General features: G+C 45.8%; 2 long non-coding RNA genes across 6 annotated transcripts; both read left to right on the top strand.

Moving 5' to 3' along the window:
* The first annotated feature begins 10,395 nt into the window (after positions 1 to 10,395).
* On the top strand, positions 10,396 to 38,230 carry LOC129641806 (uncharacterized). Of its 2 annotated transcripts, XR_008709452.1 has the most exons (4): positions 10,396 to 11,176; positions 29,315 to 29,454; positions 35,629 to 35,798; positions 38,142 to 38,230. It is a non-coding gene; the product is annotated as an uncharacterized LOC129641806 (long non-coding RNA). The 2 variants fall into 2 exon arrangements; XR_008709451.1 differs by lacking the exon at positions 38,142 to 38,230 and having other exon boundaries at positions 10,401 to 11,176; positions 35,629 to 35,904.
* A 56,501-nt stretch (positions 38,231 to 94,731) lies between these two features.
* Positions 94,732 to 141,218, top strand: LOC129657864 (uncharacterized). Of its 4 annotated transcripts, none has more exons than XR_008717137.1 (5): positions 94,732 to 96,382; positions 99,703 to 99,783; positions 131,535 to 131,650; positions 132,060 to 132,105; positions 139,153 to 141,218. It is a non-coding gene; the product is annotated as an uncharacterized LOC129657864 (long non-coding RNA). The 4 variants fall into 4 exon arrangements; XR_008717136.1 differs by lacking the exons at positions 94,732 to 96,382; positions 99,703 to 99,783 and adding exons at positions 125,673 to 125,775; positions 130,334 to 130,542; XR_008717139.1 differs by lacking the exon at positions 99,703 to 99,783.
* The last annotated feature ends 2,961 nt before the right edge of the window (positions 141,219 to 144,179 follow it).

The raw sequence follows: 144,179 nt of genomic DNA, 5'->3' as shown, positions 1-144,179 counted from the left end.
TTCCACATGGTGGGGAGAAAGGGAGTTTTTGGAAGGGAGGATGTGCTAGGCAGCTCAGCCCAGGAGCCTAGAGTCCCCCAGGACCCTGGCCATACCCGAACCAGCCTCTCTTCTGAGAATACTAGGTGGGTGTTGCACCCACAAACAGGAGGGGTGCTGGTTCACAGGAGCTGGCTGAGGCCTTTTGCATCCTGTGATGGGCATGCCTGGAAGGTCACCTGGGGAAATCTGAGTGACTGCGAGTTACCCGAGTGTCCTTGCATGGATGACCTCTCTTCCTAGTTGAGCAGGTCACGCTTGCTTTCTTGTCCGAGTCCAGAGTGTCCCACCTGCACTAGTGTCCATGGAAGTCCTGTACCTCAGAGTTGGGCGGGGGGGACAGAGTCCTGAACACATTTGTACATGTTCCCGCAGTGAGCGCCTATGTATATTTTGGCCACAGGATCTTAATTCCCTAGCCAGGAATTGAATTCATGACTCCTGCAGTGGAAGCTTGGGGTCCTAACCACTGGACTAGCAAGGGAAGTCCCGGGCATCTGTAACTGATGAAGTAGGGTAGTGCCGGGGCCTTCTGCCTCACACTTGTGACCTGGCTCTCCATCACGGCTCCCTTTTGGCCTCTCCTGATGAGGGCCCAGGGCTGAAATGTCCTTGAAAGTCTCCACTCAGGCCTCAGGTTGGTGTCCCTTCTTCAGAGAGGCTTTCCTGGCGTTAACACCCATGCCCCCAACAACCTTGGTGCTTCCCACGGCACATGTCACCACCAGAAACTGGTTTCTCTGTTTGCTTCTCACATCCCTTCTCACCCAAAGGTAAACTCCATCAGAGACGGCACTGTACCTGGTCCACCTCCTGTCACACCCTCAGCACCTGGCAGAGCCTGGTGCTGGCACACACAGTATCAATACCCCGAATGAGTGGATGCAGCCGAGTAGCTGACACGAAGGTCGGCTGGAGTGGGGGCCGGGTTCATCTGAGCCGATGCCCCACGAGCACCCTCGAGGATGCTCTGGGCTCCAGCAGTAGGCAAACTTTGTTCTCCTGGACCCCTGCAACGCTCTCTCTGGGGCTGAGCTGGAGGAGCATCCTAAGAGCATGGTTACTCCCTGATGGATGAGTGGGTTGCACGGAGGAGTAAACCCAGGGACTGGCCAGAGGTCAGGGGTCATTCAGCCTCAGAAACTGCACATGTCAATAGCATCGAGGCACCCAGGAATGTGGTTTTGGTTGATGCAAACTTGCTGCAATAGACCACACCTGCTTCTCAGCCCAGAGACGTGGGAAAGAGAAAGACACGGCTTGTTTTGGTGGTGGCGGAGGAACCGGTAATAGTAGAAGCATGCCCTTCGTCTGACTCAGAGCGGGTACCCTGCCATCGCCTAAGGACCTCAGGGAGGTCGGTCCAGGGCTTCTGGCCCTGCCTTGTCAGCGCTCGGCAAGCCACGTGTTCCAACAAGTACTGGCTTAGGGGATGGAACAGCCTGCCTTTTGTCCAAATTTTTCCTTTGAACTTAAGATGTACAAAACACCTTTTGAAAAGAACATAACGAGATCGGGACGGGAAGACTGCCTCATTTGGACACTCATGTCCTCAGCTCTGCCCAGAGGGCTCCTGTCATCTGCTCCTCTGGCGCCTGCATCACACCCAGTCTTTGGGCTCCCAGGCTGGTCAGCATGGGAGGCACGCTGAATGTGATTGCCTAGGAGGCAATCACATCCCCCTAATCTTCTTCTTTTCCTCTCCCCGCCCCCAGTTATTCTGCTAAGAGGATGTGGCAATTGAAGAGTGAGCTTCTGGAGTCGGAAGCCTGCCTGCAGACCCTGTGTTTATCCCCAAAACTCTTGAGGCAGAGAAAGCAGGACAGGTGAGAAGCACAGCTAGAGAGTGACTCGTGGAAGGTCTAAGTTTCGCTCCAGGAGATTCTCCTGGTGCCAGGGAACACGCTCAGCCCTCTCCCCTCCAGTCTTTTCTCTTGCCCAAGAGCTGCTGGTGGGAGGTACGACCTCCTTTTCTCAGGCAGTGGGAGGGCCTGCCTTGCTCGTCAGGACCACAGCCTTTCTCCCTCACAGCGCCCCTGTGTGGCAGATGCTGTAATTGCCTTGCAATTCATCCTGGAGTGTGACCCCAGGGTGCTGGGACCTGAGACTGAATAGAGCCTGCACCATGCTATGCAGAGAGGGGCATTTGACAGATGGGGCCAAAATGTGGACCCGACACCCACCCACTCACACACCTTATATCTTCTGTAGGAATCCTGTTCTCAGCAAGTGGTGGTTTAAAAGCCCATAGCCATGGCGATCCATCCACTTTGGATTCAAGCTACATCCCGAGGCTTTTGTAAGTCTCCCCTTGGTCAAATGAGCAGTTTGATGCCTTGGTTCTTTAAAATGCTGGAAATGTTTATTTCTTCTTGCCTCTTGTTCTTTCAAGCTTGAAATTTCTCTGCACATCAAAGTCTTCAAAATGCCCTCAAACTAGTCTCCAAAGGCATTTTCACTTGGCTCTGGGTGATGGCAGATGTTCTTCCTTTGGGAGGTTGAAGCTTGTGTTCTGTTCTCCAGTTCGGTGATGTTTAGAAGACCAGATACCGAGACAGACAGCCTTTTTCTCAGATGAGCAGAAATTTGTGTTATGTTTTCATAGATTTTGATTATTCTAAGTAGGGGTAGCTGAAGTCTACATGGTGTTTGATGTGCAGTGGTTTTACCTGCTGCGATCTATGTTTTTATGGTTTTACAGCATCTTAGTACAAAACCTCCAGAGAAGGCAGTGGCACCCCACTCCAGTACTCTTGCCTGGAAAATCCCATGGACGGAGAAGCCTGGCAGGCTGCAGTCCATGGGTTCGCTAAGAGTTGGACACAACTGAGCGACTTCACTTTCACTTTTCACTTTCATGCATTGGAGAAGGAAATGGCAACCCACTCCAGTGTTCTTGCCTGGAGAATCCCAGGGACGGGGGAGCCTGGTGGGCTGCCGTCTATGGGGTCGCACAGAGTCGGGCACGACTGAAGTGACTCAGCAGCAGCAGCAGCAGCAGCAGCACCATACATCAGTGTTGCCATATCCAAGAGGATTTTTTCCACCATCACATTTGGTATATCATGAATGTATGTGCATATCCTATGGACAGATCTGACCATATTTCACTCAGAATTCATTTATCTTTCTAAAGATTCTCTTGCCTAGTCATTAAAAAATGCAATCTAATTACCTAGGTAACTTTTTCATTAAGCCCGTTAAAAAATGTATTATATTTATTTGGCTGCGCCGGGTCTTAGTTATGGCACACGGCATCTTCCATCTTCGTTACAACATGCAGAATCTTTAGTTGTGGCATGTGGGATCTAGTTCCCTGATCAGGGATTGAACCCAGGCCCCCTGCATTGGGAGCGTGAAGTCTTAGCCACGGGACCACCAGGCAAGTGCCAAGCTCGTTTGTGTGTTTGTTTGAATAGAGGAGAACAACAACAACAACATTATAGTTCTTGATTTCTTGTCCCTCTTTGTCCCAGCTTACCAAATGATATCTGTCCTCACACGTCTGTCTGTCTCTTGCTCTCTCCAGGAACTGGAAATAAACTGTCCTTTCCTATTCCTGGCCACTCATCTGCATGTCTGCCTGCATCCTGGCCCCATAGCACATCCCTCACTCCCTGAAGCTCTCTCGCATCCTAGGGAAGTCAATTCTGTTACCCTGCAGAATTCTGATTTTCCTGCTCTTTATCCTTACCTTTCACTCATTCAGGACTTGGCTACACTCTTGCTTTCACTTCCTCATGACGTCTTACAAACCCACAGAAAACACGCTTGCTGAGGCCATTCATCTGCACTCTTTCACACTCACATTTCCAGGCGCACAGGGGCACCTTGAGGGAACGGTCCCACAGATGTCTCAAGCTCAAGACGGTCAGGAATGAATGTGCCACCCTCCTCTCCAAGTCTGCTTAGCTCCTGGTATTTCCCATGTCAGCTGGGGATGCAGACTTATCCAGGTGCTCAAGACAGAACACCTGGGTATCATCCTCGCTCCGCCTCACCTCCCCTGTTCTAGTCTATTGGTTGAGTTTACTTTCTGACTCCTGTCTCCTGGGTCAGTCTGCCCTTCAGCGCTTGGCAGCCCCACTGGGCCCACATCTCCCTTGCCTGGGCTATGACAATAGCTGATCTATTAGTCTCTTTGCTTCTCCTTTGAAACTCTCTCCAAACTGAGTAGAGTCAATGGTTATTGACGGTGGGAATATGGCCATGCCCTCCTGGTCTTTTTTCCATATGTTTTACCACAGGATATTGAATATAGTTCCCTGTGCTATATCATAGGACCTGTTTGTTTATCCATCCTACATATAATAGATTGTATCTACTAATCCTAAACTTCCAATCCAGCCTTCCCCCACCTCCCTTCCCACTCGGCAACCGCAAGTCTCTTCTCTGTCGGGGAGTCTGTTTCTGTTTCATAGATAAATTCATTTATTTCATATTTTAGAGTCCACATATAAGTGATATCATATGGTATTGGTCTTTTCTTTTTAAAAACGTTATTATGTATTTATTTATTTGGCTGGGCTGGGTCTTAGTTGTGACATGCAGGATTGCAGCATGCCAGATCTAATTTCCTGACCAGGGATTGAACCCAGGACCCCTGCATTGCGAATGTGGAATCTTAACTGTTGGACCACCAGGGAAGTGCCTGTCTTTCTCTTTCTGACTTATATTACTTAATATGATAATCTCTAGGTTCATCCATGTTGCTGCAAATGGCATTGCTTCATTCTTTTTTATGGTGGAGTGATATTCCATTGTATGTGTGTATTTATGTGCTTCCATGACTGCTGATTAGTTATGGGTCACATACAAGCTGTTAGCCTGGCATGCAAACCTGGACCCTGTTTATATTTTTGGCCTCATTTCCTGATACTGTGTGCTCTAGAAGTACTGAGCAACTTGTAATCACCAGCATCTGCATGCTGGTCATGCCCACTGGGGCTTCCCAGGTGGCTCAATGGTAAAGAAGCCACCAGCCAATGCAGGAGATGTGGGTTCAATCCCTGGGTCAGGAAGATCCCCTATAGAAGGAAATAGCAACCCACTCCAGTATTCTTGCCTGGAAAATCCCATGGACAGAGGAGCCTGGCAGGCTACAGAGTCCATAGGCTCACAAAAGAGTTGGACGCAACTGAGCGACTAAACAACAGCAACATGCCCATGGCCTTAATAAGTATGATTCTCTTTGCCAGGGATAACTCCTGATTTCTCAGTTTCCTGGCAAACTCCTATTCATCCTGCAAGATCCTCACTCAGGATCACCACCACTTCCTCCTAAGACAGCTTCCTCCCTAAGGCAGGATCAGTCACCCTCCTCTGAACCGCGAGGAGACTGCTCTCATTCTCCCTGCGACTCTGGTGTCCTTATCTTATCTGCCTTCCTGCTGCTACCCTCATCTGTGGGACTGTAACCGTTCTGAGAGCAGGACCTGTTTTGCTACAACCCAGTTTCCAGCACAACATACAGCATGTTAGATTCTCAATAAACGTGTCACGCTGAGACTGCAAATATTCTTGTTGTTGTCGTTCAGTTGTTCAGTCGTGTCTTTTTGTGACCCCACGGACTGTAGCATGCCAGGCTTCCCTGTCCTCCACAATCTCCCAGAATTTGCTCAAACTCATGTCCATTGAGTCGGTGATGCCATCCAACCATCTCACCCTATGCCTCCCTCTTCTACTGCCTTCAATCTTTCCCAGCATCAGGGTTTTTTCCAACGAGTCGGCTCTTCATATTAGGTGGCCAAAGTATTGAAACTTCAGCTTCAGCATCAGTCCTTCCAATGACTACTCAGGATTGATTTCCTGTAGGATGGACTGGCTTGGTCTCCTTGCTGTCCAAGGGAATCTTAAGTCTTCTCCATAACCACAGTTTGAAGGCCTCAATTCTTTGGTGCTCAGCCTTTTTTATTGTCCCTCTCTCACATCTGTACATGACTACCATAGCTTTGACTATACGGACCTTTGTCACAAAGCAATGCAGACCTTTGTTGGCAAATACTCTAGGAAAGTACAAAGAAAAGTCCTTGGTCCTGGTCCTTAGGCCTCTTCACGGCTAATACAGTTCAAAGAGGAACACCTGGCAGGGCCCCAAGAGACATCACAGAACTCGTCTCCCCCTGTCTGGGGTGGCCGACTGCTCTCACATTGCCTTTTTTGGTCAGAAGACTTGAGCCTGATTTGGCTTTGTCATTTACTGATGCTGAAACTCTCCGAGCTTCAGTTTGCTAAAGGAGACAAGGATTTGCTAGGATAACGTAGCCCAGAGCCTTCTGTGAACCTGGAGGCTGCTACAGAGTTTTCTTCCTGCCATCAGGCATCTGGGCTTGTGTCTCGTCTACAAGCACGAGGGGCATGTGTGCCCCCAGCCTGTGTCCAATGCTGTTTATAAAGGTCGACGCGCTGGCAGGGACGTGGCTTCAGCTGACAACGATCTAGTACGTTAGCAGCTGTGTTCCTTTATGGGGCGACGGCTGGGGAAGGTATTATAACAGTGCTGTTTGGGGTCACCTAAGGTTGGACAATGTGATGGAGCCACAGAGTCGAGGTTGTGGAGTGGCTCTGTTTTGACTCAGCACGTTTTTCAGCAACTCCTGGTTGGGAATGGCTGGTGGGAATTTGGTGGGAGGGGGTGGGAATGGGGGATGGGACAAGGGTGTGAGTGGGAGGGGAGGTGGGGATTGAGAGGGGGCCAGCAGGTGCAGGCAGCATCACACAAGGGGAGCCCCGTGATGGTCACGGCCATCAGCTATGGGCACAAGCCCCCCCTGAGCTGTCACGGCACCCGGGGTGCGGCTCAGATGGCCCCCCGGGCAGCATGTAACACACACGCCCATCAGTGAGGGACTTGAGCCCTGCATTGTGGTTGGCCTTCATTGTACCGGTCCTGAGTGACACCTGCCTAGACTAGACCTTGGCGCCAGTGTGTGTGACTCCTGGCATTAGCTAACCAGGTGGGGCGTTGCTGACACTTTCCGAGTGCTCCTTTTTTGCCCTAGGAAGATCCCTAGATTCTAGTCGTACAAGATGCCACATGTTTTGTGCCGGATTCCTCAGCAGATATCTGCCTCTCCCTGCACTGTTCAGGTGGCCACAGGCAGCGGCCCCTTTCTGCTGACTGTCCTCACCTAGTGGGGTTTCTCTGGTGGCCACAGCTTCCTCCCATGACTGGCTATCTCTTTACAAGCTAGACTTTGTTTTTCTGCCCATTCCTACACACCTTCACCCACTCACTTCTGCCCCAGTGCTACCGTGTGTGTGTGTGAGTCACTCAGTCGTGTCCAACTCTTTGCGACCTGACCCCATGGACTGTAGCCCACCAGGCTCCTCTGTCCATGGGATTTCCTAGGCAAGGATACTGGAGTGGGTTGCCATTTCCTCCTCCAGGGGATCTTCCCGACCCAGGGATGGAACCCGAGTCTCCTGCATTGGCAACTGAGCATCCTCTAAGCCAGCTGCCCCGCTCAGCCCAGGTATAGAAACAGAACAGGCTCAGTTCTGCTCTCCAGAGCTTGTGAGAACCAACGACAGAGAGTGAACTAAGTGCTCTGAGATCAGATCCCGGACCCTCGGCAGGGTTATCAGCACAGAGTTGCTCAGCACCTTTTGGGGAGAAAATACAGTGGCATCTATAAACACAAAATACATGCTACATATGTATGAACGTGTGTGATCAGTCTGTCTGACTCTTTGTGATCCTGTGGACTGTAGCCCACCAGGCTCCTCTGCCTATGGAGTTTTCCAGGCGAGAGTACTGGAGTCGGTTGTCATTCCCTCCTCCAGGGGATCTTCCTGACCCATGGATCAAACCCATGTCTCCTGCATTGGCAGGCGGATTCTTTACTATTGAACCACCTGGGAGTAAGAACTATGTCTGAACATAGTTAGCGTCATCAAGAATCTTCCAGAACGGGTGTTTTCTAGATATGAAACTCTTGGTGCCCTTACTATAATCAAGTCACTCAGTGACAATCAGCGCGTACGACGGGCTCCCCATGTGGCACTACTGATAAGAAACCCCTCCGCCAATGTAGGAGGCTTAAGAGACGTGGGTTCGATCCCTGGGGTGGGAAGATCCTCTGGAGGAGGGCATGGCAATCCATCCCAGTATTCTTGCCTGCAGAATCCCATAGACAGAGAAACCTGGCGGGCTACAGTCCATAGGGTTGCGAAGAGTCGGATACGACTGAAGTGACTTAGCACGCACGTACACACACATGTGAATACAGACATAATTAGCTTTGAGAGGGTTAAAACACAGCTCAGAGGAGGATTTTTGGAGATGGGCCATGTTTGCAAGCAGAACTTTCTTTCAAAACCCTCTTGGGCGGCAGCCTGACACAGGAATCCAGGGATAAAGGTGAAGCTCAGAATGGAAACCTACACCAGGTGCGTCTCTCACAATGCACCTCACCTGGGTAAACACGCATTTGCATATCAATGTATGGATTACGATGCTTCCTTTTCTCAGAACTAGTCAGTGCTCTGTTACACACAGAGGCGGACAAACAGGCAGTGATCTTTCAAATTCCTTGCAATATGAGAGTAGAGGACTCAGGTCTTCAGAGCCCCAGAGGCCTGAACCATTTAGTGATTTATTTACACTCTCCCTGAATGCAAGTGATGCTGTTTGGTAGCTGGTCCTGCCTTCAGAAGTGGGCCTGGCCTGCACTGTGCTGTGCGAAGTCACTTAGTGTCTAACTCTTTGCGACGCTATGGACCGTAGCCCACCAGGCTTCTCTGTCCATGGGATTCTCCAGGCAAGAATATGGGAGTGGGTTGTCATGCCCTTCTTCAGGGAATCTTCACCCAAGAATCGAACCCTTACATCTCCTGCATTGGCAGGAGGGTTCTTTACCACTAGCGCCACCTGGGAGGCCCTGACCTGTACTGATGCTGCTGCTGCTAAGTCGCTTCAGTCATGTCCGACTCTGTGCGACCCCATAGACGGCAGCCCACCAGGCCCCGCCGTTCCTGGGATTCTCCAGGCAAGAACACTGGAGTGGGTTGCCATTTCCTTCTCCAATGCATGAAAGTGAAAAGTGAAAGTGAAGTCGCTCAGTCGTGTCCGACTCTTAGTGACCCCATGGACTGCAGCCTACCAGGCTCCTCCATCCATGGGATTTTCCAGGCAAGAGTACTGGAGTGGGGTGCCATTGCCTTCTCCAATACTCAGTACTAGCCGGCCCAAAATTGAAATTCCACTGGAAGCCAGTCATTATAGGAAGCCTGGAACTTGCAGAGGAAGACAGGTGGCTTTGATGGTTATTGATGAGTTCACTAGGTACGGATGGAAGTTTTCAAAGAGACCGAATGAAATACCAGGTCCTGAGCTTGGGTCCTCATGTTGCTGCTGCCACGAGGAACAGGTGGGAAGGCTCCGGAGTATCAGATGTGTCAAGTACAGGTGAACAGTAACTGGATCACCCCAGGGGCCTGAGGCGGCCGGGGCACCGCCTGTGATCCATCAAGGGAAGCGGTGTCCTGGGGGCAAAGCCAAGTCCCTCCCACCTGTCAGCTGTGGGACTCAGGTTAACCTGAGCCTGTTCCCACAGGACTGACATTGACTGGTTCCAGTCAATCGAAGTTGATGCAAATCAGTGCCATTTCCTCTGCAGCAATAATTAACCTGCCGCAACCTTGTAGGAGCAGGTAGTTTTGGGAGAATGGTGGGGAGATGTTGGAGGCAGATTAGCATTTTTCAGCTCTCATGGTGATTTGTGCTGAATTTCAGTGTGCGTGCACGCGGTTCCAACTCATTACCATAAAAGAACCTCATAAATTCAATTGCTAGGCAGGGAAAATCGACTGTTTAGACAGAGGGCCTGGGATGCTAGTCTGCTCTGAGGGACTGTGGGAGGCCTGGTCCCCACCTGAGTGTCCTCAATTTCCTGATCTGACCTCTAGAATTCGTCCAGCCCAGGGACCTATGATCCTATTCACTGTAACCAATGAGGGGCCTGCCTGGGGCCCGAGGAAGCATCTAGCCTGCCTGCCTGAGCAGTTGCCAACAGATGACACGTGATCTTCATTTCCAGTCACTTGGAAGACATCACTGCCTCCTTGGGCCCTCTGCACATGAGCAGCTGCCCCGTGATTACAGGTGGTGGGCTTATTTTGGGGGGATCAGGTGGCCCAGTGAACTGATTACTTGCAGGGGGTGGGGCTCTCTGTTTTGGTCATTTTGATCCCAGCATTTAGCACAAGGCACTCAAGACCCAAGAACCATTTATGGAAAGGGGGACGAAAGACCAGAGGGAAGAACATTTCCCCGGAAATCCTTCCTTATGTTGGAACCAAATCCTACCGCCGTCAGCTCAAGTCACGTTCTCTGCAGCTTACTCTTTTTTCCATCGAGCATTTAGACACATCTTTAATTGGTTCTTAACACTTCTCAAGAATACCAATGAGAGACATCAAGTCTGTTATCCGCATTTCATTGATCAGGCGGGCAGGCACAGAGCAGAGGCAGCTGCTCTGCCATCCCCCGTGGCAGTGGGGTCTGGATGGGAGCTCGGTTTACCCATGTGCCCTTCCAAGGAGGGTGTGCTTGGAAGGGGTCAGTTAGGGCAATCCTGAGGGCCCACTGTCCCTGGTCAGGCTTCTAGAAGTCTAGCACAGGCTCTGGTTTCCAGAGTGCTGAGCGTGCCTTTCCTTTTGGGGGTCCTCTGGCTGGGAGTGTGATGAGCATACATCAAGGTGCCTAAAGACACAAAAACAGATGCTATGTGTCATTATTATCTTTTAGTTACTTTGAGGTTGAGTTGCATAGGAAAAGAGTGTTGTTTCATTTGCATTTAAGCCTATGTTTAACCGTGGAACGAAAGGCTGGCTTTCCTTTACAGGAATTTCAAGTGGTAGAGGTCAGCTGGTCCTATGGACTGCATGTGTGTGTCTCCCGAAATTCATATATTTAAATTAACCTCCAGTGAGATGGTATTAGTGGGCGGGACCTTTGGGAGGTAATCAGGTCAAGAGGGCAGAGCCCTCTTAAACCAGAGACCCTGGAAGCTCCCTCAGCCTTCTGCCCTGTGAAGACACCTAGAGAAGGTGCTGTTTGTGAGCCAGGAAGCAGGCCTTCATCAGACACTGATCCTGCTGGTTCCTTGATCTTGGACTTCCAACCTCTTCTGCTGTGAGAAATTAATGTTGGTTGTGTATAAACCACATAGTTTATGGTAATTTTGTTATAGTAGCCCGAATGGAGTAAGATACAGCCCTCGGAAACTGATGCAGTGTTTCTAAGAGATGTAGATTTAAACAAATACTCACAGAGGCCATTAACGTGTGTGTGTGCACGTGTGTGGCAGTGGCATCTCTGTGTGTCAACGGAAGACATACTTTGTCATCCTCTATGTAGTCTGGGAAAGGAATTTGATAAAATACAGAAGAACTTCAAGGGCATTCCCTGGTGGTCCAGTGCTTAGGGCTCTGGGCTTCCACAGCAGGGGGCACAGTTGGATCCCTGGTCAGGGAAATAAGATCCTGCATGCTGTGAGGCACGGCCAAAAAAATAAACACATCAATATTTTAAAAAGAGAGAGAGAAAAAAAGAACTTTATACTCTTGTTTCTGTTTTTTGCCTCAGAATGCTTGAAGACCTTTCCAGCTGTTCTGTGTTTGGGTCTGGCTCTCAGGCCTGAACACAGAGGGTGCAGAGGGTGGCTGGAACCAGTCCTGGGTTTCTCTGAGCCCCTCAAAGAATATTCTGAGTACATAAGAAACCATCTGTATACTACCTGCAGCAGTAGCCGTGCTGCTGAAGAACAGTAGCATGAATTAAGAAAGAAAATTCTGAGCTTAAAGTTAACCCCACTCTCTACCAGCATATACAGTTAACTAATATTTGACAGGAAAGCCAAGAACACCCAATGAAGAAAGGATGATGTTGAGAATAGTGGATAAACACATGTAGAAAAATGAAACTGGACCTCTATCTTATACCATTTACAAAAATTAACTCAAAATGGATCAAAAAGACTTAAATGTAAGACACAATACTCCTAGAACAAAACGGAAAAGAAGCTCCTTGAACTTGGCATTAGCAAAGATTTTTTGGATGTGATACCCAAAGCACAAAAAACAAAAGCAAAAGTCAACAGATGGGACCACATCAGACTTAAAAGCCTCTGCACAGAAACAGAAAAAAATCAACAAAATGAAAAGGCAACCTATAGGATGGGAGAAATATTTGCAAACCATGTATCTGATAAGAGGTTAATATACAAAATAACAAAAAACCCCAAACAATTTGATTTAAAAAAAATAGGCAGAGGAAATAAATAGACATTTTTTTTCCCAAAGAAAATATCCAAATGGCCAATGGGTACCTGAAAAGATGCTCAGCATCACTAATCCTCAGGGAAATGCAAATCAAAGCCAAAATGAGGTGTTAGAATGGCTTTCATTAAGAAGACGAGACAAGTGTTGGTGAGGAGATGGAAAAAAGGGAACCCCTGTATGCTGTTGGTAAAATGTAAATTGCTATAGCCACAATTGAAAACAATACAGAAGTTCCTCAAAAAATCAAAAGTAGAACTGCCATATGACCCAGCAAATTCATTTCTGGGTATGTGCCCAAGGGAAATGAAATGAAAACAGGATGGTGAAGAGTGACATGCACTCCCATGGGTGTTGCAGCGTTATTCACAAAAGCTAAGATATAGAAACAACTGAAGCATTCACCAACAGCTGAATGCATAAGAAGATGTGCTGTATATATACAGTGAAATAGTATTCAGCCACGAGAAAGAAGGACATCCTGCCATTTGGAACAACATGGATGGACCTTGAGGACATTAGGCTAAATGAGTCAGACAGAGAGAGACAAATACCATGTATCACTTATATGTGGAACCTATTGTAAAAAAGCCAAACTTGCACAAATAGTGAGTAAAACAGTGCTTTCCATGGGTTAGGGTATGGGGCAGTATGAGTGTTATTTAAGGATATGAGCTTGCAACTAGTAGATAAATGAGCTTTGGAGGTCTAATACACAGTATAGTGAATATATATAGCAATATTGTATTCATCAAATTTGCTAAGAGACTATATCTTAATTATTCCTACCACAAAAAGCAATGATAAGGGCCTCCCTGGTGGTCTAGTGTTTAAGGTTCTGTGCTTCCAATACAGGGGGCACAAGGGCATCAGAGTGTGGGGCTCAGTAGTTATGGCATGCAGGTTTAGTTGTTGGGAGGCATGTGGGATCTTATTTCCCTGACCAGGGATCAAACCTGTGCCACCTGCAATGTAGGCAGACTCTCAACTGCTGGACCACCAGGGAAGTCCCAGCTTTGCTCTTTAGCTTTGCTGGCTCTCCAAAGCTCTTTCTGAAATCAGCCTCACCGTTTATAGCTGAAGTTTCAAGCCAGCAACTTGGGCAGAATCTAACTGTCCATGCTTTGTTTGGCTGGCATGATGTTAATAAAAACAATTGAGTTAATTAAAAAAAAATCAGGAGCTCTCACATAGAAATAAAATTCCAACATTTTTTTTTCTCACTTAAAAAAAATTATTTTGGCTGCGCTGGGTCCTCAGTTGCGTTGTGGCCAACAGGGGTTACTCTCTAGTTGCGACTTCAGGGCTTCTCTTGTCGCAGAGTACGTCTAGAGCCAGTGGGCTTCAGTAGTTGTGGCCCGTGGGCTCAGTAATTGTGGCTCGCTTGCTTAGTTGCTATGTGGCACGTGTGATCTTAGTTCCCCCACCGGGGATTGAACCTATATCCCCAGCACTGGGGATGGACCACTGGACCACTAGGGAAGTCCCTACATTTCCAACATTCTTAAAAAGTCTTAGGGAGGACATACACTCACCAGTTTGTCCTGTCCTCATGATTCCTGGTGTTTACATCCATCCCACGTATTCACTCCTACCTACCCAGCCCCTGCAGACTTTGAGTTTTTGTCTCTTGATCTATGCATATCATGTGCCAGCAAGTTTCCTTCTTCTTGCAAAGACAGCAAAAGTACTAAGAGTATTCAGAGCACTGGCTCCACCCATTTCTCCATTTTACTGCCTCTCCCTCCCTGAACCCTTCCTCCATGGACTGATGCTCACCCTGGTTGCCAATCATGTCCTCTCCCCATGGCTCATGGTGTCCCTTCCCCCAGGAATGCCAACCTGACTTCTGAAGGCCGACTCATGGTCATGGTTTCCTTCAGGATGGTGCCAGGAAGCCTTCCTCCACTCCTAAAGCCCTCTGAAGCATACTCAGAATCACATTGCCATTTGGCTAAATTTTTTTCTCTTCCATTATGGTTTATCACAGAATATAGTGTCCTGTGCTATACAGTAGGGTCTTGTTGTTTATCCATTCTGTATGTAATAGTTTGCATCTGCTAACCCCAAACTCCCAATCCATCTCTCCTTTACAACCCTTCCCCCTTGGCAACATGAGTCTGTTCTCTGTGTTTGTGAGCCTGTTTCTGTTTTGTAGAAAAGTTCATTCGTGTCATATTTTAGACTCTACATATAAGTGATATCATATGGTATTTGTCTTTCTCTGTCTGACTTACTTTACTTAGTAAGTAATCTTACTTTACTTAGTAAGTAATGATAATCTCTGTGTCCATTCATATTGCTGCCAATGGCATTATTTCATTCTTGTTTATGACTGAGTAGTATTCCATTGTGTGTGTATATGTGTGTATGTATGTATGTATGTATATACATACTGTGAACACTAGGGTCTACATGTCTTTTCGAATTCGAGTTTTCTTCCGATATATGCCCAGGAGTGGGATTGCTGGATCATATGGCAACTCTATTTTTAGTTTTTTGAGGAACCGTCATACTGTTTTCCATAGCGACTGTACCAATTTACATTCCTGCCAACAGTGTAGGAGGGTTCCCTTTTCTCCACACCCTCGCTTGGCTGAATTTCTTTACTGTACAGATTAAGAAATGGAAAATGTGACTCTCAAGGATAGTGCACAAGTAAAACTGAGTAGAATGCAGGCGATTGGGAAGTGGGACTTTCTCACCAAACCACGTGCTCTTCCTGCAGATCCAGCCTCAGTGATCTCAGCGTCTCCAGCATCATGTGCTTAGTGAATTTTCTCTGACTGATTGATTGATTACTAAAACACTCAGTGCTCCTGGCAAAGCAATTCTCACTCTGTGGAACACATTATCTTGACGTACGACTGTCTCTAGAGCTTAGATTGGGGGAGCTCGGTATAATCTTCAGATCATTTAGCAATGTCTTGGAGCTACTGGACATGAGATAAAGATCTAGGAAAAGTGCCTGCTATTGGCAAGTGGAAAGGAGAGCGGGTGACTTGCTTTAGGGCATTTCAGGTTTGTTTTCTAATCTAAAGCAAGGGTGGGCAAATTACTACCTGCAGATCAAATCTTGCCCACTGCTTGTTTTTATAAATAAAGTTTTATTGGGACATAACTGTCCTCATGTCAGTATGGTTTATGGATGCTCTCATGCTACATTGGCAGGATCAAGTAGTTGCAACAGGAACTGTATGGCTTGCCGACCCAAAAATATTTACTGTCTGGCTCTTTAGAGAAAATTTTCTGATCCTCCTGCATGTAAACCATTCAAGAGCGCTCCAGGTCGGATGTTATTCCCAATTGCTTGCTCCTCTGGATCCCCAATCTCACTACCCACAGTATGTGTGGGGGATGGAACTCAACCATTTGACTCCCAAACTCATTGTCCTTTGACCGAATGCCCACAGGACAAAGTCCCAATTCCCTAGCATGGAACAAACTCATCCAACTCTTCCCTCCTGTAAGTCCCTCAGACCTATGGCTTTGAACTCCTTGCTGGTTTCCAAACATGCCTTGCATGTATGTATGTATTGAGATCTTTGTGTTTTTGAATTGTGGTGCTGGAGAAGACTCTTGAAAGTCCCTTGGACAGCAAGGAGATCAAACCATTCAATCCTAAAGGAAATCAACCCTGCATATTCATTGGAAGAACTATGCTGAAGCTCCATTACTTTGGGCACCTGAGGTGAAGAGCTAACTCATTGGAAAAGATCTTGATACTGGGAAATATTGAGGGCAAGAGGAGAAGAGGGCAGCAGAGGAGATGGCTGGATGGAATCACCGAATCAATGGATATGAGTTTGAGCAAACTCTAGGAGATAGTGGAAGACAGAGGAGCCTGGAGAGCTACAGTCCACAGGGTTTCAAAGAATTGGACATGACTTAGTCACAGAACAACAAAATGAGATCTTTGTGAGTGACATATCCTTTTCATCAAATCCCTGGTTCTCCTTCCTAGGTCCTGATGTGTGTATATATATATATATATATATATATATATATATATATATATACACACACACACACTAGATATTTTTTGGATGTGAACCATTTTTAAAGTCTTTATTGAATTTATTGAATTTGTTACAATATCATTTCTATTTTATATGTTTTATTCTTATTTTTTTTTGCTCCAAGGCATGTGTGATCTTAGTTCCTCAAGCAGGGATAGAACATGTACCCACACCCCTCTGCATTGGGAGGCCAAGTCTTAAGCACTGGACCACTAGGGAAGTCCTAGTCCTGATACATCTAAAATCTTACCTCCTCTGTGGCAGTTTCTCTGATTTTGTCAGTTGAGTGAATAAGAATGAAAGCTAATATTACTGAGTGTCTCTGGTGGCTCAGATGGTAAAGAATCTGCCTGCAATGCAGGAGACCTGAGTTTGATCCCTGGGTCAGGAAGATCCCCTGGAGAAGGGAACTGTTACCCACTTCAGTACTTTTGCCTGGAGAATTCCATGGGTAGAGGAGCCTGGTGTGCTATATAGTCCATGGTGTCACAAAGAGTCTCACATGACCGAATGGCTAACACTTTCAACTGGGTGTTTTCTTCAAGTTGTGGACTAGGCTGTATGTTCTATTTGATTGTTTTAGCATGGCCCTCAGATGTGGACACCGATATTCTCATTTCAAAGGGGCATGAACAGGTTGAGACAGCTTAAGTAACTTGACCACAGTCCCAGAGTCAACAAGGTTCCATTCCAGGGCTTGGCCCTAGTCTGCTTGGTGTTTGAGTTGAGCTGTTACCACCAGGCTCCATCTGCATCCCCCTTCTGCTCCCCCTGCTCCTCCAGCCCCACCTGTAGAGCATTTGCTCAGCCTGGGGTGATAGCGTCTCCTGGAAGTGGGGAACTTCTGGGGGACAGTGAGGCCGGCCCCTTGCAGCTGTGACCCTACACATGAAGTGACTCAGTAAGTGCTTGCTGAGGGAATGACAGCATCGGGCCTTCATCATGCCAACCTTGATTTCATCTAATTGCTCCGTCCGTAGTGTTTCAATAGCATTTAGCAGTTTGGGGGAGATAAGTTCCCTGCATTCCTTCCCGTTAGCACCACCATCTCCCTGCCTTGGGTTGGACCATGCTCAGTGAACAATCCCGGCCTCTTCCCCACTTCATGTTTCAGTTTTTACTGTGGTCGCTTGGTACCCACTCCTTTCTGAGCATTTCAAAAAGGTTCTTATGTTTCATCCATAATCGAGTAAAGGTTTGCAGCTGTGAATAAAGGATTGATTAAAAGTAACAACAGCAAAAATAATTTCCTTTTCAGTCTGCCTTCCTCCAGAATATCCCCCAACTCCCATGAGACAATGCAGACAGTCTGTGATGTAAATCCACAGCATCTTATGGGTTTACTCAGATTCCAGAAAGGGAAGCATGGCTATTTATCATAACAGTCAGTCCCCCACATATGAATGAGTTCCGTTCCAAGAGCGAGTTCGTAAGTCCAGTTTGTTTATAAGTTCAATGAAGTTAGCCTATGTACCCAACTAATGCAATCAGCTATATAGTACTATACTATAATAGGTTTATAATACTTTTCACACAAATGATGCATAAAAAACAAACACAAGAAATAAAACATTTTTTTAAATTTTTTTAAATTTTATTTTATTTTTAAACTTTACATAATTGTATTAGTTTTGCCAAATATCCAAATGAATCCGCCACAGGTATACATGTGTTCCCCATCCTGAACCCTCCTCCCTCCTCCCTCCCCATTCCATCCCTCTGGGTCGTCCCAGTGCACCAGCCCCAAGCATCCAGTATCGTGCATCGAACCTGGACTGGCAACTCGTTTCATACATGATATTTTACATGTTTCAATGCCATTCTCCCAAATCTTCCCACCCTCTCCCTCTCTCTCAGAGTCCATAAGACTGTTCTATACATCAGTGTCTCTTTTGCTGTCTCGTACACAGGGTTATTGCTACCATCTTTCTAAATTCCATATATATGCGTTAGTATACTGTATTGGTGTTTTTCTTTCTGGCTTACTTCACTCTGTATAATAGGCTCCAGTTTCATCCACCTCATTAGAACTGATTCAAATGTATTCTTTTTAATGGCTGAGTAATATTCCATTGTGTATATGCACCGCAGCTTTCTTATCCATTCATCTGCTGATGGACATCTAGGTTGCTTCCATGTCCCTGGCTATTATAAACAGTGCTGCGATGAACATTGGGGTACACGTGTCTCTTTCCCTTCTGGTTTCCTCAGTGTGTATGCCCAGCAGTGGGATTGCTGGATCATAAGGCAGTTCTATTTCCAGTTTTTTAAGGAATCTCCACACTGTTCTCCATAGTGGCTGTACTAGTTTGCATTTCCACCAACAGTGTAAGAGGGTTCCCTTTTCTCCACACCCTCTCCAGCATTTATTACTTGTAGACTTTTGGATTGCAGCCATTCTGACTGGTGTGAAATGGTACCTCATAGTGGTTTTGATTTGCATTTCTCTGATAATGAGTGATGTTGAGCATCTTTTCATGTGTTTGTTAGCCATCTGGATGTCTTCTTTGGAGAAATGTCTATTTAGTTCTTTGGCCCATTTTTTGACTGGGTCATTTATTTTTCCGGAGTTGAGCTGTAGGAGTTGCTTGTATATTCTCGAGATTAGTTGTTTGTCAGTTGCTTCATTTGCTATTATCTTCTCCCATTCTGAAGGCTGTCTTTTCACCTTGCTAATTGTTTCCTTTGATGTGCAGAAGCTTTTAAGGTTAATTAGGTCCCATTTGTTTATTTTTGCTTTTATTTCCAATATTCTGGGAGGTGGGTCATAGAGGATCCTGCTGTGATGTATGTCAGAGAGTGTTTTGCCTATGTTCTCCTCTAGGAGTTTTATAGTTTCTGGTCTTACGTTGAGATCTTTAATCCATTTTGAGTTTATTTTTGTGTATGGTGTTAGAAAGTGTTCTAGTTTCATTCTTTTACAAGTCGTTGACCAGAGTTCCCAGCACCACTTGTTAAAGAGATTGTCTTTAATCCATTGTATATTCTTGCCTCCTTTGTCAAAGATAAGGTGTCCATATGTGCGTGGATTTATCTCTGGGCTTTCTATTTTGTTCCATTGATCTATATTTCTGTCTTTGTGCCAGTACCATACTGTCTTGATAACTGTGGCTTTGTAGTAGAGCCTGAAGTCAGGTAGGTTGATTCCTCCAGTTCCATTCTTCTTTCTCAAGATTGCTTTGGCTATTCGAGGTTTTTTGTATTTCCATACAAATTGTGAAATTATTTGTTCTAGCTCTGTGAAGAATGCTGTTGGTAGCTTGATAGGGATTGCATTGAATCTATAGATTGCTTTGGGTAGTATACTCATTTTCACTATATTGATTCTTCCAATCCATGAACATGGTATATTTCTCCATCTGTTAGTGTCCTCTTTGATTTCTTTCACCAGTGTTTTATAGTTTTCTATATATAGGTCTTTAGTTTCTGTAGGTAGATATATTCCTAAGTATTTTATTCTTTCCGTTGCAATGGTGAATGGAATTGTTTCCTTAATTTCTCTTTCTGTTTTCTCATTATTAGTGTATAGGAATGCAAGGGATTTCTGTGTGTTGATTTTATATCCTGCAACTTTACTATAGTCATTGATTAGTTCTAGTAATTTTCTGGTGGAGTCTTTAGGGTTTTCTATGTAGAGGATCATGTCATCTGCAAATAGTGAGAGTTTTACTTCTTCTTTTCCAATTTGGATTCCTTTTATTTCTTTTTCTACTCTGATTGCTGTGGCCAAAACTTCCAAAACTATGTTGAATAGTAATGGTGAAAGTGGGCACCCTTGTCTTGTTCCTGACATTAGGAAATGCTTTCAATTTTTCACCATTGAGGATAATGTTTGCTGTGGGTTTGTCATATATAGCTTTGATTATGTTGAGGTATGTTCCTTCTATTCCTGCTTTCTGGAGAGTTTTTATCATCAATGGATGTTGAATTTTGTCAAAGGCTTTCTCTGCATCTATTGAGATAATCATATGGTTTTTATTTTTCAATTTGTTAATGTGGTGTATTACATTGATTGATTTGTGGATATTGAAGAATCCTTGCATCCCTGGGATAAAGCCCACTTGGTCATGGTGTATGATCTTTTTAATGTGTTGTTGGATTCTGATTGCTAGAATTTTGTTAAGGATTTTTGCATCTATGTTCATCAGTGATATTGGCCTGTAGTAGAAATAAAACATTTTTAATGTTGCAGTTGAGTACCTTGAAAAGCACAGTAATACAGTACAACAGCTGGCATACAGGGACTGGCATTGAGTGAACGGGTTAAGAGTTACTATGGGGAGGAGGGAGAGGGGGTGGGAGATGGTAGAGCTGAAGGATTGTCAGCAATAGGAGAAAGAGGACAAGCTGCAATGTCACTCATGCCTGATATTGATGGAAGGCATGTTTGCACCTTTGAAAGTCTGCAACTAGAAGGTTTGTAGGTAGGGGACTCACTGTACTAGATGAATGACAACAATAACATCTTGACTCTTTCTGAAGTTGGCACACTTTATTTTGCATTTTATGTGTTGGGTTTAGAGGGGCTTGGTCCCTGTGGTCCCATGACTCACAGCCAATGGGGAAATGCCACAGCCCCCTGCAGCCAATCGTGATTAGGGAGGTGATCTCAGATGAAGGATCCCACCCATCCCGGGGTGGGAGGCACAGGGGAGACTCCCCTCCACCTCTCTGGGAGAGGGAAGAGGGAAGGGAGCAGAAGTTGGACCTCCAGTATTGGTTGGAGCTTGGCACAGTGTCTAGACCAAAACTGCGGTGTAGAGTAAGAGATGGAATGGGAAAGATTCCAACTGAGGTCTCTGATGGCTCTGAATTCAGAGGGACGGTGGAGTGGGGTTTACCTCGGGGCACACCGGGTCCCTGCTGAGGGCATCTGAAGGCCACAGAGAGGTGTGACCATGCATTCCGGCCCTCCCCCAGCCCCCGCTTCCTGCTCTCACATACCTTCTCTAACCCAGCTCACTGTCTTAGTTGATCTTGCTCGCTCAATCATGTCTGACTCTTTGTGACCCTATGGACTGTAGCCTGCCAGGCTCCTCCATCCGTGGGGTTTTCCAGGCAAGAATACTGGAGTGGGCTGCCATTTCCTTCTCCAGGGGATTTTCCTGACCCATGGATTGAACCCGCATCTCCTGCAGTGCAGGCAGATTCTTTACCACTGAGCCACCCCACTGCCTTAGCTAGGGAAGATCATGTCACTCAGTGGTGTCTGACTCTTTGTGACCCCATGGACTGTAGCCTGCCGGGCTCCTCCATCCATGGGGTTTTCCAGGCAAGAATACTGGAGTGGGTTGCCATTTCCTTCTCTAGGGGATTTTCCTGACCCATGGATTGAACCTGCATCTCCTGCTCTGCTGGCAGATTCTTTACCACTGAGCCACCAGGGAAGCCTATGTCTTCCTGTGACTAAACAAATGAAAGGGATAAAGAATCTACTTGCCTCTGTTGCATTTTAATGGAGGCTCCAAACCACCATTACCTAAAGGACATGTCTGAGCACCATGACGGAAGATGTGGGATTATCTAACCAGCTTGACAATAAAGATCCATCCCACAAAAATTCCTGCAGAACTGGCTATGTGCTGCAGGAATCATCTCAGCTGGGCTTTGTCTGCCCTAGTCTTCTCCTGGCTGCTGGAAAGGGCCAGAAAGTTCAAGATAGAGAGTTGGGATCTTGACTGCAGTTTCGGTGGGAGGGGGTGGTGGGGGCATATGACGATCAGCCTTGCCACCATAAACACTAGCCCTGCCACAACCCTGTGAAGAGCCAGGGAGCTGGTTTCACATTTTGCTTTGCTGGTTTTTTGTCATGAGACCAGAGGCAAGGGATCCTCTTCCAGGGGTAGGTAGCCCTGTCTCACTCACATGTGTAAGGACAAAGCATCTTGGTGCACATGACCACGATTTGAAGTGTGTTATAGATCCTTTGCCTCTTGTTTCAGGAGAAAGGAAAGGATGCAATGACCCAGGTCTGGGCTGGGTCCCAGCTGATGCGTCATCCTGCGTCTGGCCTCCCTCTGGGGTTTTCTCCTTGGTTTGGAGAGGGGACTAAGCATTTTTTGTTCCGTGTTCCTGGTCCCAGTGATAACAGGGGCTGTGAATTATGGACGCAGCAGCAAATGTTTTTAATCTTCCATGAAACAAAACCAGCGTGTGTTCTGCACCAGGGGCCGAGGCTGAGGGAGGAAGCCAACAGCTGCTCGGATCTGGCTAACTCGGGCTGACGTCAATGCGAGTCCGTCAAGGCCAAGGGCTCCACGCAGGAAGCTTCACAGTGATACCGAAAACAAATTTGCATTTTTTCCTTTCACGGGAACTCAGCGATGCTCTGTTCCACTGAGATGTTTTCACCAGTCCTTGCAACTAGTGTGTTGAATAAACCTGGCTTGCGGTGGACTGGGGGCTACAACTTCAGGGTCTGTTTGCTCTTGCCGCTTTAAAATGTGTTCAGCGGGATTAATGTACCCTGGCTTGGGATGAAAACGCTGGCAGTTGCTGCCGTTTCTGCTCCTCTTAGGAAATAGTCTGTCCTAAGGTCGCTTTAAATGGAAAACAGTCTCAATTTGGAATTTGAAGGTCCAGGCCAAGATATTAGTCAAAACTCTCAACTTTGACATCCCATTCTTTTCCTGGCTTCAGTTTAGCTTGCTTAGGCCTGGAGGCTTGCTTTGGAAAGGGAGCTCCTCTGCTGGACTTCTGGGCCCCCCACCACACCTCCCCGAGGTGGAAGCTGGGGTTCGGGGCAAGTAGCAGGCACAGGAGAGCTCTTACTTGAGTGGATGCTGTGGGAGCCCAGTATGGTTTAAGCTGACCTTTCTCCTGGTGGAATTCTTTTAAGGCTCTGTACCTCTTTGACTTTAGAAGCGGGAAGATGTCCCTCTTATGAGTGGTCCCTTGGAACATTTCCCTTAGCTTTACCTCCAACTTCTTGCTGCTGGGGTCTCTGCCAGATGAGTTTGGAATGAGGCCATCCTGGTTCCCTCCCTGTGTGGTCCACACCTGGCTCTAACCTTCATATGTCATCTGCCCTGACAAACCCTTGAGGTGGAGGGTGACCCCAAACCAGGCGCTTGCTCCTGCTGCCACTACCTAACCAGAAGTGACCTTGCCGATTCATTAGGTCTCGGTGGGTGCTGTAAAGACTTACCACAAACTTGATGGCTTAAAAGAAACGTGATCTTCCACAATTCTGAGGACAGAAGTCTAAAGTCAGTGTGTGTGTGGGCATGCTCAGTTGCTTTAGTTGTGTCTGACTCTTTGTGATCCTGTGGACTATAGTCAGCCAGGCTCCTCTGTCCAAGGGATTCTCCAGGCATGAATACTGGAGTGGGTGGCCGTGTCCTCCTCCAGGGATCTTCCTGACCCAGGGATCTTCCTGATCCAGGGATCGAACCCAGGTCTCTCGCATTGCAGGCAGATTCTTTACCACTGAGCCACTAGGGAAGTCCCTGAGGTCAGTTTACCAAGCTAAAATCCAGTGTCAGGAAGGCTGAGCTCTTTCTGGAGGCTCTGGGAGAAAATTTGCTCTTTGCCTCCCTGGGTATCTGGCAGCTGCCAGCATTCCATGGCTTGCGGCCCCAGCACACCAATCTCGGCTTCTCTGGTCACAGGACCTGCTTTGTGTGCAGTTACGTCTCCCTCTGCTCTCTCTTATAAGGATACATGTAATTGCGTTTGGGGCTCATCTGAATAATACAGGATCACCTTTCCAGCTCAAGAGCCTTAACTTAATCACACCTGCAAAGACTTTTTCCAAATAAGGTCACAGTTATAGGTTCCAAGAATTAGACCTGACATCTGAGAGGGACTCACATGGTAAGCTCACCAAGTAGTTGGTGGAAACCCCCAACATGTTTGAAATGAGGGGCAGGTCCCCACCTGACCTTCAAGAAACACTTTGTGCTTTCTCCAAAGCTACACTTCTCAGAAAACCCTCTCTTTAAAATCCTGTCTCTCAATGAGCTGACAGGTTATATTCTCAGGGTCAGTAGGCTCACATGCTGTGAACCTTGAGTGTTTCCTGTGAACACTTCTTGCTTTGGAATTTTACAGCAAAAGTAGTTTGGCCTTCAAAGCGTCACTTTTAACATTCTGTTACCTTTGTGATGGAATGACTAGTCGTTGCTGCTGCCTGGGGCCGTGGCCTTCAAGGCTGCCCAACGGGGCTAGAATCTAGCCTGCGATCTGCCTGACAAGCCTGGCATGGATGCCTATACCTGTGGGCAGCTCGGGGCCCTCTTTGCCAGTTCACATGGCCATGCTGTCCATGTTCAGCTCTCAAACAGTCCAGGGACTTGCCAGTGGGAGGCGCAGAGTTGCTGGGGCTGCTACGTGGTATGGAACTCTGTTGACAAATGACACAGGCCACTTCCATCTTTGAGTTTCCAACTTGCAACCATTGTGCTGAGCTAGAAATTTCCTATTCTGTGGGTTAGCAGATTGTCATTTGATAAGGGTTTCATGTTTGTGTGAACTAAGCTGAGATGGACAAGCTGGTCCAGAAAGGAAATGTACTACTCCTCAGCTCTCAGAAAGTGGGTCCAGCTTTTAGGGGGGACAGTGGAACAGATGTGTTTGAAAGGTTCTGGAATGTTTAGGCCATAAATACTTTTATGGCCTTCTTCCACCTTAGCAGTGAGGACAAGCAGTCTGCCTCTTGGCTGCTAGAATAGGGGATGGAAAATCAGAAGTCCTGGGCTAAATTCCTAAAGACTTGGCTTGGCTGGTTAACATGAAACCAGTTGGTTCACAGAGTTACCTGGGAAAACTGCAATTAATAGAAGAAGAAGGTGACAGAGATCCCTGAAGATATTGTTCAGAGATTTCCCTTGAGGCCCAGTGGTTAAGACTGTGCTTCCACTCCAGGATGTGGGGGTTCAATCTGTAGTCGGGGAACTAAGATCCCACATGCTGTGCAGTGAGGCCAAAAAGTCAAAAAAGATATTGTTCAAAATGACAAAGACAGCAAAGGTCAAGCTTGCTCAAGGATTGATCAGTGTGCCTTTTTTTCCTTTTACTAAACATTTCTTTCTCCTTTCTCTTCTTTTACCACTGAACCCCTCGGCCCCCCACCCCCCACTTATGATGGTAGAGAATTTGAGTCTTTTCATATTCTCTCCCAGCTGACCTTTTTCTTGATTCTCAGAGGCTCAGAGGAGGGTCTGTTCTGAGCAAGTCCATCTCTTTGGAAAATCCTGGGGGGAAACTGAGGAAGATTTGGGGCAGCCTTGGTAGCCAAGCTTTCGCCAGTGTTATGAGACCTGTTACCTAGTACCTTAGTCTGCCTGGGCTGCCAGAACAAAGCACCACAGGCTGGGTGGGCTTAAAGTATGGAAATTTATTGTCTCACAACTCTGGAGGCTGAAAGTTTGAGATCAGGGAGTCAGCTGGGCTGCTTCCTTTCGAGGCCTCTCTCCTTGGTTGGCAGATGGCCGTCTCCTTCCTCTGTCCTCATATGATCTTCCCTCTCTGTGTGTCTGTGTCCTAATCTCCTCTTTTTTTACTATTTATTTTTATCTGTTTAGTTGGCTGCACCAGGTCTAGTTGCAGCACATGAGACCTTTTAGTTGTGGCATGTAGGATCTGGCTCTCTAACCAATGACTGAACCCAGTCCCCCTGCACTGGGGGCGCAGTCTTAGCCACCTGACCACCAGGCAAGTCCTCTAATCTCTTCTTATAAAGACACTGTTCATATGGGATTAGGGCCTACCTTAAAGACCTCATTTAACCTAAATTACGTCTTTCTAAAAAAAATTATATATTTTTAATTGACAGATAATTGCTTTACAATATTGTGTTGGGTTCTGCCATACATCAACATGCTGCTGCTGCTGCTAAGTCGCTTCAGTCGTGTCCGAACTCTGTGCGACCCCATAGACGGCAGCCCACCAGGCTCCCCTGTACCTGGGATTCTCCAGGCAAGAACACTGGAGTGGGTTGCCATTTCCTTCTCCAATGCATGAAAGTGAAAAGTGAAAGTGAAGTCGCTCAGTCGTGTCTGACCCCCAGTGACCCCATGGGCTGCTGCCTTCCAGGCTTCTCCATCCATGGGATTTTCCAGGCAAGAGTACTGGAGTGGGGTGCCATTGCCTTCTCCAACATCAACATGAATCAAGCTAAATTACCTCCTTAAAGATCCCATTTCCAAATAGAATTATTTTCTGACCTACCAGGTGTTAAGGCATCAACATATCAATGTTGGGGGACACAAATCAGCTCATGACACTTGGGAACCTCTGGACTCAGCCACTCTAGACCAGACTGGGATTGAATTCCTGAGAAGAAAGGGGTAAGGCCATACAACTCCATTCCTACTCACAGCAGAATTCCACAGGCTTTTTCCTGATTCCTTCTCCAGCCTCCAAGCTGCTCCCCATAGCAGCCCCAGGTCAGAGACAGGCCTCTCTGATGCTGTGCATCCTTCTCTGCCCTTATAGACCCACCTTTTCCATAGAGGTCGCATCCTTCCTAGGAAGAGGGAATCTCTGCAATTCCTGCCAATAGTCAAGTAAAGAATAAATATGAGGGCTGACCCAGTGGGGAAGGAAGCACACAGGGCACTGGACAGGGGTATGAGAAGGAAAGATTAGGGCTGACTACACATGGGCATGTGACCCTCTGTGCAGTATTTTTAGTGCCAGCTTATAATATACCGCCGCCTCTAGCCCTCGTGACTTGTAGCCACCTGGTCCCAGTGGGCAGTGTGGTGCAACGGCCACAGGCCTGGGGGCAGTCAGACCTGGTTTGACTCATTTCTCTGCCATTAACTAGTTGTGTGACCTTGGCTAGTTTACCTAATCTTCTTGGGCCTCGGTTTTATCATATATGAGTGAGAAAGGGATGTTGGCCTCATAGCTTTGCTGGGAGGATTACTTGAAAACCATGCCTGAAAGCTGTTGGTATGTACTGAATTGGATCCCCCTAAATTCATACATTGACACCCTAACCCCAGCAGCTCTGAATGTAACTGTATTTGGAGATGGAGCTTTTTAAAGAGGAGATTAAGGTAAAATAAGGTCCTTGTGCTGGGCCCTAATCCAGCATTAATGATGTCCTTATAAGAAGAAGAAGAGATTAGGACAAAGACACAGAGGGAAACCATGTGAACACATGGGGAGAAGGTGGCCATCTATAAGCCAAGGAGAGAGGTCTCAGAAAGAACGAACTGTGCTGTCCCTTGATCTCAGACATCCAGCCTCCAGAACTGTGAGCAAATGAATGTCTATTGTTTAGGCCACCTAGTCTGTGGTACTCGGTTATTGCAGCCCTAGCAGACTAATATTTCTGGTGTATAAACCACGTTCTTCCTTTTCTTCTGGTCCCTGGCCCCCACTGCCCCCAACTGGAGCAGTCTTGGACTAATCCTATCTGCTTTGACTGTATACTTTGTAAACTGTAGATGGGATACACATGGACAAAGGCTCAACATAGAATGAAAGACACAGATCAAGGGGAAATAGAGGACTGTGTTAGAGAAACATCTGGCACCTTAGACAAAAAGCACTTTAAAAATCACCTAAAAATTGGCTCCTTAAAAAAAGATGAAAGCTGTCTGTCGTGGTTGCTTTCTTGGGTTTTTCAGAAGTTCCCTGTTGAGCCCCTCTGCCTATAGTTCTTTGAATCTGGGGTCCCTGTGGACTAATTCAGGAAAAAAACTTTGCAATATTGATTCTCCTAATTCAGGGACATGACACCTCTCTTCATTTGTTTAGTTCTTTAATATCTTTCAATGAAGTCTTAGAATTTTCTTCCCTAAAGACTGACACATCTTTTTATTTCATACTTCTAAGCATTTTATTTTTTCATACTTTTGAAATTTTAAAAAACTGCGTTTTCTTTTTTGCTGGAGTATAAAAACACAACTGGCTTTTATATTTAGATGTTGTGTCTAGGATTCTTATTATACTCATTAACTCTAGTAACTTAAATGTAAATTATTTAGTGAGATGCTTCTGTAGAAACCATATCATCTGCAAATAATAACAGAAAGGCTTCCTTTCTATACCTCTTGCCTTTTATTTCTTTTTCTTGCCTTATTGTGTTGTCTAACATTTCCCGCAAATGTTGAAAGCAAGTGGAGTTATCAGGCATCTTTGTCTTATTCCTAGTCTCAGAGGTAAAGCCTTCAGCATTTTAGTTTCTTGTGTCTGCTGTAGGTTTTTTGTAAATATACTGTATTAGGTTAAGGATGTCCCTTCTATTTGTAGTTTGCTGAGAATATTTCTATTTTAAAATCGTGAACAGATACTGAATTTTAAATAATACTTTTCCTGCATCTATAGAGATAATCAAGATTTTTCCTCCTTTGATTTGCTAATACAGTGAACTACTTTAATTTGTTTTCTAAAGTTAAACCAAATTTGCATTTTTAATTTAAATCCATCTTGGTTATCCTATGTTAGAATTTTCATACATTGTTAGATTTAATTTGCTAATTTTATTTTTTTATTTGCTTATTTGTTTTAAATATTTATTTATTTGACTGTGCCAGGGCTTAGCTGTGGCACAGAGGATGTTCGATCTTTGTTGCAGATGTGGGATCTTTAGTTGTGGCATATAGGATCTAGTTCCCTACCAGTGGTTGATCCTAGGACCCCTGCATTGGGAATGTGAAGTCTTAGCCACTGGACCATGAGAGAAGTCCCCAATTTGCTAATTTTTAAAAAAATATTTAAAATAGAAATTCATGAGCAAGTTTGGCCTGTGATTTGGAGACTTTCTGTTTGCCGTTACAGATGGGCTCCCTGCCAAGTGGGACTGCCAGGTATGAGGATATGAGTGTCTTCAGTAACTCTCTGGTTTACAGTTGGGCTGGGCCAAAGGGGAGCCCTGGCAGGAGGTGGGGGAGGAAAATGAGGTCGCTACAGACTGGCTGTGTCCTTTGATAGAAGGTCCTCTCAAAGCGGCCTACTCTACTTCACTCTTTATCTTTTGCGGTTCTGATAACGTCTCTCTTCCCTGTTTCCCATCCCAGGTACAAATGCCTTGTTTCCCTTCAACCACATGCTGCAAATAAGTCCTCTCCAAATCATCTAATTTCCTGCGGGGGCTTTCACTGATGCAGTTTTATAATCAAGTTTTACAATCAAGCCTATGATAGCTTAATAACAGAAGGTGAGGGCTCTTCCTTCTTTATCTATACTCTGGAATAGAACTGCTTCCTTGGTAGAAAAAGTTAAAAGTTTGGTAGAACTTGGTGAAACCATCTGGGCCTGCTGCTGCTGGGAGAAGAGTTTTACCTACTCAGTTCAATGTCATTCGTGGTTGTTGAACTATTGACGCTTTTCCGCCTCTAGGGTCAGTTTGGTAAGTTGGAAATGCATTCATTTGCAAACTTCCTGGCCTTTATTTTTTACACTATTTCTTATTAACCTTTTTTCCCCCCTATACAACATTTTAATTGTCACTTTAAAAATAGTAAACTTTATTATTTTTTAGAGCAGTTTTGGGTTCACAGCAAAATTGAGCCAAAAGTACAAAGTGTTCCTATATACCCACTCTCCTCACACTTGCACAGCCTCCCTTCTGATCAACATCCCTCACCACCGTGGTAGGTTTGTTATGGTTGATGAACCTGCATGGCATCATTGCCGCCCGAGGTATGTAGTTTACATTACAATTCACTCTTGATGTTGTGCCTTCTATGTGTTTTGACAAATGTATAATTACATGTATCCACCACTACAGTAACCCACAGAGTATTTTCACTGCTCTACAAATCCTCTATATTCTGCCTATTTATTACCACACTTCTCCCTTGCCCAAGCCCCTAGCAACTTCAGCACTTTTCATTCTTAATCTTTTTATTTGTATCCTTTCTTTTTTAAGTTTGTCAATTTTATTAATCTTTATAAAACCCAGCTATCAGCTTTTAAAATCCTATTGTAAAAAAATAAAATAAAATAAAATTGTATTGTAATTTGTTTTTTATTTCATTAACTTCTCTTTATTATCATTTTCTTTTTATTTCTTAGGGTTTATTTTTAACTCTTTTTTTCCTAAGTTTCAAACTTGATTAGTTTTTCTGCCTTCTTTTCTAATGCAAGCATTGAAGACTACAAATTTCTATTTAAGTGGCATTTTAGCTGTGTCTTGCAAAATGCCTTATATTTCTATATGGTGTTTACATTATAGTTTGACTGGAAATATCTCCTAATCTCAGTTTTGATTTCTTTTTTGATCTATGGGTTATTTAGAAGAACTTCTAAATATTTTAGCTTTTCTATTTATCTTTTTATTATTGATTTTTAACTTCATTGCATTCTAGTTAAAGAATATCGTTTGTAAAATATTAAACTGTTATAATTTGTTAAAATTGGCTCTCTGGCTGAGTATGTCGTAGATTTTCATAAATGTCATATGTGCTTGAAAAATTGTGTAATATGTAGTTGTTATGTATAGGTTTTCTTTACAGACCCTTTAGATCAAGCTTGTTAGTTGTGCTGTTAAAATACATGTTACGTTTTCTGACTTCTCACTTTTTTATTCTATGAAAGGGTGTGCTAACCCTTCCTACTGTGTTGGAGGTTTTATCTCTTTCTTGTTATAGTTCATTCCATTTTTCCTTTATGCATTTTGAGTCTCTGTTGTTAACTAGTTACAAATTCAGATCTGCACCTTTTATCTTTGTGTACTGAATCTATCTCTAGCAATTATTTTTTGGCCTTAAAGTCTATTTTAATTCATATTAATTATTAATACATTAGCCTATATTAGGCATGCCTGGAATATTGCGTCTATCTATTTTCACTCTTTCTGTATTATTATATTTCAGTTGTATCTCTCTTAAACATCATAAAGCTGAATTCAGTTTCTACTACTCAATCTGACCATCTTTGTCATTTAATGGCAGCATTTAGTTGTTTTTATTTATTGTAATTATAATTTTAGAATTATTTTTTACCATCCTTTTGTGATTCATGTTTGTCTTGCATTTTTCTTTGATTTTTCTATATTTCTTGACCTTTTTTTTGATTGAATTAATATTTTTTTCTTATTCCATTTATTTTCCCATACAGGTTTGGATGCTGTATTTCTCATTTCTATTGTGTTAGTAGTTAACCTTACATGTTTAACATGTGAAGTTAATTATTATCTTTTCCTTCAAGCTCTGGAATAATGTGAAACCTTAGAACACCTAAATTCTCATCATTCTCTCCAGATGTATGTGGTATTATTGTCAGGTATTTTAGTTCTGACTTGTTTTACTTTAATTGCACAAATGGAACATAATTATCATTGTTTTATACCATCCCTTTTTATTTAGATTTACCCATGTATGTTTTTGTTGTTCATTTATTCTTGCATTCAGATCTTCCTCTTCTGGGATCATTTTACTTCTTTCTGAAGTGACTGAGAGTCTGCTTGATTTGAATTGTCTAAAAATGCTCTTTTTCCCTCTTCTTCTTGAAAAATATTTTCCATTTTGGTTGGACATACAAACAGGAGTGGGTTAAATTTCTTTCCCTCTGTTGACAGAGGAATGGCATTTGGAAACAACTGTTCTTTATCTGTTTGGGATTTTCTAGGTCAGCATTTAAATGTCTATTTCCTACACAACTCATAAATACATTTTCCTCATTTTTTTCGAACAATAACTGAAATACTGATTGAAAATTTTTTTCACAAATATTTTTTCACAATTGTTGCAAAAGTGCAATCCTGCACTTTATGCAGTTGAATTTTTTAGACCCTGCTTATCACATTATGACAAGGCTTTATCCACCTTTTCTGTGTGAAGCTTGTTATTTCCATCTTAAAGGTTTATGAGCAGAAGTTAGTAATTTTAGAAGGCAGTGACCAAGATGGCAGACCCTGAGCTCATCTCCTCCCACGTGCACACCAAAATCACAACTGTTTACAGAGCAACTATTGATGAGAATGACCTGAAGAGTAGCAGAAAATATTTTCCATGACTAAAAATATAAAGAAGGAACTACAACAAAAAGGGTGGGAGATGCGATATAGTCAAGACCCACGTCCCGGGTGGGTGACCCACAAATGGGAGGATCTCACAAGGGCAGAGTTCTCCCTGAGGAGCAAGGGGTCTGCATCCCACATCAGCACCCCCAGCCCCGGGGCCTGGCACTGAGCAGACAAGCCCCCAGAACATCTGGCTTTAAAGGCCAGCAGAGCATGAGGACAGGAGGGGTGGAGGGCTGTGGGAAACAGAAACTCACTCTTAAAGGGCACATGCAAAATCTCTCATGCTCCAAAACCCAGCACAGAGGCAGTACTTTGAGATGAGCCTGGGTCAGACCACCTTGGAGAACCTCCTGGAGAGTCAGGAGGCAACCAGGACTCCCCTGGGGAGCAAGAGCTGGCAGCAGCCGCTCTGGGGAGCTTGTCCTACCACAAGGAAACTGGCAAACACTTTTTTGGAGTCCTCCCACTTGCCTATTGGGCTTCCTTGGTGACTCCGATGGTAAAGAGTCCACCTGCAATGCAGGAGACCTGGGTTCGATCTCTGGCTTGGGAAGATCCCCTGGAGAAGGAAATAGTAACCCACTCCAGTATTCTTGCCTGGGGAATCCCATGGACAGAGGAGCCTGGAGGGCTACAGTCCCTGGGGTTGCAAAGAGTTGGACACAGCTTTATCTTAACACACACACACACACACACACACACACACACTTCCCTCTAGCCTATTAGCACCAGAGGCCTATCTTTCCTCCAGTTGAGTAGCACCAATTACCAATCCTGGGACCTCTTAGGTCAAGAGGTCAGCTGTGTGGGGACCCAGCCCTACCCACTAGCAGTCCCAGGATGTCAGCCTGCTCACCAGTGAGCGGGTACTAGTACTGAGATCCCCAGGCTCTACTGCCAGCCATCCTGGGACCCAACCCCATCCACCAGCAGGCTGAAACCAGTCTCAGACACCCCACTCCGCCCCCAGGACCCCATAGCCAGTTGCTCTGGGACCTACCCTGCCCACCAGTGGGCCGGCATCAGCAGTGAGCTACACAGCCGGCTGCACTGGGACCTGCTCACACTCAGCAGAGTGGTGGAAATCACCCAAACTCAACAGAAAAATGAAAAAGAATTTAAGAGACCTCTCGGACCACATCAAACATACTAACATTCACATTATAAGGGTCCCAGGGGAAGAGAGAGAAAGGGACAGAGAAATTATTTGAAGAATAATAGCTGAAAACATCCGTAATCTGGGAAAGGAAACAGACATTGAGGCCCAGGAAGCAGAGACAGTCCTGATCAAGAGGTCCACATCAAGAAAGATAATGATTTAAAATGGCAACAATTGGGACTTCCCTGCAGATGCAGTGGTTAAGACTCCCTGCTTCCACTGCAGGGGGCGAGAGTTTGATCCCTGGTTGGGGAACTTAACATCCTGCATGCCATGCTCTGCTTAGTCATTTTTTGCAACTGCATGGACTGTAGCCTGCCAGGCTCCTCTGTCCATGGGGATTCTCCAGGCAAGAATAATGAAGTGGGTTGCCATGCTCTCCTCCAGGGAATCTTCCCAACCCAGGGATCGAACCCAGGTCTCCCACATCGCAGACGGATTCTTTACTGTCTGAGCCACTAGGGAAGCCCTGCCATGCCATGCAGTGTGGCCAAAAAAAAGGGGGACAGCAATTAAAAATAGAGACTCTTTTCTTTAAAGGAAAAAGCAACTAGTTACATACAAGGGAACTTCCATCAGACTGCAAGCTGACATTTCGGCAGAAGCCTTGCAGGCCAGAAAGAAGTGGCACAATATTCAAAATGATGACAGGAAAAAAGCTACAACCAAGAATACCCTACCTGGCAAGCCTATTATTCAGATTTGAAAGAGAGATAAAGAGTTCTACAGACAAGCAAAAGCTAAAAGAGTTCAGCACCTCTAATCTGGCTTTTCAAGAAATGTAAGCGATTTCTCTAAGCAGAAAAGACACAACGAGAAATGTGAAAATTATGAAAGGAAAAATCTCATTGGTAAAGGCAAATACACAGTAAGAGTGGTAGATAAGCCACTCATAAAGCTAGTGGGAAGGTTAAAAGACGAAAGTAGTCAAAATCACCCCTACTTACAATAAGTAGTTAAGGGGTAAACAAGTGTGATGTCAAAAACATTAAACATGCGGTGGGGGGAGTAAAAATGCAGGCTTGATAGAATGCATTCGAATTTAAGAGATTATCAACTTAAAATAATTATATAATGTGTGTGTGCTCAGTCATGTCCGACTCTTTGAGACCCCATGAACTATAGCCCTGCCAGGCTCCTCTGTCCATGGGATTCTCCAGGCAGGAATACTGGAGTGGTTTGCCATTTCCTTTTCCAGGCTCCTCTGTCCATGGGATTCTCCAGGCAAGAATACTGGAGTGGTTTGCCATTTCCTTTTCCAGGCTCCTCTGTCCATGGGATTCTCCAGGCAAGAATACTGCAGTGATTTGCCATTTCCTTTTCCAGGGAATCTTCCCGACTCAGGGATCGAACCCATGTCGCTTGTATCTCCTGCTTTGGCAGGTGGATTCTTTACCACTAGCACCTGGGAAAACCAAGATAATCAAAAACATGTTGATATATATACACCTCATAATAACCCCAAACTAAAAACTGTAATATATACATATAGACAGACGCTTTACTGCCTGAGCCACCAGGGAAGTCTGAAGTCAGTAAGATTTACACACACACACACACACACACACACACACACACACAAAGAGAAAGGAATCCAATATAACACAAAAGATAGTTATCAAATTGTGAGAGAAAAGAGCAAAAGAAGAAGAAAGGAATGAAAGAGAACTACAAAACAGCCAGAAAACAATTAACAAAAATATTGTAATTTTTTAAATGTGCTTTTACTGTGGTAAAAGTCACATAATCTAAAACATGCTACTTTAACCATAGTTAAGTGTACAGTTTAGTGGCACTAAGTACCGTTGTGCAACTTTTACCATCATCCATCTCCCCAAATTTTCACCTTCCCAAATTGAAACTGTCCCCATTAAACCCTAGCTCCACATCTCTCCCTGAACCCCACTCACCCCCTGTCCCCTGGCATCTACCAATGCACCTTCTGACTCTATGACTTTGACTGCTCTAGGTATCTTGCATAAGTGGAGTCAAATACCTAATGTACATTGGAGTGCAAAAATATTAAATATTTGCTTTCAACCATCAGCATAATTTCAAGAAGAAAAAAAGTCTCTTTATCCAGATATTTGCCATTTCTGTTGCTCTTCCTTCATTTTTGATATTCCAAGTTGCCTTCCGATATCATTTCCCTATATCTGAAAAATTTATTTATTGATTCCATGTCATTGGGTCTGCATCCTTAGATGGGGTTGGAGACATCTGTGAAACAAGAAGAACTTCACTCATCCCCAGGGTCCTGCAGTTCTGCATTCTGGGCCTCCTGCCTCCCCTTCCTTCTACAGGCTCCTCTTTGCAAGCAAGCCCTCCCGCTGGACTTCTGCTCCTTGATATTCAGAGACAGTCCTTACCTTGTGTAGGTTCATTTGTATTTAAGTCCTATATTTAACTGTGACATTAAAGCCTGCCTTCCCTTTAAAAGAATTTCAAGTTTTAGAGGTCAGCTGGTGTTGTGGACTGAATGCTTGTGCCCTCCCCTCCTCCCCCACAATTCACACAATGAAACCCTAACTCCCAGTGTGATCGTATTAGGAAATGGGGCTTTAGGGAGGTGATTTGGTCTTGAGGGTAGAGTCACCATGATGGGATTAGAGTCCATGTAAGAAATATCCTTTCTTATATTCTAGAGAGATATTTCACTTTGCCATGTAAAGACACAGAGAGAAGGTGGCTGTCTATAAGCCAGGAAGAGCGCCCTCACCAGAACCTGACCATGCTGGTATCAGGATCTTGGAAAGGTCCAGCCTCTAGAACTATGAGAAATAAATATGTAAGCCCCTTGGTGTGTAGCATTCTGTTACAGCCATGCTGATTGAGGCAGATGGGTGGGCATTTTGAGCTGGAGGAAGACGTCCCTGTGGCCACTGACCCCAGGTACACATAGGTGAATCCTTGTCTTCGCGAGCACAACTATGTCAGTCTGCTCACTGCCTGAACAGAATACCAGATAGTGGCTTAGACAACAGAAATTGTCTCCCAGTTGAGGAGATCGGAAGTCCAAAAGTGTCTGCAGGTTTGGTTTCTTCTGGGGCCTCTCTCCTCGGCTGGCCGACGGCCGTCTTCTCTCTGTGTCCTCACATTGCTTTCCCTGTGTGCTGTCTGTGTCCACCTCTTCTTTTAAGATCATGGCTCATAGTATATTAGGGCCAGCTCTCATGACCTTATAACTTAATTATGTCTCTGAAGACCCTACTCCCAATGTGGTCATATTTTGAGGTGCTTTGGCTTAGGACTTCAACATATGAAGTTTGGGGGAACATGATTCAGCCCAACCATTTTCCGTAAACGCTGAATGGAGAAACCAAGACACAAGTCTTGATGTCTAAGAAGCTTATGAACAATATGTGTTGGATTGAGAGCATGAGAACAAAGGGATGGTGGTGGATTGGGTAGGGGTGTGTGTGCATGTGTGCATGCAAATGTGTGCCTGTGTGTGTGTGTTCGGGGGTTCCTTCCAAACTAATGTGATAGAATTGAGTTAGCATCCAGCATGCAAGAGACCCCGTTGAGGTCTGTTATTTGGAGACACATTTTAAAGCATACTTTCATTTGGTTAACATTTCCTTTTCAAATAACTGCTAAAAATATTAGCATCCAACTAGGGTAAAACCTGATGTGATCAATTTAATCTTCACACCAATCCCAAACTATTTATTACTTTATTTTAATTTTATTTTTTAATTAGAAATATTTATTTATTTATTTGATTGCACCGGGTCTTCGTCGTGGCGCAGGGGATCTTGAGCTTCATTGTAGCATGCAATGCTTGCGGCACATGGGGTCTCATTCCCTGACCAGGGATTGAACCCGGGCCCCCTGCTTTGGGAGTGCAGGGTCTTAGCCACTGGATCACCAGGCAAGTCTCCTTTTACTGTTATTTTTAAAAATGTACCAGTTGAGTAAGAAGTTAAAGGAATAGTATATCAGAGCTGCAATCAAATAGACTTTGGAATAGTCCTTCTTTGCTGTTGGTTATCATAAACAGATCTCTACTGAAAACCTTATTTTGAAACTCAAGTTAGGCAGTCATTAACGTATTCATTTTCCTGTAATTCATGGAAAATAATCAGTGGACTTCATATGAGATTATTTCTTTCATTTCCCAAAGGGCCTGTTTTCCTTTATACTCGTGTATTGAGCACTTATTATGCAATAAATACTGTGACATGATCTTACCCTCAAGAAAGTCGGTCTCATGGGGCAGACAGACAAGTAAGTTGGTGATGAGACAAGTCATGGACATCCCAGGACACAGCCAGAATGCAAAGGAGGGTCTCTTCTTTCCTACCATGGAGGTCAGGGATGGTTTGGTGGAGAAGGACAGGTAGGAACTGGAAGATAATAGGAGGATGGGAGAGGGTATGATTTTGGGGGAAGGGGCTGAGGTAAAGTCAGGAGAAGTTATCTCTAGATCCATCTATGTTACTGCAAATGACATTATTTCATTTTTTTCCCATGGCTGAGTAATATTCCATTGTGTACGTGTACCACTTCTTTACCCATTCATCTGTTAATGGACTTTTTGGTTGCTCCCATGTCTTGGCTATTGTAAATATTGCTGCAGTGCACATTTGGGTGTCTGTGTCTTTTCGAATTCTGCTTTTCTTCAGACATATGCCCAGTTGCAGGATTGCAGGATCATATGGTAGCTCAGTATGATATTTACCTTTTAAACCCATCTCCTTTCTATTCTCTCTAGTGGACGTTACCAGTTAACATCCCACCAACAGCAAAGAAGGGTTCCCCTTTCACCACCACCTCTCCAGCTCGGGCCAGCCTGTGTCGAACATTGTACCTGGCAGCTTTTTACCAGGGCCATCGGTTAGTCCTTGACTGTTTTGATCTCCTCTGTGTCTATCCCATTCTTCTGTATCACCTCTAACAGTATCACCTTCCTCAGGTGCTAGGGCAACCTGAGTGTCCAGAACTGGCCATTCAGCATATTCTGATCCCCTGAACCCTGTAAGGGCTGAGCATGTTGACACAAACTGGTTCAATGAGACCCAACCCAAGGCTCTTACTGGAGTGTCTTTCCTCTGGGCTCCCAGGGAGATGTGAAGTCACAGGTGAAATCACCTGCCCGAGGTTGGGTCCTACAGAGCAGACATTTCCGAGGTTGATGATGGGAAAAGGCCACAGTTGGAAGCTGTGACTGTGGAAATAAGTGTGTAAGTGGAAATGTGTGTGTAAGAGGAGGGAGCAGGGCATCCGGAGTCAGCCTGATACTTAGTCGCTCAGTCATATCTGACTCTTTGCTACCCCATGGACTGTGGCCCACCAGGTTCTTCGGTCCATGGGATTCTCCAGGCCAGAATACTGGAATGGGTTGCCATTTCCTCCTCCAGTCTGGGGCCAGAGGATGCTGCAAAAATACTCTGCAGCTGGACCCAGGTGATTGACAGCTCCAGGTCCCTCAGCACCCCTTCTTCCCCTTTGACTGCAATGCCCTAGAGAGCCCTCTGGCCTCGGCTGCCTCCCTCAGGAGTGCAGAGGCTGGGAGGTGCTTGTGCACAAGGACAATAGGAACAAAGGCGGCTTTCGGGGTGTTTGCATCTCTGCCTCATCGACTAAGAGAATTAAAAACAAACCTCCCCAGTTGTTGGAGAGTTACGTTGCATGACTAAGGCGGTGATTTACCGACAGGTATAAAATTTCACTAATGGGTTCCAGTGACTTCAGTACATCAAGAAAGGAAGACTTGCTCCCAAGATCCCTGGTCTTCACCGGGGAGGCCGTGGTCACATAAATCTCAGTGACCGTCCAGGGGCGTGAGCCGCAGGAGCGCTGGCCCCTGAGGGGAGCTGACTCAGGAGCAGTGGAGGGGCCTGGAGCCAGGGAGGTCCTGGGGGCCCTCTTAGCCAGCTTCCCCACCTGGAATATCCAGCTGCTGCTCTTCTGGGGTTCTCCATTTCTCTGGGGCTTTGCCAGCCTGGCCCAAATCTCCATCTTGGCCTTCCATGACGCAACCAAAGCAATGTGCTTTCCATCCCCACCCCGGGGGTGCCCTGCGTGAGGAATTTGTTCCTGATATTCAGCTGACATCCTCCTTTTCTTTCCATCTCATTCCCATGACGCTTATAGAACTACTACTCCCTGGGGCCATCGCTGACTATTTCCTCTCTATGGGGCCGGCTCCTTCTCCCATGAGCGGTACCCACCCGGCTCTGCCAGTGTGACCTGCCAAGGCCCTCACTTGCTCGTCTAGCTCATTAATCATCTTTGTCGCTTTTCTTGGGAATTTTCTCTGAGTCGTTTGCTAGTTTCCTGGACAGAAGAACACAGCACAGCTGCTACTTTCATAGGCATAGTAGAGAAGAGGGCTCTTCTGTCTGGTAGCAAAATAGCCCCTCCGGAGCACGTCCTGGCTGACTGCACCTGGAGCTGAGCAGAAATGCTCCCAGCTTCCGGGGAACTGTGTCCGCTGGGTCTGTCTGGGATTCTTTCCAAGCCAAGGTTTTACATTTTCCACCCCCCAGTATTAAAAAGGGCTTCATTATGCAAAGGTGGCTCAGTGGTAAAGTATCCGCCTGTTAATGCAGGAGACACAAGAGGTGCGGGTTCGATCCCTGGAGGAGGAAATGGCAATCCACTCCAGTGTTCTTGCCTGGAAGACTCCATGCATAGAGGAGCCTGGCGGGATACGGTCCATGGGGTCACAAAGACTTGGACATGACTGAGCTACTGAGTACGCGCCTTATAAAGCAGGCCCTGGACAGGGACAAAGGAAACATTGTTGAGAGAAAGCCGAGGGCATGATAGTGGTCTTTCTGCAAGAGATATCTCCTCCAAGTCAGGGCCCCAGGGCTAGAACCATGGCGCCAGGGCAGCCAGGGATAGGGAGAACATAGAGCCGCCCTCTTTTTTTGTTGTTGTTATGCGATCTGGCTTGTAGGATCTTAGTTCCCCTGCGTGTGTGCTAAGTCGCTCAGTCATGTCCAACTCTTTGAGACCCTAAGAACTGTAGCCCGACAGGCTCCTGAGTCCATGGGATTCTCCAGGCAAGAATGCTGGAGTGGGTTTTTGTGTCCTTCTCCAGGAGATCTTTCTGCCCAGAGATCAAACCTGCATCTCTTACATCTCCTGCATCAGCAGGTGTGTTCTTTACCATTAGCACCACCTGGGAAGCCCCTCAGTCCCCCTACCAGGAATCAAACTTGTGCCCCAGCAGTAGCAACACCAAGTCCTAACCACTGTACCACCAGGGAATTCCCAGGGCCTCTCCTCATTTGACAAGTGCACACAGTGGTTGGGGTTGTTTACCCTTAGAGCAGGTTTAATAAAGTAATCATGGCCTTAGAGTCAGAGTAAGGTGGTGGTGTTACTCACTAGCTATGAGATCCTGGCAAGTCCTTTGGCTTCACTGTGCCTTAATGACTTACCAGAAAGGATGGGCAAATATTGATGATGGTGGTGGTGATGATGGTTCAATAAATCCAGTGGAAAAGTGATGTCCACTCCCATCTCTCCTTGGCTTGTAGTGGTCTCAAGTGTGCCCATCTGGCCCTAAAGAACAAGACTTAGCATTCCTTTTCCATCCTCGCTGGGGTTTCCAGGTCCCACTAGGGCTTACAAATGTCTATGGGATGTCTTGGATAGCTTAGCAATTTGGCACTGAGGTGGGGGGACTGGAAGTCCTAGGAGGAAGTTGGTCCAGCTCAGGGGAAGGCAAGGGGTCTCACACTCCATCCTGGTGGGGTTCCTACTAGATCCGACTGCCTTCCCTTCTCAGAGCTGAGCTTGGCTCTCTGGTCTCGCCTGACCACTGGTTCAGTTCAGTTCAGCTTAGTCACTCGGTTGTGTCTGAGTCTTTGTGACTCCATGGATGCAGCACAACGGCTTCCCTGTCCATCACCAACTCTCAGAGCTTGCTCAAACTCTTGTCCATTGAGTCAGGCATGCCATCCAACCATCTCGTCCTCTGTTGTCTCCTTCTTCTCTTGCCTTCACTCTTTCCCAGCATCAGGGTCTTTTCTAATGAGTCAGTTCTTCATATCAGGTGACCGGAATATTGGAGCTTCAGCTTAAGCATCAGTCCTTCCAATGAATATTCAGGACTGATTTCCTTTAGGATGGCCACTAGAACACGCCTCAGACACTTGACCTCATCCTGCTCCTTGTCCCCTGGCACTGCCTTCAGAACTTCCAGGATTCTCAACTATCTCTGGTCCCCCAAACCTGGTAACTGACTCCCCTTTCTCCACCCTAGCTCCCTCCCTTTCCATGTTTCCCACAACAAAAGCGTGTTGTATGGTGCCCACTGCCCACCAAAGTGGCACTGACACCCTGGGACTATAAAAGCTTGTTTATTTTCTTGGAGGATGAGAAGGCCCTGGTGCACAGTAAAGTCAAGGAGGGAGACTGTTTTCATTCCTTCCAAATGCCTCCCTGTCTCCAAGGAGAGACAGAAGGGCTTTGGGCTAAGGGAATGTATATGCCACACTGACCTCACATGGTTTTTGTGAGACTCAGCTGAGATAATATATGTAAAAATGCCTCTTAAGCACACACACAAAAATGACACAAATATGAGTTGCTGTTATTTCTTCAGTACAGAGACACTTAAAAGTAGCCTCGAGCCCTGGCTCCTGCAGCTAACAGCAGTCTGGAATTTATCAGGCATTTGTAGGGCTGGTCACAAAAGAATTGGGACCTTCTTTTGAGCAGTGGTAAAAGAGGAAAAGTGCCATTTTTTCCAAAGTGCATAACGTAGGTCTCTGCTGGTCTTGTGGTGGGATTTGTCTGGGTGTGGAATGTACAGTATTGGTCTCAACACACTTGTGAGTGACAATAGTCCTGAATTATGACAGGTTGTCTGAACATTGCTTTTCTGCTTAATGTAATTGTGTTGGTTCACATAAGGGAGCCTTTTTCTAATACGTGGAAATTTGTGCTGTTTAGAGTTGTAAACATTTTTTATGGCATTGTTTACAATGGAATGTGATTTACAGGCTAGAAAAGAAGACTTGTGCTCCTATTAATATCTGTCTTAAATTCATCTCTATTTTCTCCACTCTGTGATTTTTAAAGACTTGTCTGCAAAATCTGATTCTGGTATCACCACCAGCCATTTCAGAGCCGGTCTCAACTGGCTTCTTGCAAACACACCCTTTTTTTAGATAGTTTGCTTCTCCCTGGGTGTTATGGGCTCAGTGTCTAGACTGAGGATTCATGGTGGCTTTTCCCCACCGCATACTCCACACTCCATTCCCCGCCCCCTGCCCATGCCCAGTTCTCACAGCCATTCCTTGGATAAATATGCTCTGTCTCTACAGCGGACTCTTTATCCCCTCAATGTCCAAGGAAACTGATTCATCACACTGAGGTTTCTGTCTGGGAACTGCTTCCAGACAACCCAAGCCATGTCCTAGCCTATGTGTGGGGTCTGGGTTTGGGTCTGGTCCTTCTCTTCCTTTGTTTTGCTTCATTCCATCCCCCTCTGGGATGTGGTCCCTTGTCTCTTTCTGTCCCATTATTTCACATAATTCCATGCCCAGCCTCAGGTTTACACCAAACAAAATTCTTGTTGATCATTGCCATGCAAAGCGTTTCAAGGCCACTGCTAGGTGTTCAGACACATGTAACCCTTCTCTGAGTCAAGTGTGCTCAGGCCAAAGGGTGAATCTGTGGGCGTAAATAGGAATAAACCAGGGGCAGCTGGATTTCCAGTCATTTGGCTTCCTGTTTCAAGTCAGTGGTATTCAACAATCTTGGTGGCATTTTTAGGGGCTTTGATGATGGAAGGAGAAGCATTTCTTTCCATTTCGGAAAATAACTACTCAGTTCAGTCTGGAATTAATTTTTCCTGTCCAATTATTTTCAATCAAATGGCCTTGTGAAGAAACCACGGTAAACTTGTTTAATAACTCTTCTGTTGTGTCTCTGTGATTTTTTTCAATGTTCAGAGAAGTATTTCATCCTTGTAAGGAGTCCCGACAAGAATTTTCGGAGGATTAACAGGGACCAGGTTGTAAATTGGAGATGGAACATCCATCATGGAGGAGGGGCTGTTGACAGATTTAGAAGCCCTCTTGTAAAGAAGGAAACACGGGGTGCTCTTTTTTGTGGAGTCAGGGTCTTATATCTGGTAAAGACTTCTTGATAAATAGTGGAGCAGCTGAGAATTCAGATAGCTAGGGGTAGGCAGAGATAGAGCAAAATATTCACAGGTTAACAGAGGAACATTCAGGAGACAATTCTTTCAACAGGCAGCTGGCAGCAAACTTGGGAAGAATAGCTCAGTTCTGAGAATACATCTCGGACAATAAGGCAGTACCCAGGCTCAAGATTCTTTAGATTCTTAGGAGATGAAGGAGATGAAGTCTATGTCCCTCTTCTTGACAGAGTTGAGACTGCTTTAACCAGGAAGGTATGGGGTAAGTGACACTGTACGACTTCTGAAGCTGGGTCACAAAATGTGATGTAGCTCTGTTTTGTTTGCTGGGACAATGCTTTTGCATCTCTGTAACCAAGTGAGAAGTCTGACTCTTCCATGGCTGCCATGATGTGAGGAAGCCAAGCCACACAGAGATGGCTTCCATGCGGACACATGTAGACCATAAAGAAGGCTGAGTGCCAAAGAATTGATGTTTTCAAACTGTGGTGCTGGAAAAGACTCTCAAGAGTTTCTTGGACTGCAAGGAGATCAAACCAGTCAATCCTAAAGGAAATCAATCCTGAATATTCATTGGAAGGACTGATGCTGAACCTGAAGCTCCAATTCTTTGCCCACCTCATGTGAAGAGCCAACTCATTGGAAAAGATCCTGATGGTGGCAAAGATTGAAGGCAAAATGGGTAAGGGGTGGCAGAGGATGAGATGGTTAGATAGCATCACTGACTCAACGGACATAAATTTGAGCAAACTCTGGGAGATAGTGGAGAACAGGGGAGACTGGCATGCTGTTGTCCATGGGGTTGCAAAGAGTCGGACATGACTTAGTCCCTGAACACACACACAACACACAGACCTTCTGGTCCACAGTCCCAGTCTTTGAGATGGACTGAGCTCAGATGCCAGATACATTAGTGAAGCATTCAGTTGATTTTTAAAGCCTGGTTGTTAAGTCACCATCAGCCTTTGAGTCTTCTCTGTTGAAGCCCCAGACATTGTAGAGCATAGACAAGCCATCTTCTCTGTGTGCTATCCAAATTCCAACCCACAGAATCTGTGTGCATAATAAGATAGTTACACAAAGCCACTACGTTTTGGGGTAACTTGTTAATGCAGTAATAGAAACTATAATAGGCAACCTGTAAATGCGAGAAAAATACAGCAGACTAAAGGATGCAGGCTCTAGAGCACAAGGGCTCAGTAGGTGTGGTACACAGACTTAGTTGCCCCGTGGCATGTGGGATCTTTGTTCCCTGATCAGAGATCAAACCTGCATTTGAAGGTGGATTCTTAGCCACTGGACCACCAAGGAAGGCCTGTGGGAGGCAGATATTTTGGATAGGATGTCAGAACACGTCTCTGAGGAGCTGACATTTAAGCAGAGAGTGGAATGATGTGCGTATGCAGGTTCACAGCTGGGGGAACAGAGCCTGGTCCTAGGGAACAGCAAGTGCAAAGGCCCTGGTTGGGAATGAGATTTCACTAGGGACAGCGCCATGACCTCAGAGAGCTGAGAGAGTGAGGCGAGCCATAGGAAATGAGAGGGAGCCACATGTAGGGCTTTGCTGGCCATAATGAAAGGTTTGGGTTTTATGGTAAGCCAGTGTGAGGTTTTGAACAGGGGAATATTCTCTACGCTCACTCCCTCATTGATTGTGTCCAGTCTCGTGACTTCAAATAGCTCCTATATGCTAATGATTTTGAAATATTTATTTCTAACCCAAACCTCAGTTTTGAATTCCAGATTCTTTGTATGGCTGCCTGCTCAGCTCTCCACATAGATTATTAAAATGTCATATGTACAAACTATTGAGCTTATTTCCTGCCCCAAACCTCTTCCTCCCACAGTCGACATCATCAAATGGCAACTCCATCCTTCTAGTTGCTCAGGTCATCCTTGACTCTGTTCTTTCTCTCACATTCCTGTCTGATCCATCAGTAAACTCCACTGGTTCTGTTTCCAGTCAGTTTTCCCTTCTTCCATCCTCACCTTCTTTCCATATGTTCTGCTGGCATAATGTGTGGCTGTTGAAAAATCTGAAACAATCTGATTCTCCTTTCCTTGTTAGTAGTTTTGGTTTTGTTTCCCCCCCTTGGATTTCTAAGAGATTTTATATGTATAAAATATAATTTCGAGACCCAGATTTTTAAAGTCTAGAAATTTTACCAGAATATGTTCTGGTATCACTTGTTCTGGGTTCATTTTGACTTTATATTTGTAGTTGCAAGCTTTGGATATTTAATTTTTAACATTTAAAATTGTTCTTGAATTATAGATTTTAGTTTTGATTCTGTTCCTTGCTTTGGTTGTCTGAATTAGGGACTTCTGTTATATTATGTTGGTTCTTCTTTGCCTGTCTTCTATACTTGTTATTTTCTCTTGAATCCCTTTTCATTCTTTCTTCATTTCTTTTGACATAATTTTTTCCTTAAAATTTTCTGTTTCCATTATCTGCTGGATTTATGCACTCTTTATACTATTATAATCTGTTTCTGCTCACAAGACTTCTGACCACACATATGGGTTTTCCACATTAAAAAATTCTCCATTTCTCCATGGACATCAACCAGGTATCTTATAATTTAATTCGTTTTGACACTAACTACCTGGAGTTAGTGCAGACCCCACAGGTTAAGGGCTCAGTCCCACGAGACTGCTTCCCACTTCTGCTGTCAATCACAGGTTGTGGGTCCCCAGATTATCCACACTTCTATCTGATTTGGCTACAAATTGAGGATTTCTCTGAGTACCTCCTCAGATTCAATGATTTTCTGTAATGGTTTATGGAACCAAGGGAAACACTGAACAGCCAGATGAAGAGTTACATAAGGTAAGATCTGGAAGGGTCCCAAGTACAGGAGCTTCTGTCTTTGAGGAGTTTGTGGTGTATCACCCTCATGGAACATGGATGTTTTCACAAATCTGGATGTTCATTTGTTTAGGTTTTTGTGGAGGTTCCACAGCATAAGCTTGAGTGATTAAATCAGCAGCCACTGGTGGTTAATTCAATCCCCTGTCTCTCTTTCTTCCACTGAGGTCAAGGAGTGGGACTGAAAGTTTTAATGCTCTTATTACGTGGTTGTTTCCTCTGGCAACCAGCCCCATCCTGAAGTTATCTAGGGGTCCACAAAGAGTCACCTCATTAGCATAAATTTGAGTATGGTTGAAAGGATCTCATTATGAATAACATCCCTTCTCACCCCTGTCACTCAGGAACCTACAAAGGTTTTAGGAGCTCTTTGTGAGGAACTGGGGACGAAGACCAAATATATATTTCTTATTATATCAAAACATTACTACAATTGTCTTCTGTTAAATTTAATCTGATTTCTGATATGACTTAAAACATTCCTAAGGGGGAGTGGGCATATGCATACTTTTGGCTGATTATTGTTGATGTATGGCAGAAACCAACACAATATTTTAAAGCAATTGCCCTTCAATTAAAAATGATTAGAAAAAAAAGATGAAGGGGATATATGTATACCTATGCCTGATTTATGTTGACGTATGGCAGAAACTAACATAATATTGTAAAACAATCGTCCTCCAATTAAAGATAATTAAAAAAAAAGATTTCCCTGGGTGGAAAAATAAAATATACCTAATACTTTCCTGCATTCTATCATTTTAATTCTGAGTTGTTATAGCTCTAATTTACGTTTTTCTTTTAGCCTTTTTGGAAATATGTTGTAGATTTCACTTATTTTGTGTCTCTGTCTTTCTGGCATTTTTATGTTTTACAAGGGTGTGTGATTCTGTGACTTTTACATGTTTCCTAAAATAAATTTGTATTTTTGTTGTTGTTGAAAAATTTTATATGAAATTAGTTTTTCTGAATCTCTCATCGACATAGTTCCACTTGGCTTCTCTAACTTCATTGCTGTAGAGTTTCCTCTTCTGGTTTGTGTGTAGTGTTCAGGAATCTGTTGGTTTACTTTCAGAAGTCTCCAAGGCTCAGTTCCCCTTATCCTTTATTTATTTATTTAGCAGCACCACGTGGCTTGCAGGATCTTGGTTCCCCAACAAGGAATGAACCTGGGTTATGGCGGTGAAAGCCCAGAATCCTAACCACTAGGCCACCAGAGAAACCCTCCCCCCCCACTCCTTTTGGATGGGCTTTCACTTATTCCCTTTCTTTTTCCCAGACACCTCTAGCCCTTTCCTACCTTTCCTGCTGCAGGAACTTTGAACTCACCCATTAATTGAGTGGGGAAAACTCTTCCAATTTCAAATTGACTTTCTCAGCTCCCCACTGAGTACCTGGGATTTCCTGAGTATTTCTTCAGGTACCTGGGAGTACGTGAGGATTTGGGGATTTCCAGGTTTGTCAGATCCTTGATTCTCTCCTTTGTTTTCTCTTGTACAGATGTTAATCCTACTCAGGTCTTGTAGCTGCTGGGTGTTTGTTCCTATCCACTTACCTTTTGGCGATCAGGGAGGTGCTTTGTCAGTCTGTGGTACATATCATCTGTAAATTTTTGTTTTTGCTATTCTGTACTACCTATACTCTTTTTTTCATGGTGAAATTTAGAAAGATTAAAAAATTATGCTATAGGGATCATCCCAGCATCTTTTTCAGTCTATAGTCAATACATTATTCAGAATACTATTAAGATGGCGGTGCAATGGAAGGACTACCCACCTGCTGGGGACATGGGCTTGATCCCTGGTCCGGAAGGATTCTATGTGCCAGGGGGCAGCTAAGCCCTGAGACAAGAGAAGCCACTGCAGTGAGATGCCTGGGTACCGCAATGATGGGTAGCCTCCACTCACTACAGCTGGAGAAAGCCCGCACAAAAATAACCTGATGAAAACCCAGTGCAGCAAAAAAAAAAAAGTACATCAGACCACGTCACTATGATCTGATAAAAATGCTTTCTTGGAATTTCCTTGGTGGTCCAGTGGTTAAGACCCCACTTTCCAAAGCAGGGGGCCCAGGTTTGACCCTGGTCAGGGAACTAAGATCCTGCATATGGCAGAGTGTGGCCAAAAAAAAAAAAATGCTGTTGTCGCTCTCTGTGTCTCTAGAGCAACAGCCTAAGTTCTTACATTGACTTATAAGGTGTTACGTAGTCTGATTTTTCTCAACCTTTCTTCCATGTTACCTCTCTGAACTCATCTCATATTGCTCATATCCCCACTTATTTTACCATAGTCGCACTGACCTTACTATTCCTGAGGTTTACCAGGAATGGTTATGCTTTTGGGTCCTTACTCTTGGTATTTCCACTGGTCTTGATTCAAATGTCACTGTCTCGTTGAAACCTTCCCTGGCTATCCTATATAAAGTCGCAGCCCTTTCCAACATTACCGAACCCTCTTCACTTTTCCCACTTAATTTTTTCTTGACACTCAACCCCACATAGTTTATTTATTAATTTACTTATTAAATATCAAAATGTCAACTAGGATGTAAACCCTATGGGGGTTGGTATCTGTGCTCAAAACTAAATTTGTGTTGAATGACTGAATATATTTCAAAAACCCCTCTGTGGAGAATGGCAATGAGTGGGGTGACAGAATTCAAAGGGAGATACCAGTTAGGAGGATATCACCGCTGGGCTTCCCAGGTGGCAGTAGTGGTAAAGAACCCATATGCCAGTGCAGGAGAGGCTCGGGCTTGATCCCTGGGTAGGGAAGATTCCCTGGAGAGGGCATGGCAACCCATTCCAGTATTCTTGCCTGGAGAAGCCCATGGACAGAGGTGCCTGGTCAGCTACAGTCCATGGGGACTGTGGTGGAGGTGGGTATGCAGAGCTGAATTTGTGATCTATTTTCAGTGTAGAACAGGCTTACTAATGCTGACTATCAACTTAGCTTGGTAGATGCTGTTTAATCGATTGATGAATTATTCTAACATGTATCTGTGAAAATGACTTCATGATCACAGCTCCTGGTCCTGGTAAATTCTCTGTTAGTATTTCATTGAATAGTCTGCCAGGCATGGCTTGGGGAAATTCAAGAGTGGCCAAGGGAGAAGAGGTTTTGGAGGTGGAGGAGAGGAAATGTGTTTCAGTAAAATGTGCTGCATAATAGATCAGCCTAAGGCTCAGGGACTTCACACAACAAGGATTTATTATTTTTCGTGATTTTTTGGGTGAGTTAGACAGTTTCTCTGCTGATTTTGTCTGGGCTCACTCATGTGGCTTCAATAGCCAGAGGCTCAGCTGGGCTGGAAGGTCATCTCAGGATGGCGTCCGTGACCGCTCTGGCAGCTGGTGCTGGCAGTCAAGACGGGGACCTCACTTCTCCGTATGGCCTCTTCTCATCTGTAGGCTAAACCAGATTCCTTAACACGGTGCTCCCAGGGCAGCATTTCCAGAGGGCAAGTGTGAATGCTGTAAGGACTTGCCTTGGAAGCCACACATTGTTACTTCTGCTAAATTCTTCCGGCTAAAGCGAACTCAAATTCAAGGGAGAAGGCAAACAGACTTTAACTCTTGATGTGAAGAGACGCCTAGTCATCGCCAAGAGGCTTGCTTGCCAAGATAGGAAGAATTTGCGGCTGTATTTTGCAATTGTCCACAGAAAGAGACCAAAGTGCATTGTTAATTATGTTCCAGGCACTTCTTGGGTACAACACATATATGATTCTGCTTAATTCTCACAGCCATCCTGGGAGAAAGGGTACTGGAAAACAGGCCCAGCGACAGTACATAGCCTCTGCAAAGACCCAGAACCAGGAAGATGCTAGCCTGCTAGTATAGATTTGCCTGTCCCTAAAAACCTCTGTTTTTTTTTATTTTCTCTCTTTCACTTTAATGCTGATTCTAGTCATCAGTCTGCAAGGCATGGAAGAGGCATTCAGTTGGCTCTGCAAAACAGCTTTTTTCTTTCTTCCTCTGCCCTCCCTCTCTTTTGAGCAGATTTAATGAATTCCTCACCGTCTTTGAAGATTTTTTTTTTTTTTTAATTTGGTCACATGCTCAACAGTTAACAGTTTTACTGAGTGGCTGCTGTACATGGACCATAGTTTTGCCCAGGAGCCCGGCGGCACTCCCCAGATGGTCTGCGAGTCCTTCCCGAGGTCGTGTGTGGAGACCCTGGGACAGTCTTCCCACTGGATGGCCTCCACCCCCTGTTTTCTCAGGGGCAAGGTGAACAGTGGTGTCTCCTTTCCAGGTGGGAGATGACGGAGCATTTAACCTCACACTGCTCCACCAGTCCATACGGATCTGCGTACCTGGTTCCGCTCTGGGTGGAGGTTGCTGGTGGGTGAGAGCTTACTCCAGACAGTAGGTTTGACCTCTTTCACCGACGACTTGGAATGACCTGTGATCATGTCAAACACAGTCCCATGAGAACCTTGCAACCTTCCTCTGAGGGAGGCATGCGAGTGATACCATTTACATTTCAGACATGAGAAAGAGGAAGCTGTTACCTGCCTCTTAGCGGCCACCCCATTAGACTGGGCACTCGAGCCCACTTTAAGTCCCGTTTTTCTGCCCTAGGACCAGGCTACCTTTCGAGGACCGGGGGGAGGATGGAGTCTGGGAGCATGGGAGGAGCAGATGGCCTGTGACTGTCTCCAGTCACTACCTGAAAGCCAACAGCTATGATGTAACCACAGCATCCTTCAGCGATGGCTGCCTTTGCTCTGTGGGTGGGACCACACTGCTGGCTGGAGGGGGAATCCCGTTGGTGACAACATAGCAGCCTTTTGAGCTGACGCGGCAGCAGATGCTCCAGACCAGCTCCAAGGCTGACAGCGTCTCTGCGAAGTGTGTGAAGGGACAGCAGGCGTCAGAGCACTCCTGTAGATCACCTTCACAGACGCTCTTTGTGGTTGATTCCCTGATGACTCATTTATAATCTGGTTTCAACATAGTGACTCAAAATGCACCACTTTCATTAAAAATAACATTCACTGGGGTCTAACGGCTTTCTTTTTTCTGCTTTTTACTGTACCGGGTGGTTTCTGGATGGGAAGCTGTCAGATAGCAGGTGAGGGGTTCAGAGGGACGAGAACACCATGACACATGCCTTCCCAGGCTCCAGCTGCTCAGGAATTGACTGACAGAGTGTCAGCTACCCGCTGTGTATCCTGCAGCCCTGAGTGTGTGCGTGTCAGTGTGGGCATGGGTGGGAATGTGTGTGCTGAGTGCACGGGTGATCCGTGAAAGACAGGGTGTCTGCCCTCCAGCAGGTTCTACTCCAGAGTATCAGTACAGCTTGGGATGCTCATTAAAAATGCAGATTCCTGGGCTTCATCCTCCACCTCTGAGTGGGGGATGGGGGAGGGGCTCTACAGATTCCTCCAGAGACTTTTAGGCCAAGTAAAGTTGAGAGCAACAGGTGAGAGAGATGAGAACTCCCTGTGGGCAGCCCTCTCTGCGAATGGGGGAGTGAAGGGAGAGAGGAAAAGGCTAGGGTGGGGAGGGGGTGGAGGTGGGAGAGGCAGCACCGAGGGTGGAGGATGAAGTGGGCCCCCAGAGTCCCTGTGGGGACTGCCCTGAAACCCCCTGCTTTATTTGAGGCACCCACAGTCTTTCTGGTTTGGGGACCCAAACTTGGGCATCCCCTATTTCCTTGGTGAAGAAAGATAAAACCCCCAAATGGTTTAGTGAGCATTCTGTGCACCTTAGTGATGCTGGAAACTTCAGTGGGAAAGACCCTGATAAGGTGCAGTTGAGTCTGACCTGGGCGACAGTCCAGCGGACCCCCTCCCCAACACTGAAGGTCTCAGCTGCTCTCAGAAATCACCATTTTATCTCAGCCATTTGTCTTTCTTCATCAATTTTTGTTGTCATTCTGAAGTTTCGTTTCACGAAGACTTTCCCTTCCAAGTCCAGGGGAAGTGTAACTTGACATTCTGCTCACCATCCCCATCACTTCCTCCTCTGATGGAGGGCTCCTGGTACTCAGGCTCTTTTAACAGTGGAAATAGGTGTGAGATGGGGAGTAAGGCTCAAGGTGGCTTGGAGTGGGAAGGTGGATGTTTCATCCCAGATGGCTTGGCCATCGTCGGGGATAAGCTTTGTTATTCGGCATTTATGGTTTGGCCTGGTCCCCCAGCCCCTTCCTCCTGGTCCTTCCATTCTCAGTGGCGCAAATGCCCAGCTCCTTATGGGAGCATCACCACAGTCTTCACCTCTTTGCCTCATCTCTTCTCATTGTCGCTCTCCCCATCCTATGCCTGAGCCCTGTGTCTGCAGCTCCCCTTGCCTGCTCTGGCCTGAGGCCTGAACTCATTCGTCCCCAGCTTCCCTCCTTTATCATGATTCAACCCACTTCTGTGGAAGCCACCCTGAGCATTACTCCCAATCCCACACCTATTTCCATTGTTAAGAGAGCCTGGGTACCAGAAGCCCTTGGAAATGAGATCCATCAGAGGAGGAAGTGATGAGGATGGTGACCCAAATGTGGGTTCACTTGCTTCCATCTGCTTCTTCACCAGGAGACTTTCTAGGACGTTTCCCAGCACCTGTGGATTGGCTGCCATTCCCCCTGGGTTTCCTCCTCTCCCTGGAAGGTAATGAGACTGTGGAATGGAACTTTGGTGGCTTAGGCATGGATCTGATCAATCGTCTGCCATTTCCTTGTCCTCACTCACCTCTGCTCATCAGTCAGGTGCATCGTGAGGCAAATGGTCACAGATACAGAGAGGGTGTTGATCCCTGAGACTCTGGTCAGTGCTTACCAGAAGCATCACCAGGCCATTACCTGTCACCTGACCCATTTTCAGTAAAAAACTTACTTCAGCTGAATGAATTATTGGAGTCTTTGCTGTTGGCTTTGGAGCCGGTTTGGGGAGGATGCTTTGTTAAGAAAAGAGAGGCAGCGCAGAGTATTACCTAAGAGTGCAGAATCTGGAGTCAGAGTGCTTGGTTCAGATCCAGGCTCAGCTTCCACGTGGCACCACTGTTGGAGGAGGACTGGGATACAATCTAGGGCCAAATAAACCACCTGAGCATTGCTCATCACTGGTGAGGAGTCTGCCCTAGAGATGTCGCACAGAGGATGCTGCTCCATCTTGCCCTTGCCTTGAATCTAGGCTTAGCACACTGCCACCCACCCTTGCCTCTCCCTTCCCCCATGCAACACGACACACAAGCACACACACAACCTTGACTTACAAAGCATTTAAAAAGAAATTAAATTTTTTTTAAATAGTGGTAAAATATACGTAATGTAAAACTTAGCATAATAGTGTCCAGGTCAGTGATGTTAAGCACATCCACGTTGTTGTGCAACTCTGCGTTGTTGTTCCATGTCCAGAGCTCTTTTTTTATCTTGTGAAACTGAAACTCTGTGTACCCTTTAAACAATGACTCCCCATTCTTCCCCCACCTCCACTTTAACCTCTGGCAACCACCAATCTACTTTCTGTTTCTATGGATTTGAATATTCTAGGTACCTCATATAAGTGGAATCATACAATATTTGTCTTGTGACTGCCTCATTTCACTTACCATGACATCCTTCAGCTTCATCCGTGTTGCAGCATGTGTTAGAATTTCTTTTTTAAGACTGAATAATAGTCCAGCATATGGATAGACCGCATTTTGCTTATCTGTTCGCCCATGGATGGATATTCATGTTGTTTCCACCTTTTGGCCATGTGTTATGAATGTGGGTGTGCAAACATCTCCTTTTGACTCTGTTTTCAATCCTTTTAGTATCTAGCAGCGGAATTGCTGGACCATAAGGTAATTCCTTGCTCAATTTTTTGAAAAGTTGTCATACTGTTTTCCATAACAACAACATCCATTTATATTTCCAACACAAGTGAACAAGGGTTCTCAATATCCCCACATTTTGATACATTTTGTAGACTTTTACCGACCTACTTCAATATTGGAGATTGGAGGAAGGTGGTTGCATTCCATATTATACCACAAATGCTTCTAATAGTTTTCTCTTTTAAAATTAATTTTTATCAGAGTATGATTGATTTGCAATGTTGTGTTAGTTTCTGCTATACAGCAAAGTGAATCAGTTACACGTATACATATATCTATTCATTCTTATATTCTTTTCCCATATAGATCATTACAGAATATTAAGTAGAATTCTTGGTACTATACAGTAGATTCCTATTAGTTATCTATTTTATATACAGTAGTCTCAAAATGCTCTTTAAGCATCTCCCTCTTTCCCTGGAATTCTCCTCCTGGTGGCAGATGGCTCCTCTTCCACTGCTCTCTTCCTCACTAGTTGGAACTGCCTCCTGAAGTCTTATCATTCTTTTCATTATTTATTTTTCCAAGTATTTTCTTCTGACTTAAAAAAGACTCTTTTTTTAGAGCAATTTGAGGTTCATGGCAAAATTGTGAAGAATGTACAGATTCTCCTGCCCAGCCCCCCACACAGCCTGCCTCATTATCAACACGGCCCACCAGATGGTACATTTGTTACAAGGGATGAACCTACAGTGACTTACCACAATCTGCCAAGTTCATAGTTGACACTCATGGCGTTGTATGTATTTTATCACGCTATGCTCATGCTAAGTTGCTTTAGTCACGTCCGACTCTTTGTGACCCCATGGTCTATAGCCCGCCAGGCTCCTCTGTTCATGGGATTCTCCAGGCAAGAATACTGGAGTAGGTTGCCATTTCCTCCTCCTGGATTTGAACAAATATAAAATGACACGTATCCATCATTATAACGTCATACAGAGTATTTTCACAGCACAGAAGTCCTCTGTGCTTCTTGATTAGGTATTTCCTCATGTGGTTCAACATTAAACATTCAAAAGTCTCCCTTTCAGACAATCCCATAGCCGCCCACTTCCTTTCCACCCAAAGACCACCCGTGTGTTACTTTCTTGAATATACATTTGGAGATATTTTATACACATAATATGGGAGAGCAAATTGATGAGAGGTAAAGTGAAGCATGAAATATAAAAGTAATAGCAGGTTGGCACCAAAAACAGAACTGAAAGTACACACACAGGGAAAAATCAGATAGGTTTGCTTAATGCCAGCTGAGCTCATGAGCTATAATGTAAAGCAACCACCTGGCTCTTTGCATGATTTGGGTCACAGATGCACAAGGCGGGCTGCACACATCTGCAAGGAAAGCAGTTTGCATCAAAGCCATCACCAAGGTAGGGCCATGGCCTGTGTGCGGGTGGGAGTGGTCCAGGACCCCTAAAGGAGATCTTGAGTAGGATTTGGGGGCAGACTCAACAGAGTGAAGATGATGGGAGGGATGGTATTTGGACAAATACATAAATTCAAGAATGCGTATTTGGGCATCTGGGGTACTGCGGTTTTCAATCAGTTGACCATGTGGACATTCTGGCTTTGGAAGTATCATGTGTTTCCCTGCATTACTCCCAGGTCTCTTGGTCCCATCTGGGGGATGGGCTGCAGCCCGGGCAGGAGTGCTCCCCTCCTTTGGTTGCGTTTGTGAATATCTGTTCCCCTCTTCTCCTCTGGTGCATGGCCTGTCCCTCCATTAAGTGGAGGGAGTGATACTGCCTTGCACAGAGTGTACTTTATTCCAGTGAAGCCAACCTCCACTCAGCCCTGTCCTTAACTTCTACACTCTACTGCCTTCTCTTGGTTGCCTCTATGCATATATCCATCATTAAAGAATAAGCATTTATTCTTCAGTCCATCATCGAGGATATTTTTTAAAAATGCCCTCAAAATGACATTGAGGATATTAAAAAAAACTGATGGAATGATGGCTCCATCCATGAAGTAGGACTGTAGCTTGAGCTGTGTCTTGAACCCTCTTAAATCTATTTAAAGACACCTCTCTCCTCTTCCCAGGGACCATGCAAATAGTCATTATTCACATTTGCAGATGGAACACCAATTCCTGGTAGGTCTTGAGAAGTACCGGTAGCCTATACTAATTCAGGATTAAACAACATTTTGCAACTCTGAATTGACAAGTGTGTGTCTGTGCTAATTCGCTTCAGTTGTGTCCAACTCTTTGCAGCTCTATGGACTGTAGCCCACCAGGCTCCTCTGTCCATGGGCTTTTCCAGGCCAGAATACTGGAGTGGGTTGCCATGCCCTCCTCCAGGGGATCTTCCTGACCCAGGGATCAAACGAGCGTTTCTTATATCTCCTGCATTGGCAGGTAGGTTCTTTACCATTAGTACCACCTGGGAAGCCCCTGAATTGACATATTATCACATAAAATCTTCACTAAATATTGACTCCAGCTGTAGGGCGATGGGGTCTTGAGTTGCCATGCTGTGTGATTAGCTCACAGCATCTCATTCCCTCCACCCCACTCCCACCCTCTGCTCCCATCCCAGCCTCCTCTCCGCATCCCTTGCCCAGCAGTCAGATGAGACCCATCTTATTGTAGGTTGTTATCATTATCACATCTGTGATGAACAACAATCAAAACCCAAATAGAATTTCTCAGATCTTCCCTCTGGTTAAAAAAAAAAAAACTCTAATGATGTTTCAAGGTCAGGGCTAATAGTTAGTACAAAAGTACTGTATTCATTAATGTGTATGCATGTATTGAATGTACATGCTTTGTTCTGACTTTCAAATTTAACAAAATGGGTAAAACTGTGAATAGATAAATATGCTTTTCATGAATTCAGGCTTCTGGCAAAATATTTAAAGGGTAGAAACACTAAGGATTTTTCTTTCAGCACGTGAAGGACAGAATAAGTAATCCCCTTGGGGGCAGGGTACTGGGGCGTGTGCGTGTGTGTTTTCTGGATGATTAGAGAGTACTCCTGAAGCTGAAATCATGTGAATGAACCTTCCTTGGTATCTTCAGATGACATTGGCTTGATTTGTCTTCATAACACCCTTTCACCTGTCTTGGTCCTACTGTGAAGTTCTTCTGCAGGTCAGTTTCATGCCCTGGGTGACCTCTTTCTGCACTCTGCAGAAACAGGGGACCACGGTTGACATTGCTCTCTATTTTCTTTCAATTAAGCACCAATCAAAAGTTGTCAGTGAGGTTATAAAACTGATACAGGTAGGATTCCAGAAAGAAAATCCATGTGGATAAAGCAAAGATTCTTGAAGTGACACTTTCGCAAGCCTTGTTCATTTGTCACTAAATGACCAGGATCCCTTTTGAAGCTTCCCATGAAAACCTGTGTACTTTGAGATTCAAAGTCCCATGAATCTTTGCCTGGCAGAAATGTAAATGTTTTGAGAAGGCTGAGTCTTTGCAAGTTTGAACCACTGCAGATGCTGAGGGACCTGCAGATGAAGGATGGATGATGTAGGCTGGTGTTCTGGGCAATTTCTATCTCTGACAAGATACAGGTCCCTCTTTCACTCCCTTACCCCCACATCTCCTGTCACCTTCAGTAGACACCCGAGTTTGGGACTGTGGAGAAAATGGTCCCTTCTCCCAGATTTGGGCCCATTATGACAAGAGGATGAGGGCTAAGGAGACCCCCAATTTAAACCCAAACCATGGTTTATACCATGATTATTCCTTTGCCCTTTTCAAGTGGAGATGGGGAGCATTGGAGCTGATCCAGGCTGCTTTGTGAATTTTAAACTCTGTGTCTGACCCAAGTGGGCAGCCTGGAAGCGTCCTCAGGACAGAGCCCTGCGGCCATCAGATGCCTGAGACTAGGAAGGAAGAACTGAGCGTAACTGTGGCTGCCCTGTGTTGGATGTTAATGCAGTCCAGCTGAACCCCTGTTCAGCACAATGGAGGAGAAACAGTACTTCTTTATAACCAAATCACTGCGCTGTACACCTGAAATGAACACACATTTAAATCAACTACACTTCAATAAAAACAAGAAAAGGGAAAAACAAGGGCTTCCTGCCTTTCTTTCTCTCTTTTTTGAAGTACAGTTAATTTACAATGTTGTGTTCATTTCAGGTGTACAACAAAGTGATTCAGTTATACAGATACTTGCATCCACTCTTTTTTGGCTTCTTTTCCTATACAGGTCATTACAGGGTATTGAGTAGAGTTCCCTGTGCTATATTCTACTGCAGGTCCTTGTTGGTTATCTATTTTATGCACAGTAGCATGTATATGTTAGGACTCACACCAGCAGGTTGAAATTCTACCCTTGGCCTCTGTGACTCACAGCCCTGTAGCTGCGCCTTGGGGGAGGGGTGGAGCTGCTGAATGGACCCCCGGGCTTAGTATCAGGAGACTGGGTCCAATTCAGCTACTTGTTAGTCCCGTGGCCTCTAGAAAGCTGTTTGTTTTCTTCTAGGGCTGGTTGTCATATGGACACCTGTCATCGAGGTGTGGAGAGGTTCGAGTGAGGATGAAAGTGAAAGTGAAAGTGTTAGTTGCTCAGTCAAGTCCGACTCTTTGCTGCTGCTGCTAAGTCGCTTCAGTCGTGTCTGACTCTGTGCGACCCCATAGACGGCAGCCCACTAGGCTCCTCTGTCCCTGGGATTCTCCAGGCAAGAACACTGGAGCGGGTTGCCATTTCCTTCTCCAATGCATGAAAGTGAAAAGTGAAAGTGAAATCGCTCAGTCATGCCCGACTCTTAGCGACCCCATGGACTGCAGCCCACCAGGCTCCTCCGTCCATGGGATTTTCCAGACAAGAGTACTGGAGTCGGGTGCTGTTGCCCTCTCTGGTACGACTCTTTGCAACCCCACAAACTGTAGCCTGCTAGGCTCCTCTGTCCGTGGGATTCTCCAGACAAGAATACTTGAGTGGGTAGCCATGCCCTTCTCCAGCGGATCTTCCTGACCCAGGGATCAAGCCCAGGCCTCCTGCATTGCAAGCAGATTTTTTACCATCTGAGCCCCTGGGGAAGACCTGGTTGAGTGAGGATGGTGACTGGTAATGAAGACCAACCACATGCAAGTGTGAGGTTGGTTCTGAGGCTGTGGTATGAAGAGCTGAGTAGGACAAGGTCTGGTCTGGAAATGTGCAGGTCTAGCTAACCATAGACTTTTAGTAAGTTAGAGCTGGATGCGAATGGAGCAAATAGTTCCTCTAGCTCTTCCATTGGACAGATAAGAAAACTGAATCTTAGAGATAGAGAATCACTGGGAGGGTTTTCTTGGGCCATTTGAATAGCCTCAGAGGTCCCTGGAGAGATCTGTACTCCATAGCCATACCACATCCCACCCAGTGAAATACTTCTAGGGTCCCAGGGAGTCTTAACAATTCCTAGATGAGGAGCACCTCATCAGGCCAAGGCCATGGAGAGTCTTGCCTGTTCAAATAGTAGAACTGATGATTTGAAAGACAGATGTAGGACTAACCCTACATAATGAACAAAGGCCAAGGGCATGATCAAGGCAAGAACCAGAGGGTTTTTTGTTTTTTTTTTAATATTTTCTTTAAGACAAGTTTACTGAAGTATAGTTTTATTGAAGTGATTTACAATGTTGTGTTATTTTCAGGTGTACAGCAAAGTGATTAAGTTGTACATATATTCATTCTTTTTGCAGATTCTTTCCTCATACAGGTTATCACAAAATATTGAGTAGTGTTCCCTGTGCTATACAGTAGGTCCTTGTTGACTTTCTGTCTTATATTTAGTAGTGTGTCTCTGTTAAACTGAAGCTCCTGATTTATCCCTCCCCCCCTACATTTGTCCTTTGATAGCCATAAATTTGTTTTCAGTAAGTCTTTCCTGTTTTGTAAATAAGTTCCTTTGTATCCTTTTAAAAATTGGATTCCACTGATGAGTGGTATCATATGATATGTCTTTCTCTGTCTGACTTACTTCACTTAGCATGATCATCTCTGGCTCCATCTTTGTTGCTGCAAATGGCGTTATTTCATTCTTTTTCATGGCTGAGTAATATTCCATTATATTTATGAACCACATCTTCTGTATCCATTCCCACTGACAGAAAGTTCTACTGCTCCCATTCATTGTGAAAAGTCCCTTGACCTTAGGAACATGGGTAAGCTCAGTCACCTCTTCCACATCCCACAGAATCAAACACGCCTGTTCACTGAGGTCCCTCTTGGGTGGGCAGGGCCAGGAGAAGCTGTGACTCATGGCTGCTTCCTCGAGGGCTCTTTCTCCACAGCAAATTGCTCTGATGCAGAATCGTAGGTGTGGACGAGAGTAACGTTAAAGGCTACAGCTTTATAGGGCATGAATAAAGGTTGATGCATGATGCCGACTAACAAAATAAGGGGCCATGTAAGCTCTTGACCACACCCAGAGAGGCCTTGACTTGCTCTCTGGGGCCAGGGCCGCTGGTTCACTCAAAATAGGGAAGGCAGAACATGGGAGCAAAGGAGAAACCCAGGCGCCAGTCCAGGAGAACACAGCCCTCTTCTTTACAGAGATTTGCATACAGGCGGGGCCCAGGGCAATCTTTGCTTTGAGACAACCAACCTCTGCAACTCTAATCACACAGGGAAATGGAGGAAGGACAGGTGCGACCTTGCTACCTCTGGAATGTTGGAAACACTGCCTGGGGAAGTGAAACAGTCTCCCACGCTCTCCTGTTCTCTATCTCCCCCTTCCTTCAAAACCTGCCAGGCTCATGATCCACTCTAGCAAGAAGTCTGTATTCGCTCTCTTTTCCTCAACAGTGATGATGTGGTGAAACCTACAGGATAAATGACAGCAGGGCAGGGGTTCTAGTGTCTTGACTGGGAGAAAAGCATTTCTCTCTTTGTTTCTCTAGTCCACTGGGTGTGGCATGGGCCTGATGCAGAAAGACGGAGAAATGCCTGTGACATGGGTGGCAGGTGAGACCAGGGCTCCAGGAGGAGCACCATTTGCTCATTTGCTGGGAACCTCGGCACCCAGGAGATTTGGTGCAGAGGGTTCTGAGGTCTGTTCCACAGAACAGACTGTGAAGGGGATGATTGCAGTCTTTCCAGAAGCAGGGCTTGTGAGGGTTTGGACTTTCTCTAGAGCTTTTCCCGAAGGACTGCCTGCAGCTCCTGCAGTGAGGGGCGACCCTCATGATCCTCTGAACTGAGTCGATTTGGGGAGCTGAGTCAGAGGGAATGGCATTGCTCACCCTGGAGTGTGGCCAGGACATGAGGGGGACTTTTCTAAAAACAGGCCATTCATGTTTGGACGCTGTGCTTCTGTTTCCACAGCAACCAGACATGTAGTGCCAGGCTACGTTCCCTGTGATGCCCTGTGCCAGTGGAGGCCAGGACTGAGTTGGGAAGGAGGTGCTCTGGTCTATTTTTCTGCCAAGTTGGGTGTGATGGATGGAACCCGTGGAATATGCTCAGGCCTGAGCCCCTCCAAGGTTATCAGTGGGGTCTGCTCTCCCCAGGGGCTGTCTCTCTGGGCCTCTCCCAGGAACCTCCCCCTCGCAGAAGCCAGGGGGACCCATGGCATGGGCACCACCAAACACCAATGCTCCTTTTCAGCTATTAGCGGGGGTGGGGGAGGCAAGCAGCTTTACCCAAGATGAAAAGATGCTATTATTAGTTTTTAAATGAAAAAGTAAGGTGTAATAAGTATTTTTTTTAAATCAAGCATAAAAATAAAAGTAGAAAGAAGAAATGAAGACATCACCTATTATCTCCATCTTTCCATAACTTTCTAGAGGAAATGTATGTATTTTTCTACACAAATATGCACATTAACTTGAATATATTTTCCTTTTATAAGAATGGGGTGAAATCAACCTTTGCCAACTGATTTTCTTACTTAGTCATATATCATAACAATTGTCCAGGGCCATAATTATAGATTTATGTAGTCATTTTAATAGTTGCATATAACTGCATATAGAAGAATCATAATTTAACCTAGGGGTCAGCAAACTTTCTGGAAAGGACTGGACAATACATATTTTTGGTCTTGTAGACCAGATGGGCTCTGTTGCAACTACTCAAGTCTGCAATTAGGGGTCTCAAGTGGTCAAAGATAATATGTAAAATATATAAATGAAATGGCTATGTTCCAATAAAACTTTATTGACAAGAACAGCCAGGTCCTGGGCTGGTTTTGACGTGTGCATGCATGCACGCACATATATGCACACAAAATCCAGAGGTACATATATATGTGTACACACACACATATATATACGGATATATATATACACACACAAACTTAGATAGTGTGTTGAAAAGTGGAGACATTACTCTGCCGACAAAGATCCATATAGTCAAAGCTATGTGGTCTTCCAAGTGGTGTGAGAGCTGGACTGTAAAGAAGGCAAAATGCAAAAGAATTGATGCCTCTGAATTGTGGTGCTGGAGAAGACCCCTGAAAGTCCTTTGGATAGCAAGGAGATCAAACCAGTCAATCTTAAGGGAAATCAACCCTGAATACTCACTGGAAGGACTGATGCTGAAGTTGAAGCTCCTCAACCTCAGCTCCTCAGGATTTTGGTCATCTGATGCGAATAGCAGACTCATTGGAAAAGTCCCTAATGCTGGATGGCATCACTGATGCAACGGACATGAACTTGGGCAAACTTAGGGAGATGGTGAGGGACAGGGAGGCCTGGCGCGCTGAAGTCCATGGGGTCGCAAAGAGTTGGACACGACTGGGTGACTAAACAACAATATATACACACACATGCCTGTGTGTGCACGTACATGTACAAAGTGTGCATACATATGCCTATGTGCATGTGTGTGTACACATGTACACATGTGATCATGTACATGTGTACATGCAAGCATATGCCTGTGTGTATACAAAAACATAGTTCTCCTATTTGCAGGGCAGGAATAGAGACACAAACCTAGAGAACAGACTTGTGGACGCTGCGGGGGAAGGAGAAGTTGGGACAAAGTGAGAGAGTAGCGTTGAAGCATACACATCACCATGTGTAAAATAGATAGCCAGCAGGAAGATTCTGTCTAACACAGGGAGCTCAGCCAGGGGCTCTGTTACGACATAGAGGGGTGGGGTGAGGTATGGGTGGGAGGGAAGCTCAAGAGGGAAGGGACATATATATACATACCTATAGCTGAATCACATAGTTGTACGGCAGAAACCTAAACAACATTGTACAGAAATTATCCTCCAATTGAAAATAAATAAAAAACCATAGTTTTCTAGGTTTATGATCAACAGGCATGAGACATGCATGCCAGTCCCTGTGCATGGGACTGTTCCCGTGCATCTGTTCTCTGTCCAGCACACCTGTGATGGCCTGGGACATGGGACAGGTGCTGGGTGGCATGGGGCTGAGGCCAGAAAGGGGATATAGGGCTGAAAGGGTCTTTGTCTGTGGTTCAGTTCACCTTGGGAACTGGTGGGCCCAGCTTTGAAGGTTTCCAGGGCCCATTCCAGACAAAACTCATGGTCCCAGGAGGGAGACAAGCAGACCAGGGACAGCACATGCAGACAGAGGAGCGGGTGGCCTTGGCCCCCCCCATGGCTCACACAGTGGGAATGGGAAGCGCTGGGGTGGGGGCTGGGGGACGAGGCTACAGAGAGGCAGGACCAACACAGTGGGCTCATGTCTCGGAAAGGTGTTGTGTGATCAAGGGCACATCTCACCCATTTTCTGGGCCTCTGGAAGGGCCGCCAGAGACAGGCCGGTGGCACAGCTCCTGAGGAGCCCTCCAAATGAGGCAGTAAGACAAAGGGGCAGCGACTTAGTCTGGAGCTAATCTCAGCATCCGCAGGGGCTGTTTAGAGAAACACAGCGTGTGCTGACACAGGACCATGCTCTGAAGGGAAGCAGCCCTTTGGAGAGTGGATTCAGCGGGTGCCCCCTTGCTCACATCATGGACGATTTTGATGGCATGGATTCACAGCTGTGCCCATCGCCCCAGGCTTCCGTGTGGGGAATGTGGACACGGGTGTGGGGGAGAGTGGTTAGGAGGGTCCGCCTGTGCTCCAGGGGAGAGGTGATGGGGTGCATGGGTAGAAGCCGCTGAAGCTGCTGGAGCCGGCCTAGGTGACATCAGGCATGAAGGGGAGGAAGCTGGTCCATGATGATGGGTCTGCTTTTCCCTGAAGAGGAGACTCATTTACTTAAGTGAGGAATGGGGGTGTCTGAGTCTGAAGCTCTAGGGGTGAGGTTGAGGCTGGAGAGACAAACTTGATGATCATTAGGGAAACATGACATTTAAGACCCCAGAGTGAAAGCATTTGGCCCCAAGATTGCTCCCAAGGCTCACTTGAGGGCTTTTGCTACAAAGGCAAGCTGATTCAACATTGCTAATCATCAGGGAAATGCAAATCAAAACCACAGTGAGATATTACCTCACGCCTGTCAGAATGGCTATCATCAAAAAAGACTGCAAATAAAAAATGTTGTCAAGGAGCAGGAGAAATGGGAACCCTTGTGGGCAGCTGATGTGAATGTAAATTGCTGTAGCCATTGTGAAGAACTGTATGGATGGAGCTCAAAAAACTAAAAAAATAGAACTACCATATGATCCAGCAATTCTACCGCAGGGGATATATCTGAAAAGAAAAAGATTGGAAAAGATACACGGACTTCAGTGTTCATAGCAGCATTATTTACAGTGGGCAAGACATGTAAGCAATTAAGTACCCATCAACAGACAAGTGGATTAAGAAGATATGGTAAGAAAAAAAAAAGAAGATATGGTAGAGATACACAATGGAATATTACGCAACCATGAAAAAGAAGGAAATACCACCATCTGTGGCAATGTGGATCGATCCAGAGAATATTATGCTTGGAGAAATAGGTTAGAGAAAGATAAATACTCTATTTTATCACTTATATGTGGAATCTAAAAAATAAAACGAATGAATAAAACAGAAACAGATTCCCAGATATAGAGAACGAGCTAGTGGTTACCAGTGGGGAGAGAGAAAATGGGTGGGACAAAAAGGGGTAAAGGATTAAGATTTACAAATTAGTATGTATTAAATAAGCATCAAGGATATAATGTACAGCACAGGGAAATATAGCCATCAATTTGTAATAACTTCAAATGGAGATGGTGAAGGACAGAGAAGCCTGGTGTGTTGCAGTCCATGGCATCGCAAAGAGTTGGACATGACTGAGTGATTGAACAACAACTTTAAATGGAGTATAATCTGTAAAAATATTGAATCACTATGTTGTATACCTGAAACTAATACAGTATTGTTAATCAACCATACTTTAATTGAAAAAAAAGGGAAAGCAGAGAAATGCTTTCTCCCCGGCTCCAGACCCCACCTACCTGCCCAGAACTCAGCTGGATGCACTGCCTCTCTGAGGGTGGGGGCACAGGGGATCCCCTCCCTGCTCCACCCACGCTCACAACTTCTGCTGTCTCTGCACTTTTCACCCTGTTTTGGGATTGCTCCTGGAATGCCTGCATCTTGCAACCCCAGGGCATGGGAGGGATCAGGATTTGGGATGATGAGCCAGAAGGGAGTACAGCCATGGAGGGGCTCTGTGAACATGCTTTAAACAAATGAATGCCAAGTCCTCCTGGATTGTTTTTGTCTGCCATGGCACTGGTTTCAGAACCCATTTTAGAAAATCAGTCCTGGCATGCTCCCATCTCTCCACAGACCAATGTCAGTTTTGTCTCTTGTTTATTCAACACTGTAATCTGGAGATAGGCCACCAGGAGTCTTAATCAGGGGCAGACCCTATGAGCTGTGTAACCTCAAGCAAGCTATGGAACCTCCACGACCCTTGGTTTTTACATCCGTCAAAGAGCTGCTCTTTTTCTGCCTCATGGATATGTGGTATCTCCTGCTCAGTTCTGAAGCAGAAACATGGGTGTGTGGATTCACGACTCTATATGGGCTCCAAAATAAAGGCACAATCAATGAGGTTCTCAGAGAAGAGGTGGTTAGTATGTGTATACGGAGGGGGCAGATTTAGTCTCTCAATAGTCTTTATTCAGAATTGTGAATTTTAAAAAAATTTAATGAAAAGTATGCTTAAGTTGTGGCTCAGAAGACAAAGAATCTGCCTCTGAGGCAGGAGACTTGGGTTCAATTCCTGGGTTGGGAAGATCCTCTGGAGGAGGGAATGGCAACCTACTTTAGTATTCTTGCCTGGGAATTCCCATGGACAGTGAAGTCTGGCAGGTCTATGGGGTTGCAAAGAGTCGGACATGACTGAGCAACTTTCACATGCTTAGGTTGTTCACATGCTTAGGCAAAATATACATAACATAAAATTTACCATCTTAGCCATTTCTCTTTTTTTGGTGGGTTTGCTGAATTTTTAAATTGAAATATAGTTGATTTACAATGTTGTATTAATTTCTGTTGTTCAGCAAAGTGATCCAGCTTTATATATATATGTATATACACACGTATCGGAGAAGGCAATGGCACCCCACTCCAGTACTCTTGCCTGGAAAGTCCCATGGATGGAGGAGCCTTGTGGGCTGCAGTCCATGGGATCGCGAAAGGTCGGACAGGACTGAGCAACTTCCCTTTCACTTTTCACTTTCATGCACTGGAGAAGGAAATGGCAGCCCACTCCAGTGTTCTTGCCTGGAGAATCCCAGGGACGGGAGAGCCTAGTGGGCTGCCATCTATGGGGTCGCACAGAGTTGGACACGACTGAAGCGACTTAGCAGCAGCAGCAGCAGCAGGGAACTCGAGGGCTCAGACAGTACTTGTTCTTCTGTTGACTGTTCTTCTAAACAGTACTGTTCTGTTTAGTTCATGTAGCATTTGTTGTTGTTGTTTATTTGCTTTGTTGTATTTTGCTAAGTCTGACTCTTTGTGACCTGATTGTCTGTAGCCCACCAAGTTCCTCTGTCTGTGGAATTCTCCAGGCAAGAATACTGGAGTGAGTTGCCATTCCCTTCTCCAGGGGATCTCTCCCGACCCAGGGATTGAACTCAGGTCTCCTGCACTACAGGAAGATTCTATACCATCTGAGTCACAGGGAAGCCCTCATGTCCTCAGAATTCACCCATGTTGTAGGCTGTGTCAGAACTTTCCTTGTTTTAAAGGTTGAATAATATTCCATTGTATGGACATGCCACAGTCTTTTTATCTTTTCACCTACTGATGGACACTTGGGTTGCTTCTGCGTGTGTGCGTGCTAAGCCGCTTCAGTCCTGTCGTACTCTTTGTGACCCTAAGGACTGTAGCCCTCCAGGCTCCTCTGTTCATGGGATTCTCCAGGCAAGAATTCTGGAGTGGGTTGCCACGCCCTTCTCCATGAGTTGCTTCTACTCCTTGGCTAATAAGAATAATTCTGCTATGAATATGGGTGTACTATCCGAACTCTGAATTGACTCGCATTCATTCTCTCAGCATCCTTGGTTTTCTTGGTCCAGTGGTTGATTCATCTAAAGCTATAAGAAACCTGAAATCATCTAAGCTGTTGTTCCTGCACAGTCTATGTTTTAAACTATTAAAAAAAAAAACAATTCCATGAGGTTTTTGTTGAGGGAGTTAAACATTAGATAACTTACGGTTTTATGGTTTGGGAGACACGGTTACTTTTTTTTTTTTCCTGAAAAATCATCTGTTTTATCTCCACTTGACTTTTTTAAAATGCTGGAACAGTTTTTTGATTGAACTTGAAGCTTTTCTTTCTTTCTTTTTCCTTTGACATTTATATGACCAGAGGTGGAAAAATAAGACCTTTGCTTATTAACAGAATGAATCAATCTCTTTCCCTCCTGGGAAATTGAAAACAATTTGGAGAAGAGAGTAAACTTCAGATTTCCTGTGATATGAATTGGGTGGATCTTTCCTCGAGGTAAGATTTAAGGTGGACCTAGCTGGGCTTGACAGACAGTGATGGAACCAGGTGTTACCATATTACATTCCAACTGGATGGTGCTTTTCAACTGGAACCACCTGGCTCTCAACACTAGGACAGCCTCTTACAGCATCCCCAGGGAGCGCACAGACGGAGACTGTCACTTTGTTAGCAAAGGTCACCCAGGGAGATATCTCAGCCCAGAGCCTTTCATGAGGCTACAGTGGACACCTGCTCCCACAGAAAATTCTTGAAGGCAGTGGTGGTTTACTGTTTGGTTCTTTCTTCCTTTTTTCTTTGTATGTGTTAGATGTGTTTGGGGAAACTCCCCCCAAGACTAGCGCATGGTTCACACATCCTTTGACTGTTTCACACGTTCCCCCTCTGGAGCTGGTGGCCGGGAGTTTCCAGCCAGCCTGAACTGGAGCCATTGGCCAGGGCATGCTGTCCATGGCTGGAGTTGTATCTGGTAGCATCTGGTACTTGCCCAGAAGTGGGACACAAAGAATAAACAAAAAGACTGCCTTGGAAACTGGACTGCAGAGTTGAGAAGATTCTTAGAAAAGTGGCTTCAGGCCAGCTCCTACTCTCTCCAAATATGCCAGGAATGCAGGGCCCGGAGGAAGGGGACAAAACAGTGCAAAGAAGGAAAAAGCACAGCCCATCACCAAGGGCACCCTCCCAGCTCCTTGTGTAGCTGTCCAAACAAAGCGAAAGGATGCACCTCACCCGAAATAAAAGTGTATGGGAACTAAAAAACAATTGTTAGTACAGTTTGCATTTATATTGGGCAAGCATCTCCCCAAACAGATCTATGAATCTTTTTAGCATCCGCTTTATGGGTGAGGACCAGTAAGAGTGAGGATTGATAGAAGCACCTACAGGGAGCGCGCAGGGCTGAGATAGAAAACTTTAGTTGCCAGGGAACTGCTTGGAGCTGGAGATTCTTTCTGAGTTTGAGACGAAGATCAAGACAAAGGACAAAAGGCCAAAGGGGGGTTGGTTAGAGAACAAAACAAAAACAGGAAGTGGCCGACTCAGGGATTTTCCATGGAAGGCTAGGAAGCATATCCGGATATAAAGAGAAAAAGGAAGAAAAAGGGCACCTCTGAATCTCCTGGAAGCCACTTGAGATGTTGGGAAATTGGGTTTTCAGCAGACCACAGCTTGATGGAGGCACAGACAGCCATCAGGTCACCAGATGGGAAGCCAGAGCCCTAGACTCGGCACTGGCTCATCCTTGGCATTTCATCAGGTCTCTGACTGCCTTTGTTCTTCTCTTCTAAGGAGACTTCTTCACCTCTTGAGTTCCTTAGACCTGTTCCTGTGTGTCCTAACGAAGTGTGAAAACAGCCTAGAATAACCCAGAAGCACATCCTCACCTCTAAACAAGCATTCCCAAAGGATATTTGGCACACAGATGGAAAAACATACATGCTACCTGCCTGTTGCTATTAGGACTAAATTACTCAGTCCTTCTGCTACCAGATTTAGAAGAGGCTATGTGATGTTGGGGGAGGGGAGGTGCTGTCTGCTGTCCTTTTCATCTTGAACTCTGCCCTTCCCTTCCTCCCTAATCAGGGCAGAAGCAGGCTTCTTAGACCTGGCTCTCTCTCCATCTCTGCCTTCTCAGAAGTCAATGGGCGAGGGTCTGTGGGGCAGGGGGATGACCCATCTTGGGTGAGGGTCCAATAGAGAAAATGTCTCTCGCTGTCAGTAAATCTCATCTTTTGTACAAGAGCAGGGATGTCCTGGATCCAGACTCTGTCCTCTGGGCAGTGGTCCTCGAAGGGCCCCACTTAGCACCACAAGGGAGATGTTGATTTGAGTTGAAGAGTTTTTGTGGTTTTTTTTTTTTGGCCAAGACAGGAGGAGACGGGAATCTCCGGTTCCCGCCTGGGCTTGTTTTGTCTTGAGATCTTGTTTTACTCCTTAGAAGATCAAGGAAGTCAGAATTTTTTGTGAGAAGAGAAGAAGGTGCCAGAGGGTTTCTAACACCCTTTATGCAAATGAGCCAGGAAAGTAGATTGCAGGCAGCCACCAGAGGTCAAAGGTCATACCCCACACTTCAACAATTATTTTGCTCCAAATGAAGGAGGGGAGCAGGACTGTAGGAAATGAGTTGCAACCACCTCAATTCATGTGTGAAAGTTTCCAATTAGGAATTCAAAGGACTTGTTCAATGAAAAAGTGAAGCAAATTCCTTTTATGTGTTTCCCAACTTCCTTGGTGGTCTCTGTTGAAGAGCTGGATCCCACTGCAGGAATCATTTCGTTCCTGACCAGAAGCAGAATCTGAAATAAAGGAAAGGTCATTGATTACTTGGCTTCTGTTGGGAGAGGGGCGGGGTGGGGGTGGGGGGTAGGTAGGCATGTTGTTGGCACCCTACTGCCTGGGCCAAATCTGTCTCACAGCCTGTTTTTGTCAATAAAGTTTTATTGGAACTCAGCTTCACCCATTTGTTGGTAGATGATCTGTGATTGGTTTCATAGTACAAGGGCAGAGTTGAGTAGCTGGGACAGAGATCATACAGTCTGCTGAGTCAAAATATTTACTTTCTGTAAAGCTAGTTTACAACCCATGTTCTAGTTCACTGGTTCTTCCAGCCACCCCCTCCCCACCATTCACTGGCTCTTAATTTTTGATCTGCAATGGGTCCCTTTGGAAATATATGAAAGTTCTATAATCCCATTTTAGAAAAATATTAATACATGATCTCTTGGTTAAAAATACCTAGATGTAGGACTTCTCTGGTGGTCAGTGGTTGGGACTCTGTGCTTCCACTGCAGAGGACACAGGTTCGATCTCTGGTGGGGAACTCAGATCCCTCATACTGCATGGCATGGCCAAAAATAAAAAAAGTAACATGGGGGACCCAATTCAACTCTTCAGAACTCAAGAGAAACAATTCAGAGCCCAAAGCCTCCTGGCAGAATGGTCCACAGTCTACCTTCTACCAGAAAGAGGACACGCAATTTATCTTGGCCAGATACAGCCTGTCAGGGACACAGGCTTACTTACTTTTGTCTTACTTTCAGTTTTAAAATGAAAACAGATATATAATTTTCTCTGATCATAAAAATGTTTTGTGTTTCTTATCAACAATTTTAAGAAGTACAGAAAATATGGAGAAGGTAAAAATCACCTTGAAATCCACCCCCACAGAGATGTGCAGTGCTAACAACTTGATAAACCTTTTAGGTGTCTTTTAGGCTTACACGCCATCAACAAGTCCATAGATGGGCTGCACATATTCTGTCTCCTACTTCTATCAAAATCATCCAGGCAAATATTATTATTATTAGGGACTTCCCAGGTGGTGCTAGTGGCAAAGAACCTGCCTGCCAATGCAGGTTGATCCCTGGGTCAGGAAGATCACCTGGAGGAGGGCATGGCAACCCACTCCGGTATTCTTGCCTATCCTATGACAGAGGAGGCTGGGGAGTCCATAGGGTCACACAGAGTCAGACAAGACTGATGATCCATGCGAATATTCTTCCATGGCTTTGCATGTACATTTCCAACACCAAAGTTGCATAGTACTTTAATTTATTTTTTATTTTTTTAAAATAAATATTTATTTATTTGGCTTTGCTGGGTATTAGTTGTGGCACACACACTCTTTCAGCTGTGGCACGTGGGATCTAGTTCCCTGACCAGGGACTGAATCCAGGCTCCCGGCTTTGGGAGCATGGAGTCTTAGCATCTTAGTCTTAAGTCTCCCGTTGGGAGGTCCCAACAATTACATAGCATTAATAGTTTATTAAGTGTGGTATAATTCACTGGCTCAATCACATCTAGGTTGTTTCCTGGTTTTTTTGGCTTTGTTTTATATTTATTTACCACACAGTGATGTGACTTTCTTTGTACTTACATTTTTGTGCATTTTTCTGATCAGCTGAGGCTAAATGTCTAGTCTTGAAATGAAGGAGTCAATGTTACTCATTAATAATCATAATACACAGGATCAAACTGCCTCCAGAAAATGTGTAACACTCCACATCCACCAACAGTATAGGGCAGTGCTCGTTTCTCACTCTCTGGCCACTGTTAATATTTAAGGTTTTAGTCAATCTGATAGGTTAAAACTGACACAATATTGTCATATTGACTTGCACTTCCTCGGTTGTTTTACATTTTTTTTTGGCCATGCCTCTCGGCACGCTGGATGTTAGTTACCTGACCAGGGACCGAACCTGCACTCCCTGCAAAGGAAGCTCAGAATTGTAACCACTAGGATCTCCAGGGAAGTCCTAAGATTGCTTTACTTTCAAATGGCATTGTCTGTGATTGAATAGAGGCAAAAATAATGACTTCAAATTAGGTTCTCCTTATTACACAAGAACCCAGCTGTGGCACAAAAGCAGACTTACTATTCAGAGGAGCCAGTTGCCTAGCGCAGGACAGTTTGAAGCTCTTTGAGGACGATACTCTTTCGTTGACTGATTTATTCATAGGCTCACTGGTGACTACTTTTGGGTGCTTACTGAATGGCATCTGGAAGGCCACATGGTTTCGGTCATCAAGAGGCTTGGATGACAGGGATGACCTTTGTAACATTCTTGCAGTACTGCTTGCAGGCAGAGAGCCGACTCCCGTGTTCTGTTAGTGATTCCACTCTATGCTGCATCCCTATTTCAGCTTCCCCCACTTGTTTGGCTGCTCAGGCACTTTGTTTGAGCACAAGGACTTTGTCAGTTGCAGCGCGCAGGCTTAGTTGCCCTGCAGCATGTGGGATCCTTGTTTCCAGACCAGGGATTGAATCCAGGTCCCCTGCACTGGAGGGTGGATTCTTAACTACTGGACCACCAGGGAAGTCCCAGCTCCCTGGGTCTTGAATGGATCTGCTCATTTCTCTCCCTCCCAGGACTGGAAGATGACAGCTTCACGTTAGCCAACACAACCAAGAAAGCCGTAAGAACAAAGTCAGAAATGCTGCCTGGAACTCAGTGCAAGGGTGGATCAGAGAGTGGAGGACAGCCATGGCAGACGATGGAGGAGAATGAGTCCCGAGAGTGGCAGTCTCTATGGTGGCCTCAGGATGCCCAGCCGCACCAGAGTCAGCTGCAGGATTGCTGTTCCTTCTAGGTCTGCTCCTCCGTGGTTTCCTGCCTGGCTGAATGGCCGTTGCTTCGTGGTGATGATTCATGGCATTTGGAAAGTGTGGCTGTGTTCTGAACAGGGAAGTGAAAAATAACCCAGCCAAGGGCAGCACAGGACAGGAACGGGGCTGTCACAAGACGTGAAGCTTTACTTTGGAAAATGCAGGGGGTGGGGCACCTCGGGGAAGTGGGTCTTGGTGGTTCGGTCCTGCTAGCCCTTCTGCAGAGCCTCAGCTTTTCCGAGCACTGGTCACCGAGCTGCCCCTTGGAAGCGGCTGCTGGTCTTGGCCCAGCGGCTGTGGGTAGAAGGAAGTGGACGGGTGATTCAGTGACTGTTGGCTTCCTCTCTGACTCAAGATTGGATCCGTTTTTTAGGGTGGTGCCAGGGGCCCTGGGCCGCTTTAGCTAGAATCTTTGGAGTCAGAATGGAGGCGCTGACCCCTGTGGTTGCTGGCTTTCCTCCAACCCTTTGGGATGGGTAAGGGGATTAGGCTGAATTCTCTGCCTCCCTCCTTGTTGGGTAAGCCCTTTTGACTTGAGGCCTGCCTGTGCTTCCAGCTGAGAGAGACACAGTGAGCTGGGGAGCAGAAGCCTCTCTAGATCTGTGGCCATCTAGGGGGTTTCCTTGATTTGGGGGCCATATCTGGAAGAACATTTGGGCTCTGAGGGGCTCGGCTTTGGCAGGTATCAGACGTGTTGAACTAGCTTGCATGGAGTCCATCTGTCCATCAGTGACACACGGGGGCCTCGCTGCTCCCTTCCCATGAGCACAGTCATAATCACCTCCATCCTCTGTGTGCTGCTTACACGCCATCACCACCATCACTGAATCCTGTTGTAAGAAACACCAACTATCCAGATAATGACCTCTACCTGAGCGTGTCCAATCCTGAAAGTACTGACTTGATAAAGACGTGGAAGTTGCAACAGGGGTTCTGTATTTCAGTGTCCTAAACAACCTTGGATGATGGTCCCTTCTTCTCCTCTCCTTTCCCTCCTGTTTCCATGGCCAAAGCTGAGGACAGCTGGTCTTGCTTGAGCAGGATGGCCAGAGTCCACTCCCTGGTGAGTTTCATGGGGAAGCTATTATTAGCCACACGAAAGAGAAATGCGACCCAGATCACTCAGGGCTTCAAAAAGGGACTCTAAGGATGCCTGAAATGGGACCTGACCCTGCCAGGCACTCTCATCTCTTTCTCAATCTTGGTCTCATCTTCTACCCCAATATGGATTTCAATCTCTTTGATAAGCTTTCTCTACATGACAGGGAATGTACACGACAGCAGCTTCTGCTTATCGCGCCTCCCAGCTTCACTGCTAGAGAGGGGGCCGAGAGTTCAAAAGTTCCACCTGATGGCCTTTGCAGGGGTCAGATGATAGTTCCCAGTTCCATCTCTGTGGTTGGGGGTGGATCTTTGAGCAGGAGGCTGCCCACATTTGGTTGCTATGATCAGTTCAGGGGTGGCAGTATTTTTCAAAGAAGGGGGCGCCCATCCTAGGTAGACAAACAGTAGGTCCACTATCCCTGGACACTGTAGGCTGGGGTCCTGGGCCGCCTCACCTCTGCTTGTGGGGGCTGCAGTGAGTGGCCTGGCCAAGGGGAGGAGGTGCCTTTTGAACCCTCAGAAACCATCATTTTACTGCTTGAAAATCCATAAAAGATGGGGGTTTCCTCAACCACCTTTTTTTGGGGGGGATACATGTTTGAGGCCACAGCTGTGTGTGATCTTCTGAGGGGACGGCCTTGGAGGCTCAGAGCAGAGTGAGAAGAACAAAGGAAACGTTCTGAGAAGCATGGCAAAAATGAAACCAAATAAAAACCCCATAAAAATCCCTCCGAGGGCAGAGGAAATACCAACCCAAGGCTTCTGAGCCACAGATTCGGTAGTAAAAATTGAAGGACAGGCCACTCGGAGGCGATCCCATTGGGGCCAGAGGGAGAATGTACTGGAACACAATAAAAGGGAATCATCCGAGCAGGGGAGGACCGCTGTGTGCTGTAATTCAGGAACTGACTGATGACCAGGGTTCACGGGGAGCCTGACAGACAGGCCACAGGAACCGGTTCAAAGTCTGCTTGCAGTGGCCTCGATCGGATGATGGACAGCTGGCCTGCCCCCTGCAGGCTCTGACTGATGGCCCTGGGAACTCTGACCTCTGCTAGGCCACAAAAAGACCTGTTTAGAAATCTCTCTGAAGACTGATTAAGTACACAGCCACAGTGCAGACAATAATAATTGTGTGACGTGGCCGGCGTGCTTGCAGTCAGGAGAAACACGTGTTAATAATGACTGGGACAGGAATCTTGCCTTTCTGTTCCTCTCCATTGACTTCCTGGCTCCTGGTCTCAGTTCTGGGCTCAGAGAGTATTTGCAGGGGATGGAGTTGAGGGTGTGGAGACTTTCACTCTCATTTCATTGGTGTCAACATCCCAGGGATGGTACCCCGCCTGTCACTGCATGGCAGCTGGTGGGCAGGTGGTCCTCCTTCCTGCCCTGGCAAACCTGAGATGCTGCTGCCGGGGGCTTTCCATCTGATTTGTGGCCCTGGGGCCACTGGAATCATAGCAGGAGTGTCTCCCCAAGTCTCCCCCAGAGCAGTAGGCTAAGTATGAAGAAAAGTCTGGTTTTCATCTGCGAGCATCTCTGAGCACACTGATCCTGTTTAGTTTTAGCCAAGAGCTGGTCAGACTCCCCTGGACAGGGAATAGAAGCCCTTTTGCCACTTTGCTTCTCTAATGATCTCTGAGACCCCTTTGTAGATGGAGGTGGGAGTGGGCTGCTGGTTCTGGACTCAGCTATGCTTCTGGACTCAGTATGGTTATGTCTAATCAGCTCTCTGGGCTCCAGCAGCAGTTTTGATGTTTGTTCATCCCATTCATTCATCATTGATCCATCCACTGACTCACTCGCTAGGACTGTCATTTAGTCATTCAGCCACAATGAGACTGTATCTTCTTATCTTTAGTCCCTGCTGTCTGGCATGGCTCCAAGCCCATGGTAGCGGCTCTGTGCATTTGCTAACTTCCTTTCTGGCCTCACTTTTGTGGAAATTCTAACTTTTGGGACCTCAGAATGTGGCTGTATTTGGATTCAGGGTCTTTAAAGAGGGGATTAAGTTAAAATGAGGCTGCTTTCAGTTAAAAATGAGGCTCTGATTCAATCTGGTTGGTGTCTGTATACGAAGAAGAGATTAAGGGATTCCCCTAGTGGTTGGACGGCATCACTGACTCAATGGACATGAGTTTGAGCAAACTCCGGGAGACACTGAAGGACAAGGAAGCCTGGTGTGCTGCAGTCCATGGGATTGCAAAGAGTTGGACATGACTGAGTGACTGAACAACCACAATAACCTGGTGGTCTAGTGGTTAAGACTCTGCCTTCTACTGCAGGGGGTGCAGGTTCGGTTCCTGATTGGGAAAGTAAGATCCCACATGCTGCAGGGCAACTAAGCCCATGTGCCACAACCAGGGGGGACCCCGAAGAGCCCATGCACTGAAACTAAGACCTGACCTTTTTTTAAAAAGAAGAGATTTAGACCCAGACACACACAGCAAAAAGACGGTATGAAGACACAGAATACAGCCGTCTACAAGCCCAGGAGAGAGGCCTGGCACAGATCCTTCCTTCATGGCCTCCAGAAGGAACCAACCTTGCTGACTCCTCGATCGTGGACTTCCACCATCCAGCCCTGGGAGGACATACATGTTTTCTGTTTAAGCTACCAGGCTGTGGTTCTTTGTTCTGGCAGCCCCAGCAAACTGGTACAAGCTTTCAACACATTCACCGAGCACAGGACCACATGCAAGGTGTTCTAGGAGGTCTGGAGACAAAGCAGAGAGATACAGGGAAAGAGGAACAGCTAGGCACCCATCTTCTCTATACATTTTCTCCTCCCAAACCCCTCTCTCCTCTGCCTCTCCTTCCCTCTACCTCCAACAGAAAGAGGAAACACAGGGGGAAATGAAACAGAGGGTTCCCCAGCAAAAGGACTGGCATCCTCCAGAAGCTCTGTAGTAGAATGCATGTAGAATCAGAAGCACTTTTGTCTCTTTGTTTTTTACACAATAAAGAAGTTTACTTCAGTCTCCTATCAAAGAAGTCTAGAAGTAGATAGCCTAGGACTGCTTTAGTGGTTCTACATTCATCAGTATTCCATGTTCTTTTCTTTCTATTCTTAGAATTTGGCATCCATTGCAAAGAACACCTCATGGTCCAAAATGGCTGCTTTAGCTCTAGCCATCATATCCTCATTCCAAGCCACAAAGGATAAAGCAGATAAATAAGTCATCTTTGCTGGGTTAACTCCCTTTAAGCACTCATCCAAAAAGTTTTTTCCATGTGTATTTGCAGAAGTGCATTTTTTTTTTTTTCCTGGCTACCTCTCTTTCCACCATCCTTACTTGGTGCATGTATGTATATGTGCATGGCCAGCCTGAATGTGTGTGTGCATCTGAGGAAGGCCCAGGAAAGGGTTCACAGCTGTTGTGGACACATTGTGAGTGTTCAGCTGGCAGGGCCTTCCCCAGAGTGCTTGCCAGCCCATTTTATGATACATGGTGGCTGGAAAGGGCCACAATCAAACCCTTCTCAGGACCATGAGGTACATCCCTTGTGCTTTTTGACTAAGATGATGCCAATGTTGTATCTCCACGCAACTGCTACGGGAGAAATGTCCTTTGGTTTATGGCCCTGGCCAGTGGTCGTGGGGCTGTGACCTCCTTGTCTCCAGGAATCAGGAGCTCTTGTCATCATGCAATAATCTTGTGATCTCTGGCAACATCTCTGAGCCTTCAGACCTAGCCTATTAAGAAACTAAGTCCATTTGCAAATGTGCCTAAGATATAAGTCTTGATACTTCTGGTTCTTCCACGGTGTCCACCACTTTTCAGTCAAAGACATTTTGCACCACACAGCTCAGTAATATTCCTGTGCCCTCATGGGTCTCTTTTGCAATCCTAGCTTAGCTCATCGATTTTAAAGGGAACTGGAATTCCAGGAGCTCAGTGTTGACCAACCTGTCCCATGTTGCATAGTGCTGGGTCCCCAGTGGACTTTGGCAGAGATGTTACCGCCCCTGTGGTTGCAATCAGCTTCTGTGTGCATGCTGGGGGTGAAGTTTGCAACACGGTCACTTGTACTGATCGTGGTGTTTCTGAAGCGTGGTGCCAATTTCTTCATTTAACATTGATGTGAAAGAAGCTTCCTTTCTTTTTTTTTTTTTTCAAACTTTAAACTTGTTATTTTGTATTGGGGTATAGCTGATTGGCAATGTTGTGGCAGTCTCAGAACAGCAAAGGGACTCAGCCATACACATACATGTATCCATTCTCCCCCAACCCCCTTCCCATCCAGGCTGGCACATAACATGGGTAGACTTCCATGTGCTATACAGTATGTCCTTGTTGATTATTCATTTTGAATACAGCAGTGTGTATATGACCTTCCCAAACTCCCTACCTATCCATTCCCTGCCGGCAACCATAAGTTTGTTTTCTAAGTCTGTGGGTCTCTTTCTGTTTTTTAAGTCCATTTGTATCATTTCCACAAATAAGGGATTCCATACAATATTTCTCCTTCTCTGTCTGACTTAGTATGACTCAGTATGACACTCTTTAGGTTCATCCATGTTGCTGCAAATGGCATTATTTCATTCTTTTTACGGCTGGGTAATATTCCATTGTATACACGTACCACATCTTTATCCATTCCTCTGTCGATGGACATTTAGGTTGAAGCTGCTTTTCTTTTCTGTGTACAGACAAATGAACATCTTCCAGAATAGTCATGTCCTGCATGTGCTGGGCTCTCCCCACCCCACTTCCTCCTGCAGTGCCCTCCTTCCTTGGCTTGCCCTCCATCCTTGCCCTCTTTTTCTTGCTTCCTGCTTCTCACCAAGCATAATCCCCCTACTTGATAAACAAGAGGCAACTCCAGAGGTTATCTATATTTCAGATTTTTTTGATGTCTTTTTTAAAGTCTTTATTGTTGTTACAATATTGTTTCTCTTTTACGTTTTGGTTTTTTTTTTGCCTGAGAGGAATATAGGATCTTAGCTCCCTGACCAGGAAATTGAACCCTTACCCTCTGTGTTGGAAGCTGAAGTCTTAACCACTGGACTGCCAGGGAAGTCCCAGAGGTTACTGGCATTTTAAATGAGTGATTCATGAACCACTAAGCTTTCAAAACCCAAAGAAATGATCTGCCGTTGCTTGAATGGAGCCAAGGGTTTCTATCTGGTCTGGTTGTGCACACAGGTCTACTTTGCTTATTCAAATATCCAAGCTGGGGGTTGGTGGTCCAGTGGTTAAGATGCAGGGGACCTGGGTTTGATCCCTGGTCTGGAAGGATCCCACAGGCTGCAGGGCAACTAAGCCCGTGCACCACAACTTCTGCCAACCACTGAGCTGGTGCTCCGGACTCTGCGCTCTGCAACAGGAGAAGCTACCTCAATGAGAAGCCTGCATACCAAAACCAAGAGTAGCCCTTGCTCATTGCAACTAGAGAAAGCCTGCACACAGCAACAAAGATGAATAAATAAATAACCTTAAAAAAACCCCAAATATCCAAGACTGTGGCCAGTCTCCCTCTAAGCCAAGTGGCACCACCTTCCTTGGTGTGTGTCTTGTGTGATGCAGGTGACTTTTCCAGCCATGGCTTTGACACCACTCAGGCTACTTATCACGTATCTTGCTGCAAGCGGAGGTTGATTTGGGTCTTGGTGCCATCTCTCTGCCACTTCCCCCTAGACCCAGAGCTATATTTATTAGCTAGCAGATTAAAAAAAAAAAGATAGCCCTTTACGTTTTTAGGGCTTCCCCAGTGGCTCACTGGTAAAGAATCTGCTTCCAAAGCAGGAAATGCAGGTTTGATCTCTAGGTCGGGAAGATCCCCTGGAGGAGGGCATGTCAACCCACTCCAGTATTCTTGCCTGGAGAATCCCGTGGACAGAGGAGCCTGGCGGGCTACGGTCCATGGGGTCTCAAAGAGTCAGACATGCCTGAACAACTGAGCACAGAATACGCTTTTAAACCCACATCCTCTCTTCCCAGGCTTCAATTTCATAAATGTTGGCTCTTCCAGAGAACTGAACAGGGCCCACAATCCTGCATGTGCTTTTCAATAATCCCATGACTAGTTAGTGAGGAAGGAGCAGTGACCCCTAGATAGAAGACTTCATTTGGCATGACTCATCCTTGGAGACATCCAGCTCTCCTGGCGTGTGTTGTTAAGTGCCTGGTTCTGTAAATATTGACAGTTAGAAACCATCCTGAGAGCTACAAAGCAATGACCTTACTTCGTAGGAAGGTAATGTATGTGAATATGCCCCGTGATTAGGCAATACTCGTTATTTGCTCCGATTTAGTCACTCATAAATATCATGGCACTCTCTCTCTTCCTAACAGTGGCTCCTCTGCTGATGTGTGACTCAGAGTTGATATATTATGGGGTCTGATTCAGCAAGGAAAGTTTGGTCTGCCACAGCAGAGAACAACATCCAAGGCCACTTCGGTTTCCAGGATACTGGTTTCCTAACAAGGGTGGCATTGCCAAGAAGGAAAATCTCAGAAGGAGTCTCCATATTTGAGAAACTGAAGCAAGTGTGGAGGGATAAAGAGCAGAAGAGTGCTTTTAAAAAAATAAAATTAAAAAAAAATTAAAAAAATTAAAAAAAATTAAAAAAACAAAACAAAACAAAAATAAATAAAATTTATTTATTTTAAAAAGTATTTTGGCTCAACTCGAGGCATGTGGGATCTTAGTTCCCCCACCAGGGATCGAACCTGTGCCCCCTGTACTGGAAGCTCAGCATCTCAACCACTGGACCAGGAAGGGAAGTCCCCAGAAGGGTGCTTTTCATCATTGTGAGCCTGTGTGTTAAAAAATGCTTGTCCCTCAGGCACATTTCCAGTGTATTTCACCCACTGGCTCTTCAGGAGGTGACCTCTCTATTCAAGCCAACCCTTTCAGGCTTGTGAGCACTTCCCTCAGAGAAGGGGTGAGGATGCCCATGCAGAAACTGGATTTACTTCTTGCTCTCCCATTCTAATGACTTAAAATTAATGGATCATTACTAACGTTTTCTGAGGGCTTTGGTTGTTTGGTTTCTGAAGTTTTATTCCTCTGAAGGAATTTCCCATTTGAATGCAGTTCAGTTCTTTTGAATGGCCCTTGTTTATTTCCTACATTTTTTCAGGGCCTGTCCTGCCAAAGCGGAGATGAGCTTTTCAATAGGTGGGATTTGAACATGGGCTTTTGGCAGACCAGTATGCGGGCTAAAAGCGTGGCCCTTGGCCAAGGGCACGTGCACGCACACATGCACACACACACACGTGCAAGGCTGCAGCCCTCTGCGTAATCACTTGGCACTCTGTATTGTCTTTTAAAGAGAGCAGAGCTCGGCTTGTACTAACTGCATCAAAAGGCAGCACAGCCCCGTGAAGGGAGCATGCTTCAGGGCTGGCACCGAAGCGCGCATTACCTCGGTGTTAGATATCCCTTTACCGCTGACTGTGTGACTCTGGGCAAGCGTCTTAACTTCTCTGAGCCTCAGAATCCTTATTTGTAAAATGAGGATCCCAATACCTACCCAACTCGCAGGCCTAGTGTGAGCTGAGATGAGCTAACGCATGGAACACACCTAGTTCATAAAAACTGCTTTGTCCACAGTGGCTATATTATTGTCTTTAGCACCAAGCCAATGTAAAAACTGCTGCTGCTGACAATCTGGGATTGTTCTGGATTCAAGTTATGAAGTGCTTACTCTGAGTCTGAGGTTTTATATGCATTGGTTCAGCCCCTCAGGAGGTATTACTAGCTTCACTTTACAGAAGAGGAGCTTGAGGCTCAGGAGTGAGTACAGCTTGCTGGAATTGGAGCCAGGCATCTCTGGCTGTGGGGCTTCCTAGGTGGAGCTAGTGGTAAAAAGTCTGCCTGCTAATACAGGAGATGTAAGAGACGCGGGTTCAATCCCTGGGTCGGGAAGATCCCCTGGCAGAGGGCACAGCAACCCACTCCGGTATTCTTGCCTGGAGAATCCCATAGACAGAGGAGCCTGGCAGGTTACGGTCCATAGGATTGCAGAGTCGGACACGACTAAAACAATGTAGAGTGCATGCATGCGTGTCTGGCTGTGGAGAGCCTGCACTGATCGTGAGATGTGCCAGCTTTTCAGGGACACTGGAGGTCAGGAGTGTGTGTTTGTGTGTGTGGGTGTGTGTATTTAGCAGAGGCCGGCAACTTGCTGTGTCAGGAGGACACTGGGGCACCTGCTTCATCTTTCCCCATTACATGAGCACAGATCGGTCTGTGTGGTGTCAGCCAAACAGCTCTGCAAAGCCCTTGCTTAATCACCTGGCAGTGGCTGAGCGTTCTGTCCTTTTGTCCAGGTAGATCCCACACCTGCTGAGTTATGACGCAGTGTTCCGGAACCTGTTGTCAGCCCCAATTTTTAATGGAATGTCAATGGGTGGGTGACAGGCATCCCAGCCTTTGGCTGGGGGTGGGTGGTGGTGGGTTCTAGGATGCTGGAGGAGATGGAAAGTCAGAGTGACAGTCACCTTGCTTGTCTGGGTGACCAGAAGGAAGCAGATGGTATAAGTTCCTCCTCCAACCCCCCTCCCTCAGGGAAACATTTTACCTGAAATGATGAGGTTTCAAATTATGCCCTCTCAGACCTGCTTTCTGGAGGAGGGCATGGCAACCCACTCCAGTATCCTTGCCTGGAGAATCCCATGGACAGAGGAGCCTGGCAGGCTATGGTCCATGAGGTCACCAAGGGTCGGACACAACTGAAGCAACTGAGCACACACGTACGCAGGGCTGTCTCCCTGGTACCAGGACTATATGGCATGTTTGGAAGAAAAGAGAAGCAATCAGTAGGGCAGTGTGCAGACCATGAACAAAGGAGACTTCCCCTGAAGTGGCCCCAAATAAAGAAGGTGTGTTTTCTTAGCGGAAATGTGAGGTAAAGGATCCTTGTGACGACTTGAATGGAGAGCCTGTTTCTAAGTCATAAACAAGAACTTCTAGGCATGATCAGTTCAACTGGATGAAACCTATGTTTCTTGTTCCTCTCGCAAAGGTGAAAGGTCTCCCGAGGCCCCCGAGGAGAGGGCTCTTGCCATCACTTCTGCTTACCTGGGTCCCTAAAGGTCCCAGGAGGTGGGAGGGTGCTTCCATCAGGGCCCAGAGGTCACCCAGAAAAGTCAGGGCCTTGATGAAGGGGTGTTGAAGGGGTGTTCCCGGAGGAAGCATCAGTGAGTCTCAGATGCATCTATGGAAGGCCTGGCGTTTCTGAGAGAAGGAAGGAGCAGTAGAGTAGAGGCAGGGAGGCTGGCTTTGGCTGCCTGGAGACCAGAACTCATTCCTTTCTGAGGGGTCTCTACTCCGTAAGTCAGCAGGGGAGCAGGGACCTCTCTCAGTGATGGCCGGTGGAGGCAGAAGCAACAGTGGAGGCAAGACTAGGCAAGCAGGTTGGACAGACTTTAAAGATACACATGGGTTGCTCTGTATTGACTGGAACTGCTTCCAGTCCTCCTAAATCTTTCAGGTACAGGAATCTCTTCCTTGGTGCCCCAAAGAGCTGACAGGTCCTCCAGTGAGTTTCCACCTCTGGAGGGTGCCACAAAGACTAAGCCAGTGATGCCAGGTAAGACACTTGCAATATCTGGTATATAGGATGTGTTGTGTCATCTAATGTTACTGTCACTTGTCATTATGTCAGACTCCGTTTTGTGTTTACACTTTAAAAAAAAACTTTATTTTTAAATTTTTTTGGCCGTGCCGTGTGGCATGTGGGATCTTAGTTCCCTGACCAGGGATTGAACCTGTGCCCACTGCATTGGAAGGGTGGAGTCTTAACCACTGGAGGGCAGGGAAATCCCTGCGTTTACACTTTAGAAGTCTGTTCTCCTTCAAACCAATGTCTGGCAGACATGCCCCAGCCCATCCGCCTTACCTCCCAGAAACTTTGAGCTCCTCTGTGCTTTCTTTGTGTTCCAGGTTCATGTCTTACGTTCATCCCCTTGCTCATTCATTGGTCCTCCCAACACTTATGCTAAAGAGATTGTGGTCCGTGCCCTTGCTGATATGACACTCCCTCGCACCACCCCACCCTCTGCAAATACATACGATGAATTCTTTAGTCTTTCTGGTTCCACGTCTAATTTCTGAATAGATGCACGTGACCTCCATTTTTGTGGGAGTGTATTTTTTCAATGCCAGTAGACTTTTCAGGGGAACTCAGTGCCTGTAAAGAGCATCTGGAGGCTCTGATTTAGAAAGCGCTCCCTGTTCCAAGGTCCTCTGAGGTTCTTGCTGTCTAGATCAGAGAAAGGATGAGGGAAGAGGGAGGAGCCTCCAGAGACTGATGGAAAAAACCAGGCCCAGTGTACCCTGGGCTGCTCCTTAGCCTACCCTGCCTGGAACCATACTCCCTAACGTGACATCTGGACACAGATGTCTGCTTTTCAAGAGCTGCCTAGGTAAAGAATACGAGTCAGGTGACTTTAGAAACTTAAGTAGTCTTTTTTTTTTGCATCAGAATCTACGTTTTTTTCATTTTATGTTTTTAAAATGGAAGTACAGTTGATTTACAATGTTGTAGAAACCAAGCAGTCTCGCTGAGCTACATGACAATTACTAGCCACATAGAGAATTGCCGGCCCCACCAACACTCATCATGTGACTGTGGGCGGGACCCTGCCGTGGAGTGACCACAGCGGTCCTTGTTGAAACAACTGGGCCCCAAAATCAACTTAAAGGGGAAATAAAAAGATAGCAGGGCCAGGCCACAAATGCTTACGTATGTAGCCGTGGAACGCTCATTCGAGACCGTTCAATGTCAACATGGGAGCAGCTGTCGTTCCCTTGCGTGAGGATAGGAAAAACAACTGGGTGGGGAGAGGTGAGGGGGGCGAGGGTGCTGGAGAAATCAATGCACAGCAGAGGGGGCTGCCTCCCCCCTCCTCCGGATGCAGCAGCAGGCCGGCGGGTGCATGCTCTCCAGAATTCTATTTCAAGCCGACTGGAGGCAAGAATGTGTTCTTTGCCACAGGAAGAATGTTCCCTCAGACAGAACTGCTAATCAGGCGAGAGGATGGGAGGAACGTACAGCCAGTGGTGGCGGCTGCTGGTTTTTTTTAGCAGCCTTTCCCCTCCTGGCCTGAGTCGCATGGATATTTGGCCGGCTGAGACAGTGGCTGAAGATCTATACCCATCCCCACGCCGCCGCCCCTCCAACCTCATGGCCTTTGTTTTTGAAAATATGGGAATTTTCTGAGCCTGCGAGCTCCGTTGCACAACTCTGAGCGATTTTCCAGAGCTTCCCTATGTCATCTGTCTCCGTGACAGCAAGAGGGAAGGAGGAGGGAGGAAAAAGACCAGGGTGCAAACGGGCCGAGGAGGGAAAAGCAAGGGAAAGGCGGCTGGGGGCGGGGTGGGGGGGGGCGGTCAGTGGAGAAACATTTTGGTGACGTCAAAGAAGACCACACTCCCCAGCATAACATTACTTGGTACCTCAACCGCCCACTCTCTAATTTACTAGAAACCAAACAGCCTGTTTGGAAACCTGTAGCCTAGTCTTTTTTTTTTTTTTTTTTTCTGGTTTTATATTTTTTGCTATTCTCCCTGGACCCAAAGGGCCATTCATTGTTGGGAGTTTGAAAGCTACCTGATTTCCTGAAACAGAGGGGATTTCCACGAGTAATAATTCAGCCCGTGCTGGTGCGAGGCGCTGGAGCTCGAGTAAATCGATCCAGCTGCTCACAGCCTGATGGAAAAGTGCCCGGGGGAGGGGACGGCATCTGCAGCTGGGGCCGCAGCGGGCGCGGTCACGTGGCCAGGCCGGCGTCCGCGGAGCTGACTCGGGCTCGCCCCCGCCCCGCCTGCATCCTCTGACCCCTCCCCGCCCCCCGGCGCGCGCGCGCCCGCCCCCGCCCCCCCGCACGCGCCCCCCCACCCCACCCCGGCGCGCGTCCGCGCCCGCGCCTAACCGTGCTCTGTTCTCTGCGCCTAGACCCCGCCTTCCAGCCCGCGCTGGCCTCGCTGGAGGAAGGCAGTTTCCTGGGCCATGTGGCAACCTCTTTCTTGGGAAATGCGAGACGCCAAGGATGGTGGGGGGGCGGCCCTACGTCCTAAGCTTCCCCAGAGAGTCACCCTTTTGGCTCCCTTGACTGTGCTTCCCAGAATCCTCCCCCATTTCTGTTGTCTGGACAGTCAGGGCCTATTGACAAATAAAATGGGAGCTGGCAGCGGTAACCTGGATGAAACCCGAGGCTAAAGAAATACCGTTTCCAATACCCAGATGGTAGAGTTCAGTCTGTTTTCTGGCCAAGGCCGGGCAAGTTAATTTTTATCCTAGTAAAAATAATAAACAGGGCATTAGCAACTAAATGTTTATCAATTTGCAGTTCATTTCCAGCCAGTCTATTTCACTCCCGCATGCTTTTACTGTTAGCTGATGTACTGGAGTGCTTTACATGAAACCATATGTGACTAGTTAAGTCCTAGCCCCTACAGCATTTGTATGGTGCTTTTCACCTTAATTGGTTAATGTTATTTGGCTGTTTCAGCCATGGTCCTCCAATATCGCCTTTTAATAATAAACTTCAGTAGAGAAAGGTTAAATGACTTGCTGGGGATCACCCCACATTTGAGAAGTGGTGCCAGGTAAGGATGCTCTGGTTGGGAAGATGTCTTATTAAATGGGCAAAAAGCAAGGGGAGCTCAGAGAGACAATGATAAATACTTGTGAGCATCCGGTCACCCACAAGCCAAGCCTTTCTGCAAATGCTGGGACTGGTTTTGTTGTCTTAGCGGAATTCACAAGCTCATTTGGTGGTGTCATCTATTGTTTATCCACCAACTATTATAGTCGGAAACAATTTCAGCGATGACAAAATGGAGTGATGGCTTTGCTGTGAATCATGCAGGCAGAGAACCCTTCTCTCAGCCTCCCAGTTTTCCTTCATTGAGTATATAATAGAAATCTTGATATTGCCACATGGTTCAACTCAGATCTAAAGTGGTTACTTAGAGAAAGGAAGAGAAGAAAGAATTTATGAGGTAGCGGTGTAGAAAAAACTAAGTCAGACCTACGCCTATGTTCCATCTTTTTCTCCTTGGAGAATAACTCACTTTCTTGAAGCTTCAGTTTTCTTCCCAGTGGAGACACGGGGCTGGCAGGATGCCCTTGGAGGGCTGCTGCTGCTGCTAAGTCGCTTCAGTCGTGTCCGACTCTGTGCGACCCCATAGACAGCAGCCCACCAGGCTCCCCCGTCCCTGGGATTCTCCAGGCAATGTATTCAGGGCTTGGCACTGTGCTTGGAGTGTAGTAGAGGCTAGTAGGAATCCTTTCCTTAGGAAGAGTAGTCTTGGCAGGGCTGGCAGGCAATGGGTTGAGGACACCATATATGCAACTCCAAATGTGAGGCAATACCCCATTTCCCAACGAGCAAGTTACAAAAGTCTTCTGTGTGTGTGCGCATCCGTGTGTTTTTCTTTTCTTGGCTGGGTTGAATATGTACACTTTTAATGATGCAAGTGGAATAGTCAAAATTCTAGTTACAAAATTTAATTTATTGGTTTCATTATATGCCTATTTAAAATTATAGGTGTATTTATACGTATTTAGAATCTTGCCCTTTTGGACTCATTATCCAGACTCTTCATCATCACCTGTCTTTGACATCACTTGAGGCCCCCTTTTGAGTGATCTCACTCCATCTTCCAGAACTTGCTTCTGCCCACATATTTTTGAGTTTGTATTTGCAGTCACTGGAAATGTTATCTCAAGCTTAATATCCACACGCTATTTATGATATCCCTAAAGTAACTTCTTCTTGTACTGCTTAAAAATCTTAACAGGGTTAAGATCTTAACCCCTGTTAAAGATTTTAACAGGGTTGTGCCTATGTTAGGAAATAATATTCATGCATTTTAGCGATGCATACTCAGATACCAAAGCGTGAAATGACGTGAGGTTTGGGATTTTCCTTGAGACAATTCAGCAAAGAGAAAAACATAAAAGACAAAAAAAAGAGGGACCAGTGAAGCAAATGTGGAAAAAATATGGGTAATTAGTAATCTGGAAAGAGAGTATATCATCATACTATATGCTCTTCTTTCGGTATATTTACAAATTTTCATAATAAGTTTATTAAAAATGAGCTTTAAAAGACATGCTTACATTATCTGTTACTTGCAGTTAGAGGCACACCTTCAAGAATAACTACAAAAACTTCTACCTTCAGTTCAGTTCAGTCGCTCGGTTGTGTCCGACTCTTTGCGACCCCATGAATCACAGCACGCCAGGCCTCCCTGTCCATCACCAACTCCCGGAGTTCACTCAGACTCACATCCATCGAGTCAGTGATGCCATCCAGCCATCTCATCCTCTGTCGTCCCCTTCTCCTCCTGCCCCCAATCCCTCCCAGCGTCAGAGTCTTTTCCAATGAGTTAACTCTTTGCGTGAGTTGATTAAAAAAATACAACTATTCTTCGGACCTGTGGACACAGGATTCGGGGGAAGGAGAGGGTGGGACGAATTGAGAAAGTAGCATTGACATATATACATTACCATGTGGAAAATCGATAGCTACTGGGAAGCTGCCATATAGCACAGGGAGCTCAGCTTGGTGCTCTATAATGGCCTAGAGTGGTGTGATGAAGGGAAGTTGGGAGGGAGGCTCAAGAGGGAGGGGATAAATGTATACTTATAACTGATTCGTATTGTTGTACAGCAGAAACTAATACAACATTGTAAAGCAATTATACTCCAATAAAAAAAATTTTTTTTTAATTGTAAAAAGCAAAAACACCCACAACTGTTCTAGGCAACCTCTATGAACATCTTAAACTTGTATCGATTGAATGCCTTTCAGGGCATTTTGTTCTTCAAAAATAAAGAAACTGAGTGAGCACTCTATAACATGAGGAACTTTGGATAGACACACTTATAAGGTGACATCTTACATTTGCTCATGTGAGTTATTTTCCTTGTTGATTTGAGTGAATGGGGATTGGTACTCCCATAAGTGATGTGGAAAGACCTCCTGCAGTGTCCTTTGTCAAAAATATCCATTACCTAGTGCCCTCTTTGGCATCTGAGCTCAAAAGCCCAGGATAGTAGGGAACATACAGTTCTGGAGGCGGGCCTGGTGCCACCTGCCTGGGGATGGGGTGTCAGTGGTGATGTAAAAGGGGAGAGGCAACATTTTCTTCATTGGGCAACATTTATCCCCTGGGGAGAGGGCACAGAGCCGTGCTCCATGCAGCCAAAGTGAGAGGCTGGTTGGGTAGACCTGTCATCATTGTTGAGAGATTCACCTCTGACACTTTTCTACATCTCCTTGTTCACATTCGGCATTTCACGAGAGAGAGGATTTTTAGTATGTTGAAGGAATCCTCTCTCAAACAAAAATCACAACATTTTGGCTTTCCAGCATCTATCTCAACATTTTAGCAAGAGCAGATTGATTGGAATGCAGAAAAACAAAAGAAGATCAACAAAACACCAGCATGCTCAAACAGAGAGTGGGTTCTTTTAGGACAATGTGTTTTTTTGATGAGCTAAGTGTTGATTCTAACCCAAAAAGACTGAAAAGTGTGAGGTTAGATAAGTGTCTGCTAGATTCATTATTGCCATGTGGATTCTGTGGAGTCAGCTTAGAGTCACTGGGTGTAGCTGCAGAATAAAAGTTTTTCTGGTTTACCTTCGCTCTGATTGGACACTTGCTGAGAGCAGGGACTTGCAACACCTTCCGGAAGCTCTCTGGTAACTTCAGGTCTGCGCCCAGAGGGTGGAAGCCTCTAGCAAGGTAGTGCAGGATGGATTCTGCAGGCATTGCTTGAGCAACGCCAAGTGGCCCCCGGCCAGGGTAGGAGTTAAACCAGGAGATGGCTATCAAGGGCAGTTGTTAGGTTTGGCGCTTGTCTCTTGAGCTGCCGTGCTGAGCAGGAAAGAGAGACGTTTGTTTGTGGATTTAGCTCATCGTGCTATAGTGCACCCTGTAATCTGAGTCTTTCTCTTTGCTCCAGAGAAAAACAAGTCTGACTTGCATACCATGGAGGATTTAGATTGGCCAGTTTACATCTTTCACCCAGGTTCCTCGGAGCCCGCTCCCCATGCTTTTCTACATTTACTTCCTAGCAATCTGGACGGCAGCCTCATTTGGTGGTTTGGGATGTAGTTAACATTTTCCAGTAGACATGCCGCACATCCTGGGATGAATATAATCGTTTTCCGTGAACCATGATGATTTCTGACACTACTTTGCCCCCGTGTGTATATGTTCGCATGGAAAACAGTATGGCTGTGCTACGGATCAGTGATCTGACTGCAGAGCAGCTACTGTTGGGTTTTCTTCAGGGTGGTTATCTTCCTTCTGGTCAGTGGATAAATGGTGTTTGGATAGGACCTGGCACAGATCCTCTAACCGTTCAGCTTAATGTATAACTACTGTGTTTTTCTTCTGTGTCAGCAGTTGGCAGCATGATCCTGTAAGTACCGATGCTGGTGAATAAGTGGATGTCTGTGGAGTGAGGGGAGGGCAGGGCTGGAGGAGGCAGTTTTGAAATCCATGCCAGTGGTTGCTGCAAGTGATAAGATCATTTGAGTAACCTGTAAGACCTGTGGATTCACGGGTTTCAAAAACAGGAAAGTCTCTTGTTCAAAAACCCTCTAAAGCAACATGTGGGCTCAGAAAAGAAGCTGGCTTGTGGTTTGGTGATTGTAGTTCCTTATTGATATAATGGCCAGTGACGCAAGGCCTCCTGGGATTGCAGTCCTGTGACCGCAGGTGACAGTTACCCTGACAGGGTTCTGAAACAGGCCCGGGGCTTTCTGGACGGATGAGAAGTCTAAAAATTTCCCTTTTCATTTCCTCTCTGGTGTGACTTTGTCATTAAAAAAAAAAAAACAAAAACTGGTACTTGACAAGGGAATTTTGCCCCAGCTCTTCAGGAGTTTAACTGGGTGACTTCTCTCCCACTTCCCAAAACTCCCTCCCTGAAAACCCCAAGCTAAAAAAAAAAATTGTCTGGTGTCTTCTTGCAGATTTTTCCGTGGGTCTATGTTTGATCAATTAGCTTTGAGGCCAGACTGATAACAAGCAGATTTCAAATACATTTTATGATTTGGAAAAAAAGACCATCAGGAACATCTCTATATCCTGAGTCTTCTGGGAATTTTAAGCCTTGAGTCAATGCTTCTGGAAACCAAAGCCTCTCACCACCAGTGGGAGGCTTGGAGAGACAGATGCTCCCAGGACCCCTGCTTGTGTCCTGAAATAATGAAAACAGGTGCCATTCCTGCGTCACACGGCTAACTGACCGCCGCACAAACAATTCTGTTGGCTGGACGTGTGGGGCTATCTTGGCATGAAAGACATTCTGCTTTAGAAATAAACTTCAGAATGGGGCTTCTGGTCCCCTGACTGCCTGGGAGGGGATTCCGGTGTGACAGTTTGGCGGGCTGAATCTACTTTTAGAAGGCTGCTTCTGTACTTTGCCTGCAGTGGGGAGAGAGGGCAACCTGGGGGAAGCCACCTCCACCCCCTAATTCCTCCCAGAGTCCTTGTGAATACTTGGTAGCTTGTACGTAGGTATATATGTCTGTGTGTGTACATGCCTGTATGTGTATTACCTGTGTTGTTGGACGCAGCCCGCAAATTCCTTTTATTTTTCAGTGAATTCAGAGGACGTAACATTTGGAAGAAGGGTATGCACCCAGCGTTCCAGCAAATTATCAGTCAAGTATGCCAATCCTTACCAAATGAACCCATCTCGCTGATTCCTTTGTGGTGGGCCCGATGATCTGCCTGGCATTATCGCACATCAGAATTTTCTGCCCTTCCTCTCTCTTTCTCTCTCTCTGGTAAGCCCAATAAGTCTGCCCCAGTCACGTCACTGAGGTCATAGGGAAATGTGATCCTGCCAAGAGCGGGAGCTCAGGAGAACCGCCAAGATCCGAAGGTTACAGTGAGAGCAAGAACCACTTTCTGGGTTATGCAAGTGTGCATGGGTGTTGTGTGTGTGTGTACTGTGTGTGCATTTGTGTTCTGTGGAGCTGCAGGCACGCTGGGCATGTGTGGAAGGGGTGTGTGTATTGTCTCTGTGTGTGCCTGCACACATGTGCATGTCCACTGTGTGTGACGCATGGAATATCACAGACGTCTGGGGGCAGTTACGGGAAGGATGCTGGTGTGTTAGCCTGCTTGGGAAGAGGTCAATCACTTCAGTACAAAGTGCTTTTCTTCTAATTTGCTCCCCTTTCTCCTGTCAGCAACATGTATGGAGACCGCAGAAACCTTAAAGGCAAGCAAAGGATCTATAACATTTCTCCTGCCTGCCTGCCTGCCTCTCAAATGAGTTCTACTTAAACCCCTGTTGTCTTCAGCCTAAGGAAAAAGGAGAGAGTTTTAGAATTGAGAATAGGGAGCAAGGATTCAATAGCACGCTGGTCTTTTTCATTGTGTTTTGAGTGTATGTTTCCTGTATGTCCAAAAGGACTGGAGAAGGAAAAAAAAGTGGGGAGGGGACAGGGAATCAGATGGGAAAGATTGTCTGATTTTGGATCTGTAAAGTAAAATTTCTATCCTTCTACTCAGGACTCTGCCCCAGTTTCCTGTCTCTAACCTCCGAGTCTGACCCATTTCTGGCTATTTTTGTTTGTTTCCTTGAAAATGCTCCCTGTGCGATTAGAGTTGACTCTTTGCCAACTTTGTTCTTATCCTCCCTGCCATCTGAGTCCAAAAGTGCAGCCCTTCCCACCTCACTCCCAGCAATTATGGGTGAGTTCAGAGTCAAAGAACGGCAGGGTTTCATTGGTGATGTGACAAAGGGTTGACTTCTTTTCTCTCCATGAGGCACAAAGACAAGCAGCTGCTACCTGCATGCAGAGCTTTGCACCCACAGCATCACCTTGGGTCTAATTTTCCTCGCCAAGTGAGCAGGCTCCTGTGGGGACAACAGTTCCGTCTCCAGCATCCCTGGGGGCACATGGATGCTGGAACACTCACCCCAGGCACTTATCTCCAATTACAGCCTGAGTCAGCAGGGGAACCGGGAAGTGGACTCCAGGTCCATCGTGGTATGGAAAGTTGGGTGTATTTACTTTTCTCTTAAAGCAAACTTTGATTTACTCTTTAATAAGTTACCACGAAGGATATGGTGCTGGAGAAATTTGACTTGGCACCTAAATCTAAGTCATATATTGATAAAGGAGGAGAGGGAACTAGGAGTCTTTTGCTTTTTTCTGGCTTTATCATTAACCCAAAGTTTGGAAATCTATTTGCTTTTAGAAGCGTCAGTTTCCAAGTTTTCAAGAAGGTGTTAATTCTCTACTGATGAGGGATTTTGGCATCTTTAGCTGAAAGGTGTGATAACCGGGTGATCGGTGGTGCTGTGGAAACCCTAGAGGGGCTGTGTGACCAAATGAAGACTGACCTTGACTACAGGTTGAATTCTTGACCCTGTCACTTCCAGTTCCACTGGGGAAAATCGATTCATTTCTTTGGCCTCAATCGCGTCATCTGTAAAATGGGGGTAGGGGGAAATCCTATCTCCCTCCAAAGGGATTCAAAAAAGAGATGTGAAGGGCCACGTGGGAGACTAGAAGGTGGTGTTTCACTTAGTCTACAAGATGTCAGGGTTAGAGGTCTTTAGTCACTTTATTGGGTGGGAGAAAACGTCTGTTTTCTCTTTCCAGAAGTTTCTGCAGGAAGTCACCTGTAGAAGGTAAAAAACGTGATTGCACCCTCCATGCTTTTCCTACTTGTTTCTACCTGAGTGGATGGAGCTACCCTGCAGAGCAGTGATGCTCTCGCCTCACCGATAGGGGATGCAGACCCTGAGAGTAGCCAGGGTGAAGGTTTCCTATTTTTGCTGACAGTGCTTCCTCATTAAATGCAGCCATCTGCAAAAAAGGAAAGAAGAAGAAGAAGAAAAAAAACTCTCAAGAAGGGAAAGGCGGCACCAAGACCCCTTCTCAGGTGTCTCTGGTGATCTCTGGGGAGGAATTTTTTGTTTGTCCAAAGGGCCTGGCATAACTTCTTTTCTGGAGTTCTCTCTCCCCATGGCTCCAAGAGTGGAGAATTAGCAGCTTTTGTAACAAAAGCAGGGCTTCCCAGATGGTGCTAGTGGTAAAGAATCTGCCTGCCCATGCAGGAGGCACAAGAGACGTGGGTTCGATTCCTGGGTCGGGACGATCCCCTGGTGGAGGAAATGGCAATCCGTACTCCAGTATTCTTGCCTGGAGAATTCCACGGATGGAGGAGCATGACGGGCTACAGTCCATGGGGTCACAAAGAGTCGGACACGACTGAAGCGACTTAGCGTGTATACATGTGATAAAAGCATCAGCAGAGAAAGGGAGAAGGGTGTCATTCAGGAGATGAGAGTGCTGGGTGGGCAGACCTCAAGTGTGGTCATGAGGGGTGTGCTGTCTCTAGAGTTTTCTGCTTTAAAATTTTTTGATTGCTGGGTACCAGTCTTTCTACACAAACTTAGTGATAAAATCCTCCCTTCCTCGGGCAGCTGCTGCTGCTCTGTGCGCCCTGGGTGAGCACGTAGAAAGTAGACAATGTAACCAGAACTCAAAGGAACCTGAGATGTTTCTTTCCCCTAAAACGGGCTGGAGGAGCCAACTGCTCAGGCAACGCTGGGCATCCAAAGAGTAATGAAAGAGAGGGAGAGAGAGGCGACTCTAGCTCAGAAAGACGGGTCCAGCTGGTTCTCCTCTCTCCCTGACAGGTCCAGAGTTAGGGCCTGGGAGTGGAGCCCACGATGGGGCTGTGCTGGGCTGGGGGAGTGGGCATGGGGGAACACTTTAGAGAATCTGGTAATGGGCTTGCCAGCAAAGCAGATGGCCCTGGAGGGTGAGGGTGTGACAAAGAATGGCAGCGTTCCAGCATGTAGAGACCCCCTCCTTCCGCCCCCACCTGGAAGCAGGTACTTCTGCCCGGCTGTGCTTCTGCCCTGTCTGGTGGAAATAGCTCTAAAGACTCCTGCTTACACTCAGCAGGTGGGCTCATTGAACCACCATAACCACCTGGTGAAGTGCATGTAATCATGTCCTTTTTAAAGATGAGGAAACTGAGGTTCAGAAAGGGACAGGAACCTGAATCTGCCTCCTGCTCCCAAAGGCTGAGAGCAATCGTTTCTTCCCAGGGCCTTGTGTCCCACGGAAGCCCTTTCGGGGGGAAATACACAGCGCTCCCCTTAAGCTCAGTGGGCCAAACTTACTGCAATGCCACAAAATGAAAAGGCATCACCTCTGAGAGTCCTTGATGGGCACAGCGCCAAACAAACAGGCAGCCCCACTTGAGCATGAGCTGTTTCCAGGGTGATTGGTTTTCCATCAATGGCAGATCTGTGATTTTTAGAGACCAGTTTGCTTTGAAGGTGGCCCTGGGGCACATGTTCTCTGTGGGATCCTGGAATCCTTGCTCGCTCAGAGGCAGCCTGCTTGCGGGGGCCCACGGGTTGAAGTGCTTCCTTGGGCTTTTTTGGTCCAGAGGATTTAAAAGAGCCTTTCACCTCCACCCCAAAGCTCAAAGTTGGCTCCTCTCTGCCCACCGACCTCTCAAGCAAAGAGGAAACCTCAGAATATGGGATACAAAGGGACTTCTCTGGTGTTCCCATGGTTAAGACTTCGCCTGCCGATGCCGGGGTTGCGGGTTCAATCCCCGGCTGTGGCGCTAAGACCCCATCTGCCTTGAGGCCAAAAAACCAAAACGTAAAAACAGAAGCAATATTGTAACAAATTCAGTGAAGACTTTTAAAAAATGGTCCGTATTAAAAAATCTTAAAAAAAAAAAAAAAGAAATGGGGAAAAAATCTTAAGCAGAGTCCAGCTAATGTGACATAACCTGATGTAATGCAAGACCCCTTGTCAAGACTCATCATGGCCCAAATCTACCAGGTCCCTTGAGCCACAGGCACCCGAGGGGCCACCCTGTTCTTGGGATCCCGGGCAGCAGTGGGCCAGTCTGAAGGATGGGTCAGCTGGAGGCTTCAACCAGAGCTCGGGGCTGGGCCAAGAGGAAGAGACCAAGAGCCCACATGCCCTAGGCCTCAAGGGATTCAGGTGCTGGTGGAGGTCTGCCTTCCTGCCCTGCCTCCCTCAGGATTTGAACTCTTCCGAATCGGAGAGAGAGAAATCTGGAATTAGAGGAGGAAGATCTGGCCTGTCCAGGTTATTTATGTGTCCATGGATCCGCCTTTGTTCTACAGAGCGGTGAGCATGAAAGGCTGGCGGGGTGGGAAGCAGTGTCCATCAGTAACTTGCACAGGAAATTGGAAATTGGAAACCTGAGGGTCTACCCCCACCCTACCTCTGACTCATGCTTAAACAAACCCAACACCCGCCCTGACCTTTGCTCCCTGCATCTGGGGCAGCCGGACCTGCCAGCAGCTCACTCTCCCCATCAGTGGAGAGCCCTTGAACGCCCAGCCTCTGGGCCACTTCCTGTGGGAGAGAATCCTTTAGGCCCAAAGCAATGCCATACATGCAGCCTATGGTTTTTTTTTTTTTGTCTTCCACAAAGTGAATTCTTAAATTTTTTTTCTCTTTAAATTTTCATCCATTATATTCATCAACGCAGAGAGATGGAACATTTGGCAAAATTATTTTAAGTAGCACTTCAACCTGTGATCATAATTTTAAATCAAGGAATTTGCTGAGCAGCTGTGGGAAGAACAAAGGCCCAGGCAGTGATTTAGGGGCTGGGGGAGGGGAGGCTGCATGGCTGGTGCAGAAGCAGTTGTGGGGGCAGTTTGTTCGCCTACCCAGGGGGAGTCAGCCTTCTTAGCCCCGCCGTCTGTCTCTGTGGGGCGACGCTGTGGTTTCCATCTGCTGAACTCACCACACGTGGCACTTAGAACTGTGTCCACGGAGCGGAGGATTGAGATTCAGCTTCAAATGGTGGCTGAGAACTTCGGCTCAGGAGTGGGACAGGCCTGGCCTTGAATCTTGGCTCTGCCCCTCACCAGCCTCAGTTGAGTCCTCTGTAAAATGGGGATTATCACAGTAATCATGTCTTAGAATCGAGAGCAATTACTAGCACGTGTTAAGTTTGTTTGGCCAGGTTTCTAGCACACAGTACATCTTCAAAATGCTCTTATTTTTGCCAGTTGGCAGAAATGGACCATTTACATGTTTTGCCTTTACAACTGATTCATTCAACAAACATCTAATGAGCACCTATTATGTTCCAGGAGCAGGGCTGGGTGAGGCAGGGCTACAAACATGTAAAGCATAGAAACTCCTGCTATTCGATGAATAGAAATGTTCCTTTGAGTAAAATAACGACTCCCAAGAATATTTAATTAATTTATAAACCGCTTTTCTTAGCAGAGGGTCTATTACAAATGATTTGAAAACGTAAAAAATTTTAAACAAGGGAACTGTCTTATTTCTAATTAATTTTGAATTCAATGTTTTTCAATAAAACTATTACCTAAATTAACTTAATTTCTTAAAATAAGCCGTGCTTCAGATCTGAGAACTTCAATCAGCTGATTTGCAGATAATCAGACCTATTGGCAAAAATTTGGTTGGTCTAAGTGCCTTTAAGACGCGTGACATGTGGATACTCAGAAAAAAAATATCATTTGTCATAAGGACATCATTATCCAGTTCTGTTAAATTATAGTTGGAAGAATGAGAAGTGAGCTAGTCCAATCTCTCATCCTTGTAGCAGAGTTTCTGATAGATAATAGCTGGGCTTCTGCTCCAACTCTGCTAGGATCAGAAAGCTCACTACAAAAGGTAGGTACCTGTGGGGTTGAATAACTCTAAATAATCAAGGTGCGCTAATTAATGGAGATACATCAAAGTGAATTTGCATAGAGCACATGGAAATCGCCAATGGCCTTGTTGTTTTTCCTTTTATCTTACCCTCTATCTCTGTAGTTTGGTCTTGCTTTGACTGCCTGTCCATCTTTCCCCTTTTATGCTGAGCCTGTTCTCTGCCCAGAGGGGAAGAGCAATGGCCCCGGTCACTGTTGGGTGGCCAAGCATCCCAGGCCTTGGAGAGCCAGCCTTCAGTTCCTGGGCTCCTCGCCCTGTTCTCTGGGGTGGCTCAACCAGGTCCTGCTTTCTTGGAAAACAACAGTGAACTTTGTTCAGTCAAAGCCATATTTCCCAAATTCTGATATTTGCTTGCTGGCCCTCCTCCCTCCAGCTGTTCCCAACTGCTGACCACTTCTTATGCGCCCTGCTAGCTGCTTCCTATGTTCCAGCACTTCTTGGAAGCCAGCCACCAGGGCTGAGGCAGATGCAGCGCGCGGCTATCGCCTGTGGCCTTGGCTTGTGGTCGGAATCCACCGCTGGGTCATTGGGAAAGAGCTGGTGTGCGCCTCCCTTGGAAACCAGTGGGCTTAAGCCAGGATGAACAAAGCAGCTTCACAAAAACCTATGGTTGCTTTATTTTATTTTTTTCCCCATTTCTGGTTGCTTGTAGAATTGTTAGTGTTTGTTTTTTTTTGTTTTTTTTTTTTTTTAAAGGCAAGTCGAGAGAAAGTAAAAAGAGAAAAGTGATAAAAGGCAAAGGTTTATTTTTGGAGCGCTCGCAGTCCAAAACCGTCTCTCTCACTTCTTCTAACTCAGCTCTTTGTTCTCCTGGGGGCTTTGAGTCTCTGATCTCTCTGGAGTGAGTGCAGAGGCCCTTCTGGCATCCTGGATCTTGGTGTGAACCCTTTCAATGAGGTCCGCCCTTGATTTCCTGTCCCTCTTTTGTTCTGTTTTCTGGCATTCTTAGTCACCAAGTCTGCCACCGGCTGATGGGTGGCTACCGAACCATGCTGGAGAAAGCCACGCCCCTGCGGTGACTGGTCCCCGAACTCTGAGTGCTTCACCCAGAGGCCTTAAACCCCAAGGCCCTCATCTGGAAGAGAAAATGGGTTTTGTTTGACCTGAACAATATTTACAATAGTTTGATTTCATTATCAACAATGAAGACACAGGGGATTATAAGAAAATCCAGATATTTTGCTATTCTTGAAAAGTTGGTGAACTGGCAGGCCTGGATCTTTGCTGACTCTGGCACTGAGAGGCGGTGGCTCCCCTGACATGTGGCACATATGCTCTACTTTGTCACCATCTCTGCAACAACAGTGAGGATCTTTCTGGACACACATACTGAGTATGAGACGCTCATGATCAGTGGGCTTTTCTCTGCCTCCTCCCCGCCAATGTACCTCATTCTTGGAGGACCCGCCTGATTCTTCCAGGCCTTGGAATCTTCCTGATCACTCCCTCCCTCTTCCCTCCATCCTTTCTTTCTCTCTCTTTCAACACTTTAAAAATTATAAAATAGAACATGCCTTTGAAAGAGTGTTCAAATCCAAGATCAATAGATCAATGATTTATTATAGTCAACATCAGTGTCCTTACCAGGCAAGACAACAAATATAACCATGCCATACTCTGGAAGCTCTAAGCACTCCCTCATTTTTTTTGTTTTTTAAGATTTTTTGGGATGTTGACTTTTTTTAAGGTTTTCATTGAAGTTGTTACAATATTGCTGTTTTATGTTTTGGTTTTATGGCCTTGAGGTATGTGGGATCTTAGCTGCCAGGAGGATCAAACCTTGCCTCTTACATTGGAAAGCAAAGTCTTAACCACTGGACCACCAGGTAAGTCCCTCCCCACTGCCTCTTCTTGCCTCCCCCTCTCCCTCCCTGCTACAGGTAACATCTATTCTGACTTTCATGGTAAAACATCCTTGATTTTTTCTTTATTGTTTTACCATCAAAATACGATGCAGTCCAAAAAAAAAAAAAGTTTTGTTTTGCCTGTTTTTACAACTTCATATAAACATAACTACAGAGTATGAAGTCTATTACACATGATGCCCTTCATTCAGTATACTTGTGAAATTCAACTGTGTTGTTGTGTTCAGCTTTAGCCTGTACGTTTCATCACTGGATAGTATTACATTTTATAAATGTGACATGATATGCTTATCTGTGCAAATAGTGCTGCTGGGATCCTTCTTGTGTTTGTACACTGGTGCATGAGTGCATGCACTTCTGAGGGCTTTACCTCCAGACCTGGGGTTTTCTTTGTGGAAAGGTTTTAAATTAGGGATGCAATTTCCATGAAATTAAGACACTGGCTCCTTGGATGAAAAGCAATGACAAACCTAGACCGTGTATTAAAAAGCAGAGACATCACTTTGCTGGCAAATGTCCGTCTAGTCAAAGCTATGGTTTTTCCGGTAGTCATGTACAGATGTGAAAGTTGGACCATAAAGAAGGCTGAGATCCAAATAATCGATGCTTTCAAATTGTGGTGCTGGAGAAGACTCTTGAGAGTTCCTTGGACAGCAAGGAGATCAAACCAGTCAATCCTAAAGGAAATCAACCCTGAATATTCATTGGAAGGACTCATGCTGAAGCTCCAATTTTTTGGCCACGTAATGCAAAGAGCTGACTCATTGAAAAAGACCCTAATGCTGGGAAAGATTGCGGGCAGGAAGAGAAGGGGACGACAGAGGATGAAATGGTTGGATGGTATTACCGACTCAATGGACATGAGTTTGAGCAAACTCCAGGAGATAGTGAAGGATGGGGAAGCCTGGCGTGCTGCAGTCCATGGGGTCACAAAGAGTCAGACACGACTGAGTGACTGAACAACAGCAATCTAACTGAGTGGGCCCTGGATTCCATTCCTGATCCACTAGCCACAGGATGTAGTGAAAAGCACTACTTGGCCTCTCAGCCTCTTTCCTGCTTGATCTGGAGCTGAAGAACAGTCCAGAGGAAGAGCAGCTTCAGATTCCAGCTGCAGGTTTCCTCTGCCCTCATTTCCCCCAGTTCCTGGCTTGCTAATTCTTCACTGTGATGAAGACTATCCGATGCCTCTAGAAAGATGATTTTTATATTTGTGTAACTAGTATGTTTGTCCTCTATGGGAAGATTGGGAGAAAATTGCCTGGTCTGCCATGGTCCTCCACCTTTAATTTCTCTTCATTGTCAGACTTTTTTTTTTTTCACATCTTCTCAAAAGCAAGCCCTTACTTGTGTGATCTTTCTCTCTGTACATGTCTAGAATGATAAAGCATCTTCACTCGCTCCCTTCATATTAGGCCTTTCCCTACAAACATGGTCAACTGATCTCTACGCAAACAAACAAAACTGTGAAAAACCTGAACTGTGGTTCTTTCTAATCACCAGCCTATGTAGTACTATTTGGGTGACAATTATTGCTAGAACAGTTCATCAACTCCTTTTTTCTCCTGTAATAACATCGACAATTTGCTCATGGTTAGTGTTCCCATTTTTTTCCCCTTTTGGTAGAATGGTCTTTTCTTTTCTTCTTAAATTTATTATTATTTTTTTCCATGTTGCACAGCATGTAAGATCTTAATTCCCCAACCAGGGATTAAACTGGTCCCCTGTGCATTGGGAGTGTAGAGTCTTAGCCACTGGACCACCAGTGAAGTTCCTAATTTAATTTTTTCTTGGAGTATGGTTGATTTACAATGCTGTACCAATCTCTGCTGTAGAGTGAAAAGACTCAGTTATACACATATAGACACTTTTAAAAAATATTCTTTTCCATTATGGTTTATCACAGGATATTGAATATAGTTCCCTGGGCTATACACTAGGACCTTGGTGTTTATCTGTCCTATATATAATAGTTTACATGTATTCCCATATTGACTGATGGCTTGATTTAATGTCACAAGTCTGCTAAGATGGGTGAAATAGTCATGGGCCTTTAGAACCATCATACCCTGTCTATTTTTGCTCTCACAGTGTAGGGAAATTTAAGTAATTATCTACTGGCTTTTATGGTAGAACTGGCTTTGGCTGGAAAGGTCCCCAAATCCCATTACTTCTTTTTATTTTTGCTCAATTTATCCCGATAATTGCTTCAACTCTTGACTTCTCTAGATCTTTGTTGAATCACCTGTTGGGTTCAGGCAGTCATCTGTTCCTACTCTCCTACTCTTATTTCTCTCTTTGACCTTCTCTTTTCCTCCTTGGCCTTATAGATGGGGAAGGCTGGCTGTAATTGTCCTGGAAAACCAGCCCTCAACTGGGAAGTGGCCCTTTTCTGAGAGTGCCTCAGGTCCAATACACGTGTCTTCCAGGATGGACATGTCAAGCACTGGTCTGCCTCTTGGCCTATCAGATACAGTTGAATATATGTGGCTGAAGCTCCTTCAAGTTGGTTATTTATCTTCTGCTTTCAGTTGAGTGTGGCTGTGTGGTCAGAAATGGGCTCCCCTGTGTCCTAGTCCCCTTGGCTGGTGGTACCTTTTCTCCTTCCCCACTCTTCTCCAGTAGGTAAGTTCTTCAGGGAAAGAATAATCAGAGATGAAGTGACGTATGGACACGCACAGTGGAATTCCCATCGAATAATGAGAAACATCTGAGAACAAAGTTTTCTGGTCATGAGCAGTGTAGTAGGCTGCCTATTAGTCCAGAAGATATAGTCTTGAATCTCTGTAAATGTAGCCTGTAAATGTTACTTCCTTCGGAAAAAAGGACTTTGCAGGTGTGATTAAGTTAAGCATCGTCAGATGGAGAGGTTATTCCGGATTATAGCAGTGACTTCTGAATGCTATCACAGTTGTTCTTATAAAACAAGGGCAGAAGGAAATTTCTCTCTCTCTCTCTCACTCACACACACACCATACACACTCTCAAAGGCGTTGTCAAACTGGAAGCAAAGATTGGAGTGATGTGCGTGTATGTGCGCTCAGTCGCTTCCGACTCTTGCGACCCCATGGACTTATCCCAGCAAGAATACTGAAGTGGATTGCCATTTCCTCCTCTGGGGTTGAGTGATAAGTCAAAGAATGCCCACATCCATTGGAAGCTGGAAAAGGCAAAGAATGAATTCTATTCTAGAATCCACAGGGAGTATAATCCTATTGACATCTTGATTTTGGTCCACTGATATTGCTATTGGACCTCTGGACTCCAGAACTGTAAGAGAATAAATTTAATCGTTTGAAGCTACCCAAGTGTGTGGCAATGTGTTACAACAGCCACAGGAACCTAATGCCACCTGTAATCACTATGGCAGAGGTTAATCACTGTAAGATCATTTCTAAGCTGGAAGCCCCCAACCATCAAACCCACATCTGGAGTACTTCAAATGCCATGTCATACTTAGTCAACAAACATGTACTGAGCAATGTTTTGATCAGTGTTCAGCGGCAGAGCATGGATGTTATTCTAGTAGTTTAAGTCCAAAGAAATTTATTACAAGCCATTAAATGGCTAGGAGAAGAGGTGCGAGAACAAGTTCTAGGCTAAGCTTCCCAGGATGAGTCCATTTAAAGATGCTGCTCCTGCCACCACCAGGAAGCTGGCTGATCACCTGCAAAGCTTGCCTACAGCTGCTACATCATCTGTGCTCCCAAAATGAATGCCCTGTGTCACACTTCTCTCCCCAGTGGACCCAGTTCCAAATTTTAGTCTTGCATGACTGCCTGTGCCTTAAGGAATTTAAACTACATCCAGAACTGTAGCTGCAAGGGAGTCTGGGAAATGTGGTTTGTAGCTTTCCAGGTTTTGCTTTATAGGAAGACATTTCTATGGTGATTAAATTTGCAATCCTGATGCCATGGATATTGAGTGAACCAATCTATGGTTTTTTTCTTTGTTAAAATTAATTTTATTGTGTCTAGAATATATTTTTTTGGCCACCTGATGTGAAAAACTGATTCATTTGAAAAGACCCTGATGCTGGGAAAGATTGAGGACAGGAGAAGAGGGCAACAGAGGATGAGATGGTTGGATGGCATCACCAACTCAATGGACATGAGTTTCAGCAAATTTTGGGAGACAGTGAAAGACAGGGAAACCTGATGTGCTGCAGTCCATGGGGTTGCAAAGAATTGGACATGACTTGGCAACTAAACAACAATATTAAAATTTTTTTTTTATTTTACTGGAGCATAGCTGATTAATAATGTTGTGACAGTTTCAGGTGCAGAGCAGAAAGACTCAACCATAAATATACATGCATCCATTTCCCCCCCAACCCCCCTCCCATCCAGGCTGCTACATAACACTGAGCAGAGTTCCCTTTGCTGTACAGCAGGTCCTTATTGGTTATCCATTTTAGAGATAGCAATGTGTACATGACCATCCCAAACTCCCTGACTGTCCCTTCCCCAGGCAACCATAAGTTTGTTTTCTAAGTCTGAGTCTTTTTTTGTTTTGTAAGTAAGTTTGTTTATATCATTTCTTTTTACATTCCACATATATGGGATGTCATATTGGAATATTTTCTTTAAAGAAGTTAATGTAAACCCATGTTTGCCATTTTACGTCACCCCATCAATTTAAATTCCATGAACCTTTAATGCTTTTTTTTTTAAAAAAAATTGAAGTATATAGTTGATTTACAATGTTGTGTTGGTTGAGATATACATCAAAGTAATTCAGTTACATATATATATTCTTGTATTTTATATATATACACCTTCAATTATATATGTTCTTTTCTCTTTATATATTTCCATATATGTGTTCTTTTCCAGATTTAGTTCAGTCACTCAGTCGTGTCCGACTCTTTGCAACCCCATGAACTGCAGCACGGCAGGCCTCCCTGTCCATCACCAACTCCCAGAGTCCACCCAAACCCATGTCCATTGTGTCGGTGATATCATCCAACCATCTCATCCTCTGTCATCCCCTTCTCTTCCTGTCATCAATCTTTCCCAGCATCAGGGTCTTTTCAAATGAGTCAGCTGTTTGCAACAGGTGGCCAAAGTATTGGAATTTCAGCTTCAACATCAGTCTTTCCAATGAACACCCAGGACTGATCTCCTTTAGGATGGACTGGTTGGATCTCCTCACAGTCCAAGGGACTCGCAAGAGTCTTCTCCAACACCACAGTTCAAAAGCATCAATTGTTCAGCACTCAGCTTTCTTTATGGTCCAGCTCTCACATCCATACATGACTACTGGAAAAACCATAGCTTTGACTAGACAGACCTTTGTTGGCAAAGTAATGTCTCTGCTTTTTAATATGCTGTCTAGGTTGGTCATAACTTTCCTTCCAAGGAGCAAGTGTCTTTTAATTTCATGGCTGCAATCACCATCTGCAGTGATTTTGGATCCCAGAAAAATAAAGTTAGCCACTATTTCCACTGTTTCCCCATCTATTTGCCATGAAGTGATGGGACTGGATGCTATGATCTTAGTTTTCTGAATGTTGAGCTTTAAGCCAACTTTTCACTCTCCTCTTTCACTTTCTGCCATAAGGGTGGTGTCATCTGCATATCTGAGGTTACTGTTATTTCTCCCGGCAATCTTGATTCCAGCTTGTGCTTCCTCCAGCCCAGCGTTTCTCATGATGTACTCTGCATAGAAGTTAAATAAGCATGGTGACAATATACAGCCTTGACGTACTCCTTTTGCTATTTGGAACCAGTCTGTTGTTTCGTGTCCAGTTCTAACTGTTGCTTCCTGACCTGTATACAGGTTTCTCAAGAGGCAGGTCAGGTGGTCTGGTATTCCCATCTCTTTCAGAATTTTCCACAGTTTATTGTGATCCATGCAGTCAAAGGCTTTGGCATAGTCAATAAAGCAAGAATAGATGTTTTTCTGGAACTTTCTTGCTTTTTTTGATGATCCAATGGATGTTGGCAATTTGATCTCTGGTTCCTCTGCCTTTTCTAAAACCAGCTTGAACATCTGGAAGTTCACAGTTCACATATTGCTGAAGCCTGGCTTGGAGAATTTTGAGCATTACTTTACTAGCGTGTGAGATGAGTGCAATTGTGTGGTAGTTTGATGATTCTTTGGCATTACCTTTCGTTGGGATTGGAATGAAAACTGACCTTTTCCAGTCCTGTGGCCACTGCTGAGTTTTCCAAATTTGCTGGCATATTGAATGCAGCAGTTTCACAGCATCATCTTTCAGGATTTGGAATAGCTCCACTGGAATTCCATCACCTCCACTAGCTTTGTTCGTAGTGATGCTTCCTAAGGCCCACCTGACTTCACATTCCAGGATGTCCAGCTCTAGGTGAGTGGGAGTGATCATACCTTCATGATTATCTTGGTCATGAAGATCTTTTTTGTACAGTTCTTTTGTGTATTCTTGCCACCTCTTCTTAATATTTTCTGCTTCTGTTAGGTCCATACCATTTCTGTCCTTTATCGAGCCCATCTTTGCATGAAATGTTCCCCTGGTATCTCTAATTTTCTTGAAAAGATCTCTAGTTTTTCCCATTCTATTGTTTTCCTCTATTTCTTTGCACTGATCACTGAGGAAGGCTTTCTTATCTCTCCTTGCTATTCTTTGGAACTCTGCATTCAAATTCTTTCCATATTCTTTTTTGTATTCTTTTCCCTAATAGTTTATTACAAAATATTGAGTATAGTTCCTTGTGTTATACAGCAAGTAGTTGTTGGTTATCTATCTTATATATAGTAGTGTGTTTGTTAATCCCAAACTCCCCATTTATCCCTCCCTGCCCTTTCTCTGAATCCATGGTTTCTAATTCAAGCAACTGCTATGTGCTAAGCACTGCTTAAGCAAATAGGACAGAGTTGTTGCACTCAGGAAGTTAATTTTCTCATTATTATAGATAGCAAGTTCATTAGGAGACCCAATAATTTCACATACAGGTATGTGCTATATAGAAGATTAAGTAGAGTAATGAGGTAATGGCTGGGGTGGAGTGTTGGAGGCTTTAATTAGAATGGTCAGAAAGGGTCCATTGGTGTGGCATTTTTGTTAAGTTTTGGATGATAAAGAGGCAGCCATGCAAAAGCCTGGGAATAGTGTTTCAAGAGGAGGGAACAGGATGTGCAAAGGCTTGGAGAGAGGAATCCCTTGGCAGCTTCAAGGGAGGAAAAAAAGGCACTTGTGGCTGGACTGGGGTGGATGGAAGAAGAAAAGAGGGAAAACGGGTTATAAACTGGGCAAGCATGAGGTGTTGAAGACCTTACAGGAGTCTGGATTTTATTTTGGTTATAACAGGAAGTCACTGGAAAGCTTTAAGCAGGAAAGTTGTAGTAAGTTGAAGAGTACCCTCAAAAACTCATGTCTGCTGGCACTTCCCTGGCAGTCCAGTAATTAAGACTCTGTGCTTCCAATGCAGGGGTGAAAGTTTGATCCTTGGTCAGGGAACTAAGATCCCACATGCCATGCTGGGCAGCCAAAAAAAAAGTTCATGTCTGCTAGGAACCTCAGAATGTGACCTTCTTTGAGAATTGAGTCTTTGCAGATATAACCAAGGGAAGGATTAAGATGAACTCATCTTGGATTAGGGTAGGCCCTAAATCCAATGAGAGTATCTGTATGGGAGACAGAAACAGGGTGACTCAGAGCAAAGACAATGGAAAGATGGAGGCAGAGACTGGAGTGATGTATCTACGAGCCAAGAACTCAAAGGACTGCTGGTAAGCACTGGAAGCTAGGGGAGAGACATGGCACATGGAGGACATGGGACAGCTTCTCCCTCAGAGTCTTTAGAAGGAACCAACCCTGCCAATATCTTAATTTTGGACTTCTGGTTTTCTCAGCTATGAGAGAATACATTTCTGTCATTCTGAGCCATCTGGTTTATGGTAATTTTTTCATGGCAGCTATAGCAAACTAATAGAGGAGTAGTGTGCTCTAATTACTGCTGTGAAAGATCACTCTGGCAGCTGACTGTCTGGGTGTTTCAGTGGTCCAGGTCAAAGATGATGTAGCTTGGTCTAGGGTAGTGTCTGGGTAGATGGTGAGAAGCTTTCAGTTTCAGAATATTTTAGAGAACTCCTATGGGCTTTGCTCTTTGATTGGCTGTTGGGGGATGGCTGGGAGACAAAAAAGAAGAGTTAATGTGACGCTTAGGTTCATGCAGAGACATCACTTGGCCAACAAAGTTCTGTCTAGTCAAGGCTATGATTTTTCCAGTGGTCATGTATGGATGTGAGAGTTGGACTGTGAAGAAAGCTGAGTGCCGAAGAATTGATGCTTTTGAACTGTGGTGTTGGAGAAGACTCTTCAGAGTCCCTTGCACTGCAAGGAGATCCAATCAGTCCATTCTGAAGGAGATCAGCCCTGGGATTTCTTTGGAAGGAATGATGCTAAAGCTGAAACTCCAGTACTTTGGCCACCTCATGCGAAGAGTTGACTCATTGGAAAAGACTCTGATGCTGGGAGGGATTGGGGGCAGGAGGAGAAGGGGACGACAGAGGATGAGATGGCTGGATGGCATCACGGACTCGATGGACGTGAGTTTGAGTGAACTCCGGGAGATGGTGATGGACAGGGAGGCCTGGCGTGCTGCGATTCATGGGGTCGTAAAGAGTCGGACACGACTGAGTGACTGAACTGAACTGAACTTAGGTTCATGGCCCATACAACCAGCATGGTTTGTTTTTATTTTTAAAATTCATTTATTTTATTTTATTTCGTTTTTTGACTGAACTAGACCTTCATTGCTGTGCATGGGCTTTCTCTAGTTGCAGCGAGTGGGAGCTACTCTCTCGTGCAGCATGGGCTCTAGAGCATGGGCCCCGTAGTTGTGGCACATTGGCTTACTTGCCCTGAGGCGCATGTGGGATCTTAGTTCTTTGACCAGGGATCGAACCTGTGTACCCTGAATAGGCAGGTGGATTCTTAACCACTGGATTACCAGGGAAGTCCAGAATAGTTTATTGAGATGAGAAAGTTTGGGGATCTGAGTTAGGATCGAGACTTGGTCATGCTAAGCTTGGATGACTATTTGAAACCTAAGTGTTGATGCTGAACTAGGCGATTTACCAGACGAGGGTGTTAGGGAGAAATGGGCACAGGGATAAAATAAAAAAAATCATCAAAGTATAGATGATATTTAAAGTGTTGAGACTAGGTAGAAGAGAGAAGAGCAGGTTGGGATATTCAAAGACTATATAGAGATTGGGCAGAGACAAAGGAACCTGAGAAGTGTGAGGAGTGTGTAGGAGAAACATTAGATGTAGGTGGGATTGTAGAAGTCATCTGAAAAAGTGCTTCTAGGAGGGAGTTCTTGACCATGAATGCTGTAGAGGGTTTGGGAAAGAGGAAGACAGCATTGAGCAAGCCCATGGTGTGATGGGCGTCTCTGGTGCCCTACTTTAGGAAGGAGGTGGAGATGAGAGCTTGACCTGGGCAGTTGGAAGAGAGAAGCAGGGGTGCAGGAGGTCGAGGAGGTGGTAATGGTGAGTCTATACAACTCTTCAGAGAAGTTAGCCTTCTGAAAGGAAGGATGGAAGTGGTTGGGTACTGGTGGGGGAGGTGGAATCAGGGAGACTGGGAGTAATGGCAGGAGAAGTGTGCGTGAGGAGATGGGGAAGATTCAGAGGATGCATGGTGGTGTTGGCCATTGATGGTTAGGGACATTCTCTCTGCTGGGTTTCAGAAGGTAAGGCAGAGTGTGTGTACAGGGCCAACAGGGCTGTGCCAGCTGGTGCAGAGAGCTGATGGTTGCTAGAAGGGGTGGTGGAAATTGAGCTCAGAACCCAGTGATGACTGCTGGAGCCTCTGCCATCAGGACTCTTGTGGGAAGTCACCCCTGTCTCAAGGGTGGTTTGTTTAATTCACATCAGCAATGTCCGGATGGCAGGAGCCCAGGTCTCTGTGTCAAATAATTAAACAAAAGGTATCTCTTTTCCCTTGAGGATCTAGAACCACTGCTTTCCTTTCTTCCCATCACCCCTTCTCCCCCACCCAGGGAATTCTGCAGGGGCAGAGTTTCTCTGTCCCAAGAGTCTGATTATACTCCCTGTCTCGAGAATAATCTTGCTCCTCCTTTTCAAAATAAAGCTAATGAATCTATTTCTTTTTTTATTCTCTTTGTCTGAGACCATGGGACCTTCACTCTGTCCCCCCCCTTTTTTTAACTAGAGTTCTCTCTGACATCCATTCTCTTTTTTCTTGTCCCAGCCTTCTTTTGGGGCTCCTCTCATGGAATTGGAACTTAAATTTTTCCCTAAAAAAAGGGAAAAGCCTTCATACACTAAACCTTAGCTAACTAATAATATAGTTTGACTGGTTGTCCTTTTATCTGCTAGGGCAGTTTTTTCAGTCTTCTGTAGACCACTAGTCCTGGGAAATATTCTGCTCCTCCAAGAATTTCTTGGTTAAACCAACTTTGGACATCTTGCATATTAAAGGTTCAGAGAAATCCTGCAGTTAAAAATTTACATAATTCTGCTTTATCCAACATTTCTCAAACATATTTGGCATGTGTTCTGCGGAACACATATTGAGAAACTTCTACCTATACAGCCATCATGTACAGGAAAAGACAGTTGTCCCTGCCTAACATCTGGATCCAATGAAACCTTTAAAAAATATTTTTCAGTCATTGTACAAATAATCTGTAGAAGTAAGAGCAGAAAACAACTCTATTAGATATTTGGACACTAGAATTGAACACAAAAAGTCCACATCTTTCTTCCATATTTTCCTGATTTTTGAATGTAATACCCTTTGAACGCAGCTCATTGCCCCTCAGCTGCTGCGCATCATTGTGGAACATGGTCCTGTAAATACTGACTCAGACTTCAAAGACATCTCTAGGAAGTTCTAGCTTCTCATTGTTTCTGCATCTTCTTGCACTTGCATCATCAAAATATGAGAAAAAAAAATTGGGACCTTTGATAGCACATGCTTTTGAAGAAGAGATGATGGCCATCTTCTTTGCCTCATAACTGCACAGACTTTTCATTTTTAGATTTATAAACAGATTAAGATGATCAGTCTAACAAGTCTCTCTATTTCCTTCCCATCACCTCTGTATATACATCTGCTCTAAACATTTGCTCATTCAAGTAAATTCCCAGTGCCTCGACATCATAAAAGATGAAAGAGCACTTCCAAACATCCTTTTAGCAATGCAATGGTCCAGGTTTCTGTGACAAAACAGTGCATGATGAAGTCTTTCTGGTTTGAATAGCTGATTGAATGAGAACGCCATATTTCCTTCTTGTCCATAAGAATATGTAATTCACCCATCAAATTTTGAGTTTGAGAAAATCCATCAAGGATATTATTATCTGAAGACTTGTTGTCTGAGGTTTCATGCATATGATCAGTTTCATCATTGTCATTAGCGCACACAGAACTGCCGCCTCTGTCTGCATCTTTTGATTCATCTAAGAATTGTGAAACACTGGCCTTTAGTTTTTTCTCTATGCCATTATAAATAGAAAGTAAAAAAAATGCTCAGTTTTCAAGTGTGTTCAACGTAAGCTCCAGACATGATGTGTCTACTCTTCTTTTATAATTCTTAAGATGATGCCATGCTTTTGGCAATGCAATAGGAAAAGCAAGAATGATGCAAGTGTGATGATTTATCCCACAATTGCATTATCCTCTTAATCTAGGTCATTCCATCATTTTTCTTCTACTCCTTTTTTCCCCACATTGTTCAGAATAATTATGACTAATGATGAAGGAGCAGATGTGTTTCAAGATATGAGAAAAATAAGCAACGTAAGATCTGCAAAAGGAACTTAGGTGTATAAAAGGGTCTTAGGGATGGTATGATCATCCTTTTCTCTACTTGTGGTGAGTGGTGACTGCTCTCTACTTATAGTCCTTGGGCTTCTCATTGCAGTGACTTCTCTTGTTGCAGAGCATGGGCTCTAGTGTGTGTGGGCTTCCACAGTTGCAGAATGTGGGCTCAACAGTTGTGGCACACAGGTTTAGTTGCTCCGGGGCACATGGAATCTTCCAGGACCAAGGATCGAATCCATGTCCCCTGCATTGGCAGGCAGATTCTTAATTGCTGGATCACTAGGGAAGTCCAAGAATTAATCTTAATCTTTTAAGAAAAATAGTAATTACTTCTTTTTTCCCTTTGGAAAACCCCTAATAAAGAATAGTAACATCAATCCTTACCAAAAAAATAGAACTGTTCAAAAAACAAAATACCTCCAAAATTAAAATTGAATCTAACACAGAGGAGCCAGGTTGGGCACCAGCCTGTCCAGGATGCTTGGGGAGGGGGAAGCTGAAGCCGTACCCCCAGCCCCCAGGAAGAACCGGCTGATCAGGCTATGAGGTCACATGTGCCACAGCCTGGCTGGCAAGACCCTGGCTGGGAGTCACCAACTGGGGCTCTGAGGGGCTGTGGGGAGCCCACACCCAGCACCAGAATACAGAGCCTCTCAAAGATTTAGAACACCTTGGGTCTCAAGCTTTTATTTTCCACACCCCATCAGGGAAAGAAAGAGTGAGAGGAAGCCAACAGTTAGGAGACTTTGTGTTGTTGTGTGTGGCTGTTGGGGCAGCGGTCCCTAGAAAGGACTGGTTTGTCCCATTAAGATTTCTCTCTCCTGTCCCTGTTGGACACAGGAAGTCAGGGACTGAAGAAATAATATCACACCCTCCTCACTCTTCAAAGCTCAGTCCTAGTTCTAGCCTTGAAGTCACCCAGACTCTCCAACTCCTAGCAACACAGCTGCCCGCCCCCCTAAGCCCCTGGAAAGCACACAGCCCCTCTTCCTCTGCCTTCCATATCAAACAGTGACTGACTGACCACAGCCAGTGACCAAGGCGACCCTCCATCAGGCACGGTCGGTGCTCTCTGTGTGTCCTCAGGCCCTGGCACAGTCCCTGGGCCCGGGTAGGGCCTGTGCGTGGATATGGAGGGCACGTATGTGGCTGTGCTCTTGCACACAGGGTGTGGGGCTGTGTGGTCTGTGCACACGTTGGGTCACTGTCTTGCCCCAAGGAGCTGACTTATCACTTGAGGAGATATAGCCCCATGAAAGAAAAATTCGTAGTACAGTAAATGACATTTGGAGAGATGAACCCTTCTCTTCTTATTCCTCCCAAACCCATCTGGGGGTTTCTGAAAGATCCCATTGCCTCCTGGCTGGCATCTTCACTGGGTGGGTGAGGGGAGAGGGCAGAAGGGACACCTAGGAGGGAATATTCCCAGCTTTATTTCCCAAGTGTCTAAGCTATATTCTTGTGGATTTTCTTCGGCCTACTGTTAACCCACAGTTTCCTTTTGGGTAGATAAATAACGATTCTCTGTCACCACCCAACATTCCCTGCCCCACTCCCTGACACCCGTGCTCCCTGAACGTCTTCCAGTTCTTTTTTTTTTAAATTTATATATTTATTTTAATTGGAGGCTAATGACTTTACAATATTGTAGTGGTTTTTGCCATACATTGACATGAATCAGCCCCGGGTGTACATGTGTCTCCCCATCCTGAACCCCCCTCCCACCTCCCTCCCCACCCCATCCCTCAGGTTGTTCCAGTGCATTGGCTTTGAGTGCCCTGTTTCATGCATTGAACTTGGACTGGTGATCTATTTCACATATGGTAATATATATTCCCTGCTCCAAAAATCCATTTAATATATGTGAAGGCCACCCTATGGGATTCTAAGAGAAACCTCCTAGTTCTTAATACAGCTTGACTTTTGAAAATCAAAAGCACTTTGGTTTTCAGAGTCTTGTTTCAGCCAAAGGGGGACAACTAAGAACCTTGAGAACTGGAGAACTAAGAACTTGAACTTGAAATGGACAGTGTCAGGAAAGCCATCCTGCCCCTGAGTTGGGGAGGGGCCAGCAGGCCACCACCCAGGGGTGGGGAAGGTCAGCTCTGGTGGTCCTAGGGCCCACCACTCATCATAGACTTGACAGATGTGCTGTGTCTACTGTGACCGTGATCTAAAGGTAGCATTTCAAGGAAGGAAAATTTTTTGTGAATTTGAAAATGAGCTGGTGGAGGGAAGAACAGGAAACAGTAATGTCTTAATGCCTTACAATACTACCCCAATGTCCTCATTGAAGTGTGAGGCACACTAGCAGTGAGAACCATGGGGGTTCAGGGAGAGGAGACAGCGTGGTTGGAGACTGGGAGGATTACACAGGGTGATGCACTGGAACTGGGGTTTGAAGAGGAACCAAGGGACTTCCCTGCTGGTCCAGTGGCTAAGACTCTGCGCTCCCAGCACAGGGGGCCCCAGTTCAATCCTTGGTCAGGGAACTAGATCCTACATGACACAACTAAAAGATTCTGATACTGCCACTAAGACCTGGCACAGCCAAATAAACAACTATTTAAACAAACAAATCTGAAAGAAAGAGGAGCCCAGTAGGCAGATGAGAGGGAGAGGAACGTCTAGGTGAGGTTATGACGTAGACAAAAGGGTGAGGGGAGAGATGCTCCCAGAGCAAGTGAGGATGCTCAGGCTTTGGTGTTGGGAGGATGCAAGAGAAGCTTGGGAAGGTGGTTTGGGGTGGGGAGGGTGGGGCTGGGGAGGCCCTGAAGGCCAGGCTAGAGACAAGGTCACTGGAGTGGGTGGTGCAGGAGGGCAGCCTTCAGACAGGAGGCCCTTCTGGGATGAACCTCGGTCAACACAAGGCCTCGCATAGTGGAGCAGGAAGATCCGACCTCAGGGACTCTCTGAGGTAGGGTGGGGAAGGAGTCTAGGGCTGTGGGAGAGGCTAAGCTGACTGTGGCAGGAATGAGGAGGCCGGAGGGGAGCCGTCAGCCGGGCTGATCCCCAGTGGGCAGCCGGTATCAGGCCTTTGGAGGACAGCTGAGTGGTCAGCACATGTCCAAGGGGCACCTGCACAGAGGTGGCCCTGCCCTGGGGCGAGGCTGGGGGAGGAGGGGACCTCAGCAGGAGACCAGAGCCGTCTGGGAAAGCCCACAGTGGGCGGTCACCTCACACGCACACAGGGCATTTTTCAGATTTGAAGTGGTCGGTATGCACGACTCGGAGCTTGTGGAAGGGGCTGCTGATTTCTCATTGTTCTGTGATGTTGGTTTCAGTTTTGCAATGAGTGTTCACAAAAAAAGAAAAAAGAAAGAAAACCTTGCACAGTGAACAACCCCGGGGGCCTAATCTCTCTTTCAGGGTTGCCGATTGACCTTGAACTCAGTGTCTCCGCCTCCCCCGCCCTGACACCCGCACCTGGGCCTCTCTGACCTCTAGGAGGGCCTCACACCCTGGCTGGAGATTTTCCACACAGCTTTGGTGATTTACATTTTTGGTATCATAGATTTTTGAACGAGCGATCTGGAGACGGTGATTTTTGGGGGTGCGCCCCCCAGCAATGGTTGTCTTTCTGGGGTGATGAGTCAAGATGACTGGGCGGGTGGTGGATGAGATGATGTCCTTTTTTTGGCATGAGATGTCTTCCAAGTAAATGAATAGGCTACTTTGAAAAACACTGCAGTGGGAGGAATGGGTGCACATGCGTCTGCTCCAGGCACTGGGGTTCCTGGGCATCCTCACCACCACCATCTTCATGCACTCATGTTTCCCCTCAGTGGCCCCTTCTCCCGGATCTGTCCCCCCACCCCGGGATCTGATTGTGAGAACAATGAAAAACGTCAGCCACAGACTGAACCAGGCTTCCTTCCCTGAGCGCTTCCGACAGCCAGCAAAAATCAATAAATTAGGATAAAGAAAATGACATTTGGCTTTGTCTGGGCTCTCCCACCAGTGTGTTACTACCGCCTTGGTGTTGAATGGAAATTCTGTTTCCTCCCCCCTCTAAATTTACAGACTGTGTTTCCTGCTTTCCTGTTAGGGCCTACTCTCACTTAGACACTTCTGACACTTACGGATCGATTTTTTTTTTTAAAAAAACCACAGATTTGAAAAGTTAAACACATATAGATACACATACTCACGGGGAAAAAAAATACAAAACAACAAACCCTGTTTAAGAGCTGACTAAGCACTAAGGCTGGCCCTGCAAGAGCAAGGGGCCATGACAAAAATTCTCAGCTTAGCTGACTTACACAGCTTGAATTTTTAATAGTTCACAACTCAAGGAAAGCGATTAGCACTTTGTTGTCTACAGGATGGATACTTCATATGGTTCTTCCATTAAGACACACCACCACCATTTGAGAGAAAAGCAAACACTCGTTTGCAGGAAAGATGGGTCAGGTGGCCAAGTGGGTTGGTACCCAAATCGGACAGCACAGGGCCAGGCATCTGGCCATAGCTTTGGATGGCTGGAGTGGATCATCTTGAGCCTTTATCTTCCCCTTTCTGTCTACCCTGATGGTCACTAAATGCTCAGAGCAGGAGAACAGAACATCTTTGCAGTCATCTTGGGTGTACATCCCAAGACTGCTGTTAGCACCATCCTGGCAGAAGTGTGACGTTTTCTCCTGGTGGGATACTTGATTTGAGATGAAGCAGTGCTGCCTAAGGACTTCCCCGGCTGGCTCAACAGCAAAAGAATCTGCCTGCAATGCAGAAGCTGTGGGAGACACGGGTTCGATTCCTGGGTTGGGAAGATCCCCTGGAGGAAGGCATGGCTACCCACTCCAGTATCCTTGCCTAGAGAATCCCGTGGACAGAGGAGCCTGGTGGGCTACAGTCCATGGGGTCTCAGAGAGTTGGACACGACTGAAGCAACTCAGCATGCACACGTACAAGTGTGGTCTCAAGTTGGCAATGAGGTGGGGTCCCCATACAACCAGCCTGACTTCTCGATGAGAACCTTGGTTTCTGCTTCTGGGCCTCAGAATTTGCTCAACTAGCCCAAACACCATTAGAGCTCTGGTTGAGATCATGCTGTAAGGTACTGATCCCAAGAATGAGCTGCCAGGTTTATAAAGAGATCACTGGTACCCACTGGATTTTGTGCTGCATTTGCTCAGAGAAAAATGTGCAAACTTGTTAGATAGTGAGCAGTGATTCTTACCCACAGGTGAGACCAACTCCACAGAACTTGAGACCAACTCCACAGTACCTTGAGAACACATATGCTCAGCGTTCAGCAGTGGACTGGGGACTCTGTTGTCCCCGGCAGACAAGGCCAGGGTCTGCCTTCTAGGGGCCTACTGCCTCGGGCAGGGCTGTGGACATTTCTGCAAAGGACAAATATTTCCTGCTGTGAGGACCGTGTGTCTCTGAGGCAACTACTCGGTCACTTTTGGGTGAAGGTAGCTTGGTTGTGGTTGTGTCTCAATAAAACTTTATGTACAAAACAGGTGCTGGCTGGGTTTGGCCCGTTTGTTAACTGCCTAGATTTTTCCTCTGAGTTTCTGAAGTGCAGGAACAAGCTCTATTTTAATGTTATTGAACTATAGTTGATTTACAATGTTGTGCAAATTTCTGCTGTACAGCAAAGTGATTCAGTTATATATACTTTTTCATGATGGTTTTTCATAGGATAATGAATATAGTTTCCTGTGCTATCCAGTAGGACCTTGCTGTTTATCCATTCTCTATATAATACTTTGCCATCTGCTAATTCCAAACTCTCAATCCTCCCCTCCCCATCCCCCTCCCCCTTTGCAACCACAAGTCCAAGGAACAAGTTCTTATTCATATTTGTCTAGCTAGAGCCTGGTGCAGGGCCTGATTTTCAGACTGAGAGTTAATACTTTCAGAAACGAATGCACACATGCACATGTATAAGCACTATTTTCATTAGCCCTAAACTGGGAACAACCCAATGTCCATCATGAGCAGAACAGATGAGACCCTCAGGGGCATATGCTGGGTAATACACCATGAAGATCTTCTAAGGAAAATGCCATGGCTCTCTAGGTATGTTTATAATTCCCACCTTGAGCTGCCTTGGAGTCATGATACTAGACTATTTAAAATAAAAGACTCAGCATATCACATAGACACAGGCACACACACAGGCAGTTATCTTACAATTAACCTTTAAGGTGTATGGATAGCTTATATTCCAGTTATGTTGTCCTTTCAACTCCCTCCTTTCCTTATTCCTCTCTCTTTCTCCCCCTTTTCCTCTTCTCCCTTCTCTCACCTCTTTTCTTAAATATTTATTATTCATCTTCTATGTACCAGGCACTATGCTAGGCTTTAGATAACACAGAGCAACCAAGACATAACATCTGCCTGCAGGGAAATTATAGTCCAGTAGCTTAACCCAAGGAAATCAACACTAAATATTCGTTTGAAGGACTGATGCTGAAGCTCCAATACTTTGACCCCCTGATTTGAAGAGCTGACTCATTGGAAAAGACCCTGATGCTGGGAAAGATTAAAGGTAGGAGAAGGGGACAACAGAGGATGAGATGGTTAGATGGTATCACCAACTCAATGGACACAAGTTTGAGCAAACTCCAGGAGATGGTGAAGCACAGGGAAGCCTGGCGTGCTGCAGTCCATGGGATTGCAAAGAGTCAGACACAACTTAGCAACTGAATAGCAACAACAAAAGCTGAACCCAAAGAAAGGAAAAATAAAGGCTGAATTTAATAAACGAAGACATAAATATAAAATAGGGATTATCAATAAAACCCAAAGTTGGATTCTTTGGAAAAGTAATAAAACTTATTTTAAAAGTCAATAATTTTAGCAACATTGAGCAAGAGGAAAAAAGAAGGTAAAAATAGTCAATGTCAGGCATGATAAGGAGACATCACAACAGAACCCACCTTCATTAAAGAGCATAAGAAGTTGTTATGAACAATCTTATGCCCATACATTTGAAAATTTAGATAAATGGGTATATTCCTAAAACATATAATTTACCAAAACTGACAAAGAGTATGAATCTTAACTATTCCAATATCTATTCAATAGATTAAACCCTTAATTAAAAAACAAAACAAAACAAACCTTTCCACAAAGAAAACCCCAGGCTCAGAGGTAATACTTTTCGAAACGAATGGGTGCAAGTACATGCATAACAATGAGTGCAGCAACAAAGTACATGCAGCAACAATGAGTCCCCCTAAAGTGGGAACAATGCAAAAGTCCATCAGCAGCAGGACAGATGGGGAAAAATCAAAGCCACAAAATATTGGGAAGCTTGCCCTGAAGCAGCATATGCAGATGGTTGCCCTGTGGTGCTGGAAAAGATTTTCAAGGGAGAAGTGCTCCTGTCTGGAGGCTCAAGAGAAAGAGCAGATTCCTGCTGGTGGGTTTGTTAGGAGGGTGGGGAGGGAGCAACACACCCTATGTGTTTGGGAAGGACGGGCACTTAGGGAGCTGGAGATTAGGAGCAAGGGGGAAGGGCTGGAGGTGATTCTCGGTGGGCCAAGGAGAGCCATTGAGGGGTTTAAGCTCAGAGATAATAGAACCAGAGCTTCCTGTTTTAGAGGGATATTCTGGAGGTTTTACTCTGAAGGCTGAACGGAAACGAAGCCCATAGGGAGTATTGGAGAGATGCACAAGGTCAGCTAAGAGGGGATGAAGCAGGCGATGGTGCCATTGCAGCAGAGGGTAGGGAGGAAGGAGTGGAAACAAAAGCACTGCTGGATTGAATCTGTATGACTTGGGCAGGGAGCACATTCAGGGGCGAGGGGGAGAGAGAGGAGTCCAGGACAGCCCTCAGGTTGGGTTTGGGTGGACAGGTGGCTAAAAATCCCATCCTCTGGGGAAGAGGTCAGGGAATAGGAAGAGTTAGGTTTGAGGCATATTGACCTGGAGAATTCAGTAGGAAGTTGGGCATTTGGATGCAGGGCTCAGAGGCAAACTGTGCTGGACATCAGTTCAGTCACTCAGTTGTGTCTGACTCTTTGTGACCCCATGGACTGCAGCACCCCAGGCTTCCCTGTCCATCACCAGCATAGCGGCTGTCAAAAGGTGATCGGAGGCTCCCCTTGTAGTCCTGTGGTTAAAAATTCGCCTGCTAGTGTAGGATATGGGTTCGATCTCTGGACCAGGAAGATTCCACATGTTGTGGGCAACTCAGCCCACATGCCACAGCTACTGAGTCCGTGCTCTAGAGCCTGTGCTCTGTGACAAGAGAAGCTTGTGCAACCAAGGAAGAGTAGCCCCTGCTTGCTGCAACTAGAGAAAGACTGTGTGTAGCAATGAAGACCCAGCACAACCAAAAATAAAATAAATAGTTTTTTTTAAAAAGGTGATGGGAGTGGAGGGAGAAGTCTTTGGCCAGCACCCATGTATCTGACAGTCATGGGCTGTGGTGGGAAGGTTTCTACTGCAAAGAAAGCACAGAGCCTTCCTTTGAGGTTGTCTGCATATGCTGGGGCAGAAGTTGTCACACTGGCTGAGGGAAGGCTCCAGTGGGATGGAGACCCCCCAAGATGGGGGACTCAAGGAAAACAAGCCCTTAGATGCCCTTAGATACTGCCTCCTTCCAGCAGCAACTCCTGGTCTCCATTAACATTTGGCTCCCTCCAGGAGGCTTTTTGCTTCCTTAAACAATAAGGAATTAGGGCTATTGGTTCTGGATGTTGAAACAAAGCATGTTTTTTTTTTTTTTATATTATCAGCCCCATAAGGAATGAGAAGCTTCAGAATGGCTCGTCTTGTCTGGGAATGGCACCGTTCATGGGGGCTCCTTTCGTTCAACTAAGGAGTAACTTGACAGTTTTGAGAGTTGTCTCAGCCTCAAAGCCACAGATTCGGTTTGAAAATTGTTCTGCACATACGCAGTCCTGCATGATTTTCGTTTTACAGCATAGAGGCAGGAATGTGTGTCTATTGTTTCGATGAGCTTTATGATCAAAGTCTATGGAGTTGGTTGTAGATATTTTGAAGGCAAAGAAGCAAGTTCTCATCTTGCGGACAGAAAACTAAGCTGAATGGACAATTTGAGAACGGAAGGAACATACCCAAGGAGACTGGATAAGACAACTTTAGAAAAATATAACGCAGAGTCAATCTTTGCTTAAATAAATCTTACCAAGGGACCCAATAGGGCTTCCCAGGTGGTGCTAGTGGTAAAGACCCTGCCTTCCAATGCAGGAGAGGTAAGAGACATAGGTTCGATCCCTGGGTTGGGAAGATCCCCTGAAGGAGGAAATGGCAACCCACTCCAGTGTTCTTCCCTAGAGAATCCCACGGACAGAGGAGCCTGGCAGGCTATAGTCCATGGGGCTGCACAGAGTAAGGCACAACTGAAGTGACTTAGCATGCATCAGGGACCCAATAACTAACACGGGTCAGTGCTGAGCTGCTTGGGGCCTTGGAGCCCACCCTTTTCCACCACCCCCTGCTCCCCAGGCTTCACTCTTGAAGCACGGCTACCATGGTCTGTGTCTGTCCTGCTAAATTTACACAGCACTCCCTGGACAGTGTCTCTTGGGTAGCCACGCACATCTCTCCATCAGAAAGACCTGATTCATGGCCTGTTCATCTGCATGCCTGTCTGATCCTTCTGTCACAGGGAGGCCACTGGCTCTTTTGTTTCCAAAAAAATATTCCAGCCCATGGAGTTTTTCACCTGGGACTTGGTCCCAAGGCTTCTGGCTTGAGTGGAACTGACATCTTGTGTCTGAAGGGGGACAATCAGCTCTGGGCTTTGAGAGGAAAGAAACCCAGAGGCATGTGCATGGTAGACATGTGTATGGGTGCCGGGTCCTCTTGGGGCTTGAGGCTGTACATGCACACGCTTCCTTGGGTGTGAGGAAAAGAGGACCGGTGGGGAGTGGGGCCCCCAGGGGCCCAGCTCTGGAGGAACTGCTGAGCAGTGAACTCTGAGAGGCTTTGAGGGACGGGATGTTTAGCACACAAAGGGCAAACGTAATTCATATCCATAAACCTGACAAAGGCACGTGACCACTGATCGTTCTACTTTGGAATTTGCTCTTTAACCTAGTAAGGTGGATTCAGAAACTCAGCGAGATGAGGACATTGGTTCAGAGGTCAAGTCTGGCTGAACCACTCGGAGTCACCTCGGCTAGCTCTGCAGTGGTCACAGTCTCCTCCTGTGAACAGCAAGCATTCTCCAGGCACCTAAGGGCACCTGTTCAAACCTCAGATCCATCCCTACCTTGTCCCAGAGGGTCAGCAGGGCCAGTAGGCATCTGCAGGCACTTAGGGCATGCTGGGCACCATTCTAGCACATTCGGTGCCCCATCTCATTTCATTCTCACAACACCCTTGAGAGGAGAGGCTGGATAAAAGCAATGGTGAGCATTGATTTTTTTGGTGTAGGCTCACCATGTTATGGGCTTCCCAGGTGGCTCAGTGGTAAAGAATCTGCCTGCCAATGCAGGAGACTCGGGTTCGATCCCTGGGTCGGAAAGATTTCCTGGAGAAGGAAATGGCAACCCACTCCAGTATTCTTTCCTGGAAAATCCCATGGACAGAGGAGCCTGGAGGGCTACAGTCCATGGGGGTCACAAACAAGCCGTACATGACTGAGTGACTAAACAGCAGCAATGCCATGTTGTAGGTTCCTGTTTAAGCCCCCAACATGCACTGGTCCTGGGAGAGCTCTGGAGGGATGGGAGGAGATAGAGAGATGGTGGCTTTGGCAGCGGCAAGCAACTCAGTGAGGGCAGAGCAGGGAAGAGCTTCAGGTTCTAGGAGAGGGACCCACCAGGGGCACAGGCCGGGGCAGAGCCCAGCATAAAGCAGAACAGCTTGGGCGGAACCCAGGCTGCTTTGGTCCCTCGGGACCTCAAGCATGGGAGCTGCCACCTCCCCAGGCAGGGACACTTTCCAACCTGGTAAAGAAATCCTACAGATTTCCCTTCGAAGTTGGGTCCAATGTGGGTTTATTAGGATACTTCCTAAGTCCAGGAAAACTCAGTTACAGAATCTGTGAAGCACATTTCTGTCTCTCCCTCCTGGAGACTTTGATGGGGATAAGAGAGGCAGAGGAGGACCGCCATGCAAAAAGCTATGTTCTAATCATCCCTCCTGACCTCATTCAGCCCCAGAGGATGAGAGAAGCTGGACAAGCAGGAAAATCAGGGGAGTGAGGGAGGTTCTCAGGGGCATGTTGGGGTACTGGCCTTTTTCAGTTTAAGATTCTTGGTTCAACTCCCACCTTTATATGCTTTCCTATATAGGGAAATAGTCCAATTAGATTTTTTTCAGGGATCAGAAGGAACTGAGCTTCTAGTTGTGAACAGAAAGTGTGGCTGCTAGAGGAATAAAGGGTGCTCTGGATTCCAGCTTCCAAGGCGGCCAGTGCCGCTCCTTGTTCAGGACTCAAGGGTGGGGCAGGATACAGCCTCGATGTCCCTTGGCCAGTGCCTAGCGACAAACTGGCTTTTCAGGAAGGAGGCTGATGAGCCAGCAGGTGACAGCATAATAAATTTGTGAGAATTTATCTGCCAAGACTGGAAGGAAGGCTCATCCAGAAGCTCTCTGCGGTCCCTATCCCAGGTGATGCCGTTGAGAAGCGCAAAGGTTGCAGGCAAGGGAATTCTCAGTGTGTCTTTTCATTCTAGGTCTCGGGCAAAATATGTCCCTTGATTGACAAGGCGTGAAGGTGAGGAGAGAGCGGGCAGGGCCACCCAGGTAAATCAGAGGGAGATTTCGCAGGACAGGAGGGCAGAGGAAGCTTCTCCATAGGGTATCTGCAACCTGGGGAGGTGGGAGATAAGTGCAGCCAGAGCCAGCTGGCTCCCGGGGGAAATGGAGAGGGTAGAAGTGCACATTGGTGCTAGTGGGGATGGGCAGGCAGGCTCCCAGGTCGGGGGGAACTTTAGCTGCCCTGCAGGGGGACTTAGGAGCCAGCAACAGGATGCAAGAAAGGACATAAGGGACCGGGCCCCTTTACGCCTGAGAAGAAACAATGGTCATTCTTCCACTGGAGGCTGACCTTCCCAAAGAAGAGAGGAAAGGCCTCCAGGGCGAGGGGGTGGGGGGAGGATTAAGGAAAGGGAAGACAGGGGCCATAGACGCCTGCACTGACCCAGGCGAGCAAGAGGCCTTGGGAGCTGACTTGGAATCCGATATGCCCCGTCTCCGTCTCCGGCATGAAAGAACCTGGCCAGCTCCTGCTGATGGCTTTACCTGAGTGTGACTTTATGACTTCACACGCACCACTGACTCAGCCCCCACCCACCTGCCCACCTCTGTGGCCTCCTAGGACCCAGAGCTGCAGGCCCGGAAGGGTCGCTGCCAAGCTGCCTACAGTGAGGGTCTCACATGCTGTGTTGTGAGGTTCTGTGAGACTCACCATCTATACACACAGGAAGAAGGATTTCCCAGAAAAAATAAAGGAAGCTGGCCAATGTAATCAACTCACACAAACCCCTCCTCTTTCCAAATATGCGCCTATCTCCAAAACAATCAAAACGGCCCCATTAAATAACACTTGTTCAGTACAAAGGAAGTACAGCATGATGGGATTACAAACCGGTTCCAAGGAAAACATTCGCAATTGTTAGGCATGCAACAATGGATAAAAAAAGCTGAATGGCATTTCCATGGGAGGACTCTCGAGATTGGGGCAAATCCTTAAGAGCACTTGAGTCCCCTGTTGAGTCCCCTGTCTGGGGGTCACCTGGTGGCTCTCCCACAGTCGGCGCCCCCGAGGAGGCTGTCCCTTCCCCACATTGTGTCCAGAAGGGATAGAACCTGGGGCTTGGCACTCATCACAGCCAAGTCCTCACCTGCCTGCTGCCTACCCTCAGTGACGTGGACATTTGAGCCATATCTGCCTCTGGTGTCAGCCCCCAGGCCCTCAGTGGGAGGCGGGCCCTCTCTCCACAGTGGCCAGTGGCCCTGGAGACTTCATCTGGTGACAGGAGGAGACAGTCGTCAGGGGCCAGAGGCAGCTGAGACTGGGGAGCCTTTCTTTTTCCCCCCCAAAATGTCACATTTTATTACTTGATCAAGGACTATCTTTACCGATACAAATGATGTACAGAGTGAAAAAAAAACAAAAAACCCCATACTTATGGTCTTCCCTGGGGGTCTGGGCTTCCCTGGTGGCCCAGACAGTAAAGAATCTATTTGCAATGCAGGAGATTCAGGTTCAATCCCTGGGTTGGGAAGATCCCCTGGAGAAGGTAATGACAACCCACTCCAGTATTCTTGCCTGGAAAAACCCACAAACAAAGGAACCTGGCCGGCCACACTCCATGGAGTCACAAAGAGTCGGACATGACTGAATGACTCACACACGGGTGGTCCAGTGGTTAAGAATCTGCCTGCCAAGGCGCTGGACACGGGTTCCATCCCTGGTCCAGGAAGATCCCACATGCTTTGGAGCAACAAAGCCCATGCACCACAACTACTGAGCCTTCGAACTGCAGCTACTGAAGCCCGTGCACCCAGAACCTGTGCTCCACAAGAGAAATCACTGCAGTGAGAAGCCCACATGCCTTGATGAAGACCCAGCACAGCCAAAAATAAATGAGTAAATAAATTAAAATTAAAAAAATTAAAAGAACCCTCTGCTTAAAACATGTTACACATGCTTGCTTTCAACAGTTAAAAACATGTTACTGTATCTCCGTGAGATAAACAAATATCATTGTCCTCTTTTTATAAACTAAGAAATTGTAGGTGAAAGAGATTTTTCCAAGGTCATGTGGATAAGATTTCACAAAACAAAAATAAGTAATTATTTATTTTGATTTCTATACAGGGACCTACTACCTATGCCATGATAAAAATTCATCATTTGTTTATCATCACACAGCATTTAGAGGTTGGGGAGTCTTAATTTGAAACCAAAAGAAGGGTTTGGGAAACCTTAGGGACAACAGTCTTCTCTTCTCTTATGGGCTGAGTTGTGTACTCTCAGATTCCTATGTTGAAGCTCCAACTCCTGGTGTGACTGTATCTGGAGACAGGGATTTTATGGAGATATTAAGGGTGGGGCCCTGATCCCATAGGATTAGTGTCCCTGCAGAAGAGACATCAGAGAGAGCTCTTCCTGTCTCTCACTCCCAGTCTCCCCATGTGGGGACACAGTGGGAAGGCAGCCATCTGCAAGCCAGGAATTGAGCCCTCACCAGGAACCTGATCTTGGACTTCCAGCCTTGGAACTGTGAGAAGTAAGTGTGTTTAAGCCACCTGGTCTGCGGCACTTTGTTATGACAGCTCACACTGACTAAGACATCATTCAGTGACAAACCTGAAGGAGAAAGGGACCAAGAAGTCGGGGGGCAAACGGATCCTACAGGCCATCTCAGGCATCTGCCCATACAGCTGATGAGGGCTGCCCTCTCAAGACCCCACTGAGCTTCGCATGCGTGTCTGTCAGCTTTTATGTTAGGGCTTCCCTGGTGGCTCAGATGGTAAAGAGTCTGCCTGCAGGGTGGGAGACCTGGGTTTGACCCCTGGGTCAGGAAGATCCCCTGGAGAAGGAAATGGCAACCCACTCCAGTATTCTTCCCTGGAAAATCCCATGGACAGAGGAGCCTGTCCATGGGGTCGCAGAGAGTTGGACGTGACTGAGCGACTTCACTTACTGAAGCAGAAAAGCAGAGCCCAAGAAGCGTGGAGCCTTCTTTCAGTCCTCCCTGTGTCTGTTGGTTGTGTGCGCCTCACCTTTGGGTGAAGGCTGGTGTGCCCATCACAGGCCACGTCACATGGCACCTGTGAATCGCAGGCAGGCGGTAAACAGCAGGGAGAGATAAATTCTTAATAAACCAAGTCCCGTTTTTATGCAAATACGCCTGCTGACAAAGAAAAAGGGAGCGAGAACTACAGGATATTTATGACAGGGAGAAGCGGGACTGTTTGGAAACAGACGTTTTATGAGGCTCCCGTGAGGCACCAGCTGCTCTTTCAACATTTCTATTTCAGGGCTTTATGTAGGGAAGCGATCCCTCTATAAATAGCAGGGCAAACACATTTGGGGAGGCGGCTGTCCCTGTGTGGGGAGGCTGGGGCCAGGAGCCCCAAGTAACCTTGAGACCCTGTCACCCGACTCTCAGGGGCTTCCCAGGGTGGACACCTCCCTCCTTGCTGATGTTTCAGGGGTTCCAAATTCTTTTCCTTTCTGCCTGCCTCTGGGCTTATTCTTTCTTTTTTTTTTTTTTAACTTTTAAAATATTTTTCTTTATGTTTTGAAAAAAATTCATCCCTTAGAAAAGTTGCAAGGTTATCGTGTGAAGTGAAGTAAATCAGACAGAGAAAGACAAATATCATATGATTCACTTACATATGGATTCTAAAAAAAAAAAATTATACAAATAACTGATTGACAAAACAAAAATAGACTCAGAGACACAGAAAACAAATTTATGGTTGCCAAAGGGGAAGAGCAGGAGGGAGATAAACTAGAATTTCGAGATTGACATATACACACTACTATACATAAAATAGATAAACAAGAGTGACCTACTGTATAGCACAAGAAACTACCCTCAATATTTTGTAATAACCTATAAAGGAAAAGAACCTGAAAAAGTGTATGTATATATACATACACACATACTGAATCACTTTGCTATATAACTGAAACTACATAACTTGTAAATCAACTCTACCTCGATTTTAAAAAGTTGCGAGAATACTACAAGGAGTATCTGTATGCCTTCTGCACCGATTTACAAGTTCACATTGTGCATCCTCTCTGTCTATGAATACTTGCTATTTGTAAGTTTTGCTGAGCTATTTGGGATTAAGTTGCAGACAAAGGGGTTCTTCAGGAAGCCAGTATCTCCTGAGAAAGATTTTTTTTTTTCATGTAACCACAATATGGTGAATTTCACTACCAAGATCTAAAATGAAGTCCATATTCCCATCTTACCGTTGTCCCCATTATGTTGTCATAACATCCCTCTTTCCCTCATATACACAATCCTGTCCAGAATCATTTGTCACATTTCCTTATTCTCTCTTTAGTTTCCTTTAATCCCCGAGAATTCTATAGTCTTTCTTTGAACTGCACAGCCTTAATATTTAGCCAGTTAGGATCTGAAAAGGGAAGAAGCATGACCGCAGGTACAAAAGAATAAGAGATTTATCAGAGGATTTGTTTATGGCAGCATCGTGGGAGAAGCGATCCCTCCAAGCACCGGGCAGCCACTCCACGTCTGCCCGCGTGTGTGTGTGCTAAGTCACTTTAGTCGTGTCCGATTCTGTGTGTCTCTATGGTCTACAGACCGCCAGGCTCCTTCCTCTGTCCATGGAATTCTCCAGGCAAGAATACTGAAGTGGGTTGTCATGCCCTCCTCCAGGGGATCTTCCTGACCCAGGGGTCACACCCGGGTCTCCTGCATTGCAGGCAGGTTGTTTACTGACTGAGCCACCAGGGAAGCCCCACTCCATGTCTACCACCCGGATTTTGTGCACATTCTATTTTGCACACATTCTCTACCCACCTGCCCAGCCACCTTTCGTCCCCACAAACTTCTCTCTTCTCCTGTAAAAGAGCATCTGATAAATGTAAGGCAGGTGAGCATACCTGCCAGCTGTCCTTCAGTGTCAGCCCGCTTACCAGGTTAGGTCCTTGTCTCAGCTTCTCTTCCTTGTGAGATGGGAGACCTCCCTGGGGGGACAGAACCCAGTCCATCCTATTTACAGGTCCATCTCCAGGAGCCAGCCCAGGACCTGGCAGAGTCTTGACTCACAAAATAGCTGGACGGGTGAAGGGATGAACTGGTTCATCACGACAGATGAACCGGATGAACTGCTTTTCTGGAATCCAGACTGCCCGAATGATGACTTGTATGGTTGTTTGTTGTTTAGTCACTAAATCGTGTCCGACACTTTTGTGACCCTATGGACTGTAGCCCTCCAGGCTCTTCTGTCCCTGGGATTCTCCAGGCAAGATTACTGGAGTGGGTTGCCATTTCCTTCTCCAGGGTATCTTCTGACCCAGGGATCGAACCGAGGTCTCCTGGATTGCAGGCAGATTCTCTACTGCTGAGCCACCTGGGAAGCCTGACTGGTAGGGTTTAGGTCTCGCTATGAACAATGGCTCAGTCGGTGGGCTGTAGTGGATTGGATCTGCCGCTGTGTCCAGTGGTGACTGTCCTGGAACAGAATTGCTATGATTAGGGCAGGATTCAATTTCAAGGCCTGGAAAACCAGTATATCAGTTGGCTTAAACAAGATAGGCATTTCTCTCTCACATGAACTGCATCCTGAGGGAAGTGACCAAGGCATCCTTGGGGTCCCAGGCTCCCCTGACTTCCCGCTCCACCCTCCCCGGGGTGTGGCCTTCTTTCTTGTCCCTAATGACTATTACCTACTTTCAGAGTACAGGAAGAATCACAAAACAAAGAAAAAACCAAAAGTGTAGCCATGGGACACCTCCGCTTACACCCCACTACCTAGCACTTTCGTGGGCCACATGGGTGGCAAGGGAGGTGCAGTGTGATCTTTATCCTGGGCAGCCTCCTGCCCGGGTTAAAATGCTGCTGCCATGGAGGAGAAAGGAGTGGTTGTGTTAGGGTCCCAGCCGTCTTCCCCACAGTTGTGTTTGGGGGAGGGCCACATGTCTTAGTTTTCACTCTTTCACATGCAGGATATGAGTTTGAACAAACTCTGGGAGACAGTGAAGATAGGGAGGCCTGGCGTGCTGCAGTAAATGGGGTTGCAAAGAGTCGGACACAACTGAGCAACTGGAAAACAGCAACCTAATGCAAGATGGGCAGGGGGCAGAGGGCCCAGGCCCCCTCTCTGCCAAGACAGTGAGGCTGCTCATCATTAGCTTCTCCTAGGAGTGGGGCAAGCTGGAGGCTGTGTGTCGTGATTGGGTTGCTTGCGTTGAATGGCACGAGGCCGTCCGTAATGCAAATGACAAAAATTCAGAGAGTAGGCTGTCCTTAAATGCATTGGGAAAATCCCCCATGAAACAACAACAAACAAAAACTACTCGCAGCCCACGGGAGAAGAGAGGAGGGTTGTGTGTGTTTGTGCATCAGAGCCACGGTTTCTCATGGTGGGCTCACTGGCCGTTTTTGCTGCAGTATGATAGAAAGAGCCCGTTTACTGTAGGGTGGGAATTTTAAATCTCCTTTTAAAAACATGATTCTCCTGGGATTGTGTCAGAGGCAGGGAAACTGCTCCCCGGAGAGCAGTTTCGTAACAACTTGTAGCTGAGTTTATTTTGTTTCATTAAAGTATGCCCGGCTGATCGTTTCCTCCTGTTCTCATGCCTTGGCAGAAAGCAAATTGGCCCCTGAACAGTACAGCGGGTGGCGTGTGAACCAGGGATGCCCCTCGCTGTGTTCAGCGGGTGAAACACCCTGACTCCCAGCAGTCCTTAGGGTGAGGAGGGGTAGGGGAGTGCCCCTGATAAGGGAAAGGTGGTGTGTGCTTGATTTAGCCATATGGCGCTTGAGCATGAACTGCTGGTGTTCATCCAGGTCAGTTTCCCCATGTCCTCCATTCTGGGACGTGGACTATCCTATTATAGCTGTGGCTTCCAGTCTGTGGGATCTGGACGGGGATTGTAACATTGTTGGAGAAGGAAATGGCAACCCCCTCCAGTATTCTTGCCTCATGGACAGAGGAGCCTGGCGGGCTACAGTCCGTGGGGTTGCAAAGAGCTGGACGTGACTTAACGACTAACCCACCACCACTGGGCATCACAGGGCTAGGGTTTATCTATTTAGCTTCGTCATTGTCCCTCTAAGCCCTTGTGCTATTTGGCAGGTCAGAGGAGCGAATGCAGGAATGTGTACGTGTCAATCAATGGAGTAAACAGAAGCACAAAACGGGGAGGCCTGCATTTATTGAGTGTGTACTATGTGCTAAGTCCTGAATGGACACCATCTCAAGACATCCTTTGAGGACATAATGATTGACTTCTCACTTTGGAGCCGAGGTCAAGGAGGTGTGGCAACAGAGGAATTTGCCTCCAGGTCTGCCTGTGATGGGGTTTGGGGGTGGGACACTCAAGCAGGGAGGCAGCCCAGCCCTTTAAGGCTGCCCAGGGGCATCTGTACAGGAGAGAGAAGGCTTTCTCACGGTGGGAGCTGCTCTGGCTATGCTGCAGAGCAGTCTCGCACGGACAGGCCCCTCCCTCCACTAACGGACCATCCGGGCAGACTTTTTGCCATTAGCAGCGGCCTCTGTGGTTTGACAAAGGTCCTCCAGCTTATCTGGCCCTTGGTTTCCTGTGATATTAATGTTTACACCGAGACAATACCAGCGCTTTCACTGTGGGTTAGAATGAAGAATTTACCTTCTTCAAGTGTGAGATCTGCCCTCCTGAACTTTTCCACACCAACCGTTTAACCCTTTGATCCTTTCAATCTGTTGTTTTCCATATATCAGCTGGTTTATCAAGCCCCGGAACGCAGGCACCTTGGATTTAAAATCCTCTCCCTGGCCCAGTGCTAATGTATCAGAAAACAACAAAGACTGATCGAGAGATTTAAATAATAAAAAAGTGACTTCCTCACTTTGTTGGTGTCTTTAGCAAAGCAGATATTTGCTCCGTTAGTAATTCATTTTTAAAAATCTTTTTATGTATTCATTTTTGTCTTCGCCGGGTGTTCGTTGCTGTGCGCAGGCTCACTCTCGTTGTGGAGCAGGGAACTACTTTCTAGCTGCGCGCGGGCACTTCTCATTGCAGTAGTTTCTTTTGTATGCGAGCACAGGCTCTGGGGTGCGTGGACTGGCGCTGGGGCTTAGTTGCCCAGAGGCATGAGGAATCTTCCCTGGACCAAGGATGAAACCTGTGTCCCTTGCATTGGCAGATGGATTTTTAACCACTGGACCACCAGGCAAATCCAGTAATTTATTTTTTTTCCTATGTCCCGTGGGAGAGAGATCTCAAAGAGTTTCAGGTTTATTGTTCTGCTGAGCTTTGCATGGGCCAACGTGTTTTCTCCTGCCCCTCCCATTCTAGGGGACAGACTCAAGCATAGAGTTTCCACCAAAGCAGCACCGCGGAGACCCCGCCCTTCCCCCAAATGCAATCCAGAAAATTCTCCTCCACCAAATAATAATTGTCGCATCCTCAAGGTATATACTTTTATACCAAGTAGTCCTTTGTTTCTTCCCATATGTCTTCCAGCTGTTTTCTCATGTTTCTATGGTGCCGACTCTGTGCTGTGGGCAATATTGAAAACGCATATGTCACAATCCCTGCCCTCAAAGAACTTACCAGACAGTTGGGAATTGACACCAAAAAAAAATGATAGAGAACCACAAAGATGGCACAGCCTCAAGACCTGAGTTTCAGACTATAGTTTGAAATCCATTGGTGGATGGGCTGTAAAATGAGTTTAAGGGATCACAATCGGCATTAAAAAAAAAAAGGAAATAACTCAAACAGCAAAGATTTGAGTGTCTACGACATAGTACAAGTAAGCATATTTTTAGTAAAAGTTTGATTCTGTTTTACATAGAAATATCATGTTTCTTACCATAGGTCCTGGTCACATGTGTTTGAACACTTCTGACAAGCCAGGTGTGAGGTGAGTATGGTCTGGGTGTATGAAAGAATGCCAAGGAGGGGCAGTCGTTCCTAACTTGTGTTTGAGTCATGGACCCTGAGGACCATTTGAGAATGATTGCAAGTCCCTCTAGAAAGCATACATATGGCTGACATTTTGCCTATGATCTCAGTAGTTCATGGACTTTACAACCCGTTCACAGACCTTGGTTAGATCCCTTTGATCTGGAGATTAAAGCCAGGAGGTGGGGGTGGTGGTGGTGGAGAGACTGGGGGAGGTGGTGGGCGGTGGAGAGACTGGGGGAGGTGGTGGGCGGTGGAGAGACTGGGGGAGGTGGTGGGGTCTATGTTTTCAGGGCCCTGAATTTCTGTTGAGGAAAGAAGATCATCCATCACTCACGGGAAGTCAACAAAGGCTTCCAAGGAGAAGCAGCTGACGAGCTAATCCACATTTTAGGAAGATTGTTCTGGAAGCTTTAGAGGGCAGAAATCCAACTCGGAGGCTTTGTAATAATTATTTGAGAGATGGGAGAGGTGGATAGATAGGAAGGCATAGCCTGAGATGTTTTTAGAATGAAAAAAGAAATCACTGGACCTGGTATTTGTTTAGATAGAGGGGAAAATGAGGAAAAGAGTCTAGGGTGGCCCCTGGGTTTCTAGTTTTAAATGGACAACGATGCTCATCACAGTGTCAGGAATAAATAGGGGGGAAAAGTAAGTCTGGGAAAGAGTATGGGTTTAGTTTTGTGGTTAATGGATATGCTCAAGTATATATCTGGAGATCCCAACATGCTTCCTTTGAAAACAAAGAGCAAGTGCCAGTGAAGGCTGCCTTAGGGTGGGGCTGAGGACTGGCGGACTGGAGGAAGAGGGGGCTTTGTACTTCATTTGCATGGGCATGTTGTTTGGTGGAACAGTTTGGCAATCCTGGGACAACAGGAGTGTTCTAAAGACTCTGAAATCCCCACTCACTGTGGAAATAACAGGAAAGGCACAGCAGGTGAACTGGTGAGGGGGGCAAAACAGTGCTTGGAATACAGCTTGGGGCTCTAGAGGCAAGAGGGACTGGTTTTAGAAATAGAGGGGGAGGGGCTGGTCCTGCTCAGTGGAGAAGGATACTGGACTGGGTTGCTCTGCTCTCCTCCAGGGGACCTTCCCCACCCAGGGATGTGTGTGCATTAGTCGAGTAGTCATTTTCGACCCCATGGACTGTAGCCTGCCAGGCTCCTCTGTCCATGGAATTCTCCAGGCAAGAATACTGGAGTGGACTGCCATTTCCTCCTCCAGGGAATCTTTCTGACCCAGAAATCAAACCTGGATCTTCTGCATTGCAGGCAGATTCTTTACTGTCTGAGCCACCAGGGAGGCCAGGATCGAACCTGCATCTCTTCCATTTCCTGCATTGGCAGGCGGGTTCTTTACCATTAATGCCACCTGGGAAGCCCGGGTGTGTGTGTGTGTGTGTGTGTGTGTGTGTGTGTGTGTGTGTGGACAATGTCCACCCCACCAGAAACCTGAATTGGTGGGTCTGTCCACTCCCACGCCATCAGCACGTGTGAGAAAGAAGCACCCTGACACTAACACTGCCTATTTCTAGCCCATGTCCTGGCTGTGTTCTGCCGTGTCTCTGGTCTGCTTCTGATCTGCCAGTTCCTAAGCTTCTGCTGGGTCCTTTTATGGCTTGGCACTGAACCCTCAAGCCTAGTGCCCAATAATGCCCACTCAGTCTTGACCTCTGCTGACCTCCACCACATCCGTCTACCATTTGCCTTTGAATCCTGGCCTGAACTTCTGCCAGCATGTCTGGACCACTGTCCTGTCTCATCCAGTCCTGTGGCCTGGTTTCTGCTGAATTCCACTGAGCCTGCCAGTGGACAATATACCAGAGACCAGGATCCTCCAGTCTCTTCCAGGCCTGGGTACCAGAAACAACCATGTTTGTTTCTGCTACAGAAGATCAGGTCGGAAAGGAACTTCACATTTGTTCACTCTTGATGGGTGCTGCTGGGAATCTGGGTTAGAGTCAAATCTGTATTTGATGATCTGGGCAAACTCCTCAACTGTTTGTTTGTAGTGTTACTAAATAGTTCCAGATGTCAGTATAACATGTATGCCATGATGCTGTGATTGGAGCACTCTGTGCTGAAAAAAAAGGTTTTTTTCAGATAAGCAAAATGCATAAGGTGAAATTAAATCTCCTTCTCAGTCTGGAAACCTCTGTGAAGATCCTGCATTATTTACCAACCACAAGAGCTTTTCCTTGGCTGGGGCATGTGGTCCAACTAGCACTTTTTTCCAGCTGCTCAAACATACTTTGGCACAGTCACTCACTAGCTCCAAATACCAGGATTACTCCATTCCTGTTCAGAGGTTCAGTGACTTGGCTCCCAGAGGAAAAGCAAAGGCAGTTTCAGAAATCTACTAACTCCCCAAATGGAACTAAATAATAGTCCTGACTTCAGGGTATTGTTTGAAGGTGAAAGGAGATGATGTGTAGAAAGCATTTATGGTATGTATGTGCCTGGCACCTAGGGAGGTCTCGGTCAAGGTCAGCTCTTTTCCTTAGGAGGTTCTATGGATGAACACATTAGCTGGGGCTTCTGGGGTGGGTTTGTCATAAGTTGAGAAATCAATCCAGAGTCTCCAGGATGCTATGTCAGCAGCTGAGGAAGACCCAAGTTTGAATCCTAGCTTTGTATCCTCCACCCTGGGTTTTGCTGAGTCTCAGTGTTTTCATTTGTCAATGGAAAGAATGCCTTTCTCAGAGGGCTGCTGAAATGACCAAGAAAAACATGGACTAATGGTAAGTTATCAAGCCACAATTATGATTACTGTGATCTCTCTCACTTCTTTTTAAAAAAAATATTGATTTATTTATTTGGCTGCACCAGATCTTTGTTGCAGAATGTGGGATCTAGTTCCCTGATCAGGGATTGAACCTGGACTGCCTGCATTAGGAGTGTGGAGTCTTAACTATTGGACCACCAGGGAAGTCCCCTCCCTTGCTTTTTGTAGCAAGTTGTCAGGAGAGCATCACATTCTCAGATATCTTCTTGGGTGTTACAGAATTGCTTTAGTGTAGGTGATGACCGTTCATTCATTCATTCGTTCATATGTTCATTCATCAATTCATTCGTTCATTCATTCACTTAACAGATATTTGTTGATGATCTTCTATGTTCTATGTGCTAGAAATACTGCACTTGCCCTTATGGACGTCATATCCTGGTGAGAGGTCACAGTCACATAAACCAAAAGATATGGGAGGTATGTGTGATACCTGTGCAAATGGTCAATGTCGGTTTACTAGGGAGATTCAGGGTCTGACTTCACCAAGTTCAGGGAGCCAGCGACCTAGGAAGCCATGACCTTTATGCCTATCCAGGCTTTTCCTAACTGGATTGACTTAGCTGGTGCTTACAGTTGAGGTCCTTCCTCCAGTCCTGTGTGTCCCGTGGGGCCCTTGCCTCCCAGGCTCAACAAGGTGTGTTGCTCTGGGGCTCCCTAACTTCTGCTTTGCTCCCCATCTGGATGAAGGATGCTCCTGGAGTTTTTATAAGGACATCTAGCTTCTCTAGAAAATTAACTCGGGAAACTAAATAGTGCTTCTGGCTGTGGGGAGGACACAGAAGAGAGCTCAGATTCTCCATCCCAGGACCCAGAACTGCCTTCACGTCTCACTCAAGCACCCCTGAAACTTGTTAGCCGCCTTCACACTGTGGTGTTTTGGTCAACACTGTTCTGTCAGCCTAGCATCTCCCTTCTCCACCTCTCAGTTCTATCCACCTGCCCAAGTGCTGCTCAGATAATCCCTCTGTTTCAGAGAGTGCAAGCTATCCCCCAGTATCCATTATCCTCTGATTCTGGTGGTCCCAGAGTCTCTGGAGTTGAACTGGGCACATGGCGAAGCATGCAACACTTCCCAGACTTCCTGAAGCTTGATGTAGCCATGGGACCAGGAACTGGCTCCTTCCCACCCTTCCTTCTGGCAGGAATGTGAACTTGGTGTTAGGACCCCATATCCTGGCAGAGCAACAAGATGGAAGGTGCCTTGGTCCTTGACGTGGTGAAGCTGCCCCATCAGCCCTGGGACATGGATGTTCAAGCAGTAATCTGAGAGAAAACCAGTCTCTCTTTTTTAAAAGCTAGTTATTTTGTTTTTTTTTCAAATTTAATTTTTTATTCTATATTGGAGTATAGTTGATCTACAATGTTGTGTTAGCTTCAGGTGTCCAGCAAAGTGATTCAGATGTATGTATATATATATATATATATACATCTTTTTCAGATTCTTTTCCCATGTAGGTTATTACAGAATACTGAGTAGATTTCCCTGTGCTAATCAGCAGGTCCCTGTTGTATATCTATTTTATATCAAGTAGTGTGTATATATTCAGAGAAGGCAATGGCATCCCACTCCAGTACTCTTGCCTGGAAAATCCCATGGACAGAGGAGCCTGGTAGGCTGCAGTCCATGGGGTTGCTAGGAGTCAGACACGACTGAGTGACTTCACTTTCACTTTTCACTTTCATGCATTGGAGAAGGAAATGGCAACCCACTCCAGTGTTCTTGCCTGGAGAATCCCAGGGATGGGGGAGTCTGGTGGGCTGCCGTCTATGGGGTTGCACAGAGTCGGACACGACTAAAGCAACTTAGCAGCAGCAGCAGCAGCTGTGTGTATATGTTAGTCTCAAACTCCTAATTTACCCCCTCCTCCCTTCTCCCCCAACACCACCCCGTGGCTCAGTAGTAAAGAATCTCCCTGCCAACATGGGAATGCAGGTTCGATCCCTGGGTTGGGAAGAGCCCCTGGAGAAGGAAATGGCAACCAACTCCAGTATTCTTGCCTGGAGAATTCCATGGACAGAAGGACCTGGTGGGTGCAGTCCATGGGGTCACAAGGAGTCGAATATGACTGAGCAACTAAATAACAACAGCAACTACCACATATACTGTTTGGAAACCATAAGTTTGTTGTCCAAGTCCAAATGGAAAAAAAAAAAAAAAGAAATAGATGTGGGACACAAGCTGACTTTTATCACGCTAGAAATGGAAGAAATTTGGGGAAAAAATGTAAAATAATGCAAGTCTTTTCAATGCAAGTTTTTGTTTTGGAAAATACACTTGTTTTCATTACATTAAAAAAGCTAGTTATTTTGGTTTTCTTTAGAGAACCAGATCTAATCTCCTAAAGACTCATCCTCCTGTGTGAGAAAGCTGAGTCCCTTTCTGCCTCTTCCTATATATCCTAAACATGTGTGCTTTGGCCTTCAATAAAGCCATCCTTCGGCTCTGTTTTGGAACCCAGAGATTTGTAGGAGCTTATAGTTCCCTGACAACGTGACCCCTGGGTGAGCAGGAACCTGTCCTATTAAATGTGTACCTCTCCCTGTAGCCATAAGCACATTAACCTTTACTCTTCATGTACTTAATGAATGTGTGCTTAATGAGTTTTTGGTGAATGAAGAACGATTCTCTGATTCTCCTGGACTAAAAATACCCTTTTTCTAAAGCATCTCTGTCCAATATAAATATAATGCAAACCATATATGTCATTTCAAATTTCCTAGTAGCCACCTATAAAGAAAATGCCAAAGCAATTTGGTGACATTCATTTAAGTTATATGTTTCATTGAACCCTATATATTCAAATGTTGTCATTTTCACAAGTAATCATTATAAAACTTAATACCAAGAGAGTTTTTACAGTCTTGTTTTTCATGCTAAGCTTTGGTATGTGGTGTGGTTTTTGTATTTTCAGCTCATCTCACTTGGGACCAGCTGTGTTTTAAGCGTTCAATGGCCACTTGTAGTGAGTGGCTTCTGTACTCAGTTCTGGGGGGCCCTAAGCCATCTTGGAGGCATAGGGGAGAAGTGAAGGGGCTGGAAGGGCAAAGGGGATACAGGGAGGCAGAAACGAGGCTTCATAGAGTTCTGCTTGGCTGTGATACACTAAGACTCAGTGAATCGTAGCAACTGTTGAGTGATTTCAATACAGAAAAAATATTGTGGGAAGAGGAGGAACCACTGACAAAATGAAAGAAGAGACGGAGTCAGGAATCAGGAGTAGGCAGACTTTGAGAGGAACTCTGGGGGCCACCAAAGCCTTCAGGTAGCAGTCGAGCTCTGCCATATTTAATGGTGGATTAAAATGAGGACCAACCTTGCCCAAGAGACATTATGACACGAGGCTGGATTTTCCACCACATTGCCTGTGTGACCCCGGTGAGCCGTTTCCACTCTGAACTTCAGGTTCCTCAGGAAGCCCCCTGGTAGCAATAGCCTGTGGGCAGAGAGCAATCTCTTCAAAGGATCAAGATTCCCAGCAGCATGGTAAGGAGACATTCCATGGGCCATCTCTGACGAGCTCTAGGGCCACCAGACACAGCAGGCTCCATGGATGTCCCAGAGGAAGGATGGAGGAAGGCTTTTTTTCTTGGCTCATGGAAGCAACAGGTAGTTTCCAACCGAGGCATCTGGCCAAGGAAGAGTTGGTTCTGCAGGAAGGGAAAACTCAGAGACTGAACAAGGGAGGGGCAGTCCCCACACAGCGGGGAGGGGGAGGGAAGTTTTGGAACACAGAAGGCAGAATAAATGCCTTTTTTCCTGTTCCTGGAATTTCCTTCATGGGGCTCAGGGGTCTGAGGAGATGGGGCATGAAATACCTCTCAGCAGCCCAGCCTGGGCCTATACAAGGAAGAAATGGAGAATCATGGCACTCACATGAATCATTTGAGGGAGAAGCAAAAAAACACCCCCAAGAATTCCTTTAAGATCTCAGCCTTCCAGTATCTTGGGCTTCTTTTATCCAGGTAATAGTCTTGGTTTTCTACATAACTTGGGCTTCCCTGGTTGCTCAAATGGTAAAGAATCCGTCAGCAGTGCAGGAGACCCAGGTTCAATTCCCAATTCAGGAAGATCCCCTGGAAGAGGGAATGGCAGCTCACTCCAGTATTCTTGCCTGGAGAATTCCATGGACAGAGAGAGGAGCCTGGCGGGCTATGGTCCATGGGGTCGTAAAGAGTCAGACACGACTGAGTGACTAACACACTTTTTTTCCACACATAGATCTGGTCATAAAGGATGTGGGAGGAGGCCAACTTGGAATTGATTTCAGGAGGAGGAGGAGGTCTGATGTCTCGAAGCTCAAGGTTCCAGTCACTGGAGTATTCCAGGGAATAATGGAAACCATGGTCACGGTGATGGTCTGAGAACATTTGCATGCTTGATTCACCAGAGAATCTTAGAAACTTATGACTTTGTTCTTGGGATGCTGCCAGTCTTTCTGGAAGTGGCTGTACTTTGGGATGAAAGCAGCTGAGGAAATAAAAAAGTGTTAGGTCAGGACCAACAGCCTGACGTAAAATCCCCAGGCCAGCGTTGCAAATGAGAGGTCGGCCAACCCCCAGGCCAAGTGTACTCTTGATGGAAAACTAATTAATTCTCAAGAAGGAAGTATGTCATTGGATAGAGTTCCTTCTTGTCTCCCCAGCTTGTAGAAACAGCTGGACTTGTAAAATTTTCTGCATAGAATGCTGGTCCTCTAAGACCCAGCCTTGGCCACATGTATCCCAATGTTTCCTGATGGTGATGCTTTCCTTGAGTGGCCCCACTGGGGATGAAGGAAGAAGTTTCTACTGCACATCTGGAGTGGTTCTTGGTCCAAGCAAGGTGCTCCACAAATGTGTGTGAAGAGGAGGCATTCATGAGACTCAGCTTCTGAACAATGAGGAGAAAGAGGCACTTGACTCCTCCCACTTCCTCCTGCCTTCATCCTCCAGGTCTGGTGTGCCCAGAGGGCACTGGAAGCCCACCTTTTTATTTTTATTTTTTGCCAGTCTTAGTATTGTGTTGCTTAGCGCTGTTTTTCTTATGTAAGAGGGAATATCCAACAGACTTGATAAACATATTCATTCTCGCATGTTAGGAATTTAACCCTTCACCCTGGTCCTGAGTGGCCTAGGCTGAAGATTCAGAGCTTAACCAGCTGGTTGCCAATCAGGATTTTGCCCCTTACTAGCTGTGAGGCTCTGGGCAATTATTCACTTTGCCTCTCTGAGCCTTAGTTTTCTCTTTCATCTTAAAAACAGAAGAGTGTTCCTTGTGTTTATCATAAAGTAGAAGTTCTTGGGACTCCCCTGGCAGTCCAGTGGTTAAGACTCTGAGCTTCCACTGAAGGGTCCAATTCCTAGTTGGGAAACTAAAATCTTTGAATACCGCATGCGGAGTGGCCAAAAAGAAAAAAAGTAGAGGTTCTTAACCTGAGTCCAGGGATGAGCTTTAAGAAATCCATAAACATTCCGATATACCTGGTAAATTTTTTTCTCTTTGCATATGTGAATTTTCCTTCAGAGATGATCTGTAACTTTCATCAGATTCTTAAAATGGCATTTGACATTTGCCCACCTCTCCCCTCAAATAACACCACTGGGTTAGAGATGACAGCTATAAATGATATACAATAAAATTTCTACTTAAAAGGTTTTAAAAAATGCTAATGATTTTTATACCTACTTTCCAGGGTTTGTAGGATTAAATGAGATGATGGACAGTAAGCTCTTAGCACAGTGTTAGACATGCTGCAAGCACCCCAGTGCCGGATACTGGGGTAAGATTTTGAAACACAGAGACTTAATTTTCTCTTTTGTCTTCTAGAATATATAACCTGTATGCTAATTGGGTGGTGCTAGAGTAGAGGAAGGAAGCAGAGGGGAGATTGTGATTTATCACAGAAAAACTCTCCATCATTCATTTTGGCGACCTCACCTAGAAGCTGGGAGTTGACGGACAGCTTGCATGAGTGCAGGGCCAGAACTCTATATCTTAGACAAGAAGTTGAGTGTGGTCCAGGGATATAGGCATTAGGAATGTTGTATTAGGGCAGAGTAGTGAGAGTAGGGCTCCCCTCCCTCTAGAGCAGGCAAAACAAGATTTACTGTCTGTAGGGAATTTTAAAATGAGGATAAAATTGGGGCTTCCCTGGTGGTACAGTGGTTAAGAATCCACCTGGCAATGCAAAGGATATCAGTTGCAGCCTTGGTCCAGGAAGATCCCACATGCTGCAGAGTGACTCAGCCCATGCTCCTGGAGCCCATGCTCCACAACAAGAGAAGTCACCACGATCAGAAGCCCGCACACCCAATGAAGAGTAGTGCAACTAGAGAAGGCCCGCCTGCAGCAACAAAGACCCAACACAGCCAAAAATAACTAAGTAAATAAAATAATAGAATGAACCCAAACGAGTCTATTTTTTATTGTCATAGGCAATTTTAAACACTTTCTATGATAAAGAAGATGTGATATATACTAAAATAATGCTATTTGCAGCAACATGGATGGACCTAGAGATTATCATACTGAGTGAAGTAAGTCAAACAGAGAAAGACAAATTTCATATGATATCCCTTATATATGGAATCTAAAATAGGACACAAATCAATGTATGTAAGAGACAGAAGCATACTCACAAATATAGAGAACAGACTTGTGGCTACCAAGGGGGAGGGTGGTTGGGAGTGAAGGACTGGGAGTTTGCCATTAGCAGAGGCAAACTGTTATATACAGGATGGATAGATAACAAGGTCCTACTGCATAGCTGCTGCTGCTGCTAAGTCACTTCAGTCGTGTCCAACTCTGTGTGGCCCCATAGACGGCAGCCCACCAGGCTCCCCTGTCCCTGGGATTCTCCAGGCAAGGACACTGGAGTGGGTTGCCATTTCCTTCTCCAATGCATGAAAGTGAAAAGTGAAAGTGAAGTTGCTCAGTCATGTCCAACTCTTTGTGACCCCATGAACTGCAGCCTACCAGGCTGCTCCGTCCATGAGATTTTCTAGGCAAGAGTACTAGAGTGGGGTGCCATTTCCTTCTCCATACTGTATAGCACAGAGGAATATATCCAATATCTTGTGATAAACCATAATGAAAAAGAATGTGTATATATATTAAAAAAACTGAGTCACTTTGTTATACAGCACCAATGAACACAATATTGTAAACCAACTATACTTCAATAAAAGTAAAAAATAAAATTTCTTACATTGACAAAAAATCAGCATTTGTAACAAAATAGTCCTCCCTACAAAAAATAATTTTATTTTTCTAAGTTCTAAATAACTGGTAAAATTACTGTTGAGTTTTAATAAAATATATGTTAATTTTTTAGCATATTTTTTACCACTTATCCTTTAATGAACACTGTATTCTCTGTGGAAAGTACTTTGGACACCTTCTAGGTATGTCATGGAGCAGTGGTAAAGAATCTGCCTGCTGACGCAGGAGATGCAAGAAACATGAGTTGGATCCTTGCTTCAGGAAGATCCCCTAGAGAAGGAAATTGCAACCCACTCCAGTATTCTTGCCTGGGAAATCCCGTGGATAGAGGAGCTTGGTGGGCTACAGTCTATGGGGTCGCAAAGAATCAAGACACAACTGAGCACACACAAACACACACACACAACTGAGTACACACACACACACACACACACACACACACAGGTATGTCGTTGGCCTCCCAACACATGCTTACCCAGCTACACAGTTCATTTCAAGAGTAAATGCATTGTGATCTATAACCATCTAGAACCAAAAGAACCATTTAGAACTGTTCTTTTGGGATGCAGTTCATGCCTCCAGTCCCAGTGATATAATATATTCCTTAAAAAAATGGTGTATCAATTTAATGGAATAGTAAGCAAGTATCGACTATGCCAAAGCCTTTGACTGTGTGGATCACAATAAACTGTGGAAAATTCTGAAAGAAATGGGAATACCAGACCACCTGATCTGCCTCTTGAGAAATTTGTATGCAGGTCAGGGAGCAACAGTTAGAACTGGACATGGAAAAACAGACTGGTTCCAAATAGGAAAAGGAGTACATCAAGGCTGTATATTGTCACCCTGTTTGTTTAATCTATATGCAGAGTACATCATGAGAAAAGCTGGACTGGAAGAAACACAAGCTGGAATCAAGATTGCTGGGAGAAATATCAATAACCTGAGATACGCAGATGACACCACCCTTATGGCAGAAAGTGAAGAGGCACTAAAAAGCCTCTTGATGAAAGTGAAAGTGGAGAGTGAAAAAGTTGGCTGAAAGCTCAACATTCAGAAAATGAAGATCATGGTATCCGGTCCCATCACTTCATGGGAAATAGATGGGGAAACAGTGGAAACAGTGTCAGACTTTATTTTTCTGGGCTCCAAAATCACTGCAGATGGTGACTGCAGCCATGAAATTAAAAGATGCTTACTCCTTGGAAGGAAAGTTATGACCAACCTAGATAGCATATTCAAAAGCAGAGACATTACTTTGCCAACAAAGGTCTGTCTACTCAAGGCTATGGTTTTTCCAGTGGTCATGTATGGATGTGAGAGTTGGACTGTGAAGAAGGCTGAGTGCCGAAGAATTGATGCTTTTGAACTGTGGTGTTGGAAAAGACTCTTGAGAGTCCCTTGGACTGCAAGGAGATCCAACCAGTCCATTGTGAAGGAGATCAGCCCTGGGATTTCTTTGGAAGGACTGATGCTAAAGCTGAAACTCCAGTACTTTGGCCACCTCATGTGAAGAGTTGACTCATTGGAAAAGACTCTGATGCTGGGAGGGATTGGGGGCAAGAGGAGAAGGGGACGACAGAGAATGAGATGGCTGGATGGCATCACGGACTCGATGGACGTGAGTCTGAGTGAACTCCGGGAGTTGGTGATGGACAGGGAGGCCTGGCGTGCTGTGATTCATGGGGTCGCAAAGAGTCGGACACGACTGAGCGACTGATCTGATCTGATCTGAAGCAATTATCAACAAGAAAAAGGTAGATCTCTAGATACTGATATGAAACAATCTCCAATGTATAGTGTTAAATGAAGTAAGTGATATACAGAACATTTACAAATATTTTAAAAAGTGATGTGTATGCTCATGTGTATGTGAAGAATGGTAGTATAGTGATTGTAAAAATAAGGACACATACTTGAACTACTTCAATTCTGTTACCCCATGTGACTGCTTGAAGGTCTTGTTTATGTTAAAAATTGAACACAGTGAAGCAGAGTGTGAATTTCGAGGTGCAATATTTTTGTTTGGTAAGTGACAAGTTTAG

Source organism: Bubalus kerabau, chromosome 1 (genome assembly GCF_029407905.1).
Source record: "Bubalus kerabau isolate K-KA32 ecotype Philippines breed swamp buffalo chromosome 1, PCC_UOA_SB_1v2, whole genome shotgun sequence".
Taxonomy (NCBI): domain Eukaryota; kingdom Metazoa; phylum Chordata; class Mammalia; order Artiodactyla; family Bovidae; genus Bubalus; species Bubalus kerabau.
Note: the sequence above shows the minus strand (reverse complement) of the source record. Positions and strands in the feature narration are given on the sequence as shown.